Below are 131,391 nucleotides of genomic sequence, written 5' to 3'. Positions count from 1 at the left end.
TGAAGGAAGCGAACCAGGAATATTATGTGCGCTTCAGGGGAGGTAAGTGAAATGGAATGTACTGCGAACTTCAGTATTCCATCAGGGACGTGCTCAACTTGCGCGAAGCCCAAATTTCTGTGCAAGCATCTCGGTGCAGTTTTTAAGAACAATGAAAACTGGTCTTCCCTGTCACTGCCTCGAAGTTACATCAGTGGACCACAATTGCACTGTGTGTATGAGAAGCAGAAACATGCGAGGATCACTCCACTGTCAGCGATGTTCCGTGCACTAATGTGCACACAGTGCCTGTCGTTAATGAGGTAGCTGCAGTTTGGAGTAATCAGAGCGCCTTCCATTTGCGCAGTGACGCAGTTTCGGAACTAGAAAAGTGCAGTTCTCTTCTGCACTACTGCACTGCCACTGGTGTACTATTAAGGGCGAACGGCATACTTGAGTCCTGTACTAGCCGAAGGTGTGCCAAGAAGTTCTGGCCTTCATGTTTGGGGCTCGACGACCAAAAAGTGTTGTCAAAAAAGGGAGTCGTTGTTAAAAAAATTGACTGGAATGGGCCAGAACACAATCAGAACTAACTGAGATGCAAATGGTTTTGGTTGTTCAGACCCCTTTCAACTAATCTCCAACATTTTGCTTCCGTTATCGAATTGGCGGTTATGAATTTTTGTGACTCTCTTATCTTTGTCACATTTTGCTGAATTTAGTTTACTTCGTAAATTGTATTTTCATGCATTTTACTTCATGAAGCGGTTAGTGCTGAAATATCTGAGTGTCAGTACTTTTGTTACGATTTCTGCTTTCGTGCGGTCGCACTGAGTTTGTGGCTCTGTGTGCTTATGAAAAATATCACTCTGCCTGAGAGTTCTCAAACCTACCGGGAACCGAAACACCCATCTCTAAACCTTCATTCTCTTTCTGGGAGACTGCCCTGTCCGGCTCGGACCCGCCGAGCAACTGGCAATCGCTGAAAAGGCGTGCGCGCCGAATAGCGACAACCATCAGGGTCCGGGGCTAAGGACTCCGCATATCATGGACGGCTATAACTGACATTGAATAAAGGTTTTACCACCACCGCCATCACAAAAGTAATTACTTGTATGCTCTTCGTTTTTTTTTGTGCACAAACCCTCACCCTATACCTATGATTATGACTATTGATGACTAACATTGCCTAGTAGCCGTTCATGTGCACTATTTTGCGTTCAAATACTTTGTGTACCGCTAAGTTCACAAGTGCTCTGATTTTTCGCGCAGCCACAAGTGCTGAATAAAACGGTGAGTTCATGCCTCCGTTATTCTTTAATTACACATCGTTAAACAGCTGAATGTCTCAGAGAATTACACCATTATGAAAAGAAATATTAGGGAAATCGTTTCCGGCCACATATATTCAGTTTTGCTCAATTGATAGAAATAAGAGGCAATAAAGCCTTTCACTGTTCTCACCTGCGTTCATTGCCTTCTGTCTACTTTTCCCTATGTGGACACCGCTGAAGTGCTGAAATCTTGCTAACGGGATGTAAGCTGGCTGAAAACGAGAATCCAGTGACAAAAACTAAAACGCAAAGTTTTTCTCCGGATTCAAAAACCATCGGTGAGCTTTAACAGATATCATCTATAGTGGTAATTTTTTTTAGTGTACAGTTCTAACAGTTTAAAGATTAATCTATGGAATGTCAAACGCAGTGTAGTGGTTGCTTTGAATACAAGTTGTTTTAATTAAGGCACGGATGAGGAATGCTGCAGAACACAATTAATGCGCTTACGAAAAACTGTAGCCTCCGCAATACCGTATGATACACGCTTACATGAATTATATCCGCCTACGCAACTTATCAACGTAATTAACACAATAATGCGATGCTCCAAGATGGGGAGGGAGTATATTTTTTTTCATTCGAGAAGTGTGCCATGAGGCATAAGTTGAAAAAGGAAGGCGGGGGGGGGGGGGGGGGAGGAATGCACGGGATTGAAAGTTAAAAGAAGGAGTGAAGAACCGTTGCGCTGAGGTAGTCGCAGAGGTTGTTAATGAAACGGTTATATACACAGCCTTTTTTCAGTCACTGCGGTAAGCCCTTTTAATGAGGCCGAATAAATTCCAGGTGCACAAACTTTACGAACATCTGGTTTTTGAGCTCACGCTGCATGGACATCACGTTCAAAAACCACAGTTCAATGCTATTAACTAACCTTTGCGACTAAAATAGCCAGCTATAATGCTACATAGCAGTTTTATAGGAAGAAGCACTGTGGATGTTTCTGTTAGAGCAGCATTACGTGAAGAGACAACGTATTTTGAACGACTCACAGACTTTACTGGGGCATCTTTATATCACGCAAAATAATTAGTGCAAGCTGTTACGAAATCGCAGTTAAACCTAAAGCGTAGCGTTAAATCCTCCCGCCCGCGCATCGCGGACTTCCCAGCGCCATTCGAATCGAGCGCGCAGGCTACGAGATCACGTGGGCAGCCGAAGCTGGGGTCACGCGGACGAGGAAAGGCTGCGCAACAAACAAGACTAGGCGGAAGCGAGCGGCAGATGTCGCTGTGTGATAACTCGGCAGGCTTTTCCGTGGTGTCATCCGGTGCACACTGCACCACGTGAGCTTCTTGCGCCAGCACGGGAGAGGCAAAACGCGCATTTTTTCAAGGGCTTTCCTGCGGTATAGAATGAATAATTCCGTGCATTCCCCTCTGTCTGGCGCCCTTTCTCCGAGCAGAGCACTGGCCGAGGAATACTTGGCGCGTTGCCAGAGCTCTTGCCACAACCCAGACGGCGATAACTAAAGTAAGAAAAGGGAAACGCGTAACTGCGTGGAAGAGAGCTCAAGAAGGCGCGGCAGATGAAAGGGAGGCTGGCCACTTCAACGCGGCGTCGTCTGCTTTCGCCGAGCACTTGCTTTTACCCCCCACAGTGCAGCCGACGGCAAGAAACGGCGACCGCAACGCCGGTGCATAGGAGAACTTTTTTGTGCCAAGAAATGAGCTGTGAGTAATGCTACATCATATTTTGTGTCTCAAAATTTCTGAAAAACTTTGAAAATGACAACTGTAGCTCGAGGCTAAGGGTTGTTTTCTCGCGCTGTCGGAGCAAAAGATTCTATCGGAGAAATGCTTCTATAGGACTAATACACACATTATCCGGCGCGCTGTGCATTGCACATCGTCGTCTTAATCAACAAATACCACTATAAAACTAATACCTTCGCCAGACGTGCCCACGACCCAGAAAAGCAAAACAATGAGCCTGCAGAGCCTGCAGAACCTGAGACACCTAGAGACATGCTAAAATTTCGCATTAGGGACTGTCGCATGGCCCTTGTTTTTTTTTTTTATTTCGGCTCATGTTTGTCTTGCTGGGAATGCTGCGGGAATGTCATTGCGTGTGTGTGCTCGTTTTTTGGTGCTTTGCAGTTCGCGTTGTCTGTTTTTTAGTTTTTGTTCGCATGGAAAATGATGGCGATAACGTTTGCGAATGGCGATTCGTATAAACTGCGAGTTTTAAGCCTTCTTTCATTGTTCGTGTTAAGCCTTCTTTTTTCGTGTCCCAATCCAATCTTCTCTCACCAATAATGTTTTCACCTGCGCTCCTTCAGGCCAGTTTGACTGGTAGGATCGGAGTAGTGACTTGACATTATTCGTTACCCTTCAGCCACTTCATGCTTTCAGAGGGCAGAAAAGAAATTTGTGTCGGAGAAAGTTTGTGTTATCGGCGGAAGTAACGGACGTCTCAAAGAACCACTCACTGCGTCCGTGTTCCGCATCTGGCGGGAAAACGAGCTTGGCTGCATTTTTTTTTAATTGTTAGCCGCGAGATGTATCCATGAGAACAAAGGCCTGCATTTTAAGGTGTAAGCCTTTCTTGGCTCATGAGGGGTTTAATAATAATAATAATAATAATTGGTTTTGGGGGGAAAGGAAATGGCGCAGTATCTGTCTCATATATCGTTGGACACCTGAACCGCGCCGTAAGGGAAGGGATAAAGGAGGGAGTGACAGAAGAAAGGAAGAAAAGATACCGTAGTGGAGGGCTCCGGAATAATTTCGACCAGCTGGGGATCTTTAACGTGCACTGACATCGCACAGCACACGGGCGCCTTAGCGTTTTTCCTCCATAAAAACGCAGCCGCCGCGGTCGGGTTGAAACCCGGGAACTCCGGATCAGTAGTCGAGCGCCCTAACCACTGCGCCACCGCGGCGGGGTTCATGAGTGGTTTCGACGAAAGTTTTTGGACGGAATTTGTCCGCATGAACTGGGAATCAAAAGTTGTATCGTAAACAAAACAAAACCATGAAAGTTGATTACGCAACAGTTTATAAGGAAAGTAAAAGATTAAAAAAATAAATGAAATATAGATACAAAATTAGAATAATTAACAAAATAAAAATAATAAACGGAGAAAGAGAGGAAAGAAAAAGGCTTTCGCATTTCTGCTCTTAAGCGCACTTAAGTGCAATTCTGCAACTTCTCCGAACGTCAAGATGAAAGAAGCAATTTATGTTAATTCGGACAGACGATAACCATGCATCCGAGGAAGCAACCGTTTGTGCGTTCCGCTCGCGCTTGAGCCTGAACTGAGGATCCAAACACCCCTAAAATGTCCGTCGCATGGAGAGGAGCAAATCTCCTGGTTCTGTCTGTGTACATAGCATTGTTTCAGCGTACTTTCCCGTCATCTCCCTCGGCCAATCAGCACCCGCTTCTGGACCCGCCGCGGTGGCTCAGTGGTTAGGGCGCTCGACTACTGATCCGAAGTTCCCGGGTTCGAAACCGACCGCGGCGGCTGCGTTTTTATGGAGGCGAAACGCTAAGGCGCCCGTGTGCTGTGCGATGCCAGTGCACGTTAAAAATCCCCATGTGGTGCAAATTATTCCGGAGCCCTCCACTACGGCACCTCTTTCTTCCTTCTTTCACTCCCTCCTTTATCCCTTCCCTTACGGCACGGTTCAGGTGTCCGCCGATGTGTGAGACAGATACCGCGCCATTTCCTTTCCCCAAAATACCAATCATTATTATTAGACAGGAAGGAAAGCGTCTGTTCCCTTCATTCTCCGCGGCGGGCCCCGCTCGCGAGAGGCAAAAACGGCCTGCCGTAATACCTAAAGTTTTTTGTTGCTTGATATTAATTCAATATCACCGAAAAATCCCAATGCAATTTTATTGTTTATAATAATAATAATAATAATAATAATAATAATAATAATAATAATAATAATAATAATTGGTTTTGGGGGAAAGGAAATGGCGCAGTATCCGTCTCATATATCCTTGGACACCTGAACCGCGCCGTAAGAGAAGGGGTAAAGGAGGGAGTGAAAGAAGAAAGGGAGAAAGAGGTGCCGTAGTGGAGGGCTCCGGAATAATTTCGACCACCTGGGAATCTTTAACGTGCACTGACACCGCACAGTACACGGGCGCCTTTGCGTTTTCGCGTTTATGCTTTCCAAAACGACGACTTTTTCGAACGAGAATAATTGTACGTCGATATTCGAGCATCAGCATAATGGCACAGTTTGAGCAAATAGTTTATAAGCATGGTTTTGCGAGTAAACATCGTTAAATAGTCAAAACTGGAACAAGAATGCTTATTTGCGGATCAGAAATTTGTCGCTGTTCAAAGGTATCTGAAAGCAATTTTGCTTGGCTCCATATGTTATCGAGTTTATAAAACTCTTCGTTTAAACTTTCTCTGCCTTCACTCCAACTCAGCCCCTTTAATAAAACTTTGAAGAAAGGGCCGTGAAATCCTATAGTAGTATTTTGTGCTTCTGGTTCGACAAAATTTGCTAAGGAAAGCCCTTAATCTCGGATAATAGGGCGGCTTTTTTATTGTGACGAAAAACTAGTGCCACCTGCGTTCTCGGTAGGTGTAAATGTTGCCAAAATCGTGCAATATTTGTTACTAAAATTTTAGTTCAATAGTGAAGACGAAAAACTAATGGCAACTTTGGAGTCGCAAGCGATGGTAGATAAGCTCAGACTTCTCGATTGTTGTACAAATTATTGTGAAGAACGATCACAAAAACATAAATTAGGCGGGGCTGTGTTTGGAAACGTTTCATTTTGTTTCCATTCAATTTTGCCCCGATATCAGTCGAAATGTAAGAAAGGAGATGGTGAAGGAAATTATCAATTACCAGCTTGACAAGTCTGGTCGCAAGATCTCCGCTTACAAGCCTACTGTTGAAGCATTCAGTCGGTGTGCCGCCACATAGTTTCTGTCCGGTGACGGGATTAGCGCTGAAAAGTCTTGAAGAGTGTCAAAATAAGTCGACGTGAAAAGGCATATGTCGTTGTCGGCGCCAGTCAGCGTTTGCGGCATGGGCGTGACGGCCGTTTATGCAAGAGATATCACGGCCGCGACGAGCGTCACGTAATCCCCCGCGGTCAAAGTCACAGAAGCAGTGATCAATGTAAGAAAAACAAGTGACACTCAAACGAAAACAAGAGTTAGAAGATGCGGCCAGTAGTGGAGTGTTCTTACAAAATATTCTTATCTTGCTGGTACCTACGTGTGCAAGTGGCCTCAAGTATGGCCTTTCTAATTCCCGTTCTGATCTCAGTTTCAGCCCAGTGCTCGCAGTGCGGGCAGTACAAAACTTGCAAAACTTGTGATGGCCAGAGCCAATCACGGTTATTGTCTTCCGAGATAAGTACACTCTTCTACACGTAAGCACGCTGCATGCACGCACATTCTGGTAACGCATGCACATGCATCCATTCACGCATGAACGCGCACGCACGCACGCACACACGCACGCACGCACGCATGCACGCACACGCACGCACGCACGCACGCACACACACACACACACACACACACACACACACACACACACACACACACACACACACACACGCACGCACGCACGCCGGGGGTGTTCAAGGGAAAGGTTAAGGATAACATCAGAAATTATTTTTTCTGTTAAATTTATAAAAGTGCACTTCTTTTCTGCCTCTTTTCTAGTATCGAACCTTTTTATTTTTCTTTTTGTGGCATATTTTCTTTTAAAGCATAGCTTTGAAAGGGAATCGAGAAGATAGGCTCCCTTTTCGTGGGAGCAATGTTATACCTGCAACACTAGACCAATTAGTGTCCGGAAAATTAAAAGATGAAACAAAATCAGGAAGTTTATGAAATTTATCATCCATAGCGCATAGCGCGTCGTAATGTTCGCCACAGAAACTACCAACAGTAAACGGCGAGCGAAAGTACGCACGAAATTAAGTTTTTACTATTCAGTGGTGATCAACACACACAAAAACTCTAACGAAGCGCGAATATCAATGTGAGGGCCGTCGAGATCGTCCGAAACAGCGCTCAGAACACCGCCACTACGCGCGCTCACGCGATGACAGCAAACTATGGAGGACCATTCTTCTGTAAAAGAAAAAAATATATCGGCATCTTACAGCGTATGTCTCAGCCAGATTTCTGCCAACACTAAAACGTCAGCACGCCTAATATCGGCGGCAGAGGAAAGTTCATCGGGATTTCGAAAAAAAGCTTCACAGATTGGTGACGAGCCCTGAATTATGAGACCAGCAGCACACGCGGGTGCATGAGTTCGTCAGCTAGCTGTAACAGCAAGACCATTCACGACGAATTAATTAACTCGCGAGGAAGTATCCTGCAGAACAGTAGGGCAATATTTATTATTGAAGAATGATCTTTCTTGCCTCGATTTAAAGCATACGTCGTTTGCCTCTCAAATTTGACCAGTTGTTTCCTAGCACGCCTCGCAGAGGAACTGAAATTTTAAGATGTAAAAAACATTTGTACCTTAAGTTTACACCCAACGCTCAACAATTCTTCCTTGGTTTTACAGCTAGGGAACTAGCAAATATTGGCCACGTTGAGGCGAGGTTCGCATTGTTGATTGCGCGGGCCCCGGGCGAAAACAGTACTAGGGACGGTTATTGAGAGTTCTTGTGTTATATTTCTGATGTTTCCTTCCGACTACTATCACCAAGTTTCGGTGCATATGCCAGATATACAAAAAGACACGAGGTTACTTCTACGGGACCTATCTTGGAGGTCGTTCATTCGGGCCAAGTGAACTTATTTTCTTTGGCTAGTCGTTCAGCCCTTAACTTGAGGGCGGCCAGGTTCTCACGGAAAGTTCCAAAATCAGCAAGTTTAGCATTAGCATTTAAAAGGTGCTTTGAAATGTCAGTAACCTTCATGTCTATAGATAGTTCTTCTGACTACATGTACCCCGCCGCGGTGGCTCAGTGGTTAGGGCGCTCGACTACTGATCCGGAGTTCCCGGGTTCGAACCCGACCGCGGCGGCTGCGTTTTTATGGAGGAAAAACGCTAAGGCGCCCGTGTGCTGTGCGATGTCAGTGCACGTTAAAGATCCCCAGGTGGTCGAAACTATTCCGGAGCCCTCCACTACGCCACCTTTCTTCCTTTCTTCTTTCACTCCCTCCCTTATCCCTTCCCTTACGGCGTGGTTCAGGTGTCCAACGATATATGAGACAGATACTGCGCCATTTCCTTCCCCCCCCCCCAAAAAAAAAAACCAATTATTAAAACCAATTATGACTACATGTAATAGATTTAACTGAGATCAAAATTTGGATATGCAGCGGTTAAATGACTGTTGAACATTTTTTCAGACCGTGTTGTAGGTTCAACACGAAATTAAAAGTTTCTGTGGCACTTTTATTATATAACTACCATTCAGTGCTTAGTCTTCAATTGAAAGCGATTGTGGTGATATCTATGCAGTAACGTCGTTGTGCAGAAATTTCGCAAACAAGAAGACTCTCTACATTAATTGATTTGGTGTCAACGGCATGACCACTAAAATGGGAGTGTGATCTCTCTCGCTTTGCTTTTAGTTCTCTCTCGAGAAATTTTTGGGAGACGGCAGTCTTGCCGACGTAGAGATCGAGGTCGACTTTCACGGATTTCCTGCGAAGCGGACATCCTTCAAGGCCCATCGTATGATACTGGCACTTCAAAACGACGTGTTCAAGGCTATGTTCTACGGGAACTTCCCCACAGAAGACCGAGTGGTCATCACTGACCTCCATCCGGACGGCGTGTTTGGACTGCTTCGGTAAAATAACCTTCTTACTACTTAAACATACCTTAAAATGTTCATGCTACATTCGTGAGCCTGTTTTAAAATTATGGCTTGAGTTTGAAGATATCTTTCTGATGGGAGTGCATTCTGTTGGAGGACAAGAGCTGTTGAACTTGACTAAGAAAAGTGGCGATATTACTGTGTGCAGGAGATTTCCAGGTGCTCGTACTGCCACGTAGTGGTGACTGCAATCCGGGCAGCAGAATGGCAGCGAAAATGGAGTCTAAACAAAACTTTTTATTTGGGCTCATTTGCGCCCACAATGGACTGTCACTCGGCGGCGGCGGCGTAGCAACAAGCATGCTCGGTGGTCGTCGAACAGAATGCCCGCCGCTCTCGACCGTGCCCAATTTAAAGCTGGCAGCGAACTTTCAAGATACGGAGTGGAAAGTTACCGCAACAGTCTGGAGCAACGTAGAATCAGCTGCGCATGGATGCGAACAATCTAGATAACTCTAGACGCTTCTTGCAAACAAAGCGATAAAGCCGCGCGCCGGCAGCTTTGAAGAAAGATTCGCCGCAATATAATAGGAAAACTTTTCTAAGCCTGTAAGACCAGTCCTGTTACTTATGATACACAGTGCAAAAGTGATGAAGAGTTTAGTTAGTTAAATTAAATGCCAGGTAGGTGCGCTAGCACAACCGCTCCTTAAGTTTCACGCAACGCCAGCTACATCGCACGCATAACGTGGTTTTCCACTGTTGCTGCTATCCGGACACGTGACAGGAGCTGGCGTGACGCACATGTTCTCTTTTACTCTTAGCGTGACGCTGTTTTCCCCCATTTCACATTGATGCAGCTGGCACGACACTTGGTTGCAGCTGCCGCGAAACAGGCTACCTCCTTTCCACTTGGCTGCAGCTGTCGCGAAACTGGTTTTACTCTTTTCCACTTGCCACTTGCCCATCCTCAAGCTTCAACCGCAGACAGGACGGCCTTTTCCGCTAGCGATGCATCTAGTTGCGGCGCACCTAAATACGATCAAGTTTCTTCTCTGCTGGCAGAACTTGAGTAAACAGAGCATTAGAGAAAGGGCCTTTGGGAACATATATGTTTAAAGAAAATCAGTGTCAGCGGAACAGAAATAGATTAGGCCTGCCGACAAATAAGTTCATGCGAATTCTAACTGTAACGACAAAACACAGTAAAATCTCTGTGGCTGTAATGCGGCACTGGCATGCAGTGGAAAATTTTTGATTTTTACTTTTGATATACTGCTTGACCTACAGATTTGAGGGCCGGTTTTGAGATCCTGGCTTGCAGAAACCATCTAAATTAACCAAAAATAATTCCGAAATAGTGGTCTCTCTTCTAATAAATCTTAGTTTTTTCATTCTTGACTTGCAGGAATGATGGTGATGGTGTCCAGGAAGTTTCGAACTTTTGCCTTGTGTTTTCAATGCCCGTGGGCATTACGTATTCGGCCGGCAGTGAATGAACGCGAAGGTATCTGATCATCTGAGGTTGCAACACTCACAGCATTGTTTGTTGAAAGCTGCACCCTAATTTTGGTTCATGGATATCATGGTGGTCTACCTTAACGTATTAGCTGGGTTACTTTTTCCTGTAATCATGATTACAGCTTTATGACGACAGGAGCCCTGATCGAGAATTTAGTAAGAATAATAGCAAGAGAAGACTCTGATATTGTCGCATGCTTTCAGGCAGAGAATTCAAGGCTGTAGCTGCATCTCTTGGAAGTTCTTTAAATAGCCTTTGACACTACAACAGGGTGGGAAAGTTTGTAGACACATTAAGACATTCACAGTAGGTAACATTTTATTTAATGCAACGACGGTCTAAGGAATTTGTCCGAAAGTTGCTGTGCAGTTGCTGCTGATTCAAGCGGTATCGGTCTATAATCCTTCCCATGAAAGAGATGGCAGTAGAAATCGCAGGCAAGCATCTAACAAAACATGTGAAAATCTTATTCAAGGTAGGCCACAACATAAACCTATTTATGATGTGGTGCTGTTCTTTTAGCCAGCGTTTGAGTCAGCTCAGTGCAAAGAGCTAATCGTGTTCTCATCCTCGGAGAGCGCTAATTTATATTCAGTTCATGATTGTGACTGTCGGTGTCACAATGCCTTCGTCATTATTTTAAATTACAGATGTGTTTGTTGATGCCCAGTCTTCAGGTAACTGGGTAATTCTCTTTTTTTTTTTCCCCGCGAATGGCGACAACACGCAGAGAACGGTGTATCCGGTCGTGTGGGTAGTCTTGGGTAAACTTTGAAAGATTTAAATATGCTTTAACTTGAACTATAAATATCTCGCTGATTATTTGCGAAGAAAATCACTAGATACTTGGCGGTATTGTGCGAGTAAGTATTCACACGGGTGGCTAGTGTTTGGTTTTCTATTGTTCAGTAACTTTTGCAAAGTGGTGTAAGCTAGCACAATGAGACGCTGAGGCTTGGGCGTCTTCATACTTGCTAAAGATAACTAAGTTGGGAAGAATACAGACTGCGAATAAAATTCAAGGCACGAAGCTTCGTCAAACTTCACTGTAATAACGCCTGCCTTCAGTGCCTAAGCAGGGAATTCAAAATCTTTTTATATACCATTACTGTCCGGTAAATGGTACTCTTTTTCCACAGTTCACTATTTATGGCTCCAGGAAACGCCGGAAGCAATTATCTTGAGCGCCAACTTGACCTTAATGTTTCGTTCTTTACCAGGACAGCTCACTAGGGCAGGATATTTTTGGAGTTTTTTTTTTGTCTGTGTACTCCTGTTAGCGCATGGTGAATAAGCATGCGGGTCTGATGAGAAACAAGCCATGTCACGCGGGCCTGTTGCAACTTTTCTTGAAAATACGCATTCCTCAACAATTTATTTTAAAATTCTGCCATGAAAACGTTCATGAGAACAATGCAGCCAGCACACTGGACGTGTACGATAAACTCAAAGTAGATACTGGTGAAGATCGTTAGACTCCGATTTGCAGTCGCGTTTATGATGGGAAGGTGGCTTTCTTGGGACAGCGCTCTCGTGATTTGCTGAAAAACGCGAAAATATGTACAACACATGTAGTTATGGTTGCGCATCCTAACTGTAATAAAAGTGAATATGCTCTTCCAGTCTAATAAGCTTCTTGGAAACTGATTATTGCACATCTCTCCAATGTCAGGCTGCGCAGTTTCTAAAGAATTTTCATAAAGCACTCGAGGCACCCTGGTAAATCATTTCGAAAAAAAGCTAAATCTTCGCCAACATCAAGATACACTGTCACTTCTCCAATGCCGAAAGAACTCCAGACGCGCAACCCCTCAACCTAGTATTCCAATGCACAGCGGCCAACGGCACTCTTAATTCAGTTGCATCGAATGACCCTTGGTGTAGTTCGAAAAGGTTTGGAACTGAGGTTCTTATCGCGAAACTGCGTAAACGCAGCAATCTGTATTCACATAAGAAGCTGTGAAATACTTAGCCTTCCTTGTAGAAAACAGTCCAGGCGTCTACAACAGGTTGCATCTCATAATGATCATTCTTGTGTGCTTGCCTTCTTTGTTATGTTTCAGTGGAATATATGTTAATGGGACGAGCGATAACACGCTGGACTTCAAAACCAACTTATGAGGCGCCAGCAGTTTGCGACGAAGTTTTCTAACGAACACACTTTGTTCTGCTGTGCAGGTACTTCTACAGCGGCCAAGTGCAGGTGAAAACCGCGCAACATGCTGCCTACGTCCGCACCGCGGCTGACAAATACTTAGTTCCAGACCTCGCCCAAAAGTGCGTCGATTACGTGAGGCGGAACATGAAGCCGGAGTACGTGTGTCCTTTTCTGGACTACATTCTGACCATGGGTGAAGAGGACGTGGACGGAGCTGCTAAGAACGCAATTCACAATCACAGCTGGGAGGTCCTATCTTCGGAGGCGTTCAAATTCTCCCACGTGGACACGGTTAGTTACATTCTAGATTACGTCACAAACGTTCCCCAGGCATCGGTGCTGGCGACTGTCCATGCCTGGGCCCAGCAGCAGCGCCTCTGCTTAGATGCTTCCCAAGAACGAGCTGACCTCCGAGCAGTCATGCTGCCCTTGTTCCCTAAGCTGCACTTCCTTTCGCTGACAGCAACGGAGTTTGTTGAAGGGCCGAATGCGTGGGGCATTCTCACCTCCGACGAAGCACTGGCGATAATGACTAATATCGCAAAGGAAGGATCGATGCCTTTGCCGCATGGGTTCAGCAAGGTCCGAACCCGTGGAGTGCAAGCTAGCCAAACTGCCACAGCTACATTCAACAAACGGGCATATTCCGGCCCATCGCACGCATCATCAGGCTTCGATCATTCACGTGAGGTTTCTACTCCTGCTTCCCAAATGAATGGGAGTTTTTCTGGCTTTGGCTTCGGACCGAATAACAGCACATCGACGAACTGGTCTTCGCCCCATATCGCACCATCAGGCGTTGATCATCGGCGTGACGTTTCCCATCCTGTTTCCCAAATGAATAAGAATTTTGTTGGCTTTAGTTTTGGACTGAATAACGGCACATCGACGAACCGCTCTCCACCTCGTATCGCATCATCAGGCGTTGATCATCGGCGTGAAGTTTCCACTCCTATTTCCGGAACGAATTCGATTTTTGGTGGCTTCCGACAGAATACTAGCACAGCGATGGACCGCCTTCCACCCAATGTTCTAGGCCTGAAGACCACGGATGAAGCCATCCAATGGTACAACATGGTGAGGTACTTCGGAAGCGGTGAATCTTGGATGGATTTTTTGTGATTCATTGTGAATTGTCCCGCTTAACAATGAAGAGACACAAAAGGCTGGAACAGGAGGAAGGAGGGGCTGCTAAAAGATGGGTGCAGTAGCAATTGACGCTAAATTGAAAAAAACAATACCCCTTAATAAGTATGCGAGCATGCTTTTGTACCGATAGCTACATTACGGCAGCATTTCAAGCCTTCAGCGTGGCTGCGCCGCCACGCTGTCATGTGGTTGGTCACGTGGTGCGGAGCAGCTGCCGGCGGCGCGGCGCCGTTGCTGATCACGTGGTTCGTCACGTGGTTTGCCACGTGACCAAGTTCCACTCAGCCAGCTGTAGCTATCGCGTCGCTCCAGGTTAGCCAGAGCTAAACCACCGCCAATTCTTTTGCTGGTGTCTGTAAACTAAAACAAAATCTTACATGATGATGCTGGGATCTGGAGATCAAATAAACTAAAAGATATCACTAAAAGTAGTCACTGAATACTGTCGGAAGTCACGGATGCGTGGATGAGTGAAAACATCCTGAAGGCGCATTTGATGAAACCCACATAATTCCTAAAAACGTTTGGTTGAACTAAACTGCTTTCGAGGAGCGCCAGTTCCAAGGAATTACGTGGGCTACATCAGATGCGCCCTTCATGGTGTTTTCACCTACCAAAATATTGGTGCCGTTCGCGGCTTTCTTTCCCATTCTCTTTACTGTTTTTTTTAGTTTTTCGTTTAACTAGAAAATGCAGCCTTACTATGTTTAGTTTTAAATTTTGTTAGTGCACACGTTCATGTTCATCGAAGGGAAGTGTCTTTCAGATATCGTGTCAGTTGCTACTGGTGTCCTTTTTGTGTTTTGTCATATTTGTGCGCGCTGTGTGAAGAAAAGACATGAAGTATAACAGATATTTTCTGTGAAATGGAAAGACATTTCTTTAATTTGCTTTTCTGTTTTCAGTGTTCCTATCATTCCACAGGTTTTTTCTGTTTGAAACTAAGAAAACATGCCAATGGAATTGACAGAGTTTTTGCTATGCTGTGCTTCCCGCTGTTGGTTTATCTGTCATTTCACTGGTTCCCGTTTTCATGACTAAGAAAATTTCTCTCCTTTTTTTTATTTGTTTTGATATTTCGCAGGTTTTTATATGTCCATTGTTAATAGAAACGTTTTGTTCGTCTTCTGTCATTTTTTTGCTTTTTTGCCTTCATGACTCATAAAATTATTCTTTCAAGTTCCATTTTTTTCGGTCATAACCTTTATTTCATCCACACCATCCCTTACTGACTGGCCCAGAACATACACAGAATATTATGGAATGCTTCCATGTTTCAGCGCAACGAAATATCTCTGTGGTTTTATTCTATTACTACCAACGACAAACCAGTGTTCATGAATAGAAATTATACCGCATGTGTTATTGCGACCAATATTTCACTATTCATTATTGGGTTTTAGCTTCACGCGACTATTGCTTAGATTATCGGGTGAGTCAGGAAAAACGAATAAGAAACTGTGCTGCTGGCGCTGACTATCGCAAAGCCAGCTAAATAATGTTTGGAGTAAAAGCACGCGCAATATATTCGAATGTCAACCGTAGAAAAATACCCGTCCCTTTCTGTTATTCATGCAATCTATTCAGCGTTGTGTATCTTATTTTGTGACTAAAATAAATAAAGAAATGAAAACAGCAAAACATTATAACAACAATGTAGAAACTAGTAATACAGTGAACACAATCAGCCACTAAACTGTAATGGCAACTATAGGCAAAAGAAAAGCGTCCATGACAAATTCTGCCTTGCTTGACACCAGCAGTGTATGAAGCAGTGAGATAGAAACAATAGGACATAGAGCAGGTCACAGGATGTTTGTATTATCGTTGTGTAACCTGAAGACATTGATTTCAGGAACGCAATATTTTGGAAGTTTGAGAACGGTTAAAAGTGGATGTGTGCAACGGTGTCATGAGGACACGTGCTGCGAGTTTACGAAGAATACCAAGGTGTGCTACAGCTGCGCGGTGGCTCAGTGGTTATGGCGCGCGGCTGCTGACCCGAAAGATGCGGGTTCGATCCCGGCCGCGGCGGTTGAATTTCGATGGAGGCGAAATTCCAGAGGCCCGTGTACTTTGCGATGTCAGTGCACGTTAAAGAACCCCCAAGCGGTCGAAATGTCCGGAGCCCTCTACTACGGCGTCCCTCATAGCCTCAGTTGCTTCGGGACGTTAAACCCCCAGAAACCAAACCAAACCAAGGCATGTTATCTATTTTTCATTATTAGCAGGACTTGTCCCATACCCAGAAATTCTGGACAAAAGCATTTTCGAGCGGGAAACCGTTTATGAAAGCTTTTTTTTTCATATATTGTAAGATTTCACGATAGCAATCAGTATATCAGCAGATCACCCGACGGCAGTATTGTATTTCCTTTTCTATTCACCTTTTTGCTATCGTCAAAAGCATTCCCCATTGATTTTTTGTGGCAGTCTTAACTGTTCCATGCGATCGCTGGAAACACTTAAAGATTTTGCTACACATCAGAAAAATGGACCATTAGCTTTAGTATTTCCATACCAGTGTCTTAGAATTTTTCAATTTTCAAAATTTTTGCCCGAGAAAGCTGGACTTGACAGCCTCCAGCTTTTGCTGTTCCATTCATTGACCGCTCGGTAGGACACGAATACTTACGAGAAAAAGGTGTCAAAGCTAACACTACTCTCTATTGTTGTTACTGTTGCCTCTGAAGCGATGGCACGTACCCACGGTTGGGGATTGGCCAGGGTTTGGTGTAGATCCAAACAGAAGATAAGTCCATCCGGACTTATGTCAGCCAGCTCATAAATAAAAATTGATCACTCTCAATCAACCTTTGTTAGGCCATTGCAGCGAAGAAGAGGAAGACCACTGTGAGGGAGCGCCGGGGTACACGCGCTGGGACGTTCTGGTCTCCACCTTGGGTTAGGATACTAGCCCCCCTCTTATATGCCGTCCAAAAGTTCAGTGTTTTTTATGCCTGCTCGTGACACATCCTCAACAGCTAGCCCTTATTTACCTTGCGTCCATCCTTACGTGGAACTACAAAAATGTCAGCCGGTGGGTATGTGCCATCTTTTGATAGGCTAACAACAACATCTTCCTGGCAGAAGCGCCTCGAGGCAGTACCAGTGAAGCGGCAGAGCTTTGCGTCCTTCACAGCGTCGTTTTCAATACGCGTCCATGAAACGATGACGCAGGCGTTCTTTCTTTGTCTCCGACAAAGACGCCGACCAATGACGAAAGGCTACTTGTGGATACTCTATGTCGAAAGAAAAGTAGCATGCACACGAGATCAAAATGTTAGCTGGCCATTACACCCTGGTATTGCCGATGATCATCGCTAGCCAGTACGCCTTGTGCGGCTGAAATTATTTCACGAACTGGAGATTTACCGCTTTCCTCTTGAGTTCCTCCTCACACTACCGTTGTTAGTCTACGCAAATTTTCCTACAGAAGACAGTCTCCTCCAGTACAGCGCTATATTTTATTTTGCAATGTTCCTCTCCTTTCATTCGAGAGAATGGTTGTAATGGCGAGGTATGCTTTCTTATATCAAATATTAAAACCTTGTAGGAACATCTTGCTGCGCAGAGTGTTTGCAGTGAGCGTCCGGAGGGCAGTGAACCTTCATTTCGACCCGTTCCAGGTTTGTGGCTCAAGTTTCCTGCCTACTTGCGACGCTCGAAACACGCCGCGCAGCCTTGACTGCATCTGCGGCCAATCGATATTGTCTAAAGCGTTCCTTATTGACTGTAAATACATAGTTTATCCACTCGGTCAGCGTAGTGCAACCCTGTCATTACCTCTCGCAGGGACGCAGTTAACGAGAGAAGGAATTTTGTCCCTCTGAGGCCAATTGCATGGCATGTTTTTACTCTTTCTGGTGCAATATGCTCCTGGAACTTGCATGACTGACTACTTTTGAAGTAATGGTCCCCACGAGCACCGCTTCCTTCTTGCAAGCTTTCTGTAAAAATGGTCGTTAAAGGCTTGAGAAAAAAAATGTGAGTGCAAAGTAAACACTGGGCAATACGGCACGTCGTTGCTGACATTTCGGATGAATACTGACCTCCTTGAACCATAGCCGCTCTGTGAACGGATAAGAGTTGGAATGATCAATAACATGAGTTCATATCAGCTTGCACATGCGTTTCGGAACATGTTTCGCAACCCAGGTGCCTGACCTACAGGGGGTGATTTCACTTTACAGTAACGCTTTTAGCCTTGTCTTGCATGTTAATGTTTCGCAGTAGCATGATCGGAAAGAACTGCAAATTTCTCAATACGGCTCTTGATAAGCTTTCTAAAGAGCATTACGAACCCTTTATTCCAGCCTACACCAGAAAAGCATGAATTTAGAGTGAAAAAGTGCTTCCGAAGCCAAAAATGAAACTTATTCCTAGGTCAACTTTCTTTAAATTTTAGCAGAGAAAAAAAGGGAAGATTTCAAAGAGATATATACGAACCATCTGGAGGGAAACAGTTGTTCCTGCCGGCACGAGTAATAATAATAATAATAATTGGTTTTGCGGGGAAAGGAAATGGCGCCAGTATCTGTCTCATATATCGTTGGACACCTGAACCGCGCCGTAAGGGAATGGCAAAGGAGGGAGTGAAGGAAGAAAGGAAGAGGTGCCGTAGTGGAGGGCTCCGGAATAATTTCGACCACCGGGGGTCTTTAACGTGCACTGACATCGCACAGCACACGGGCGCCTTAGCGTTTTTCCTCCATAAGGGCGCAAGGGCGCAGCCGCCGCGGTCGGGTTCGAACCCGGGAACTCCGGATCAGTAGCCGAGCGCCCTAACCACTGAGCCACCGCGGCGGGGCCCGGCACGTGTGTCATAATTCTGTTTTTGCTCCGAAAGGCCGCCTTTGCCCCGACGCTTCATATGCACGGCACAATGATACTAACGTGGCAGTTCCACGCTTTTTTTAAGCCTCATACCGAACGTTTATTACGGGAGCGGAACGATCACGGAGGGATGCCATATCATGAATGATATCGCCGATTTCTTTGATACTGCTGGGTTCCCAGATTCGAATAACTCCGGATGTGAACCACCGATGCTAGTTGAACATAAGAAGGAAAATTTACGAACCACTGCTTCTGCACTAAGCACAGCCAAGTAGAACCTGAGCAGCCTTTTATCCAAGCCCGCATGTTCCGACAACCCTTAAAGGACGTAAGTGGGCTGTACTAGGTAATGTTCTCTGGAGGTTAGGAAGCAAATAAGCACATTTAGTACTAACCCTCAATTTATGAATGGCTGTTCTTACCGCTCTCATATAAAATTTATGAAGGATTTATACTTTAGCTATGAGCTCACAAAATTGAAGTTAAGATTAAAGCTTGGGAATAATTGAGACCAGCTCAGTGTGCCGTGCAAAGGAAATTTATTGTGGAAGCTTGATGTGTTCTTGCCATTTTCTGAAGTGAATTAGAAAGTAGCCCCTATAAACTTTATCATTACCTTAGGAAAGAGGACTTTATCAACCCACCCCACTTAATGCCGCGCATTTCTTTGCTTTTGCATTCCGTTCCGCAAGGCAAACTATCTGTTTTGCTTTTTCACTGCCTTCCTAAACTTCGTTCCCTGCTCTTCATTTGCGAAGCGATATCTCATACTGACGTTCACTGGTTAACACTTGCTATCGTCGTTTTTTCACTTAAGAATACAGAGTTCTAATATTGATAAGGCGTTCCACAGAACTGATAGACACCTACCAAACGAAACTGCCACCGTATTTCTATCCAATCGCGGCGCACTGTGCTCTTGGATTTAAGTAACATTGCTCTAAAACACTTTTTTTTTCTTTTCTGCCATTTTTTGTCGAGGGTGGCACATGTCCCTATCTCTATTTTTTAGCAAAGAAGCGCTCAGAGCACCTTCGAAAAATCGTAATCATAAGCTCCTGCTTTCCCGTAGTTCCAAGTGTCTGCCGCTTTTCTGTGCAGCTTTTGTGCCGCTTATCTCGAATGATCGGCGGTGTCTTAAATTTAGCGTGGCCGAAAGAGGCGGTGATTCTGTTCGACGATCGCCGAGAATGCTTCTTGCTGTCGCCGCCCCCAACTGTTAAGTTTTTCTGTATGGTAACCAGCCCTATGGGGAACCTGCGCTGCCAAGGTGCACTGCAATTGTTCCATTCGGTGACTCAAAACTGCTTTTGTCAGCCGCTTGGGCCGCTGCAAACGCGAGAACCCATTCTGCGCGATTAGATACCCGCATTTGGCTGGCAGCATTCATTGCCTAGCTTCTCTCGGCGTAGCCCAGATAGCTGACGCACGGCACGTGCGCCTTCGACAGAGCGCGGAGGCTCACGCCAATAAGCGCCTGAAGGTGGCGCGGAAAAGTACTAAGAGTACTACCCAAAACTGCTTGCTCTTCTCGCTAGGCAGTGTGTTATGGCGCTGCAATCGGCACCGGAAACTTCAGCGCAAGTTCCCCATAAAAATTTCACTTCAGTTCCACGCCATCTGCTTTTCCGTTGTTCGCAGCACTGCCGCCGCATGTGACAATATAGCACATGCAAAATGATTAGAAATTTCTTGAACGCAGTTTCATTGCGCGCAAGATGAAAGGTTCACGCCCGAAGTACAGTTCTGCATTGCTATGCCGCATTAACTTGTGTCCTTGATATTTCTTGTGCGTCAAGACTTTCTGCAACCACCAATTCTGGAACTTCGATGTAATTCCGCTCGTACGAACAGTGCAAAGATTGACCGATGGAATTCCCACGAAAGAACGCGTTACAAGCGGCTCAAACCTTACATCTGCTACTGGTAAGTAAAGCATTCTTTTAATTCAAATTAGTATTCACATTCCTTCTTCGCTAACCCCCGTCTATACCAAAGTGGCGATGGCGTTCAGGTTCTCAGCTCGACTTTGCGGGATCAGAGCCCGACAGTGAAGGGCCTTTACGGTGTAAGCGAAATGTCCAAGTGCCCTTGTGGTTTGTGGGGCTTTAACGTCCCAAAGCGACTCAGGCTATGAGGGACGCCGCAGGGAAGGTCTCCGGAAATTTCGACAACCTAGGGTTCTTTAACGGGCACTGACATCGCACAGCACACGGGCCTCTAGAATTTTGCCTCCATTAAAATTCCACCGCCGCGGCCGGGATCGAACCCGCGTCTTAAGGGCCAGCAGCCGAGCGCCATAACCACTCAGCCACCGCGGCGGCTCCAAGTGCCCTTGTGTTCTGCGGTGTCCAAGCACGGTAAAGAACCCCAGGTGGTCGAAACTACCCGGAGCACTAATTGAATCCTCTCTCACAGCCTGCGTGCGGCTATTTATAGCCACTTTTTTTCATTACACTTCTCACTGCTCAATCATTACTCACGATTTTTTTTGTTTTATGGCGTTTAATGTCCCAAAGCGACTCAGGCTATAAGGGACGTCGTACGCGAGGGCTCCGGATAGTTTCAACCACGTGGGGTTTTTTAGGGCGCACGGTCACCACACGGTACACGCGCCCCTACCATTTCGCCTTCATCGAATTGCGACCACCGCGGCCGGAATCGAACCCGCGTCTTTCGGGTCAGCACCTGAGCATTATAACCACTAAGCCACTACGGTGGCCAATAGTAATGAATAGGCGCTATGTGGCATGCAGGATTTAGCGTCTCAGAGCTACCCAAAGGGCTGTGAGGGATGCTGTAGTGGAGGGCTCAGGCAGAAATTAAACCACCGTGAGTTCTCTCGATCGCCAACATTGCATAGCATATGCGCGTTTTTGCATTTTGTTGATGCAGCTGCCGTGGCTGGCCTCGATTCCTGAACCTTCGGGTCAGCAGTCAAATCCCAACACCACTTTACCATTGCTTCGCCTGGATTGTAATGAATAATGAGTAATGAGTAATTAGATAGCTTTTAAACTTCCCTGTTGCTCCCTGTGGTGCGGAGAACGGTAGTGCAGTGCCCCGAAGCTGGCTCAGTGGAAGGGTTCAATCAGTGTGATGTGGCATGGAAAAAGCTTCGCATTCGGGACGGACGTCGCCGCTTGAAATAATCAATGCTTTCCCGAAGGATATTTAATCGAAAATATAAAATAAGGCTCGGTATCGTTGGTCGCTGCACTTTCGTCCATTTTATCGTGTTGTTTTCGGGACAAAGTTGTTTCTTTCGATATGCCTATCCAACAGCTTTGTAAGAAGCTCAGGCCTTATGCCTTTTTAAGATGTACGTCTTTATACCGTCTTCGTTCTGGGTGGAATTTTTTCGATATGTTGCGAAATACGTATTCGCCGTGTTTTTTTTTTGTTATCTCATGTTGCAACGTTCAAAACCAAAAGGCAAACAATCTAACCTTTTTGCTTCTTCTGGAGAGACCGCATCCAACTAGGAACCACAGCGATGTTCTATAGTGGTTTGAGCCTGCGCGTCGCATGCGGGAAGTGTGGAGTTCGGTCCCCAGTGCCACCGGAGTTCCCACCGGCCTCCAGTTGGTACAAGCTTTGCCCTGACCTAGTTCTGTGTAATTCTTGGGTGAAATGCTAGGAAAATGGGTCTTCGACCTCGCTTTTGTATCATGAAAAAATACCTTGCGCCATGCCGCTCTTTGTCCAAAGGTGCCACTGCAACTCAACTTCATCATTACCGCGATAAACCACGTGGGCTGCTTTTATTCTCATCTTACATGCTGTTAAGCGCACAATACTCGCTGATATAGTAAGAAACTCTCTTGCTAAACCACATGGTTTCGAGGTTTGGTACTCCGGCTAAAGCGGCTGTATTTCGCGAGCTGCGAAGCGCATCAACGCTTGCGGAGTTAGCTGTCGGAGCACTCGCAGATTACCCCAGCGACCACAGCGGCCGTTTAGACATCTGAGAATCCACTCCGTATGTAGCAGGTGCGCGGTTCGATCCCAAAGTGGCACCGGGTACACACCGATTGTGAATGCTTAAACCTTTCCACGTGCCTGGAGCTTCGCTTGTCTTGGGATAAACACTTGTAGAAACAGACTTTGACGGCACCTGGTGTAGACCAAATAACTTGTGTCATGGCATCTCTTTATCCAAAGTGCTTCTTGCACAGTTAAAACCAATTAATCATCAATAGAATTTCCCAGCGCTCGGAATGGGCTCCTCATAGCATGAGTGTAGGAATTAATCACGTGAAACTTGTAGATTGTATATTATTTTGCAAACAGAAAAGGTTGCGGCATGAATCGCAAGAAAAGACTGATTATCTTTGATAAGCCAGCATGAGGCGACGTTTATCGCATATCGGCCTCGGTGCTTAGGACTGCGCCTATCATTTCGGAAATCACAAACTTGAGAAAGCACATCTACGAGCTTGGTAAAATCGTTTTCGTTCGCTGCTGTGCAACAGATCGCCACAGGGCTCTTCTTGCAGCATGTGCAAGTAAATGCGGTGAGTGGACTACTACTCTGTCTTCGATCATGAACGACTAAAAGTCATTCAAGGCGTTTGACACGGATGGTTGATACTAACAGCCACCCCTTTACTTTGCGAAAACTACCAATGCTGTGCTCGTCTTTCCTCTTCCTTCGTCAGAGCTTTCTTTTCACGGCTGTTTTTTCAACACTAAGTTGTTATCTTGAAGCGCATTTTTTGAAATATCTCGTTCGTATCTTTTTATGATACGTCCACCAACTCCTGCCCAATACATTGCATGAGGTTGCTAGAAGTATAAAATAAATAAATGCACTGCAAAGAAGATGGGAGCAGCCGCACCCCTAGCGCATGGCAGGGCACACCAAGAAATAGAAAAAGGCGCTTTAAAAGACGACAAGGCTGCGAAACCTGCTGCATGGTTTTTGTACCATAGGCTGGACAACATCCGAAAGGTAAAACACCACGCTGTTTAGCTCTTCGCACATGTTGTGGCCGCTTACCCGATCGTAGCTGCCAAGCCAATCCTCCAGGTCGTGGTCGTCGAAACCGCTGAAAATGGCTAGGTCCCGCTGTCGGAGAGCACCAGGGCAAACGGCGGGCGTAGGCCAAGAGGTGTCTTGCATCAGTGGACATAGTTGACGCGATGGTTTTGCTGCGAAGCTCAAGGACGTAGGCCAAAAGCGGGACCCAGCAGCTCCGATCACCAAGTTGTAACGGGATTTACAGCGTTTAATCGCGGGGAAAACAGCCTGAGGAGAGCTAGAAAAAATGGCAACCCGAGCTCCGACAGTCAGCACAACGATCTCACCCCGTGCCTTGGCGGTGCAACTTCCGCTGTGGCCCGTCTTCCTGTTTACTGAGATTTTTACTGATAATTTGGCAATCTGACAAGTTTAGGTTTGGTTTGGTAGACTTATGGGTGTTTAACATCCCAAAGCGACTCAGGCTATGAGGGACGCCGTAGTGAAGGGCTCCAGGAATTTCGACCACCTGGGGTTCTTTAACGTGCACTGACATCGCACAATAAACGGGCCTCTAGAATTGCGCCTCCATCGAAATTCGACCGCCGCGGCCGGGATCGAACCCGCGTCTTTCGGGTCAGCAGCCGAGCGCCATAACAACTGAGCCACAGCGGCGGCGCGCTGACAATTTTAGCTCACGTCGTCTCTTAAGGTCGGTGTACTCACTGACCCAGCCAAAATTCGTGCAGGCTGTTTACTTTGGCATCAGTCCTGTAAGTCCCGTTACAAAATAAATAAATAAATAAGAACATTGTTTGCTTACTTGGCTGCTGAGAGATGGCAAAAAGCTGCAGAGTATATAGACTGCCTTCTCGTTCCGTATATACTTGTCGCGCAAGGCAAGAGATGTACTTAGAACTCACCCGAATGAGGCCCCGCATATCCAGGAAACCAAAGTGGTGTAACGAAGTGCATTCCATCAAGCGTAATCAAAACTTCATAAGTTGCCCCCCCCCCCCACACACACACACATACGCACACACTTTGTGCTCGTTAGCGAATGACGCTGCTGCTCTTGCGCCAAGCTCCCAGTTTTTTTTTTCAGGAATAAAGGGAACGAATTTTGTGTGCATAGGTTTTTGTGTTTGGTGAGCTGAATTTCTTATCAAAAAAACACACTTTTTCTGGCTCCTCTAATATGCTGCGCTATACACTCACTACATTTTGCAACTACCAGCTCGATGTGAACACGATAACGACAAGACAACTCGTTTAGCGCAAGCGACAACGGACCGGATTTAAAGTTGATTACTACCACAAAAACGTGCTAAATTCAACTTAATTTCAACAATAAAGAACATATAGTCGTCTACTTACGTCCCCTGCGTGCTTTGGCCTTTGCTATGGGTGCAACAAAAATAGAGGGTGACACTCAATGGCCATTGAGGACAAACGGAAGTTGTTTCGTATTGACAGCGTGCGTTATAAAGGCAAAGAGGCATGTCTTACTAGAACGAAAAACTTTTTTGTTTCAAGCTAGAAAAGTGCAAAAACAAAATACATATGTCGCCAGCAAGCACCTGTCCGTTTCAAAAGTGGAACGCATGCGTCAAAACCGATATTCGGGTCCATATCCAAGAGGCTACAACGCACAGCCATTCACTTTAAAGCAGTGGCAGCCCGTCCTTTTCGGTAGGCCGTTGCGAGTTCCAATCGTCAGGTGGGAAGATTGTTTAATGAAATTTTTCCCTGAAAAATGCTGCTTTGATGCCGAAAAAATATCACCAAAGACATAAGGAGCCAGAGAATTCATTTTTACGCGGAAGAATAATTGAATGAAGTCATCCACAGAGCCCCTTCAACAGAGGCTACCAGGAACATCTTTGATGAGGCGCACCATAAGACTACAAGGCACAGCAGGCAAGAAACCTGGGAAATGGGGTAAACATAATCCTTTTACCCATTTTCAGTGTTTTTCGTCTCCTCTCTCAAAGGCTTACTCGCACCACACAACAGCACTAAGGTTTAAAAATTGGCAGCATTTTTTACGTGCCGCCTGTCGCGTCTGCTACGAATTCGTGAAAGGTCTGATGCATTACCATTAAAACGGATGCTGAAAAGAGTAAACACAATCAAGTCAGAAGCCATAGTCTCACTACATATCCTCTTAATATATATATTGACATTCCCACACCCTTCGTCTTCCAGAGGCACCATTCCGACGTAGCATGTTTGTTTGCATCAATATTGACTGATGCTCTTTCCTATCCTGCTCTCGGATGTGAATGTCTGTGATGAAAGAACGTCTATACGGGAACAGAGCTCTTCAAGAGTAAGCACATTAGTACAGGCAAGTGGTTATAAACGTGCTACATCAACAAGGACGAAGATGTTCCGCCTTCATATTGCCTGTCTAGCGGATGTTTAATATGCGGAAGTTTTTTTAAGTTGAAGCATGGTCGAACCAGCCTGGCAGAAAATTCTTATTAGGCAGCACTGGCGGTCAATGAGGACGGCGGACTGGGCTAGTTGGCTAAGACTCCTATTTACATTAAACCAATGCGAAGAATGAAGATTAAAACTGCGCTGACTCGCCATTTAAAAAGTAAGAAGAAAAAGAGAACATAATGTAAACCTTCGTTCATAAGATGTTAAGTTGTTATTCTGGAATCGGGGTAGGTTAACACGAGAAGTTTCGGAAGGCTTCCATACCTGGAAGGCTGGTAGTGATTGCGTCAGTCGTCCCTGCCTTCACTTGTATGACAGCGAATCTACATTTTTGGCTTGGGAATGTCATCGAGCATCTGTACGGTTGCGGCGTTTGTGATTTACGCCCCCTCCCCTCATGCGCATATCTTGATGTTGTAAATTTGTTTCTGTCGTGTATTGAAGTTTTCAGTGGCGAGACAAGCTTGTGTTTGTCTTTTCCTGTTCCTGTCGCTTTTTTTTTTCTGCTGGATTAATTTGAGTATGAGCACCAGTGGCCTCTTGCTTTACCTGGAGAATACTATACTAATAGGTGGGCACAGGTAAAGACGTACAGAAAATTGTCTTAATCCGAACAACTTATAGATCGCACAACCTAGCACCAACAAAGTTTTGAAACCTCTCATCATATATTAAAAAAAGATTAATAATAATAATAATTGGTTTTTGAGCAAAGGAAATGGCGCAGTGTCTGTATCACATATCGTTGGACACCTGAACCGCGCCGTAAGGGAAGGGAGTGAGGTGGGAGTGAAAGAATAGAGAGGTGCCGTAGTGGAGGGCTCCGGAATAATTTCGACCACCTGGGGATCTTTAACGTGCACTGACATCGCACAGCACACGGGCGCCTTAGCGTTTTGCCTCCATAAAAACGCAGCCGCCGCTGTCGGGTTCGAACCCGGGAACTTTGAATCATTAAAAGGGTTGTATTGCGCTGTTTTCAGTTATTCTTTTCTAGACGTTGCTCATGCTGAAGCTGCATTTCTTCACTTTCATGAACTGCGATATTCAGTTTCTCTGCGTGTGATGGCGGCTAAAAAAATATAAACGGGGCAAATACTTACCTAAAGCGGGAATTTTAACTACAACAAAATTGCAGAACAAAATTCGTTGATTCTGTTGTATCGAGTGGCAAAAACAACCAACCACAAGATATTCTGTACAGGGCATCGCACTGCTGTCGACTTTCGCAGAATAGTAATCCTGGCAAGTCGGCATTGATTGCAAATTTAATTATAGACGTCAGCGCTTTTATCTCACAAATCACTGCGGCAACAATAACGACGTGCAGCATTCATTTCAAATTGCCTTCCGGAAAACTAAGCAGGTGGCCCAAAATAATCGTTCTGAAAACCTGAAAAAAGTAAAACGTGACAGAAATTCTGTTTCTTCCCGCGATTTTTAACATTGCTTTCAGAAAACAAGAAAATCACATAAATTGGAAGAGAATAGCAATGCCACCTATGTCACAATATGTGCTAGGCTGGATGCTAACGAGTTGCACTAGAATAAAACTTCGATAAATCCTTACAGTTTACTATGTCTTCATAAATTACGGGCCAATGTTTTTTTCGTTTCGTTGTTACAAACCCAGTGGCCGCGTAATCTGAATGCCATACCGGCATGCGTTTAGGGGAGCTCATGAGTGTCCTCCTCTCGCCTTCGTCCCTTTGATATGAAAGGCAATTAATGTAACTTGAGCCAAGACATTAAAAAAAGCTGTAAACACGAGAAGGGTGCGGACAAACACTTCTCGTTAGCTTCGTGTAACACTCCTGGGAGTTTCTCAAATGCCGCTTATTTATTTCATTAACTATCACAAATTATGCTCGGAAACAGCCCATTAAACCTTTGTCGCAACCTGTCTCCTCAGTGTCCTTCTTCCTGGCATTTTAAGGAAGCCCGCGAAGTACGAAAACATAAACAGGTGACAGTGATCTTGCGTTGCCGTATTGTAGCTCAGCCACCGGCGTCTTTGGCTAATTAAGCACGCAGGCGTTATCTTTCTTGAAGTGAGTGGCTGACGGCGCTGTTGGCATGTTTAAGAGCGCGTGACATATTCGTAGGGAAGATTAAAAGAGCGCGCCGTGATTAGCGGTAAGCGATAGTCTGGCCACCGCAATCCAATACAGACAAAGCGTCTATTCAATGATCACACGTAAAAAAAAACAAAAATGTAACGAAAGCAGTGAATTCACGCAGTTTAAGGCAGCCTCCTTTTTCTTTCTTTTTTTTTGTATCATTCTGGCGACTGTCAAGTTGAGTGGTGGCGTTACACTTGGGCTTGGTCATCGCTACGATACTGTAGCGTAACAACGCATTCACGTGTTTATTTTTAATAATATTTCGCGGGTTTCTTTTAAATCCACGAAAAAAACCCATACAGGAGGTACATTTCTAAAATAAAAAAGCAATGGTCTGTTTCTGCACGCCCGCTGCAACGTAACGAAACGCACATTTCCCTGCAGTGAATACTACACATTTTCCATAATTAATCATAGATAATTAGCGATTTAGGTGGAATTGAAAAGCTGCTGTGCCGAGCGCCTCCTGGCGGCAAACAATGTGTCGTTAGTTTCAAGCAGTTAAGGAATGCCACTTTTTTGAAGCCTTTGCTCAAGATACGTAAAACACCTCGTATGTGAGTGTAAGTGATGCCATGTGAGTGTAATTGCACCTGAACCTCTGTGAACGTGACTTAGTGAGCGGAGCACCAAAATATCCTAGAGTGAGCACGAATTATGCATCATAGTGCCGAGTCATATTGACACTATCGTATTCTTTAAAGAGGAATCAAGTAGGCGGCCGAAAGTTACCTGCACTAGTAATAATGCAAACGTAAAAAGGGATCTAGGAATATATATGGCACGCAGAATAGCATATTAGGAAAAACTGTCACTATCGTGTTCTAAGCAAAAATAAAGTAGTTTATTTTACTGAAAGGCTAATCACAGAGATATCCATTGCGGTCGTATTTCTTAAATGTCGATGCTTTTCTGGAAGAGACAAGGAGATTTTGATTCAATTCGACGTTTCGTAATTCATGGGAATAGAAAGTAGAAGAGCATGGTCTATTCAAGGTACATTTCAGGATAAACCGACAACAGGCGCATCAACATTTGAGAGTCCTACCGTGGATCAAGGACAATCGTAACTCTTCAGATACTTTGTAAACCGGACTGTTACACCGAAAAACCTTGACACAAACTGCAAAGAAAAATTCAAACTGTGAGCACCCGCGTGCTCGGGGATACTGACCTGAGTCCGAGAATATCATGAGCAGGATGGTGAAGAGCGAGACGCTGATGGCGAGGAGGAAGAGGCTGACAGTGCCCACCATGCAGTGGTCGCGGCAGCGGCTCTCCTGCCTGTGAGCCAGGGACGGAGCGGGCGATGATGTGGTGTTACTTGCTTCGGGATTGCGTTATCGAAATCGTTCAAAAGCGAATAGCAAGACGGCATGCTAAATCTGTTTGGTACGTTGATGTATTAGTTGTATCTCTTACAGCCAAGGCAGTGATTGTCGCAGAAAATTCACCATAAACCCTTTTCTCGGACCAAGAACTTTAAGGTTTATAATTTGAAGATTCGGAAGATTTTAGGGAGGGCTAGAGAAGTGCCTGTGATAGTTAGCGGCACAAAGAGCACATGAATTTCCGTAGTCAATACCCACACTGATGCAGTTGTACTCAAAATATGTTCTGTATTAACTGAAAACAACAGCTGGCGCCACCCAAACAAATGCCTAGTATTCGAGACTGGCCGCAGCTGAGACCGAAGGGTATGACGATTGCTAAAGTAGAGGCTGCGATTCGGTCCTATGTAGTTTCTGTCTGCGATCCGCTTTTAACTGGCTCACTCGCGATTCGCTTTGCTGGCCAGAGCTCTAAAGTCCTCACCAATGCCAAGTAATTCTGATGCCAAGTACCAGTCTAGTCCTAGGCGTTTGACTCAGCCGCGTCTGTCAGGATGTAGCAGCGTACGAAGACAACGCAATAAACAAACTTAGGTCCGCGCAGACTAAGCACCTGCGTAACTGCCAGCACTAAATTCGATAAAAATTGACCTTTATAGGGCTGCAGACAGGAAAAGTCATTGCTAAGACAGACATGTATGGGGGCCTTGTTTTGCAGGAAGTCTCTGTTAGGAAACATTAAGTACGGAGTCACTTGTAGAGCAACAAACTATAAAACATTCGGCTTTGCTCCACGGCAAACGATATACCGTGAACGTTAAGCCTTTCCTAATACAAGAACTCCTGTTCAACAGCCAGCAAAAAAGCACAATCATGGCACTATTACCTTCTCACTTCGACCTCCAGGCCCGTTGGCCTCAAAGCAGTCATAGCATCTTCGATGCCGGACCCAGATGCCTGCGGAAAACCGGCAGCCTAGGTGAACTGCTTGCATAGACTGGGTCCTGTAGAAACCGTACCTTCAGCTTCTGCTCTTCCTCGAGGACCTTAAGTCTCTCTCGCTCTGCGATGATCTCCACCACTTCCGGTGGCACCAGCTTGGTCGGACCGTTAGCTGAGAGCTGCTGCGAAAGGGAAGTTTTTGAACACACAACGCACACGAGAATGTTCAAATGTCTGTACAGTCGCAGGCCTTTTGAGATTCTCGATGACGACCGAAGTCGAGAGAGCCATACGCAACAATTGTGTACGAAAGCATTTTTGAATGAGAAAGAGTTAATGAACGCAGTTTTTTCATGTATTGTAAGAGTTCACCATGACAATCAATATTTGTGACGAAGTATTTGTGACTGGTTTGACTGGCTTGTTTTTGACCAATGTCACATGTCATTTTGCCTTAATCCCTCCTATAATGTTTTTTTTATTCGTATTTCTCCTAAGGCGGTGATCTGCTAATGCATTGCATCTAGATTTTAATTATTTCACCAACTCCTGTCTTGGCAGCTGCTGACAATATAAATACATAAATAAATAAATAAATAAATAAATAAATAAATAAATAAATAAATAAATAAATAAATAAATAAATAAATAAATAAATAAATAAAATATATCCGCAGATCTCCCATTGGCGGGCTTGCATTTTTTTGCTGTTAACGTTTTTATTATCCCCAAAAGCGTTCCCCACTGGTTTTCTATTGCAGCCTTAATTGTTCGATGTGAGCGATAAAAAAATAAAGAAAAAATATTTTCACAGACATCGGAAGAATAGACCATTACCTTCAATATTTCCAAACAGTACGTCAAAATTTTTCAATATTGAAAATTTCTGCCCAGTAATGTTGGACATCTTTTCCCCTGCAACACGGCACATGCTATTTCTTTCGACAGATTCTATTACCTAATACCTAACTGTTATGGGACGTTGCAGGCGTTCCCGCAATCACCCCTCAAGTCTAACAGAAATATTATTCCTTTCTTGAATGACTTTGGTTGTTTTTTATAAGTGGTGGGATCACTCAAGGACTTTTGACCACGCAGGGCTCGCGCGTATCTATGCGACTGACAATAATGATAAGCGTGCTGCGTTGTTCGATGTGTGAAATTTCTGTCATTATGCAAAATGCTCTATATATTTGAAGGCTGAGTAATTTTTTCAATGATTGCGCACGTCATATTTTTATCTTGAGCACGTAGCTGAGCGCGCACGACGTACAAGAGCACGCTGAAGCCGCTTGAAGGCCTTTGATACTTCGATAAAGTTATCTGCTTATACGCTGACTCGATAGACTATCTATATATTGCACATCGCTATTAGACTGCTCGTGCAGCACCGTTCAGTTGGTCGTTGAGTTTGCAGCCTATCAGCTCGAGCCAACAGTATATGCCTGTCTTCACAACACTCGAATCACAGAGGTGCAAAGCAACGTGTAGGAAGCAGCGGCGGACAGTAAAGAGGCCAGTGTTAATGTTAGGCGTTAATATTAGGCGCGAAATGCTTTTAGCTTAGATTTTCGGACCTCGTCCCACACAGCGGTGAAGTTAGCGCCAGGCCAACGCCGAGATTAACTTCGAAACCAGCGCCGATCAAGATCGCGTGGAGGGTGGGCACATGGTATAGGAGCATCCAAAGTTTTCGTTTGAACCAGCTTCAATTACTTCAAGGCGCAACGAGTGGAGGTGTGGCTTAAGCCTACTCTGCCCTTGTGTACCTGGCGAGGAGTAGCGCCAAGTCTCTCGAGCGAGTTCTTTCGGGAAGGTGCTGCGATTCCGCCGGGGCTTGTGGGCTTGGGAGAGAAGCCTCTCGCCGCGGTGTTCCCAGGAGTGCGCGGAGAATGTGGCACTTGACACCACTCCCGTGTCGGGAACATTGCGAATCCTTTTCCTGGTAACGAAAAAAAAAGAAAGAATAGAAGAGGAATATTATAACACGCGTATTCCTATGAACTGGATTCAAGGGAATGCACGTCTTCCTATGAACTACAGACAAGGATGGCGAAATGAAGGACATTTTACAACCTACATATAAAGGAAGCCAAGAGTCACTGCATTTAAGGAAAGCCTTATTGATGTCTCAGCCGCCGCGGTGGCTGAGTCGTTACGGCACTCGGCTGCTGGCCCGAAAGACGCGGGTTCGATACCGGCCGCGGCGGTCGAATTTCGATGGAGGCGAAATTCTAGAGGCCCATGTGCTGTACGATGTCAGTGCACGTTAAAGAACCCCAGGTGGTCGAAATTTCCGGAGCCCTTCACTACGGCGTCCCTCATAGCCTGAGTTGCTTTGAGATGTTTAACACCCATAAACCATAAAATGATATCTTTTAAATCAGATGGACAGAATGGAATGGAAAAATGTCGTTCTATGTTAACTTTGTGTTGATATATGGGAAATTATTATAATCATTCTCACCTTAGTCATTCCCAACCCCTCAGTTTGCACACTTGTTCCACCCCACCCTCTTCCCTTCGCAGTATACAACCTGTGGAGGTGTCCCCCCTCACGAATTATCTCTACATCTGGGAAGGCCCACATACTATTTGTGTCCCGCCCATTCACACACACACACACACACACACACACACACACACACACACACACACACACACACACACACACACACACACACACACACGCGCGCGCGCACGCACACGCACACGCGCACGCGCACGCACACGCGCACGCGCACGCACACGCGCACGCGCACGCGCACGCACACGCGCACGCGCACGCGCACGCACACGCACACGCACACGCGCACGCACACGCACACGCACACGCACACGCACACGCACACGCACACGCACACGCACACGCACACGCACACGCACACACACACGCACACGCACACGCACACGCACACACACACACACACACACACACACACTACCATATAGCGCAGTTGTGGCCACACGAGCTGGTGAACAGCGCGAGCTGGTTGGCCGGACTAGGCTTAAGGGAATGGCCAGGGCGGTCTTCGACTGACGAGCCCTCCCGGGAAGGTTTTATCTTTGTTAGTACATAAAACTTTATCCTCGCCCTCTCCGCGGTCAAATATGAGCCGTATGCTTTAGTTGTTTTGATATGGGATCGGTGCACATATAATCGCGTGCTGTCGGGGACGAAAGTTATCGGCATGCGAAAAAAGAATATTCTCCAAGGCCACTCCGTATTATCTACTGAAAGGAGCTGAACTTAAAGCACTTCGAGGATAGGCGTACCGCTCGCCTCATTATTTCGGTTCTCACGGCATGCTTGCAATTGAGTTTTGTGAGAATATCGGCTTTACAGACGTAATAGTTGCGCGAACGCGGTGTTCAGTGTGATTGGCGCCGAACCACAGATGCGCGCTATTCCATCTATGTTCGACGCGTTCATGTACATAGCCGGGGCATAAGCACACATCCGAAACATTGTACAGGGTGTTTCATATTAGAAAACGTCTAAGGAAATTCTTTCGTCTTAAGTTTCGCTTCGTACACGCTCCCGAAATATTGCGGCAGAGGTGCAAATTTAAATTTACCTGCAAAATATTCACCATGACAAGTAAATGTTGTGAACATTTGTACAGGCAAGTGCGGAAAATAGCTGCCTTTCAAAGAGGGCAGCAAATGTCTACGATGTCTCAGTCTTGTTCCTTTCTCTAAAAGCTGGCGTCGTCAAGCCTGCAGAAGCGGGAGCTCTTCGTTCGAAAAGGAAGATGCAACTGCAAAGCCGGTATTAGAGCTGTGCTTTCGTGTAAATGACCACGAAGCAAATTCATGCACCAGCCAGCCCCAGAAATGTGGCAAGCCAAGTCAGGAGAGAAGAGGCGCCCTTAACAGGATGTTCTCACATCCTGACACAGTAACATGTGTATCGTGTCCCTTGGCGTTGTCGGCAATGTTTCTACAGCCCACAACGCAGCCCGCTTCTGCCAATACGAAAATTCCGCTTCGCTCAACACGCCTGTCGAGTGAGCAAGCCAAACTAGCGGACTGACGTCCACTCCTGTGCCCCGGCTGGACAGATGGATGGATTGATTGATGGATGGATGGATGGATGGATACGGCTGAACCCTTTAAATCGGGCGGTGGCTCAAGCCACCTAGCCATGTCTTGTGAAATTTTACTCCTGTCTTGCTTTTAGCCCCCAATCGTATAACCTTCGCTTGGTTACTTCTAACCTCTTAAAATCCACTTTCCCTTCACTATCCCTAAACCCCAATGCCTTGGGTAAGTCAGCCCCGCTGCTTTCCACTGTAGGGTGAAGCCCTTTACAGGAGAGTATCAAGTGTTCAGCCGTTTCCTCCTCCTCTCCGCACGCAATGCACAAAGTGTCTATCTCGTGGTACCTGACTCTATACGTCTTAGTCCGCAAAACTCCAGTCCTGGCCTCAAACAACAAAGAACTTCCCCTACAATTATCATAGATATTTCCTTTGACAATTTCCTGTTTAAAGGTCCGGTATGTTCCCAGTGCCGATTTCGTCAACGTCCCTGTTTTCCTCAGAGCTCTCTCTGTTTCTTTAACCTTTTTTTTAACCGATAATTGCTGATTTGCCCCCTTACTGCTGTCCAGATATTTGCTTGTCAATGTTTTGGGCGGTAGCATTCTTAAACCGCTTCATTTGGTAGAATCACCCTGGCATGTTCGTGTTGCGAGATATTCCCTCCCAGACATTTCGAACTCCCCACAACATGACGCACCATTTCGTTCAGCGTTTCTTCCGTCACTGGCGTACCGCAACAAGTGAAGCTGTCTACTGTTCATCTTCACTCCTGGCTAGTTTAACAGAGGAAAAACCATGCGCAGCTAATGTGTCACACTGCGGAAGAGTTTTAAATTCATTGTCACCTCCTTGCATGCGTAATTACGCGGCCTCAGTGGAAATGAGCAGCCGAATATCACGGAACACTTATGTCGTAGCACAATGTTGCCAAATAGAGTTGCCTTTAGAAGTAAGGTAGGTATAGTTACATTACGAATATGAGTGCTAACGGCAGCAACTATAAGGTTTATTAATTAATTTTCGGTAACTGCGAGGTTGACGGCGACAATCACCCTAATACTTTGCATCGGCCTAGTCGCGTAACCAACGCGCTAGAGAGTTTTTGCGTACTGATCATAATATGACTTGAAAACTCCAGAAAGTCTTATCCTCAACAATCTGAATACTTTTTCTTTTGCCAGCACTTGCAGCCCAGTAGTTGCAGCTCGGGCTACAGCTTATAGAACATTTGTGGATGAAGTATAATGTAATTTACCGACAACACTTTTGCTGTTGATTTTCTGGGGTTTGACGCCTGATATGACGGCGTCCAAACTGTCTTGTATAGCTCAGGCTTCAATGACCTGAACCACGTCTCAGTACGTTTTGCTTCGCATCGTTTCAAGCAACACATGGGGTGGCATTTCTCCCGCTACCCTCGACAACGTAGGCAAATTCGCCGTTGTAAATAATACTTCCGAGTAATACACAGTCTATATTAAACATTCAAGGGCGTAGCGCCCAATACCTTAACCAAAAAATCCTTAAAGTGGCCTAATGTACTATCGCGTTGTCCTGCTGCACATCTTTCTGATAAACACCTGAGCCTTACTAGTAATGTCTGTTTGCAGCAAGTCATTTTAAAGCGCATTTTTGCATCATTACAGTACATTGCAGCGGCTGACGCCGGCATTCTGATCCATGCGTTCCTTGAAATGCGTAGTTAACGAATTCAAATGAGCACAATCAAACGAATATGGCGTGCCCTTTAGCACGAAATCAGCGTTTAAAGCAGCAGGTTGATCATGTTAGTATAGGAAACTTAAATACAGCAAGCAAAAACTGATCAGGACCGAAGTCCACATATCATACCCGCACTGTTTTCTTCTTCTTCTGCGTCACAAGAAAGACTGCCTTATATCTGCTGCCAGCAACATGCCTTATCCTGTTTCTCGCATCGTTTGCTGTTTATAAATAATCCTTCATTTAAATGCAGGTACAGGTCATGCAGGCTTAGCCATAAGTGTAGTGACAGTAAATCAGGAGATGACGTACTGCTAGGAAAGAATTGTTGGCAGGAAGCACAAAAATGTTGAAGCTGCCAGATGGACAGACAGAATCACTTGCAGATCATTCTGAAAAGAAGAAAGAGAAGACAGAGTCTGTTCTATAGCATTGCACTCTGTTTACTGAAATTTTTGGTACCACCGCGCGTGTGATCAATGCAGTCGCCCTAGGTGCCTGGGCACAGAGAAATTCATTTCAGTCAGGTTGCAGATACCTTGCCAAAGGCCTCTATCTCTTCAAGGCCCAGTGACTACCCTCTCCCCTTGCCCCCCCCCCCCCCCCCCCTACGCATATCTAACAGCGACCAGAGCTCGCAGGTATTTGCGACTGAAAGAATTTACAGCCTCAGCACTTTGCTTCCTCTTCTTACTACCATTATCTTTTGTTTCCTTGGTGCCCTAAAAAATTGCGATCGAGCAAGCTCGTGACTTCTCTCACTTGTTTACGTTGTTGCATACCTAAATTAAACTTCTACGTCCATAGATCTGGTCTGGGGGTCTCCCCTTTTTGCCTGTTCCATGCGGAAGCCGAAACGTTGGACCGTTTCTTGGGGTCCCGCCGCCGGTTCACCTCTATGCCGAGGCGCCTGATAGAACAGCCGTTACGACAGCTGGGTCTGAGTTTCTCTGCTGCGGGCTTTTCTTTTTCTTGGTGTTTTTACTCTTGGGAGCAGCAACTGGAATGTGTTCTTCGCCAATCGATGATTCCTTTCAGTCACAGAACGGCGCCTATTCTCAAATCTTTCTGAATTTCATTTTATGGCTGCTCATGTTCAAAATCGATCTGTGATCAAATCATCCAAAACTCTGCACCAAAAGCCCTAATCCCATTTTCAGTCACCCATCTCTGAGCGACCGATTTACTCTTAATTTTAATCACCCGATCTGCAATCTTTTATTAATGTTATTGTTTCTATTTATTATGATATTTATTTATTTATTTGAAAACCCTTTTTGAGCATCTGTGAGTCACCGCCTTTGTCTAGGCCAATGCCCCGCAGCGGGTACCCGCCATTGACTCCTTGAAGACAACAACAACAGCATTGCTCTTGAGAGCTTTGACTGGAAGGTGACTGTCTCCCATTTTCTGATTGTTTCCTTGTTGTTTCATTTCCAAGGTCGATGGTCTTGGGGTAGACGTCTTCCCCTAGCCAGGAGAACTCCTACTGGTCGGCCAACCTACAACTTCCCCTGGACGCTTCCTTTCGAGGTGGCATCAGCAGCCTTCCCGTTGCGCTAGCCTCTTCGGGTGGAGGCGTCATTAACCTTAACAGCCCAGATTCACTCCAGACTTCGTTCACTCAGGGGTAGTAATGCTTTCGCGTTCCCGCACGTAAGCAGTCTGAAATGTATCTGCCGTTTTTTTTTTCCTCACTCTGGGTCCCAGCCGCGTTTAATAGCGAAACCGGCCACCGGCACTACATGCCGCGAATCAACTATGAAGTCGTAGGCAGCCGCTCCGAACCAGACCACAAGAAACTTACCAAATGCGCGCGTGGACGGGAGAGAATCTACTCATCAAAGATGAAAACGTAGTAAGGAAAGGCGGGAAAGTTCGTATGGAGGAGAGTTTATTACACTTGACAGCCATGCGAGCAACATAAACAAATGACACGCCGGTCCAGATTCCTCATTGTGCGTTTGCAAATGAAAGAAGTAGAGGCTACTTTCACATATTTAGTATTCCGTTTATCATAGTCATTAATAACAGCTATTCTACGCTATCATGTTGGGTGTGCAGGGTGGCTTGCAACATATGCTTCTGCGCAATAACAACGAGACAGCAGTTTTAATTTCACACATTCAAATTATTTCAGAGAAGCAGTTTGCGATAAGAGCAGGCCAATTATCATGCATCTTTATGTGGACTTATCACCCTTCTGCTATACCTACAATTAAAAAGACTGTATTCGAGAGCTTGTCGAGTTGTGGAGGCCAAATATTTCTTACCAACAGTAATCACTGTTAAAGCATGTTTATTGAACTTTAACTTTCCAAATCACGGCAGTGTATAAACTTGGCGAACTGCAGAGCCCCAGATTCTTTATTTGTAAAGTTTTTGCTTGTGATGAAGCACTTTTGGATGCATTCAGCAGCAACTGCCTTCGCTAAAACGGCCGCCCAAGAAAGCTAAATCCGTCTTCAAAGACCGATTGAAGGTCTTCATCTTTCAGCTGGTCCGAGTCAAAGCAAGACAACCTTGGTAAACGGGTCTGGCTGGCGAATCGTGTCCAGGGGCTGTCAGCGACGTTCGCGAGGCGCAGCGTTTCCCTGAACTCCTTTTCTCCCAGGATCTCTGCCACTCGTGCCGGTTTGTTTGTGACGATGCCATCCACGCCCCTCCTGCAATGCATGATACGCAAGACGATTTGAATTAAATTTGTCGGTGTTGGAACGGTTCGATCTTTAATACTAGTTTACGGCATACCCTGCCAGCTAATGTATTGCTGGCTGTAATAAGTAACTGATGAGTAACTGATGAAAAACTGATGAGTGATGTCTGTGAACGAGATATTTAAAAAATTCACACGGAAAAAATAAAGAGGAGGAGACCGGAAGACATAATAATGAAGGGACTCACTTCCATAGGCGTTTAATTTATTAGCAAGGACTTGATGCTTTTTAGATATCGTTCTTTGCGGAATGTTCCTCGGTGATGTACAGGTTTAAATTAAGTGCTTTATTCCTCGTTCAGAAAACAAATACTCATACGCCTCAACATAATTCTGGGCACCATTTCGTCAACCAGTCTGAGACAAGATGCTTTAAATCAACAACTTGTTTTCATTCAAAACTGAACTAATCAACGGTACACCAGCATCCTCGACGTTTTTTATCCGCGAGCAGCGCGTGAGCATTCTGCGAAGCCGTTTAAGGTGAACGATGGGTCTCTGAAAAATAGTTAAAGGAAAGATAACGTGTAGTGCCTGGTAGTCTGCAGGGCAGGCCGCCAACCTAACTGATCCCACACAATAAAAGAAAAATGAATGGTTAGAAACACACAAACAAAAATCGCACACTACAAACAGGAGCGAAGAACAGTGTGCTCCATTAAACGTCATATTAGAAGGTTTGAAAGAGTGACTCAGCAGCACTGCGCGAGCATGTGATCAGTTCTATTCACACATCATCAATAAAAAAAAGGAAAGGAATCAGTTAGACATTCATTATTGTTTTGCATTTTTTCGCCGCTCTAACACCGCTATGCTGGCGCGTTCGCCTCGTTTCGGTGTTTCGGCATAATAAGCGAATTTCTGTGAAGGAACAAGGAACCGGAGACCAAAGAGAGGTTAATCGGGAGGATAAAAAAGTGAAATTATTTTTGCATCTGCTTGCATGACGGAACGGGAATGTACAGAATTAGTGCGAGATTCAAAAGGGGATCCGAACCCACGACCTCCGAATATCGCATCCGGTGCTCAAGCACCGGACATGATATTCGGAGGTCGTGGGTTCGGATCCCACCGGCGACATGATTGTTTTTTCTGCTGCTTTATAAGTAATTTTCTTTAAGCGATAGATTAATCTAAGTATTATCCCACTCATAAGCACAACACATAAAAAATACAAATTCCCCTATGCACCTTGAACCCGACCGCGGCGGCTGTGTTTTTATGGAGGAAAAACGCCAAGGCGCCCGTGTACTGTGCGATGTCAGTGCACGTTAAAGATCCCCAGGTGGTCGAAATTATTCCGGAGCCCTCCACTACGGCACCTCATTCTTCCTTTCTTCTTTCACTCTCTCCTTATCCCTTCCCTTACGGCGCGGTTCGGGTGTCCAACGTTATATGAGACAGATACTGCGCCATTTCCTTTCCCCAAAAACCAATTATTATTATTATGCACCTTGGTTTCGGTGACTGTTAGCTCCCTTCATAAGTTTATAGAAACAAGCCTCTCATTTCCTTATATATATATATATATATATATATATATATATATATATATATATATATATATATATATATATATATATATATATATATATATATATATATATATATATATATATATATATATATATATGTATATATATATATGTATATATATATCCCCTCGATGTCGCTATCTGGCGCTGGCGCACAGAGTGCCAGAACCTCTGATCCCCACTGGGTGGCCGGGGGAGATCAGTGGCCCGAACTGCTAATTGCGGCTTCTCGGAAGAGTCTGACTTTATGGAAGAGTTATTTGCATTTTTAACTAGGGATGTCCTCTGACAAACTAGCTGATGCATTTTACTTAACTGCAAAATACCACATTAGGACAGGTCACCAAACGTAGGCAGTTTGTTGCCTGCATGTGCGTGCGCGTGTGTAAGACTCTCTCTCTGTCTTCCATCCATGCCTAGGTTTTTGACAAGACTATATTTTAAAAATTGTTTCGCTTATACTAGTGTATTTAAATGCATTGTAAAGGCCGCTAGGCGCCCTAAAGAAGTATAAAGTAAACAAAAATAACACATATATGTAAAGCAAATGACATAGGCATACATCCTTTTCTAGTCCTCTTACCGTTCCCTCTCGTTGAGCCTTCTTTGCTTTTAAGGATGGCATGATTTGGCGAGCAAAAGTACGCCTTTTTTACGTGGAGTCGCATACTTTCCAAATCTTACCTGAGCGACCTTCGGATCTCTTGTGGCATGTCCAGAGTCCAGTCGTAAGCCTTTTCGACGTAATGGTCGTTTTGTTGGGAATCACGGTTGTCGATTACATTCTGCAGTCTACCAGCTGGGCGGAGCCACGATAGGCAGTTCGTGATGCCGTCACCCTGCCAGCGGTGGCGCTGTATGCCGATCCTCTCGTACATGTCTCGGATGCTGCTCAGACTTTTGTAGTCACTGACGTGAAATCCTGAACCAAAAAAGTACACAGGCATGCACACCCAACAGCGAAGAAATTAGAGCCCGCATTCGAAGTCACCTGCACACCCATCTTCAGGTTTCTTTCCAATCAAACCGCTGGCTTTTAGTGAACCATCTATTCCACGAGACTTTAGCGGTTAGTCCACCATTTTCTTCTAGATGAAAAAATACGCGCCAGCGTCTGGAAGACGTTGAAGTAACGATTGTTAGATGTTTGGTAGAGCCGTCTGTCGTCCACGTGATGTATTACCACGTGATTGAGCTGCTGAGTGCTAACGTAACGGCCGCCATGTTAAGCCGAACCATAACTAAATATTACCTTAATTAGGTGATACTGGTGTATAACATGTTCTACTTGTCGAGCCCGTTACGAATATGCCATTAGTTAGATCATGACACTATCGGTTAATTAATTATTAGAAATTAAATATAAGCTTAACTATACCTTAATGTTAACTCCATTAGTTAATTTCGGTGTGTAACGTGTTTTACTCATGTTGAGGATTCCAAATATCTAACTCTTTTTATTATGACATCATTAATTACTGAGTTATAAGCGATTAATAAACTCGCGTGACTAGTTATTTATGACGTCACGATTGGTGACGTCATTAGTATATTGAATTTGTGATTTATTGTGACGTCACTAATTTTGTGGCGTCACCAATCAATCACCAAATCGATATACTAATGGTGTCACCAATCAATCAGCAATTGGGTTGCTTTATCGATTTACTATGGGGGCCGCCATCTTAAATTCCTCGGACTTGGAAAATTTCGCACCGAAGGGAGGTGGTAACAGAGACCAAGAAATCTAGAAACGTGATAAATAAGAGCTGACGCTGTTAAAAAAAAATTGCCTTATCGATGTCGTCACCAGAGTCATAACACCCCCCAAAATTGACAATGTGGTAGAAGTGACTAAGGTAACATGGCCCTCTGCAGTGTTATCGACGTTCACAAAACCTCCTGATTGAGCAAGCAAAATGCCACATGTCACACAATCACAATGTGATGAAGTTTCAGACATATTTTTTGTTACTTTTCACTATTTTCTACGTTCGCAGGTGCCTAAGGATAATCCACACAAACGCCATGGCTTTACATAAATAGCATAAACTTACCTATCTTGTCCAGCTTGTCGATGTCGTGGCTGTAAATGGTATTAATCGCACCTCGCAGCACCTGCCAGTCGGAAACTCTTTGAACGGAAAGCAAGACATTCACAGCCTGCGAAGAAGGGACTGCACATACGAAGAAACATCGTTTAGCATTCAGGTATAACGGCCATCTTCATTTTACGTCCTTATTTTTCTTACCGGAAAAAAAGGATTATCATAATGTGTCGTTACCTCCCGTGTCCGCCTGTTTTACTGGAGACACGGTAATTAAGCAGAAAGAGTTAGTTGCACTGGGTCCACAAGTGAAAGCAGTGTGAACTGTACTGTTAAATGTACTGTTGGTTTAAGTGCACTGTTAAATTAAATGGGATGTTATAGGGATTAGTAAGGTTAGGAGGACAGATGAAGCGTATACAGTGCTAAGAAGTGGGCGCGTACTGTGCTATCGTGAATAGCGGGCAGACGAGATCTAGGTGTGGGATTCCTTATCAATAGAGATATAGCTGGAAACATCGAGGAGTAAATGAAAGGGTGGCAGTTATCGTAATTAGGCTAAACAAGACGTATAGCTGAAGGCAGTGCAGGTTTACTACCTCTAGTCATGATGACAAAATCTTCGAAATCTCACATGAAGACGTGGAATCGGCAATGAGCTGAGTAAAAACAGAGCACACTGTTCTGATCGATCAGATCATGCAATCCGAAGGTAAGAAAGAAGCAGGTTGGAGATCAAGCAGTAGAGACGACTGTGGCATAGGCTAAAGGAATACTAAGAGGGAGCTATTAGCAGAATTCGCAGAGAGAAATAAATGACAGATCAAGAATACCTTCTTCCGCATACGAGAGAACGAGAAGTGGACGTGGAAGAGCCTCCGTGGTGAGACTAAAATCACCCTGGCATCGTGCAGGATGTAGAGGTCCTCGGAAAGATTCGTTGTAGCGACCACAGGATGGTAAGGTCTTGTATTAGCCTTGATTTGAAAAGGAAAAGGAGGAAACTAGTGAAGCGGGAGCCCATTAACGAGTTAGGGGTAAGATGCAAAGCGGAATAATTCAGGATATCGCTGCAGAACAGACATTCAGGTTTAACTGAGGAAGGCGATCTGAATGGTCAGGCTATGAACGATAATATCAAAGCTATCATTACTGACTGCGCTGCAGAGGTAGGCGGTAGGAAGGTTCCACAAGTTACCGGCAAGCTCTGTCAGAAAACGAAGGATCTCATAAGAAATACCACAGCATGAAAACATCAAAACAGATCATAACAGAGCTATCAAAGTTAATTAATAAGCGCTAGGTAACAGACAAAACGAAATTTGATATGAATAGGACCTAGCGTGCTCTAAAGAGCGGGGGTAGCCTAAAAGCGCTGAAGAGGAAACTACGCATAGGCAAAAATCAGACGTATGCGTTAAGAGACAAAGAAGGCAATGTCGTTAGCACTATGGATAAGATAGTTGAACTAGCCGAAGAATTATACACAAATCCATGCAGTAGGTGCAGTGTAATAAGAGCGTAAATTACAGAGCCAGAAGCGTACAGCAATTGCACATACCGCCAGTAAATAAAGAAGCACTGAAGAAATCCTGACGAGTAATACAAAGGGAGAAAGCAGCTGGCGAGGATAGGCAGCAGATCTCCAACACACATGTCACAAGAAACGTGATTGGTTATGCACGAGGCAGAACTTATTATGGATGTAAATAAGATACCGAATCAAGCGTGAAAAAAACCCACGTTGTCGTCAATGGAATAAAGTCGTGCATATTTTGCATATGTTTTTTGGGGGGGAGTATGTGGTGTATTTGGGGCCATCAAGCAATCCTTGAAGTATCACAAGCCTTCCGACCACACAGTCGTCACTGTCTTTCAAGAGAGGCGCATTCCTTGCGCCCGTGACAAAACTTTCCTTTGAGCTGGTCTTTCCAAAGCCGTCAATCCTTTTGTGTTGCAAAAGCATGAATAACTATCCTTTTGGCGTGAACGATGGACTGTTTCCAGCATTTGGCTGTGATGGCATTTTGTCCCCATTCCAGTATGCATTATAAGAAGATATGGTAGCACTACTCGATTCCTGGCTTCTTCGACGCAGAAGGGAGCCTGAAGTGTGAGAAATTTAATGAAAAAAAAATCGTGCCCTCACAGCTAAATCTAAATGTTCAGCAATAATTCGTGTGTTCTGCCTTCCCCTAAATATTTGATCTACGTTACGCCATATATTTCTTACCTCCATGCCAGAGGTGCTGGAGAAGCTTCTGCGCAATATCAACGCCAGCCGCATATTTCCGGTTCTCATGGACGTCTCCCAGTTTGAGGTCCAGGAAAAGAAGGGTGAGTTTATGCGTGTACTTGCCAGTGTCTGGAACAGCGAAATATTTGCATAAGGCGGAATTTGCAGCCGTCTTTCGTCAGCGCTTTGACGGTATAGTCATATGAGTGGCGCCATGACAATTTATGGCTATGGAAACATGCCTCTTCCAAGCCTGCCGTGTGTGCGCAACTGCAGGAAGGCCCATTTGGTTACTTGCAGCCGGCTCTTGTGGCCTCAACGTCATTCTCAAGAATGATACCCATACAGAATCATGAAAAGGCAGGGCAAGAAATCTGGTAATTTTTGTCCCCAGATTCGGATATGTTTGCGGCATTTCCAACTGCACTTGCGAATTTGCTTTTTTTTAATTCTGCGGTAAGACAACGTCGTTACCACTGCAAGCGATGTTAGTAAAAAATTCTCGCCAGAAGAGCAAATCAGAGCAAACGAGATCCTATTAGCCTATCTACAGTCTCGCTCTGGAAACGTAAAGGTGAGATAGGATAAGGCAAGATGTAGGCGTTTATTGCTGTGTGCAGAAATTTCGGGAAACTTAAGCACAAAAAATAGGGTTATTCCCAACGAAAATTCTGCTTCATGTGACTGAGGATTAGCGTTAATCCGTATACTCTCGCCGCACATTGAGCATGCCTTACCGCCGCATTTTGAGGACTTCTGGCCTGCACGATAGACTGTGACTTCACTGAACGCTGTGACTTTTCATAGTGACTAATTTCCCGCAACTGTCTTTTCTCCTTCATCTTTTTCTCCCCTCCCCCTCCCCCCCCCCCCCCCCCCCCCGTGCAGGGTAGCAAACCAGCTACTCGTCTGGTTAACCTGCATGCCTTTCCTCCTCCTCTTCCTCGCCGCACATTTAACATGTATTTCCTTGTAAACATTCCCAAACGCAGCGCTTAAAAATTTTTAATATACCAATAGGAACATTTTCTTCCTTGACTACTTCACCATCAGTTAGGCACCATAAAAACGATTTTGCTTTCATTTTGGAGTTCACGCAGACAGGGACGATAACTCTGCACAGTAATTGGTGGATTCTTCTGCGATGAGCACTCTGCCTTCTTTTACGACAGGGATTTCATATTAGCTTAAGCGCCTTGTTCTTTGATTCTTAGGTTGCAGGTTCCTGGCCTGGTGTACAGACGCGTGTACGTATGGGCTCCGGGCATTTTTTCTATTTTCACCGACTTTTTACCTTCCGCTGAATTTTATTGTTTCTCCCGAAGTTCACGAAGGTGCCCGGCACCTGCCCATCCCATTTTCGGGACCAGCACTCCGTTTTTGTGACCTACATGGACGCTTGTTTCCACCGAGCCCAGCGTCAGCCTCGCTAAGCCTACCGCCGCTGGCGATAGGCTCCGCTTCGCAGCCGAGCCCAGTGCTTCGCCAAGCATGGACTTCGTCACCGTGGAGTGGGAGCCCCTGAAAAGTATGTACCCACGGACTGGACCTACTTAGCCCACTGCTACGTTGATTCTTATGCCTGAGAAGTTTTCTAGAGGCAAGGCCGCTAGATGCAAAGCGCGAAGCGAGGTGCGGCTAGCCATGTCGCGCCGCCGACAATGGGCGAGCGCGTCTCGACGGAGTTTACAGTCGCGACCGCTGTTTTAGGTGAGGGCGCCACTGTTCGGGGACAAGTCGCCCGGCATCCTGAGAGTAGACTGCTGAAGCGCGCCTTGCTTCGTGGTGTCCGAGCGCGTTTGCCTCATGGTGCTTGTGTTTGCAGTGCTTTCTTGGGAATTTTTCGTGTGAGCGTGTGTGACCACATTTGCCTCACTTCTGCAACGCTGGATTTGCATTTTTTTTTGTGCGCGTGAGTAAGAGCGTTTTACTCGTGTCTGCCGCATACGCTTTGGTCTGTTTATGCACGTGTGTGTGGCAGTCACTGCCGCGTACGAGGCGCGATGCGCGCAACTGCTGTGTGCCACTCTGCATCACAAACGCAAGAAAGGGCCCCACCGTGAAGCATCACGAGTTTCCCTGTGAACTACAGCGTCGAGAAGCGTGGCTAAAAAATATCTCTTGCCAAGGACTGTCAGGGAAAAGAAGCAAGTGGGAGCCAAGCGACAGGTCTCTGGTATCTTCCTTGCATTTTACAGAGAAGGACTACAGAAACAGCACTAAGGTCAGGGTTATGCTTCCGACTGGAGTCTGGATTGTGTTTTACAAATATCCTCAGTATATGCAAAGAGAGAATGTAGACCCAAGAAAACGCCAGCTAAGGAACTTTACTGATAGCACTGTGGTTGAAGTAGGCCATGAATGTGGCAACTCAGGAGAAAGCGCCAACGTGAGTGAAAGTCTCGTGCACTCCCCCAGCGACGAGGTAGAAGCGCTCGATCCAGTGGCTGGCATAGAACCATGTGGTTCTCCAGTTGATCAGGCCTGGCAAACTACATTGGACGTTGTGCATGTCTTGCAAGAGGCGAAGAAAGCGGAGAACAGACTGAAAAGAAAGACTGTTCGTCAAGGCAACCAGCGACAAAAATTACCAACTGACCTTGACGACACAAAAGAGCTCTCCAAGTCTGCACAGACAACAAATAAATTCAGGCCCCTCTACAGGTGTTGAAAGAGGCGGAAAAAGGAGTCAAAGCTGCAGTTTTTATCCGCAACCAAGTGGCTAGGTTCAATAAGAAAACGTCTCCCTACAACGAAGGTATACTGCGGGAATGTGTTTTGTGGAAAACCTGCTCGAACAAAGGGTATGAACACGTTCGAAGCAGAGGCCTTTGAAGCTCCCATGTCTAGCTATGCTCCTAAATTACGTAGGGCATTCAACCGGCGAAATTGGGATGACTTCATGGACAAGATAGCGGCTTCGTGTGGAGCATGAAGGACTAGGTGTGGAGCAGGAAGCTTACTGTTCCCTCCTTATCGATGAGATGTCTATAGCTCAGAAGGTTGTATACGACCGACAGGTAGTCAAGATATTTGGTCTTGTTGACACGGGCCCCGAAGGTCTACCGATTACAGCCCCTCAAGTGGCAGACCGCTTGTTGTGCTTCGTTTTACGAGGACTATCGACAGCCTATGTCATACCGGTTGGCTATTTCTTCATGCGGTGTTTCAAGAACAACAAGCCGTCTACAATGACAATGGAAGACATGAAGGCAGTCGAAGATCTTGGTTTTCGTGTGCTAAGAATCCTCACCGACAACCACCAAACAAACGTGGCTCTTTTCAAAGGCCTCTCAGAAGACGGAACGCTTGCGCATGCCGTGCCTCACCCTGTGCGGACAGGCCACCCACTGCTCTTGTCCTTTGACCCTAATCACCTTTTAAATAATCTTCGCACTAACTTTCTTGAGCGAGAAATGACATATGGCGAATCACTCATTCAAGGTGGTTTCTACTTAAAGAAGCTCTCTGAAATTCAGTCAGAGCTGCTGGTCAAGCCAGTCAGGTTTCTTAACCGTGCACACCGTGCACACGTTCAACCCAACGACTTGGAAAAAATTAAAGTGTGCAGGGCCGCTCAAATATTTTCTGCGCCAACAATAGCAACACTCCAGTTTCTTCAGGAGAACCGAAACTGTCATCCTGATGCAGGCCAGTTCAAGGACAGCTCGGCCACAATCAGTTTTACGAGGATGGTTGCGAAATGGTATGCCCTCATGATATTGGTGCAGTGATGGCCCGGGGGGAAAGCATGAGGAACCGTTCTTCGTCACAGGTGATGAACGGCTCTCCTGGCTGGAACTAGATTTCATCAGTTACCTTGAAGATCTCCAGATGAATGGCGGCCGATCGAAGCGAATGACCAAAGACCTACGAAGCGACGCTTCTCACAACAAGGGCAACAGTGGCATTGATTGAAGATCTACTTGACCACATAAAGTAGGTTATTTTTCTTCGGCTCTGCTTTTCGTTATTTACATCAATGTGTTATAGAAGTACTTTTATTAATTTCAGCTTCCGCTACGTCTTGACACGCGGCCTAAACAGCGACCCTGTGGAATCACTGTTTTGCTGCCTTCGGCAGTTCAAAGGCGGCCATGACGGGTGGATGCCAGGGCTGCAGTTTTTACAGCGGAGAAACTGCCAAAGGTACTGCTAAAAATAAACAAAAATAGTGTTTAAAAAGTTTCTGAAATATATTTCACCCATTTCTCTTCCCACTTCATTTCGTTTATCAGATTGGCATGCTTCAAGCTGCAAGAAGTGGCAATGCACCCACTTCTTTTGAAATGAAGGCGCTTCTGAGGCTTACAATTCTGGATGCCGAAACATCTGCCCTGCCAGCAGCCGTTGAATTTGCTACCAGGGAATTGTCGAGTGAGCTCTGGTTCTTAACGCTATGTTCTGAGGCATACCTTGAGGTAGCAGCAGCTGCTTTTCTGGCTGGCTACGCTGCGAGGACATGCAAGGAAAATGTATGAACAGTTTTCTCTATGTGGACACAAACCGTGTAATTTGTTGTGTAATCTTGAGTTGTCTCGGTAGAAAACCTATGCATTATGCTTCGTGCAGCATAACTGTTTATATGTACTGCTATGATAATTTGAGCCGGAGCATTTTTATCTCTGGCAAGCTGTTCCTTTATGGGATTTTGGCACTGGTTATAAGGTGACAGGCGAGTCATGGAAGACCCTACTGCAGGCAACAGAGCCGGCTGGACCAGCTTACGGGCTAATCAAAAACATGGACAGTGGAGGGTTGATGCACCCTATAATGGAAGCGGTCAAGATTTTCCAACTCACGTTCATTTTTGTTAACCGCGTAATGAAGCTTCCAGAGGTCAGGCGAAGCAGCAAGCTGTGCAAGCTGTTGATGTCAGTACTGCTTCCACACTTTCCATGGTGCCCGCAACTCATCTGCGAAAGCAACGACCGTGTCCACACTTAGGAGCTTTGCAAGATATTCTTAAGGACGTTGCTGCTACCTCTGATAACTAACTTGGCTCGGAATGTTAATTCTAGAGTAGAGCGACTTTTGACGCTTTCTCTCAACGCTCTCTCAAGGAAGGTTCTCTTCTCCGTCTGTGAATGGTTCCTTCCTTTTTTGTATGACCTTGCAATAAAGGTGGCAAGCTGCTGGTTGAAGTACCTTCTTCTGGTTTACTCGGCTGCAGTTGCGCTTAGAAATGCTCCACAACTTCACCAATATTGATTTTTTTTTTCTAAATTGCAATAACTTACATAGACGGGCTGTCTTTAGCGCTGTATGTGTCCATCTCGTTCAGCATCCTTTTATCCGCTACAACTGGAAGCATACATGGGTTCGCGCAAAGTGAATAAAAACAGGTTAATAGCTTCAGGCGCATTAACGCAGCACCCTAAGGCAGAGCCGCTCGCCCGGTCTTCCATCATGCAAGCAGCCGTCATGGATAAAGGTCAGGCATACGCTAGAAGGGGGATCCCCACCTGTTGCGGTGATTTGTGACACAATCGGCGCTTTTAATGACGATTTAAAAATGCCGTTTGTAACGAGGAACTAGAAAACGCGGTGTTTACGCCCTCTAACTGTCAGCACAGGGCGTACCGACGCAGCTGTCTCGGCGGTTCCCTGCGAGCTGTTGTCCCCGAGCAGTGGCGCCGCGGCGGGCGCGCGGAGAACTAGGCCCAAGACGCCGTTTCTGTGCGACATGGCGGGCCGCACCTCGCTTCGTGCTTTGCATCGAGCGGCCGTGCTAGAGGCTACTCGTCCACAATTCTACGCGGAGTGGAATAGCATTGAACATGACTTTTCAATCTTAGGCCTAAACCGAAAACAGTGTAGCAGTTTTATATTCACTGGAGTGAACACGAAATGCACTACTTCACCAGTATAACATCTAGTGTTAACGCATTAGAGCGTACATTAGTTTAGAGTTTTCCACTACAAAAATTCGATACTGAATTCAGGTTAGAACGCTTGAAATGAACGACCCGACCGCGTGACACGTACCCACGTTTTTTGCCTGCTAGAGAACAGTTTTTACTGCCTGAGTATTAATATTTTTTTTTCATGAGCATGTAATCGTTATCAGAACTAAATTGAAGGGAATGTGCTTCTCTGTTCAAAGCAAAGTTCTTTCCGCGTAGCTGTAAGTTAAGGATAAACGTTTGTTCTGCTTCTCCTTGAAGGATGTTCATAGATGAATCTTATGAGACGAAAAAATTGAGAGACGCCTAATTTGAATATGTGGTGGAAATACAAGAGCATTGGCAGCTGTTGATGCCTTTGCCGGAAGCGACGTCGGTTCCAGTCTGATGATGTCACTTCCCTCAACCCAATGGGCGAACTATATGACCGACGACTGCGCATTTTGGCCCCATGGGGCTTTCTTATGTGAGTGGATTCAAAAACGCACTACATACGACGCCCTACCACATTTAAAAATGAAGGCACTTCTTGTAATGCCTCATTTTTAAGCTTATGCTCTTAAATTCTTGCAGACGTTTTTGTAGTGGAAGTTGTTGTCTTCTTACGTGAATTCGTGCTCCTCCGGACGTAATTCAGGAAAGCGTGCACTCGTTCCTCCGCCTCGCACTCCCTTAGGCAGTCGCATGGCCAACCGTGGAAGAGTTTGACTGCGGTGCCTTCATGGGAGAAGGTGACGTCAGCCTCGATAGCGTTTGCTCCTCTTCTCATCGCTTCGTCGAAGTCAGTAATTGAGTTCACCATGTGGGCAATGATGTACACGGGCCTCCTGTGTGCGCCCGCCGCCTGAATGGAGAACAGAAAGGTCATCGTAATTCGGTGCAAGTACAGGGGACAACAACGCAGTGAGGAATGTGTTACGACAGCGCATCGTGTACTGGTGTACGTTAACCAACGACCTATCACAGTTCTGCTCATTGTGAACAAAAAACTGTTTTGCGCAGCCAAAACTTCATTGCACTGCTTTCCCCAGTTTTTTTCTTTCATTTGTGTTTCGAAACGCTGCTTTTTTTTTGCATTTACTATGAATCTCCTGTGCCTAATGGCTTCCGTGAAGCTCTGACTTGCTTATTTAAATTCTTTTTTTTTACCTTTGCTCAGGAGGCTTTATGTTCTGTACATTTAAAGACTGGAGACTGGCTACATCTACGTGTTTACGCTGAGCAGATAGGTGTTAGCCGCCATGCTGATTTTTTTTAAAGGTAACGCTTATTGCCAAACAATAACATTGGTACATTTCCATAAATACAGAAGGAGGTTCGAAAGCCAGAGGCTGCGGGGAGACCTCCTATAAATATTGACACAATGTAATACAAATCAAAATCAAGCAGCAGGTGTCCCACAATATGATGTACTCAGTTGATCTAGAAAGGAGAACAAACAACTGCTCATGATCATTAGCACATAATTTGTTAGCATATTTTTTATCAGGTTCTTTCTGTCTGTACAAGCACAAGCGAAAACACACTACACACGAAAATACATGAAGAGCACCGGTAAAATTTCAGAGGCAGTAAGAAATATACTTCCTACTAGACGAGCAACGGTGACAAATTGCTTGAGCAAATAAAGAGATTACGTACTTAACAGCTACACTCGCTTGAATAGAGTTTGGCGCGTATCGGATGTTAATAAATGATTTCGGCTCCATGGGTAATGGAAACTGCACGAACACGCGGGCCTAATTTGATAAACGTATCCAGCGGCTAGAACATATTTCCATTTCCCCAATGTCACATCAGTGCATGCTTAAGCCGCGAAGTCATGGTCATTCACACTTCCAGCGCGACTTTCACTCAGTGTTTCAATGTAATCAGGTGACGTCAACGCGCCCAAGCTTCCGCGTTTCGTTCTGACAGCCGAAACCACTGCGTGATAGTGGGGTATAAGCGCAAGAGAGATGCTCACATTATTCTTATTCGCAAGGAATCTACGTTCAGTTTGTGGAACCGTAATTCTTCTATTTTTCCGGCAAAGGGGGGGGGTGAGTGGAGGGTATCAGCTACGGTTTCTGTGTTTTTTCCAACTTACGAGGAAACAATTATAAAAAATGTTCAGCTTGTAAGAAATGCAGCCGGTGGGAAAATGCTACTCTTTATGAGAGTAGCTATACAAAGGACTGGATTAACTTCCGTGTCGTAATGCCATCTGTCAGAAACTATACGAAGCAAGTTATGCAACAAAATTTTGGTCTTGCTCGTACATCTCCGTTGACTTTCAGAGCTAAGCTTGTATTAGGGATGCATGCGTCCTTTCTGTTGCTGCATAGGTATAAGCCACCTCCACTTTGTAAAAGGGTTGTTAACAAACGTATACCTGGCTTCTCAATATATAAAAACTTCGAAGCTGCGTTGAAAATGATCTCATTGAGTTCATTTTGGCGGATTTCAAGAACTCGATTTGAATGCAAGGAAGGCAGGTATCTAATACATTACAGCAGAAGACGAACTAGAAAAAAAGATTAAGAAATCTCATTAGAAGTTTTGCTGTTCGGTGTTGCATGTTCCAAAGCTAAATTGTAAATTATAGTTATAGCGAAAGAAATGTCGGCCCAGAAGTTGACAGAAAAAAAATATAATTCCTCGAGCCATAAACTGTCTCTAACGAAAATGACGGATGACGTGCAACCAAACACAGTCTCCTGAGACGTATTCGCTAGTTGGCAAGAAACAGCATGCTATTTGTAATATGAAGCTCGCTAAATTCATGACTTATGCGGGTTTAACGTCCCAAAGTGATTCAGGCTCTGAGGGACGCCGTAGTGAAGGGCTCCGGAAATTTCGACCACCTGGGGCTCATTAACGTGCACTGACATCGCACAGTATACGGGACTCTAGAATTTTGCATCCATCGAAATTTGACCGCCGCAGCCTGGATAGGATGCTAAATTCGTCTGAAACAATGAAATAAGTAATAGCTCGGGCGCACCCTCTGAAAAATCTGCGAGGTCGCATTCTGCAGAGTTGTCTGTATGGCGCCTTTAAGATTGCATTCACAAAATGCTAAATCTGCTATACTCCACGCACCAAGTACGATAAAACAAGGAAAATATGAATTTTCATTTATGCTTGTACAATTGCATCCACACGTGACATCACCGGAAAAAAAAGAGGTCATTTTCCGCATATTTATCAAAGCAAGGTCGAAACCCCAATCGCCACAGATACTGGTGGTCTGCGGGAAGATAACGAAGATAACGTACTGGAAAACTAATCGCTAACTCAAAAATAGCCCAAGAACAGCCATACTCCTACAGTGTACTGTTTTAAGCAGTCTTGAATTTCACGAGCAATCATTTTTTGTATCTGTCTGAGCGTTTGTGCTCAGTATTAGTATTCTTTGACATCTAGTGATTCTCACCCAATGCGCTAATCCTAATTGTTTAGCAATTATATTTTGCTCATATTCTAACAACCTTTAACCATTTGCGATGAAGACACAATTAGCGACGATATGCTAGCGCGTCATGTCTTCAATCCACGTTTTCGTTGACTGAACAAAGGTCACGATTCCCGATGCCGTGGCTAATAGCACAGTCGAAGTACTATCTGACGAATGAAAATATCAAACGAGAAAATAATTATGACATCAAAAAAGAATAATAAGCGAATAAAAGTAACAAAGTTTTGCGGGTTCCTTACAAGTCCAAGGAACGTGATGAGCACGAGGGTTGCTCCGTCACGTGGCCCTTTCATCCAAAGAAGCTCCATTCCTCAGCCTTCTGTCAACCCTGTTTGCTGCCTGTATCTTCTAGGCAGTAAAAAAAAAGGGGAGGGGTGTTAAGGACAGTGACTGGGCTTGATATACGTATCACGGCCTAGATTCAAGATTAGTGCTCTCTCTAAAGAGCGAACTGACCTCACAAGCCAACCAATTAACGACCTTCGATCTCCGTCGGTAACAGCAAAAATTTTCGTTAAGAAATGAGGCAAATAATGGCGACCTCGTCTGAGATTGCCGAAAGCTTGGTCAAGAATGTAGAAGCACTCACCGTGAGAAGTAGTACGCGAAAAGAACAAGGTCCCGACTGCCAAGCATGGACCACTATCGTTCAGTTTTTAAAGCGCGGAGGAAGAAGAGTTCCCACTTATCTCCAGCGCAAGACAACTTGCGCTGCTCAGTTCTTCCGCTTTGAGAAGGCGGTTGCTACCGGCACGTCACAGATAAAACGTGGGACACGTGTGCGTTCGTTTTGAGGCGGACACACGCGAGAGTTCCCTAAGTTTGCCGGCTTTGGCTTCGAGTCACTGGCAGAGCCACGTCAGGACCGGGGCATTTCAAAGCTTTGTGCAAACGCCTGTAAGCTGAGTTTCAAAGGGCCACCGCAGTGTCATCCACCGCAGAGTTGCCTAGGTTTCAGCGGCCAGTGAATTACCACCAGCTTGCCAGAGGCCTCCGCATACGGGTGGCGTGGTTTTCTTTCCTTCTACTTTCTGTTAACTTACAACGTAGCTGAACGAGTACGCAACTTATTCTATTCTCCAACCAACACTACATAAATAAGAAGTTCCATTCCCCTAATCTTTCTTTGGTTCCAGCCTCTGTTGGTTTCTATTGTGTGTCCATTGTTGTGGTGAAGCTCGTTCGGCTGGTACCACAAGACGAGTCTCCCAGTTGTGTTGTAGATGTACCACGTGTCCCTATATTTCACGGCTTAGCGACAGCCGATTCTCTTCTCATATCCATTGATATGGGAAAACTACGACGTCTCTTTTCTCACAAGGGGAAAACACGAATCTGGAATAAAAACGTAAGACTGGTGATTGCACAATTGGTAATGCGGATAATCGTCGCCAGTTGGCATGTGATAATGATTGCGCGCCGAAAGGAGGCCGTGCGCTGTGCGCGCATTGAGAATGTCGGAGAGAGTGAGAATGTCAGAAAACACTGGTTGATTGATTGATCGATTGATTGATTTTTTTCTAGCAGTTTACTGCAGAGATCAGCTCCGATTTCACACTGATGTCTCTGCAACTAATGACTTGAAACTGCGCATTTTTTATCCTAGCTATATATGTATGCAAATACAGGCTATTTTTCACTCCAGTAAATTGTGAGCATCCCGACGCACTGCCCCACACTATAAGGGTGCTTGTTATGCGTATGAGACAGACAGAGGTAAAGTTTACTTTCTTACACAGAGACCAATCCTGCTATCATAGTCCATGTTTGAAGCTCTTCAGAGCTCGCATTCCAGCCTCGCGGGAAGCTATTGGACACGCTTGAACAAACATTACGCTAGGGGTACGAATACATGGGATGTAAACTTAAATAATGAACGTGTAGCTGCCAACGCGGCCGGCACTAGCGCGAGATGCCAGAGAGGCCAAAGTTTCCCCAGCACGCGCTAGAGAACGCTCGCGGCTTTGGCCAGGGCTGGACGCTGCCGCCGCGGCTCCGCTGCTGTCTCCTCTTCGGCAGCCCTCAATAAATGTGGCCGCGGCCGCCTTCCTGTTCGACCTCCACATTGTGGTGACCTCGGAAAGCTCGAACGCCCTCACAACCGGCACACCGCCGCTGTACCTTCGAGTTCCTGTCTCGCCATGGACCTACCGCAAGATGAGTGGCGCCCGATCCCGCCCCAGTGCTGATGAATTTTTTTTTCTTTGGCCTTTAGGCAGACATCTCGGTACTTCAGATTTGCAAGCATGGGCGGCGCCTACCTGATACCTCCTCATCTCTGCACAGACAAGAACGACGCACCTCATAATCTGCCAAAAAGGTCACATCACCGGCTTACTGCGAGTCATCAGCACATTTTATGATAGAAAATACTGGTTTCTATGCAATTGAATTATTTTACTGCAGGACATGCACAATGAAGATCACATCCAAAGAACAGCTGGAACTGCCGGCATGAACTAACTGCCTCCCGTTAGCAATTTTTATTTTCAGGATAATGGAATCAATGAAAAGATCTGAATTATAAACTAAATATTTTTACATTAGCACAGTTAGAAAGGCAAACCTCATATCAAGCATTTGCATATTTCAAGTGTGTGCTATGAGCTGGTTGTGAATATCCCAGCACATTTATCCTCCTCAATATTTACTCTAAAAGAATTTAGCGAACATGAAACAGATTGGTTTTTTAATTATTTGTTCTGTTTCTCCTCTTAACCGGACATGGCTTTTCTTCTCATTTTAATTTTTGTTCACTTAATTACTAAAGCACATCATACCTTTCTTGAGAAATGAATTCGGCAGCCTGCTTCTGATGATCTCTTAGATTGTTAGAAGCAACCCGCCTATTGTGAATTCAGGCAACACTTAAAAACAACCCAGGAAAGCATGTGTACAGGTGCAAAATTATTTGCATGTTGGCAGCAGCAGTTGAGTGAAGAAAGGAGGCTGTAACAGATGACATTCACAGCTTATGCTGTCACCTAACAAGGATTGTCGAACTCTAAAGCATCCTATTCTGACCGCTCTGTATTCCCTATGGGTGGACCAAGCTGTACTTGCAAAACAGTGCAGGAAAAGACAAGTGACATGTATGTAATAAAAAAAACCAGTCCTTTTGTTGGGCAGAGTCACGGATTTAGTGTAGAGCTTTTGTGGTTAATAGCAGGCAGTGCAAACCGGCCAGGACTGAAATGCCAACCAATGGGCACCTTTTCGTAAACAGTATTATGCGTGATGGTTAACTGGCTCATTACTGCTCAGTATCAGATATAAAGTACTCCTTGAAATTTGCATTCTCATGAGATGATTTTTAGTCGTGTTGAATATAAATGAATATTGTACTCTTCATTTTGCTCATTCTTGTATTTTGTGTCTTGCTCTTATTCCTGCTGCTTAATGAAGTACAGACACCTAAGGTATGTGGGAATGTTTTCTGCTTTGCAGTGATCCATAAGGCATTATTATACATGGATAGAATAATTCCATGTATAATACCATGTGGTATTCTCGTACGACCGCTAAATATTTATAATCGAATTTCCTTCTCACACTGTTTCGATTTCAATAGCCGAACGATGACAGTGACATCAAAGTATGTTTATAGGTCACGGGAGGCATGAAGAAACTGCGACATAATCGCTTCTTTGTCATTTCAATACGCTGCGATGCTAAAGGCAGCCAGTCTCAACAGCCAGAATGAACACTAATGTCAGCGATTTGTTGTTTTTTGATTCCTCGCGTCACATATAAGCAGTTTAACGTCACATTCATTGTTCAGCTGTTGAAACAGAAACAGCATGACAGAAAAAATTATTTGCAAATTATGCCACCTGGTGGTTCATGCAAAGTAGAGTCTTCTGCGTCATTGTAGAGGAGAAAATATGGCACCAAAATCAAGTGTGTATAATCTTTCAATAACAGGTCAGTTTAATACCGCACACATCTCGCATTTGTCCTTCAGAACAATTTTGTTCCCTTGATCATGTTCACTTTTATATTATGCTCACAGTCCTTGGATAGCTGTAAATGATATCCTTTCAGAATGCTACATAAAGTCACGTAGTGCTTTCTAACTTAATTATCGTAGAATGAACATGCAGCTAGCCTTTTGCTGTGGCTCCAACTAGCATTTTGCACCTTATATAGAGCATAAATGCTTCAAATTTAAGGCAGGCTCATACTAAGATGTATTCAAGGGGGAAGGCTAGGCAGTATTTGAGTTGGTACTCCGCTGTTTCTTTTTTCGTGTAAACATGCTCTCTTTCAGATGTGATCTTTGCTGCACATGTGGCATGGAAAGTAATTTTAATCTAAAACTAATTGTCCCAAAATAAAATGTGCTGATAATGCTCACGTGCCACACCTCCTAACAAATTTTATCATTTCTGCATATTACTAAGGCTCGCTATGCGCTACAAACATTTAATTACATAAGCTACTGTAAATGTGGCTCAATAAAGTTACTTGGTTGATTATGGTGTGCTGTTGCTCTGTATTTCTTACATGCTTACAGCATTAACGTTTGTTAAACCATGCACTTGCGGTCTGTTTCCCTTCCCACCAGGAAACAGAGATCAATGTGTAACCCTATTTCATCGCAATGCTGTGGCCAAATGACTTACAGAATTTTCTGCAGATTCAAAAGCAACAAGCTGCAAAAAAGACAGTGAAAAAGCGTTCCTAACTAACTCCCGAAGAGCTTTCTGAAGAGTCATTACAGTGCGTCTCTTGAAAGCCACTAGCTGAGCTCTGTAGGAAAGTGGCGGCCATTTCGTTACTCGAACCCATAACTCAAATCTTATACAGAAACAAAAAGATCACATTGCAGTGAAACGAATGCATTCAAATGGATTTAACTAGTTTCAAAATAGAGTTGTTAATTATTTCTTTTTAAGGACATTAGCCATGTCCATAAAACAATGCGACGTCCAATTACTTATTGAAACGCTGTACCCAAATTCTATACACATTCAAAAACAGCACATTACAATGAAACGAGTGCACTCCAAGCAAACTCCCTAGAGAGTTTTAAAGCAAGTCATAACAGTGTTTCTTTTAAAGGACGTTAGCCGTGTTCCAATAACCATGCGGTGGCCAAATAGTTATTGAAACACTGTACCCAAATTCTATATAGATTCAAAAGCAGCACATTACAATCAAATGAGGACATTAAAAAGGATTTCTGAACAATTTCTCAACGAGTTTCTAAAGCAAGTCATTAAAGTATTTCTTTTAAAGGGTGTTATCCGTATTCGTATATTCATACAGTGGCCAATTAGTTATTGAAACACTGCACCCAAATTCTATAAAGATTCAAAACAAGCACATTACAGTAAAACGAGTTTATTCATAAGGGTTTCTAAACAGACTTCAAGGTGTTTCTAAAGCAAGTCATTACAGTGCTTATTATGCGAAGCATAATAGGGACACTCATTAGCTCAACCATAGCCCAGCCTGGCGCACCACCACTCCTGCTCCTCCCGCTAGGGGCGCTGCAGCCGAGCACGTGGTCTGACGTCATGACAGCTGAGGAGAGACGGGGCTCAACTCGCGCGGTCGCCGCGCGGCCGCGACCACCAAGGCAAACTCCCGCTCCTCCCGCTAGGGGCGCTGCAGCCGAGCACGTGGTATGACGTCACGCGCAGCTGAGGAGAGACGGGGCTCAACTCGCGCGGTCGCCGCGCGGCCGCAACCACCAAGGCTAACTCCCGCTCCTCCCACTAGGGGCGCTGCAGCCGAGCACGTGGTCTGACGTCACGCCAGCTGTGGAGAAACGGGGCTCAACTCGCGCGGTCGCCGCGCGGCCGCGATCACCAAGGCTAACTCCCGCTCCTCTCGCTAGGGGGCGATTGTCGTCGCGGCATTATATAAAAGAGCCCCGCTCCTCACGTCGGGGCAGTCATACAGCGAGATGCCGCCTACAGACAGGGAAGCTCGGCGGATTGAAAAGCGGAGTAACACATGTGTTGTCATTCTTTAATCTATGCAATACTTAGAGATTACCAAGTATATTCAAGCATTACCAAGCATAAACCAAGTGTATCCAAGCATTACCAAGTATAACCAAGTGTCACCAGGCTATACCCTTTCACAAATCTATTATGCTTCGCATCCTAGGGTTAACCTTAGCTAAGCCAGGCCATTTTTTAAAGGACTTTAGCCGTGGTTCTATAACAACACGGTGGCCTATTTGTTATTGAAACTATGGAAAAACACTTTTTACAAAAGCATTGATAAACAACGATAACACCGATAGGTCTGGGTTCATTTTGGACACGCGTATCCGGCCTAAGAAACGAATCCAGGGGTTGTCCGAAACGTTAGCGGGACGCAGAGTGTCCTTGAATTCGTCTTCTTGCATGATCACGGCATGCGTTCAGGTTTGTTGGTGATGATGCCATCCACGCCCCTCCTGCAATAAAAAAAAACAGTGAAGAATAACGCTTGCAGTTTCATTCACTTTCGCGGAATGTCTCATGCAGGATGGAGCGGTCGCGGCGCGAGAAAATCCGGCGAGGAGGCACGGAGAGGACAAAAGAAGTGAGCAGCAGTAGAAGGTCCCGCTATGGCCGCGACGCAGCTGAAAGCACTTACAATCAGTAGAGTACCGACAACTCCTCTCTCTTTCACTGATCCTACCTCAGCTTCTCTCAACCGCAAGCCCGGCGTGACGCGACGCCATCTGCAAGATGCACCGTAGCAGTTGACAGCTGTCACTGAGGCTGACGGCTCATTTGTTGCAGGGCAGCACAGTTAATAATAATAATAATAATAATAATAATAATAATAATAATAATAATAATAATAATAATAATAATAATAATAATAATAATAATAATAATAATAATAATAATAATAATAATAACAACAATAATAATAATAATACCAATAATAATAATAATAATAATATTTGGTTTTGGGGGAAAGGAAATTGCGCAGTATCTGTCTCATATATCGTTGGACACCTGAACCGCGCCGTAAGGGAAATGATAAAGGAGAGAGTGAAAGAACAAAGAAAGAGATGCCCGTAGTGGAGGGCCCCGGAATAATTTCGACCACATGGGGATCTTTAACGTGCACTGACATCGCACAGCGCACGGGCGCCATAGCGTTTTGCCTCCATATAAACGCAGCCGCCGCGGTCGAGTTAGAACCCGGGAACTCCGGATCAGTAGCCGAGCGCCCTAACCCCTGAGCCACCGCGGCGGGTGCCCAGCACACTTCTGCACTGTAGAGTTTTGCTTCTACATTATAGTATGGACGCCCGCTTGTCGGCAGTATTTTGTCCTAGAAGGTTATTTTGCCTTAGTAAAATTAGAAATGATTCCTTTTGCTTCACTTCATTAACAAAACAACTTTTCACTTCTGCCCCATATCTGGCAGCCTAATTGAATCGATGAAAAATTTGTAAAGTCACACTGCGCAAAAGCTTTGGAAATACAATTTTTTTTTATGATACGGGCCTTGCTTGTAAGGAGAACTCGAATAATTACGCTCACCGGAAACAAAACGTTGTTGTTTACAGCTAATTTAAGTATCATTTCATAGCAAGTTTGAAGATTTTACGCAAACTAGTTCATTCTCAGCGCCATTACCCACTAAACAATTATTTCAGCTTTAGCAAACCAACCATTACTAGAAGTTTACATAGCCTGAACCTTACCCCTTTCTTTTGCCGCACTGAGGCGTTCAAACACGGCTTCTTTCCTCTGGCCATTGAACTCTGGAATTCGGTGCCTCGAAACGTCCGCTCGCTACCCATTGACGAGTTTTTGGTGGCCATCACTTGATAGTGATATATCTATTTATTTTCCTTTGTTTTTTACACATTTATAATTTTCTACACGAAGTTTTTTTTTCTCTCCCTGGCCACTCCGGCTTTAGCCTTATTAAGACTGCAGTATGTATAAATAAATAAAAAAAATAAGTAAATGTCATTCACTTCACATGTCATTGACATAGCATGTCATTCACAGCTTATTTACACAGCAGAGACTTCTGCCCTTGTTATTGTAGCTCATGATCCGCTGCGTGGTTGCTTAGTAGTGGTGAATGTTCTTGCTAAAAAACCACTCGTTGTTGCAACAATGTTAGTTTTGTGTTTCTTTATGGCTCATCGAGAGATCGATTCGTTCCTATTTGTACTTGTGGCTTTTCTACCAACTCCGCGGTGGTCACAGATACGCGTCTGCTCGCCGCGAGTGGAAGAAAAGCAAAGCACAGGAATATCTTAAAGATCTCTCCGCTCTTCTAATTGATTGAGAGGGCCTGTAACTTCTACAGTGCTGCCAGTTATCGTTAAGATGAAGTACAGCCTTTCTTGTTAGTCGATATTTAGTTTACTGTCTAGTTTTTCAGAACTCGCCGCTAGTGCGGTACAGTACTTGATTAGCGTCAAGCCGAGTCCTCAGGACAACGTACCTGAGCGATCTTCGGATCTCTGTTGGCAAGTCTACTGTCCTGTCGTACGCTTTTTCGACGTAGTGTTCTGGTCCGTTGGAATCGCGGTTGTCGATGGCCCTGTCCAGCCTGTCAGAGCTCCGTCTCCGTAGATACGAGCGGCAGTTCGTGATACCGTCTCCCTGCCACCGGTGGCGCTGTATCCCAAGCCTTTCGTACATGTTCCGGATGTTGTCCAGGTCGTCGTTGTTACTGACGTCAAATCCTGGACCACGAATATTTCTCAGGCATCCGTATTTTACGACTGTTATTAACCCAATTTCGCATCTCAGGAAAATTTGTTACACACACCATCATCGTCGCATTCTGTCTTGCTCGACAGTCGAAAAATACAAAAGAAAAATTTCTGCCGTAACACCAAATTTTCTGTAATGTTTTCATCCAAAAACTTGTACTAACATCATAAAATTGGTAGTAACAACTAAATTTTGAGTAGTTACTACAGAAAAGCACTGCTGAACCACAGACTACAGAAAGGTTCTATAGGAGAACTGAATACGGAAAAGTATCAAATCAAATCAAAACTTTATTTTTAATTCAAGCGCAGGTACATGAAAGGACTGCGGGAAAAAAAGCTGCCTTTGGGCAGCTTCATTGGCACGTTAACGAAGTTTTTTAACAGCAGCGCGTATATAAGTATTATTAAACGACAGAAAAACCTGTCGTTACGACAAATCTACAAAACATTTGTCGAATTTTTTACTCGGTTCTGTTCTATGCTTTTTTTTTTTTACTGGGTCCTACCATGCTCTTTAGTTTTAGACAAATGTGCCATCAGTCGTGTCTTTCTACTGGCACAATTAATTTTGAAAGCGAACAGTACTGTTCTTTACGACTAATTAACATGATCACAACACCTGGCAGAGCGTGCAATATATGCTTAACGTTCGAAACGTAGAGAAATTGCTTTGAAGTCGTATCAACGTTTGCGGATTTCTTAGTATCAGAAGAGAACACTGAGTGTTTCTTCACACCTTCTTCGTGGTCATTCCTTAGCTTTTAGTCGACACCAGTTGCGTAAATTCACCTGGGACTAATAAATTGTAATCTAAAACGTGAAAGAGATCCTTTCTTAACGACCATTTAACCTTACCTATCTTGTCGAGCATGGCGCGGTTGGCCCACGAAATGGCATCGATCGCTCCCTGCAGCACATTCTGGTCAGCAACACTTGGAACCGAAAGGAGTACGTTCAGCGCCCGCGAAGAAGGTACTGCACAGAATACGCGCGAACAAGCAGTTATTTCCTGAAGAGGAAGACAGAACGATTCGTGCAATCAACAGTGCATTTCGGTTTATTTCGCCGTAAATGTCTATTTTTTATATGCATCGTTGCTTGATGGACACACTTCTCGTGCACATAAAATAAGAATTAATTTTTAGTCAAACTTTTCTAGTGCAGGAGTACATATGTTCTTGCTTCAAGTGCCATAAAACGGGAAACAGTGCCCCTACATAGCATATCTTTGAGTTCTGAATACTACCGAACAGTCAAACAAACCATTCAGTGTGTTTGTGTTTCTTTGAGAGGCCTCCTTGGTGTTCTGCGTTTTTGCAAGCGCGGGTGCATAGTTCGACGAGGACTGGTTTGGCAGGGAAAATAATCTTTTAAAAACGTTTGATCTTTTAAGCCTTTTGCAGGAGTCAAACGCCAAAATAATACTTCTTTTCAATTATTTTTTCAATTCTTTTCAATTTTTTCAAAGGTAACATCTACTCGTAAATGCTGTTCTCTGGGTATTTATTACAGAGAACGTCACAGCTGCGTCCCTCATACTACAGGTGCGCCATCTGATGGTTAGATCCACGGTGACTTATCATGTACTACTGTAAAATTGAAATAAGAAAACTCGTGTTGCATTTTTGTGGGCGCAGTACAGTTAATGCGAAGTTGTGCCTCACTTTGAGCTTAGCTACCACTCTCCGGAATGTCCACGCATTCCTACGCGCGGCAATCCCTCCCTGCCTCCCTCCCTCGACACTACCGGTCGGGAGAGTGCGGCCAGCCCTGGTTGCTATCCCCGCAGCAAGCCCATTCGGGATGTTATTTTGAGGTTCAGACATTCGTTCAAAGCATACATTCTCTTCGGCGTTCTGATTTGCCCACTTTTCATATATTAAGCACCACCTAGTGAAGTTGTTTTCTTCTAATTTACAAAACATTTGATTTGAAAAAAAAAGGTTATGCTCGTATTCTAGCCAAACAGCCGCCGCGGTGGCTGTGTGGTTATGGCGCTCGGCTGCTGGCCCGAAAGACGCGGGTTCGATCCGGGCCGCAGCAGTCGAATTTCGATGGAGGCGAAATTCTAGAGGCCCGTGTACTGTGAGACGTCAGTGCACGTTAAAGGACCCCAGGTGGTCGAAATTCCGGAGCCCTTCACTACGGCGTCTCTCATAGCCTGAGTCGCTTTGGGACGTTAAACCCCCATAAACCATATTCGCGCCAAACGATACGGTAAACTTTTTTGCCACTTGTTTCCGCCATTATGTATATTCAGGTGTGTCACCTTCAGTTCTGAATCTGATAGCCTGTTTGCTCTGATTCGTTACAGACCTAAAAGTTGATTTTCTAGATATAGATATCGTGTACATGCCAGTGATAGTCTCTCAATGCTATGTATACTGCATAGTACTGCATTCATGCTGACGGGAATTTATTAGACTGTTTGAAATCTTTTTTTCTCTTCAGTGCCAACGGTGTCACAGGTGTGGAGTGTTACGTTTCGCCTACGACGCGCGGTATAGCCGGCGCGGATGCAACGGACGCCGGGGCTTCGTTCAAAGTGGCGGTCATTTTGACCCGTTCATCGCTGCCGCAACGCCTCCCGCCAAGCGCGTCCAGGCAGGTTTCAATGCCACGTGTCGTCGTGTGTGCGTGTGTGTGTGTGCATGTTGGTGCCCACGCTTGTCAAAGCGCGGCAGCCGGGGAGAGGAGCTCCCCAAACTGGGAAGCGAGGAGGTCTGACCGGCGCCGGCCGGCGGACGCGTCACTTCACGTCTCAACATGTCCGTGCGTCGCCGTCTCGTGCGACTCATCCCGAGCCGTTCCTTCTTGCACTCGACTCCGAGGGTATAAAAGCAGCTGCCCCGGACGCCAAAGAGAGACTTCGATTACTTCCGTCGAGTAACGTGGTCGCCCTGACCGGCTGCTCTTTTGCGATGCTAAATAAACAAGTTGTTCTGTTGGCAGTCGACTCATCCTTTGCCAGGACCTTCGGATGTTTCCAGCTGTGCCCCAGGCCGCCAGGCCAACGCTACACTTGGGGCTTGCAGCCCATCTGCAACAACTGGTTGCCAGCGGTGGGATCGCGACAACGGAGGCCAGCAGCGAAGATATGCGGTCAACTGTATGCTGAGCAGCACAACGACCATCCGGGAGCAGTGCAACGAGCCCTGTGTGATGACTGGTTGCCTGCAGCGGAACGACTGCGCTGAATTCTTGGCTGCGAGATTTGGTGAGTGCGGGGACTTTCTTCTTCTGAGTTTTGCCAGGCTTTTGTTAGTGTCAGAAACAGAGCTGGTAATTGTGTTGTCGTTGCTGCCGGGTTAGTTTGCGGCAAGACAATAGTAGGCAGTAGAGAAAGCAGCATTCGGAGCAGCCATGGATTTGAAGTCGTTGCGCAAGCCGAAATTGCTGGAGCTTGCAAGAGAGTTGGGTCTGGAAGTCTCAGACAAACTCAGAAAACCAGAACTGCTAAGGGCTATTCTTGAGTTGGAGGCTGAGGATGACGAGCTGTCGGAATGCCTTGAGACCATTGAGGAGAGGGAGCAAAAAGAGAGACGAGCGCGAACGTAAAGAGCAAAAAGAGGAGCGCGAACGTAAAGAGCAAAAAGAGAAAGACGAGCGCGAACTTAAAGAGCAAAAAGAGGAGCGCGAACGTAAAGAGCAAAAAGAGAAAGACGAGCGCGAACGTAAAGAACAAAAAGATAAAGAAGAGCGCGACCGTCAACACGCTTTGAAATGAAGCGTCTCGAGGTAGAGATGGAACGCGCTCGTAATGGAAGTCAGGCACACGGTGCAGGAGAACGAGTATCGTTCAAAATGACTGACCTGATGCGGCCGTTTAAGCTTGGAGAGGACATTGGTTTGTTTCTGGTTAACTTTGAGCGAACGTGCGAGAAGCAGGGGTTCTCTCGGGAAACATGGCCACAGCGCTTGCTCACTTTGTTACCCGGCGAGGTGGCCGACGTAGTCGCTCGCTTGAAGAGAGAGGAAGGCAGAGGATTTCGACCAAGTGAAATCGAGTCTGCTAAAAAAGTACAGGCTGTCAGCGGAGGTGTTCCGTCGGAAGTTTCGGGAAAATGAAAAAGGCAGAAGTGAGTCATATACAGAGTTTGCCTACAGGCTTATGTCAAACATGCAGGAGTGGCTAAAAGAAGAGAAAGCGTTTGGTAACCACGAGAAAATTCAGCAGTGTTTCGGGCTGGAACAGTTTTATAGTCGGTTACCTGAGAACGTGCGGTACTGGGTCACGGATAGGCCAGACGTTAGTACAGTGGCTAAAGCCGCCGAGCTAGCCGAGGAGTTTGTGACGCGTCGGGCTCGCGGAGCTAAGGACGGTCAAAAGGGTGAATTTGGCTCCAAGTCTGAGAGGCCGAAGTTCACACCCGTGAGAGCAAGGGGGGGACACATGTAGACGGATGCGAGTGAAAGCAGTCCGACCAAACGTAGGGAGACGGCGGCAGCCGAAGCCGAACGCAGAAAGCGGTTCGAGAGGAGGCAAGCGCGCGTCTGTTATACGTGCCAGAAGCCGGGTCACTCTTCGGCGCAGTGTCCAGAAACAAAAAGAGAAGTCGTGTGTTTGTTATTATGTAGCACTGACGAGAACATGAAGCTTCTCGAGCCTTACATGCGAGACTTCCTCGTGAACGGGAAAGAGTGCCGAGTGCTTCGTGATTCCACAGCTACAATGGATGTAGTTCACCCCTCTTACGTAGAACCCGATATGTTCACGGGCGAGTGCGCATGGATCAAGCAAGCCGTGGAAGCTCATAGCGTGTGTCTGCCCGTAGCAAAAGTGCTTATTGAAGGACCTTTCGGAGCACTTGAGACGGAGGCCGTAGTGTCATCTATGCTGCCCCCCCCCCCCCCCCCTCAGTACCCGTACGTACCTATTTTCGAACAGGTCCGATCACCTCCTGCGCGAGAAGGGGCTTTTGTTGGTGAGGCTAGCGTTCAGGCCTTAACCAGATCGAGAGTTCGGGAGCTCGCTGCAAAGGCGGTTAGTTGTGGGGCCGACGTTGTCGAACAATGAGAAAGGGTCGGAGGCGCAGCAAGCCGATATTCAGAGCACGTCCGAACTGAATAAAATTGAGCCTGTAGCGTTGAAGGCACCAGGTACTGGGAGAGGAAATGCCCGACACGGGAAAGTTAGAAGAGCTTCCGGTCGAGCTTCCGGGACTAGGCTCAGTGACGAACAGGGAAGACACTGATCAGGTCATTAGTGACTTAATCATTAAAGCACCGCTGTCGGCTGAGCAGAAAACCGAACTACACCAACTCTTACAAGAGTTTCAAGGTCAGTTCTCTGAGAGGCCTGGTAGGACTTCTGTCCTTACTCATGATGATATAGAACTTACCTCCCCAGAGCCAGTACGATCCAAGGCGTACCGGGTGTCACCCCGCCAGCGCGATATTATGGAGGCTGAGGTAAAGAAAATGCTACAGCTTGGTGTTATTGAGGCGGGTGAGAGTGATTATACCTCCCTTTGATTTTAGTTGAGGTACCGGGCAAGGAACTTCGTCCTTGCGTCGACTACCGCAGGCTTAATTCCATCACTAAGGATCAAATTTATCCGATCCCTAACATCGAGGAGCGCCTTGAGAAAGTTAGTAGCGCTAAGTTTATTTCCACCCTAGATCTTGTCAGGGGTTATTGGCAGGTTCCACTTACAGAAGAGGCTAGTAGGTATGCGGCGTTCATTTCACCAATGGGAACATTCCGTCCTAAAGTTTTGAGTTTTGGTTTGAAGAACGCGCCATACTGCTTTCAAGCCTCATGGACAAATTGTTGCGGGGACAGGAAGAATTCGCTTTACCGTATTTAGACGACGTAGAGATATTCTCCGCATCCTGGTCTGAGCATATGGCACACTTGCGGGCAGTGCTAACCCGCCTGCGCGAAGCGGGCTTTACAGTCAAGGCTCCCAAGTGCCAATTAGCACAGGCCGAGGTTGTCTACCTCGGTCACATGATTGGACAGGGTCGTCGCCGCCCCTCTGAAATAAAGGTGGCCGCTGTGCGAGACTTCCCGCAACCGCGCACGAAGACCGATATTCGGTCGTTCTTAGGTGTCGCCGGCTACTATCAGAGGTACATCCCCAGGTACTCCGATATCGCGGCTCCCCTGACGGATGCTCTAAGAAAAACAGAGCCCCAAACAGTCGTCTGGGGCGAGACAAAGGAAAGAGCTTTCAGCGCCCTAAAGAGCGCCCTAACAAGCCAGCCTGTGCTACGATCGCCAGACTACACAAAAGGGTTCGTTGTTCAGTGCGATGCTAGTGAGCGAGGCATGGGCGTTGTACTGTGCCAACGGGAAAATGGTGAAGCGGAAAACCCCGTCCTGTATGCTAGTCGTAAGCTGACCTGTCGTGAGCAGGCGTACGGCGCCACCGAGAAAGAGTGTGCGTGTCTCGTGTGGGCCGTTCAGAAATTGTCATGCTACCTAGCCGGCTCGAGGTTTATCATTGAGACGGATCACTGCCCTCTCCAATGGCTGCAGACCATATCTCCCAAAAATGGCCGCCTCCTGCGCTGGAGCCTCGCTTTGCAACAATATTCCTTTGAGGTGCGTTACAAAAAGGGGAGTCTCAACGGTAACGCCGATGGCTTAAGTCGAAGCCCCTAACGTAGGAATCCGCCTCAAAGTTGTTGGTTACTGATGTTTTCTTCCTGAGGCAGGATTTTTAACATATTGCTTTTGTTTAGTGTTTCAAAGTGATTATGTGCTTTCTAGTGCAATTTTCCAATTTGTGGACGCGTTCTGAGTGCTGCTTGACTACTGTAAGGAACTAGGCAGTAGTATAAAAGGGGAAAGAGCCTGGCAGAGCATAGTGAGGGTTGTCTCGTGCTTGCTGACTGAGCGGTTGCGTTTCGGCGTAGTTCTAACGCTTGCTGGGAACGAGAACAAAAATAGCAACTCTCCCGAAGTCACTTTGCAGTGACCTGTGTGAACCTGAACCTGGGAACAAGGCCTTCTCTGTGCGCTGCGCTCAAGCAACGCCGAGGGACGACCGATTTCGATTACGAGCATCATCGAGCGACATCCCTCCGGACAGCGGATGCAGTCCCCTGATCATCGGGATCTCCTTCTCCCGGCGGGGCGGTCTGTTACGTTTCGCCTACGACGCGCGGTATAGCCGGCGCGTATGCAACGGACGCCGGGGCTTCGTTCAAATTGGCGGTCATTTTGACCCGTTCATCGCTGCCGCAACGCCTCCCGCCAAGCGCGTCCAGGCAGGTTTCAATGCCACGTGTCGTCGTATGTGCGTGTGTGTGTGTGCATGTTGGTGCCCACGCTTGTCAAAGCGCGGCAGCTGGGGAGAGGAGCTACCCAACTGGGAAGCGAGGAGGTCTGACCGGCGCCGGCCCGGCGGACGCGTCACTTCACGCCTCAACATGTCTGTGCGTCGCCGTCTCGTGCGACTCATCCCGAGCCGTTCCTTCTTGCCCTCGACTCCGAGGGTATAAAAGCAGCTGTCCCGGACGCCAAAGAGAGACTTCGATTTCTTCCGTCGAGTAACGTGGTCGCCCTGACCGGCTGCTCTTTTGCGATGCTAAAATAAACAAGTTGTTCTGTTGGCAGTCGACTCATCCTTTGCCAGGACCTTCGGATGTTTCCAGCTGTGCCCCAGGCCGCCAGGCCAACGCTACCCTTGGGGCTTGCAACCCATTTGCAACAGGAGATATTAGAGGCTTGTCACACCAAAGCTCATCACAAGTTACAAGACGCCGTAATAAAAGACGTCTAAGGGCTCGCACCACCTGGGTTTTTTCAAGTCCGGTCACATCGCACAGCACAGCGGCGTTTTTGCATTTCACTTCGGTCGACGTGCGGCTACCGCGTCCTGGATTCGATCCTGCGACCTTGTATTCAGCAGCTGGTGCCATAGCAATTAAATCGGGACGTAAATGAACACCTCAAGGAGTACGCGCTGTGAACCTGTGCGCCCGGCGCCACCAATCGCCAGGCGTCGAACAGGGGCATGCATCTGTATGTGCTTAGTGCTGTCTCACTGCCGTCTTTGGGCCAACGCAGTTGAATATAGAATTTCGAACCCTGACGGAAAAGTAAGCAAAAAGACTCCGCCCAAAAGTAGCGGAAACCACGCGTCTTCCGACTTAAGCCGGCCTGCCACTGGGTCCATGGAGTCTGGGCTTACGCCACCGCGGCTTATACACCAGACCTGTCGTCGAAACTTCCAGTATTTTGTACGTGTAAATACGATACGGGATTCCTGTTCCGTGCCAAGCAGTCATGAAAAATTTGCCTGTTTAAGAACCTTGAAAATGTTTTGGGCATGTTAAGCTTACACCCTCAATATAACAGCTACAGCCTTATTTGAGGCTTTCCGAAATGCATTCGCAAAAACGCAGTGAAAAGTCATGCACTGGACGCTGTAAGCTACACTGAGTGTTCATTTCAGTCAGGTCAGAGGGGCCCAAGTAGTAATTATATTCGCCGTTGTCGCGTGGTAAGGAGACGCTACTACTAGAAATTCCACTTCGACTCGATGAAGGGCAAAATGTTCGGGACACATTTTCAAATGTCAACTCAGCACCGTACGCTTTGTACTTCCGGCGCTAGTGGTGACCGCACATGATTATTCTGCATGTTGCTCACCTCCTTGCCACAGATGCTGAAGGAGATTCTCCGCAATATCGACGCCGGCCCAATACTTTCGTTGCTCATCGATGTCCCCAACTTTGAGGTCCAGTAAAAGGAGTGCAAGTCTATCTGCGTATTGGCCTCCATCTGAAAAGAGCAAATGCTTTTACATCAAGAAAGGTGGCGTAGTGGGGCTTGCTCTTTGTTGTTGCCTTACTGCTGTCCCCATAACAGCAGCTGTCGCGGAAAAATCACAGAACTGAAAGCACGGCAATGCTCGTTTTACTGACGCAAGAATAACTCGACCAAACAGCGCCGCGATTAGCGTGCTCGGTGGGCTAGAGAAGTTTAATGGCTCCTTTTACCAACTGCTACTCCCAGAAAAGACAAGTACGAGGCTGGAAGGAAGCTTGCACCCAGTGGAAAACCGAGTGCACTGGGGTGAACTCCCGCATCCCTGGCATACGGTGGGGATGTTGAAACCATCACACCAGCGCTACATTCAAGCATGGCTCCTTTCAGAGTCAGGCTTCGCGCGGCTGCGGGACGGTGAAGTTCCATGCACGCGCCAGGCTTTTCCAGCCGTTAAGTGTATATTAATGCGTTAGTATTAGACGGGTCTGTGCAAAGAAAATGGCGACCGTCATCACCGGATATGACGCCGTCATCGAATATGACGGTTTCAGGCCAAGGTTGCTCTTCCCGATCAACCTCTGGGTATAAATAATTAATTTCACTTCCACGTGCAATATGGGCACTCACATGCGACGTGCGACGCGATGCTAACCTTGCGACGTCATTACAGCCTACCCACCGTCACAGGAGACAGTTTAGTGCATGATTGGTCAATAGAGGTTATCGGAGACAGCAACCTGGGTCTCGTAGGCCCCAGCGGTGGCAGCACCTGCCATCCCAGGACAGGGGCGCATCCCTTAACCGCATTAGAACTGCACCAGGAGCGGACTCCCATAGATCTACTACTGTAACTTAGCGATAGATTAATTCTGGATATATGTCCATTAACCGAATACAGCTTTCGCTCTATACCCTTGGGGTGGAATTGAAACAGAATCAGCACCAGCAGAAAATTGCACATTCAAATGATCCACTAAAGATCTCCCAAGAGTTCTTTTTTGAACGGGATAGCCGCCAAGAGGCAGCCAAAGCTGGATGGCATATCTAGTGGCCGCTGGCCTTGCTTCTATGCAACAACTCTGCGACGATCACAGCAGAACCATGCGTCCGCTTGTCCTCTACGCAGGCAGTGCGTGCTTAATAAAACTAAATTATATTTTTAAGCTACCTTTGTATCGCGGTAATGAATAATAAATTTTCACACTCTGCATTGAACACATATATATTACTTTAAGCACACTTCGAAGCAAAATTTTCTACATCTTAAAGAGAGCACCAGACGCCACTGGACGGACCCCAGTCAAGAAAAGGCCCGCAATAGAAGGGACATGATATGAAACATACTACGCTTTAAATAGACAACTTCAGAAATGGGTTGCGAAATTTTATGGCATTCAATTTACGAAAGCTGCCGCCGTCTTACCTATACTAGTCGTCTTCGACACGTACTCCAGAAAAAACCACATTTCCTCCTCGGCAGTGCACTCCCTTAGGCAGTCGCATGGTATGCCGTGGAAGAACTTGACTGCGGTGCCATCATGGGAGAAGGTGACGTCAGCCTCGATAGCGTTTGCTCCTCTTCTCATCGCTTCGTCGAAGTCAGTAATTGAGTTCACCATGTGGGCAATGATGTACACGGGCCTCCTGTGTGCGCCTGCCGCCTGAATGGCGAACAGAAAGGTCATCGTAATTCGGTGCAAGTACAGGGGACAACAACGCAGTGAGAAATGTGTTACGACAGCGCATCGTGTACTGGTGTATGTTAACCAACCACCTATCACAGTTATGCTCATTGTGAACAAAAAACTGTTTGGCGCAGCCAAAACTTCATTCTACTGCTTTCCCCACTTTTCTTTGCATTTGTTTTTCAAAACGCTGTTTTTTTTTGCATTTACTATGAAGCTCCTGTGCCTCATGGCTTCCGTGAAGCTCTGACTTCCTTATTTCTATTGTTTTTTTCACCTAAGCTCGGCAGCTTTTATTTTCTGTATTTTTAGACACTGGAGACTGGCTACATCTACGTGTTTCCGCTGAGCATACAGGTGTTAGCCGACATGCTGATTTTTTTTTAAAAGTAAGGCTTATTGCCAAACATTAATATAGGTACATATCAATAAATACAGAAGGAGGTCCCAAAGCCAAAAGCTGCGGGGAGACCTCCTATATATGGCTGTGTGGTTATGGCGCTCGGCTGCTAGCCCGAATGACGTGGGTTCGATCCCGACCGTGGCGGTCGAATTTCTATGGAGGCGAAATTCTAGAGGCCGTGTACTGTGCAATGTCAGTGCACGTTAAAGAACCCCAGGTGGTCGAAATTCCCGGAGCGAAATTCTACGGCGGCTCTCATAGCCTGAGTCGCTTTGGAATGCTAAACCCTCATAAACCAAATAGTGACACAATGTTATACAAATCAAAATCAAACCGCACGTGTCCCACAATATGATCCACTCAGTTGGTCTAGAAAGGAAAACAAACAACTGCTCACGATCATGAGCGTAAATTTCTTAGCATATTTTCTATCAGGTTCTTTCTGTCTGTACGAGCACAAGCGGAAACGCACGACACACGATAATACAAGACAAGCACCTGTAAAATTTCAGGGGCAGTAAGAAATATTCTTCCTACTCGACAAATAACGGTGCCAAATTGCCGAAGCGAATAAAGAGATTACGTACTTTACGGATACGCTCTCTTGAACAGAGTTTGGCGCGTATCGGAGGTTATTAAAAGAGATTTCAGCTCTATGAGTAATGGAAACTGCAAGAACACGCAGGTCTAATTTGGTAAACGTATCCAGCGGCTAGAACATATTTTCCTTTCCACAATGTCGCATCTCTGTGCGCTTAATCCGCGAATTAATCATGGTCATTCATGGTCATTCACACTTCAAGCCGATCGTAAAAGCGCAAAAAACAAGGACGTAGAATAAGACACACAACACGAGCGCTCGTGTTGTGTCTTATTCTACGTCCTTGTTTTTTGCGCTTTTACGATCAGCATGGTAAACCAACTCGCCCAAACTCGGCCTTTATTCACACTTCCAGCGCGACTTCAACTTAGTGCTGCAAAGATATCACGTGACTTCAAGCGCCCGAGCTTCCGCTTTTGGCTCTGGCAGCCGAAACCACTGAGCGATAGTGGGGTATAAGCGCAGGAGAGATGCTTACATTATTCTTATTCGCAAGGAAGCTACAGTCAGTTAGTGGAACTGTTCTTCTCTTTTTTCGGGGCGGGGGACTGGAGGGTTTCAGCTACCATTTTAGTGTTTTTTCCAACTTACGAGCGAACAATTATAAAAGAATGTTCACCTTCTAAGAAATGCAGCCGGTGGAAAAATGCTAGTCTTTATGAGAGTAGCTATACAAAGGACTGGATTAACTTCTGTGTCGTAATGCCATCTGTCAGAAACTATACGAAGCAAGTTATGCAACAAAATTTTATTTTGCTCGTACCTCTCCGTTGACTTTCAGAGCTAAGCTTGTATTAGGGATTTATGCGTCCTTTCTGTTGCTGCACAACTATAAGCCACCTCGACTTGGTAAAAGGGTTATTAAGAAATGTATATCTGGCTTCTCAATATATAAACATTTCGAAACTGCGTTCAAAATAATCTCAATGAGTTCATTTTGGAGGATTTCAAGAACACGATTTGAATGCATGGAAGGCAGGTATCTAATACATTACAGCAGAAGACGAACTAGAAAATAGAATAAGAAATCTCGTTAGAAGTTTTGTTGTTCGGTGTTGCATGTTTCAAAGCTAAATTGTAAATTATAGCGAAAGAAATGTCGGGCCAGAAGTTGACACAAAAAAAAAAAGATATTATTCCTGGAGGCAAAAACTGTCTGTAACGAAAATGACGGAAGACATGCAACCAATCACAGTGTACTAAGACATAATAATGACTGCATTCGCTAGTTGGCAAGAAACAGCGTCCTATTTGTAATATAAAGCAAACTAAATTCATGACTTATGCGGGTTTAACGTCCCAAAGTGATTCAGGCTCTGAGGGACGCCGTAGTGAAGGGCTCCGGAAATTTCGACCACCTGAGGCTCATTAACGTGCACTGACATCGCACAGTACACGGGACTCTAGAATTGTGCATCCATCGAAATTTGACCGCCGCAGCCGGAATAGGGTGCTAAATTCGTCGGAAACAATGAAGCAAGTAATAGCTCGGGCGCACCCTCTGAAAAATCTGCGAGGTCGCATTCTACACAGTTGTCTGTATGGCGCCTTTAAGTTTGCATTAAAGAAATGCCAAATCTGCTCTACTCTACGCACCACGTACGATAAAAACAAGGAAAATATGAATTTTCATTGATGCTTGTACAATAGCATCAATACGTGACATTACCGGAAAAAAAAAGAGGTAATTTTCCGCATATTTATCAAAGCAAGGTCGAAACCCCAATCGCCACAGATACTGGTGGTCTGCGGGAAGATAACTTACTGGAAAACTAATCGCTAACTCAAAAATAGCCCAAGAACAGCCATACTCCTACAGTGTACAGTGGTAAGCAGTCTTCAATTTCGCGAGAAATCTTTCTTTTTTTGTATCTGTATGAGCGTTTGTGCTCAGTATTATTATTCTTTGACATCCAGTAATTCTCCCCCCCTGCGCTCATCCTAATTGTGCAGCAATTATATTTTCCTCATATTCTAACAACCTTTAACCTTTCGCGATGAAGACACAATTAGCGACGATATGCTAGCGCGTCATGTCTCTTATCAATGTTTTCGTTGCCTGAATTTCGTTGACTGAACAAAGGTCACGATTCCCGAAGCCGTGGCTAACACCACAGTCGAAGCAGTATCTGACGAATGAGGACCTCGAAGGGGAAAATAATTATGACATCAAAAAAGAATCATAAGCGAATAAAAGTAACAAAGTTTTGCGGGTTGCTTACAAGTCCAAGGAACGTGATGAGCACAAGGGCTGCTCCGTCACGTGGCCCTTTCATCCAAAGAAGCTCCATTCCTCAGCCTTCTGTCAACACCGTTTGCAGCCTGTATCTTCTAGGCAGTAAAAAAAGGGGGTGTTAAGGACAGTGAGTGAGCTAGATATACGTGTCACGGCCTAGTTTCAAGATTAGTGCTCTCTCTAAAGAACAAACCTCAGAAGGCAACCAATTGACGACCTTCGATCTCCATCGGTAATAGCAAAAAATTTCGTTAAGAATTGAGACAAATAATCGCGACCTCGTATCAGATTGCCGAAAGCTTGGTCAAGAATGTAGAAGCACTCACCGCGAGAAGTGGTACGCGAAAGGAACAAGGTCTCGACTGCCAAGCATGGATCACTTTCGTGCGGTTTTTAAAGCGTGGAGGCAGATGAGTTCCCACTTATCTCCAGCGCAAGACAACTTGCGCTGCTCAATTCTTCCGCTTTGAGAAGGCGGTTGCTACCGGCACGTCACAGATAAAACGTGGGACACGTGTGCGTTCGTTTTGAGGCGGACACACGCGATAGTGTTCCCTAAGTTTGCCGGCTTTGGTTTCGAGTCACTGGCAAAGCAACGTCAGGACCGGCACATTTCAAAGCTTTGTGCAAACGCCTGTAAGATGAGTTTCAATGGGTCACCGCAGTGTCATCCACCGCAGCATTGCCGAGGTTTCAGCGGCCAGTGAATTACCACCATCTTGCCAGAGACCTCCGCATACGGGTGGCGTGGTTTTCTTTCCTTCTACTTTCTATTATCTTACAACGTAGCTGAACGATTACGCAACTTATTCTAGTCTCCAACCAACACTACATAAATAAGAAGTTCCATTCCCCTAATCTTTCTTTGATTTCAGCGTCTGTTGGTTTCTATTGTGTGTCCATTCTTATGGTGAAGCTCATTCGGCTGGTACCACAAAACGAGTCTCCCAGTTGTGTTGTAGATGTACCACGTGTCCCTATATTTCGCGGCTTAGCGACAGCCGATTCCCTTCTCATATCCATTGATATGGGAAAACTACGACGTCTCTTTTCTCACAAGGGGAAAACACGAATCTGGAATAAAAACGTAAGACTGGTGATTGCACAATTGGTAATGCGGATAATCGTTGCCAGTTGGCATGTGATAATGATTGCGCGAAGAAAGGAGGCCATGCGCTGTGCGCGCATTGAGAATGTCGGAGAGAGTGAGAATGTCAGAAAACACTGGTTGATTGATTGATCGATTGATTGGTTTTTTTCTAGCAGTTTACTGCAGAGATCAGCTCTGATTTCACACTGATGTCTCTGCAAATAACGACTTGAAACTCCGCATTTTTTATCCTAGCTATATATGTATTCAAATACAGGTTATTATTCACTCCAGTAAATTGTGAGCATCCCGACGCACTGTCCCACATTTTGAGGGCGCTTATTATGCGTATGAAACAGACAGAGGTAAAGTTTACTTTCTTACACAGAGACCATTCCTGCTATCATAGTCCATGTTTGAAGCTCTTCAGAGCTCACATTCCAGCCTCGCGGGAAGCTATTGGACACGCTTGAACAAACAATACGCTAGGGGTACGAATACATGCGATGTAATCTTAAATAATGAACGTGTAGCTGCCAACGCGGCCGGTACTAGCGCGAGATGCCAAAGAGGCCAAAGTTTCCCCAGCACGCGCAAGAGAACGCTCGGGGCCTTGGCCAGGGCTGGACGCTGCCGCCGCCGCTCCGCTGCGGTCGCCTCTTCGTCAGCCCTGAATAAATGTGGCCGCGGTCGCTTTCCTGGGCGACCTCCAGAAACGGTTCAGGAAACTCCTTTTTCCATTCACTGTGCTCAATAAACAAGGCGCTTTCTATATATTATGACACCTGTCTGCTACATTTCAAAAGTCAGTGACACGCGCAAACACAAGTTCAGCCTATAGACTACGCCGTCAATCGAGAAAATGCGCTCAGAACATTTTCACCATCAACTCTGTTCACTGTAAAAATACGTTTATTATCCTTAGTGACTCGAAGCCGCGTTGGTTCTCAAACTTGGCCAACCACGCAGTAGTGCGTATTATTTCCTCATTTTGATCACGGAATAGTTTCGTCAAGCAAGGCCTCGCTCACTAAAATAACCGCGCAAGAAAGCTGAAGGCGTCATCAAACGCAGAGCCTAGGTCCTCGTCTTTCAGGTGGTCGAAGTCATCGGTGGATAGTCTTGGCAGGGGTGTCGAGCTTACGAAGGGAATCCAGGGGTTGTCCGAAACGTTAGCGGGACGCAGAGTGTCCTTGAACTCGTCTTCTTGCATGATCACGGCCATGCGTTCAGGTTTGTTGGTTATGATGCCATCCACTCCCCTCCTGCAAATAAACAGTGAAGAATAACGCTTGCAGTTTCATTCACTTTCGCGGAATGTCTCATGCAGGATGGAGCGGTCGCGGCGCGAGAAAATCCGGCGAGGAGGCACGGAGAGGATAAAAGAAGTGAGCAGCAGTAGAAGGTCCCGCTATGGCCGCGACGCAGCTGAAAGCACTTACAATCAGTAGAGTACCGACAACTCCTCTCTTTCACTGATCCTACCTCAGCTTCCCTCACCCGCAAGCCCGGCTTGACGCGGCGCCATCTGCAAGATGCACCGTAGCAGTTGACAGCCCTGACGGAGGCTGACGGCCCGTTAGTTGCAGGCCAGCACAGTCAATAATAATAATAATTGGTTTTTGCGGAAAGCAAATGACACAGAATCTGTCTGATATATCGTTGGACACCTGAACCGCGCCGTAAGAGAAAGGGTAAAGGAGAGAGTGAAAGAACAGAGGAAGAAAAAGGTGCCCGTAGTGGAGGGCTCCGGAATAATTTCGACCACCTGGGGATATTTAACGTGCACTGGCATCGCACAGCACACGGGCGTCTTTGCGTTTTTCCTCCATAAAAACGCAGCCGCCGCGGTCGGGTTCGAAACCGGGAACTCCGGATCAGTAGCCGAGCGCACTAACCACTGAGCCACCGCGGCGGGTGCCCAGCACAGTTTTTCACTGTAGAGTTATGCTTCTACATTAAATTATGGACGCCCGCATGTCGGCTGTATTTTGTCCTAGAAGGATTTTTTGCCTTAGCAAAATTAGAAATGATTCCTTTTGCTTCAATTCATCAACAAAACAACTTTTCACTACTGCCCCGTATCTGGCAGCCTAATTGCACCGATGAAAAAAGTCGTAAGTCACACTGCGCAAACGCTTTGGAAATACAATTTTTTTATGATAGCTGCCTTGCTTGTAAGCGTAACTCGAACAATTACGCTCACCGGAGACAAAAAGTTGTCATTCACAGCTTATTTACATATCTTTTCATAGCGACTTAGAAGTTTTTTTACGCACACTGCTTCTTTCTCAGCGCCCTCCTTCACTAAACAATTATTTGAGCTTTAGCACACTATCCATTACTAGAAGTTCACATAGCCTGAACCTCACCCCTTTCTTTTGCCGCACTGAGGCGTTCAAACAGAGCTTCTTCCTCAAAAATCTTGACCTCACTTCAACATCAAAAAGAATTTGCGGACCTCACTCAACCTCAACCTTTTCAGTTGAGGTTGGGGCCTCCTTAGACGCCCTCACCTCACTTTTCCTCAGGACACTAATGACCTCACTCAACATCACCTCAACGTCGAAAATTGTGAGTTTGAGGTCTGCTGCTCGACCTCAGAAAACAAATGAAAAACAAAACAAAAAGCGATTAAGAAGTTTTTCAGTTAGAAACGATTCTGAGAATCCTGAGAAACAGAAAAGCCAAAATTATGATGGTATTATTTAATAACGTGTGTACAGACGCTATTGATATGCACGCAATAGGAGAAGCTTACAATCTGGGATGAACCCTGAGAGAGTATATGGCCTGCGGGCAGGGGTGTCCCATACGCGGTTACCACCAGTACGTCGGTGAGTACTTTATATGTGTCAATATTTGGCAGTCTGCTTCGTGTATACTTGTTCGTATTGAAAGTCTCTCGTTCATACACGCACGAACCGGCGATTCACAAACACAGACCGTCTACGCCATCTACAAGAAATTGGGAGGAGGGGGGGTATTCGCGATACTCTTATCAGGCTTGAGAATAGTTACCGAATATAAAGAAACTGGTCGTCGATGTACTTTCAATGCGACGGTTATGCAGACGCATATGAGTATATTTCGATCTTCTAGCTCTATCCGGCATAGCGAGAATGCTCTTTTCAGTCCTCCGTATGTTGCCTTCGAAAACACTTAGCAAGCTGCGACTGTAGTGCACCAAAAGAGGCACGTTGTATTTATGTCTGTGTAGAAGCGAGCGGCTTTTATTATTGCGAAAGCATTAGATGGCTCACATTTAAGGTTTTTCTCTTAAAAAGTGCCCGCTTGAAACGGCACTATAGGACGTCACCAGCCGACGAGTCACGCGACGAAGATGGTGACGTCACACAATTAATTAGTGCTTATTAATATAATTAGGTAAAGCTAAGAAAACTTTGTATAATTAGCGATGCCTTTATATGAGTGTGATGTCATACCAGGCCACGTGACAGCTATGTATTGTGCCATCAAAGCTAGTGACGTGACGATGCTGTAATAAGACATCACTCCTACTCTCGTGACAACGATGTAATTTCTCGTCATACCAGGCCCCCATCCACCACTCTTCCACCCCCAATTCAACATCCATATGGATCCCACATTATTTCACATGCGCGCATGACGCAATACAGAGTGCCGACAACCCGGTCCACATTAATGACATTCGGATTGTCCAGCAGGTAAACGCGCCAATTCTCATGTATAACATCCTGCAAAGATCATGCAAAGACACATGCCTTTGACTCTCGAGATGATGGCGATGATGATGATGCTAACAGTGTATCCTTATGAGCCCGGGGAAGTCTGATATACCGCTACCAAATTAAAAGTTTCCAGAATATTGGTTAAATATTGTACATTACCCAGCAACCAAAGACAATAATTGTGCCGGAAAATAGGAATACCTGCAGCTAATCTTTAAGGATGATGATGCTGATGTTCCTGGGAGGTCAAGACCCTCCCCCGTTTCCGCCACTTCCCTCCATGTGGCGATGGTAATGGTTTCGAAATCATAGGAATTCTTCGATGACCCGGTGATCCCGCGGCATTTTGAAAGAAAGGGCTAGATTACGTCTTCGAACACTGAGCCAAGTATTAAAATCACACAGGTTAAAACAACTGGCCTAGAGTGGGAAGCGTGAACCGCTCTCTCTGTCACGAGCACAATGGCTCTCCGCTAAAATTTCCGCGCAGCGAAATAATTTTCCGAGCACCCCCCCCCCCCCCCTACACACACACACACCCACACCGGGGAAACAAAACTGCCTAAATACTCATACTCCTCAACATAATTCAGGGTACCATTTCGTCAACCAGTCCGAGACGAGCTGCTTTAAGTCAATCACTTGTTTTCCTTCAGAACTGAACTGATCACGGTACGCCAGCATGCTCTACGTTTTTTTACCCGCGAGCACCGCGCGAGCATTCTGTGAAGCCGTTTAAAGTGAACGATTGGTATCTGCAAAATAGTTAAAGGAAAGATAACGTGTAGTGCCTGGTCGTCTATAAGGCAGGCCGCCAAAATAACTGATCCCATACGAGAAAAGAAAAAAAAAAATGATTAGAAACGTAGGAACAAAAATTGCACACTAAAAACAGAAGCGAACAGTGTGCCCCATTAAACGTCATATTAGAAGGTTTGACCGAGCGACTCAGCAGCACTGTGCGAGCATGTAATCAGTTATATTCACACATCATCAATAAAAAAAAAGGAAAGGAATCAGCTACCACATCACCATACATTCAGTAATGTTTTGCATTTTTTCGCCGCTCTAACGCCGCTATGCTGGCGCGTTCGCCTTGTTTCGGTGTTTCGGCATAATAAGCGAATTTCCGAGAAGGAACAAGGAACCGGAGACCATATGAGGGGTTAGTCGGAAGGATAAAAAATTGAAATTATATTTGCATCTTCTTGCATTACGGAACAGGAATATAAAGAATAAGTGTGAGATTCGAAAGGGGAACTCACCGATCAAAAGCTTCGACTGTGTTATACAGTATTTTCTGGCATTCCTGCTTCTTTAATGCAAATCAGCAGGTGTCCTTGTTAGGAACAGCCTGAATCGCATCCTCTCGCCTGGGCTGACTACTCCAGTTTCTGTTAAGTCAGCTTATAATGTACAGCAGGATCCCCTTTATTCGACTGCAAGGGAAGAGCCGCCACGTCAGCGCCTACAACGAGCATGAACAAGAAGCAGTCTTGCTAGGGGCCATCCGCGCTGCGACGAATTTATTGCTGCTTGTTGGACTGAATTTGTTTGTTCGCGGCATCAAACAAAGCTACTACGGGTCAACGTGAGTTACGTGCTTTGCGCGCTCCTGGGAGTTTGATCCTACCGGCGCGCAGGCAACTACGGGTGTTACGCCAGCGGGGCAAGGGGAGGGAGAGTGGCGTGCTGTGATAGCCGCACTCCTTCCAGGAAGACCAGAGGGGTGGGTGCCCCTATCGGCTCGGGTTGCAGACATTACGGCGCAGCACCGAAAGAGCGGACTGCGGCATCCGGTTGTCTAGAAGGGAAACCGAACACTAAGCCTCATTGCATGAACACTGCGGTGATGCGCTGCAACTCCGCTTCAAGAGCAGACTGCGGCAGCCGGTTGTCTAGACAGGGGAAACGGAACACCAAGCGTCATTGCGGTGATGCGCTGCAACTCCGCTTCGGCAGTGGCACTCGCCGGAGTAAGACGTGGCAACTGCAAAAAGTCTCGACCTCAAAATTTCGACCTCACTGAATGGCGACCTCACTCAACCTCAAACTCACGCGTGAGGTTAAGTCTGATTTTCTGACCTCACTCACAAAATTCTGAGACGTCGCCGACCTCACGTCCACCTCACTTCCCGACGTGAGGTTGGGGTGATTTTGAGGTTGAAGTCGACCTCATGAAGTTGCCAACCTCGGCTTGTTAGCGATATATATTTATCTTTTCTTTGTTTTTTACACGTTTCTAATTTTCTACTCGAAGTTTTTTTCCTCTCTGTGGCCACTCCGGCTATAGCCTTATTAAGACTGCAGTATGTATGTATGAATAAATAAATAAATAAATAAATAAATAAATAAATAAATAAAGCAAGTAAGTAAATGTCATTCACTTCACATAGCATGTCATTCACTTCACATTGACATAGCATGTAATTCACAGCTTATTTACGCAGCACAGACTTCTGCTCTTGTTATCGTAGTTCATGATAAGCTGCGTAGTTGCTAAGTACTGGTGAATGTTCTTGATAAAAAAACACTCGCTGCTGCAATAATGTTGGTTTTGTGTTTCTTTATGGCTCATCGAGAGATCGATTCGTTCCTAGTTGTACTTTTGGCTTTTGTACCAACTCCGCGGTGGTCACAGATACGCGTCTGCTCGCCGCCAGTGGAAGAAAAGCAAAGCACAGGAATATCTTAAAGATCTCTCCGCTCTTCTAATTGGTTGAGAAGGCCTGTAACTTCCACAGTGCTGCCAGTTAGCGTTAAGATGAAGTACAGCCTTTCTCATTAGTCGATATTTAGTTTACTCTCTAGTTTTTCAGAAGCCACCATTAGTGCGCTACAGTAGGGTAGGGCGCGGTAAAACAAGACAAAAATTTGCGAACTTATGCCATTTTTACTCTTTTATTTCAAAACTCGAAAACGTTGTACAGTAGCCTTCCTTCGCAACTTAGTTAAGTGGTCAGCAAAATTAAGAAACTTTGAAATATCACAACTATGAATATTCATAAATTATATAAAAGTCCCATTTGTCTTTTTGTCCCGACCCACAAGGCAAAACGAGACATATTGTCAGATCCAAACAAAATCAGTTCTTGCACTCGGAGCACTTAAAGTTCAATCCATGGGGCCCTGCGCACTCTTTGTGAGCCCACTCATGACACATCGTGCATTGTATCCACACAGAACGAGGTTCTGTGTTGCTCCATAATTCTTTGCACACTAGGCACTGCCAGTGACATTTGTTGATCATTAATCGCTTCGCAGAACGTTTCCCTTTCAGTGAGATATCCTGCGACCGAACACTGCTACCAACAGTCCTTTCGTTCGATTTCCCGCTTCGTATTCTTGAGGCCATACCTGGCTCCTTGGGAGGTTTTGATGCAACTAGCTTCGCCTTGTAAGGCGATGAGGTCAAAACGGTGCTTGTTTCCGACTTCCCTCTTTTTTATTTTTCTATAGCAGGCACCGAAGAAAGAACTTGAAAAGTCGTGTCACTATGAGCGGACTCTTCATTGTCTTCGGTAGGAGTAGGCGGAGAGCAGTTAGCGCGGGATTCTTGGCGTTCACCGCAAGTCTGATGTCCCACTGTGCTTACCAATGGCGCGTCATCGAACACGGGATCATAAAGCGGCGCACGACAAAATGGGCAAACACCACACTTCCGCAATCCATTGGTTATGTTACTGGTGTTTTCTGATTGTTCAAACGCTTTGCTTACCAGCTCACCTAAATTCTCCATCGTGATGCGACTCCCAGTGTTGCTCAGCAGCCACTCCCGGCATGCGTTGTTGCAGGCAGCTTTGAAGGCTTTGATAAAGCTTACGCCAAATGGCTGTAGCTTGTGTGTTTGATCCAAGCTGCTTCTTGCAAAGAACGTATGGACCATGCGTCTCCAGTCGTTCTGCTCACCGTTGAAGGGCATCCTTAGTCACAGCGAAGGCTTTCGGAGCAGCGCTAATAGAATGTTTTCGCTGGCGCAGGCTTTCTAGAGCCTTCTTCATATAGGCCTCGCTCCATGCAGCCCTCGTCGTCTTTAGTTTGTACGTGCGGGCCATTCTAGAAGACTATACAAAAAAAAATCCTAGCTAAAGAATGCACTTTGCGCGAGCAGAGACTGCAAATGCTTTCTCCGAGCGACGAACTCTCCCGTTTTGCCCCTTCCATAGGCTCCTACTCAATCAATATTATAGTTATGAAGATTACTGCATAGGGAACTGTAACTGTTTCCACAGCTAGCAAAAGAGATGCAGTAACATCACAAATACGTACCTTGTCGCAGTAGTTTATGAATACCCTGTCGCAGAGGTCCAAAGAAACGGGACGTCCGAATTTCGCACCTTTTTTGGCGGGACAGCCACTCCACGAAAGTCGCTTCCTGAAGTGGGCACCGCAAGATTCCCGCCGTTTCTAACATACATTTAGTGGACACTTAGCGGCACCTAATAAGAAACCTGCTTAATCTGAAAGATTTTACACTAGATGTCGCTAGACGAGACATGTCTCATTTTGCCCCATGTCTCATTTTACCCCGCCCTACCCTACTTGATTAGCGTAAAGCCGTCTCCTCACCACAACGTACCTGAGCGATCTTCGGATCTCTTCTGGCATGTCTAATGTCCAGTCGTAAGCTTTTTCGACGTAGTGTTCTGGTCCGTCGGAATCCCGGTTGTCGATGACGCTCTGCAGCCTGTCAGCACTCCGTAGATACGAGAGGCAGTTCGTGATACCGTCTCCCTGCCAACGGTGGCGCTCTATCCCAAGCCTCTCGTACATGTTCCGGATGTTGTCCAGGTCGTCGTTGTTACTGACGTCAAATCCTGGACCACGAATATTTATCAGGCATCCGTATTTCACAATGGTTATTACCGTATTTCGTACCCCCAGAAAATTTCTCGCTCACAACGTCTTCGCATTCTTTCTTGTTCTTATCATGCTTTTTAGCCTGAGAGAAATATGCCGACAATCGTGTCTGTCTACTGGTGCATTTACTTCAGAATGCGAGAAGTAGTGTTATTCCATACTAATTAACACTTTCACAAGACCTGGCGCAGCATGCAATATTCTTAACGCTCGAAACGTATGGAGCCGTATCAACGCCAGGGGACTTCTTAGTATCAGAAGCGGACTCTGAGCATTTCTTCACATTCTCTTCGTGGTCATTCCCTCGGTCTTCGTTATTTTAGTTGCGTAAATGCACCTTTGCCGAATAAATATTAATCTACGAATGATTATGATGTTTCTATAACAACCAATGAACCTTACCTATCTTGTCGAGCATGGCGCTGTTGTAACGAGAAATGGTATCGATCGCTCCCTGCAGCACCTCCTGGTCAGCAACACTTGGAACCGAAAGGAGTACGTTCAGAGCCTGCGAGAAAGGTACTGCACGGAATATGCACGAACAAGCAGTTATTTCCTGGAGAGGAAGACAGAACGCTTTGTGCAATCAACAGCGCATTTACAGACTTTCGTTGTTGTTTTTTTTTTGCTGTACAAGTGTACAGCTTTTGTATGGATACTTGCTGGACACACTTCTCTTGCGCATAAAGGAAGAATTACTTTTTCTTAGTTAAACCTTTTTAGGGCAGGAGTACATGTGTTCTTGCTTCAATTGCCAGAGAACAGAAAATAGCGTCCCTACACAGTATATTTTTGAGTGCTGAATACTACCGAACAGTCAAAGAAACCATTCAGTGTGCGTTGCAAAAACACACAGAACGAGCAGTGTTCTGCGTGTTTTTGCAAGCGCGGGTGCGCAGTTCGACGAGGACCTGTTTGGCGGAGAAAAAATGTTTTAAAAATGTTTTGAGCTTTTAAGCTTTTTGCAACAGTAAAATTCCACGTAATAATTCTTTTCAACTCTTATAAATTTTCAAAAGAAAACACCTACTCGTAAGTGCTGTCTTTTGGGTGTTTTAGGCGTCACTGCAAGTGTCCCAGGTGGTTAATTTTATTCCGGAGGACGCCACGACAGTGTCACTCATAGATACATGTGCGCCATCTGATGGTTAGACACCCGATGTCTTACGCCCTACTGTAACTTCGAAATTAAAATGCGTGTTGTATTTTTGTGGGCGCTGCACAGCTGATGCAAAGGTTTGCCTCGCTTTGCCCTTAAAAAAACTTTTTTAAACAGTCTATAGAATGTCATAGACTTCTGTCTACAAAGTCTATAGACTCTAGTAGAGTCAGTTCTTGGGCTACTTGGTAATCTTGATTCACGTTCATAGTATTCCAGCGCAACGGCACATAGCCAAAGAAAAGAAGAAGGACGAACGCAGCGCTGACTTACAACTGTTTAATCAGGGACGCGCACACACAGCTTAAATACTCTTAGACCAGCGAAGCGCACACCGTAAAAGAAGAAAGATGTTGACGACCTTTTTTATTCCGTTCCGCACCAAGAACTGTTTGCTGCTGTCAAGGAATGTATTGACGATAACGGACCCGTTCAGTTTAAAATTATGTCGGGGATGACGGTAGAAAACTTTTTAGCGCTTTTAGAATTTTATTTGTGTAGTACGTTTATCGTCTTTGACAAGGAGTTTTATCTGCAAAAGAAGGGGATATGCATTGGGTCTTGTGTCGCCCCGGTTTTTTGTGATATCTTTTTAGCATGCATTGATCGCGATTTGAGCGATCATTGTAAGCAATTTAAGATTGACTGTGTTCGAAAAGTGTTTCGTTACGTAGTTGACTTTTTAATTGTTCTAGACAAACATTGTGCCATTCCCAATGAGGATACACTTATGAGTGTACTTCATCTTTTCAAAAAGCATGGAAGGGGGCTCACTTTCACGTATGAGCTCCCGGTTGAGGACCGCCTGCAGTTCTTGGATGTAAGAATTAGGTTCATGAATAAGCATGTGTGTTGGTCTTACTTGCCCAGAGCACAAAAAGAGCTATTGCCTTATAATTCAGCCCACTCAAAAATTGTGAAGAGACGGATCGCAAAACTCTGCTTAGAGTCTGCACTCCGAAAGACTTGTGTGCATGATATGCAAGATAATTTTGATAATCAATTGGCTAGGCTTCAGGCAGCCGGTTTCCCTGACTCGGTTGTTGTCGCTGTTGCAGAAGCGCTAGTGAAGAAGTTGAAGCCCGGAACTCGGAAGGAGGCAGTAACCCCTCCGCAGGCTAAAGTAAAGCCTGAAGTGATGCCCTACTTGCACAAATTATTCCATGGCCTCAGAAAGGTGGCAAACCGGCACAATGTGCCGTTGGTGTTTTCAGCCCCTCTGAAGCTTGGCCAGTTGGCCCGACGCATCACAGGTGAAAACCAAAAAGCTGGGTGTAATAAGAGGCACGGCAACCGCTTTGCGGAATGCGCCACAGGCGTTGTGTACGAAATCTCCTTGACGTGTGGCAGGTCGTACATAGGGCAAACGGGGTGTTGCGTCAGCGACCGCCTTAGGGAACACGCAAGAGACCTAAGGAATAGGGAAGGTGCTAACCTTGTCGAGCACTGCGCAACTTGCAAGGATTGCACACCGATGTTTTCGGGAGTAAGGATTCTGAGCAGAAGCAAATTAAAAACAACCCGTGAAACGATAGAGGCCTACTATATTAAAAAAGCTGGGTCAGGATGTGTCAGCGATACCTCCATCTTTTTGTATAATGCAGAAAAGGCGTTCCTTTCAAAGTTTTTGCAATAAAGACGTGATGAGATTATGTTTCCTATTTTTTTCCTTTTTGGTTGTTTTACGGTGTGCGCTTGCGCTGGTCTAAGAGTATTTAAGCTGTGTGTGCGTCTCTGATTAAACAGTTGTCAGTCAGCGCTGTGTTCGTCCTTCTTCTTTTCCGTCTTCTTTTCTTTGGCTATGTGCCGTTGCGCTGGAACACTATGAACGTGAATCTATAGACTCTCCATAGACGAATTCTAGAGAACAGTCTATAGGCAATACAAATACTATAGATAGTCTATAGGCAATCTGTAGATATATGGCCATACACGTTTAGTAGACTTTTGTCTATAGACAGTCTATAGACTATGAGCAGACAAAAATAAATATCTATAGGCAGGAAATACAGTCTATAAGAAGTGTATAGACTGTCTACAGACCATTCTTATAAGGGAGAGCTTAGCTAGCGGTCTGCAGTTTGTCCACGCGTTCCTATGCGCTGACAATGCCCCGCCTCCTCCCTTCCCCGCCTGACAGCTACAATACCGGCCGGGAAAGTGCACCCAGCCCTAGTCGCTGTCCCGGCAGCGGGCCCATTTGTGATGTTACTTTGGAGTTCAGACATTCGTTCATACCAGAAATTTTCTTCAGCGTTCCGATTTTCCCACTTTTCATATATCAAACTATATCCAAAAAATTTGTTTTGTTCTAGTTTATAAAATATTTGATTTGAAAAATAGATAGACTATGCTCATATTCGCGCCAAACCACAGAGTGGAATTTTTTTGTCACTTGCTTTCGCTTTTGCGTATATTCAGGTGTGTCACCTTCAGTCCTGATTCTGATGGCCTGTTTGCTCCGATGGGTAACAGAGCTAAATAGTTGATTTTCTAGAAATCGCGTCCAAGCAAGTGACATTCTCCCTCAGTGCTACTACTTAGTACTATCTTCATGCTTACGCGAATTTATTACGCTGCTTAAAATCTCTTTTTCTCTTCCGTGCCAAAGGTATCATAGGTATGGTGGTATTAGATGTTTGCCACACCAAAGCTCATCCCAAGCTACGAGACGCCATAGTAAAATCCTTCGAAGAGTTCCCACCACCTGGGTTTCTTCAAGGATATTCACATCGCTCAGCACACCGCCGTTTTTGCATTTCACTTAACGCGTCCGGGATTCGATCCTGCGACCTTGTATTCAGCAGCCGGATGCCATTAAACCGGGAGGTAAATGAACACTTTGAGGAGTACGCGCTAAGTGCCTGCGCGCCACTATTCGCCAGGCCTCAAGCAGGGGCACGCATCTTCATCTGTTTTGTGCTGGCTGACTGCCGTCTTCGCGCCAACGCAATATAATGCCTAATTTCACGTCCTGAAGAAAAAGTATCTGCGGCAGTTAGAGTCGGAAAAAAGACTCCGCCCGGAAGGCGCGGTTTGTTGGCGTTGGCCGGCCTGCCACTTCCGGTGCGTGTGCAGCGTGGTTAGAGCAGGCGCTGGTAACTGGCACGCAGAGTACTTGGCACCGATCGTTCGCCTTCTCGCGCCTCGGGCTTCGCGCATGCTCGTACGCCTCGGGAGGGTCCATGCAGTCGAGGCTTAAGCCACCTCCGCTTACAGAGCAGAGCTGTCATCGAAACTGCCAGTGTTTGTGTGCCTGTAATAAGATACGGGATGCCTGTTCCATGACAAGCAGTCATGACCAATTTGACTGTTTAAGAGCCTCGAAAATGTTTTCGGCGAAAGTGGTGCCGTAGTGCAGGGCTCCGGAATAATTTCGACCACCTGGAGATCTTTAACGTGCACTGACATCGCACAGCACACGGGCGCCTTAGCTTTTTTATAGAGGAAAAACGCTAAGGCGCCCGTGTGCTGTGCGATGTCAGTGCACGTTAAAGATCCCCAGGTGGTCGAAATTATTCCGGAGCCCTCCACTACGGCACCTCTTCCTTCTTTCATTCGCTCCTTTATCCCTTCCCTTACAGCGCGGTTCAGGTGTCCAACGATATATGAGACAGATAGTGCGCCATTTCCCTCCCCCCAAAAACCGATTATTATTATTATTATTATTATTATTATTAAGCATAGATCCTGAACATAACAGCTACAGCCTTATTTAAGGCTTTCTGAAATGGATCCATAAAAACGGAGTCGACAAAAGCGTCATGCAGTGGCCGCTGTAAGCTACACTTGGTGTTAATTTGAGTCAGGTTTGGCGGGGACATTTAGTTAATATGTTTGCCGCTCTCGTGAGGGAAGGAGACGCTACTACTAGAAATTCCACTTCGACTCGATGAAGGGCAAAATGTTCGGGACACATTTTCAAATGTCAACTCAGCACCGTACGCTTTGTACTTCCGGCGCTGGTTGTGACCGCACATGATTATTCTCCATGTTGCTCACCTCCTTGCCACAGATGCTGAAGGAGATTCTCCGCAATATTGATGCCGGCCCCATACTTTCGTTGCTCATCGATGTCCCCAACTTTGAGGTCCAGGAAAAGGAGTGCAAGTCTATCTGCGTATTGGCCTCCATCTGAAAAGAGCAAAAGCTTTTACATCAAGAAAGGTGGCATAGTGGGGGAACCCCTTCGTCGTTGCTTTACCGCTGTCCCCATAACAACATCTGTAGCGGAAAAGTAGTAGAACTGAAAGCACGGGAATGCTCGTTTTACTGACACAAGATTAACTCGACCAAGCAGCGCCGCGATTAGCGTGCTCGGTGGGCTAGAGAAGTTTAATGGCTCCTTTTACCAACTGCTACTCCCAGAAAAGACAAGTACGAGGCTGGAAGGAAGCTTGCACCCAGTGGAAAACCGAGTGCACTGGGGTGAACTCCCGCATCCCTGGCATACGGTGGGGATGTTGAAACCACCACACCACCGCTACATTCAAGCATGGCTCCTTTCAGAGCCAGGCTTCGCGCGGCTGCAGGTCGGTGAAGTTCCATGCACGCACCAGGCTTTTCGAGCCGTTAAGTGTATATTAATGCGTTAGTATGAGAAGGTTCTGTGCAACGAAAATGGCGACCGTCATCACGGGATATGACGCCGTCATCGAATATGACGGACTTCAGGCCAAGGTTGCTCTTCCCGATCAACCACTGGGGACAAATCATTAATTTCACTGCCACGTGCACTATGGGCACTCACGTGCGACGTGTGACGTGGTGCTAACCTTGTGACCTCATCACAGCCTGCCCACCGCAGAAGGCGGCAGTAAAATTAATGAACGGCAGGGAGGGCAGTGGCACATTGCTTAACCGCTTTGAGACTGTGCCAGGAGTGGTGCGATGACTCCCAGCGATCTATGAATGTAGAGAGCGACCAATTCCGCATATATGGGCATTAACGATATCGCGCCATACCCTTGAGACGGAACTACAACAGAATCAGCAACAACAGAAAATGTAAACGCATTCAAACGATCCACTGAGGACCGCCTAGCTAAATTGTTTTCAAGCAGAATGGCCGCCAAGAGGCAGGCGAAGGCTTGGTGGCATACTTAGTGGCCGCTGGCCTTGGTTGGATGCAACAACTCTGCGATGATCACAGCAGAAACATGCGTCCGCTTGTCCTCTGCGCAGGCAGTGCCTGCCTATTGAAACTAAATTATATCTTTAACCTAGCTTTGTGCTACGGTAATGAGTAATGAATTTTCACTCACTGCCTTGAGCACATGTATCTTTTACTTAAAGCACACTTCGAAACAAAGTTTTCTACTTCTTAAAGACAGCACCAGATTTGACTGTACGTAGCCTAGTTAAGAAAAAAAGCCCGCCATAGAAGGGACTTGATATGAAACATTCTACACTTTAAGAAGACTACTTCAGAAACGGGTTACAAAATTGTATCTCATTTAATTTACAAAAGCTGCCGCCGCCTTACCTATACTCGTGGTCATCCGGACGTACTCCAGAAAAGGCTTCACTTCCTCCTCGGCAGTGCACTCCCTTAGGCAGTCGCATGGCCAGCCGTGGAAGAGTTTGACTGCGGTGCCGTCATGGGAGAAGGTGACGTCAGCCTCGATAGCGTTTGCTCCTCCTCTCATCGCTTCGTTGAAGTCAGCAATTGAGTTCACCATGTGGGCAATGATGTACACGGGCCTCTTGCTGTAGCCCGCTGCCTGAATGGGGACGCATCAAAACGAAAGATCAAGACTGAGGCGCGCAGAACAACACCACGATGATAATTGTAACTGAGCAGAGGGACCTCAAATAGATGTCGTATCAAATACATGTCATTCTCTCAAATAAAACAGGTATGAATGAAACGGGTGGAGATGTCGGACAATTGTAACGATTTCTCTACAAGCTGTTAAGTCTACGCTGCACCTGCTAAACGCACATTGGCTGTTGAACAGTTGTGTCTGACAGACTCACCAACGCAATTACTAAAACGTGCAGAACTCCTAAACCCTGGAGAACAGAGCAAAATTTGCAAGACTTAAAATCATGTATCAGCTAATACACAACCAACTAAAAGTGTCCGCTATAAAATACATAACGACCACAAAAACTAGATCGACCCGGCACAACCTCACTCGCAAATTAAACGAGTTTTCATTCCGTGCTGACATATTCAAACACTCATATTTTCCTCGAGCAACACGAGAATGGAACAATCTAAACAGAGGTATTACTAACAGCTCATCATTAGATGCGTTTAGTGCCCTGATTAGAGATCAACTGTTTGTTTCCCAGTAGGTATTGTCATTTTCCACACTTTCCTATTCTGCCCTCTTTATTTTTACCGTTTTTTTGTGTCTAGACTGAAATTACAGAGCTAACTACAGCCAATTTTCCTTTTTTTACTTGTCACAATGTTTGCAGCTTATTATTTGTACCTCAGCTTTAATTCTAACCAATTTTTTTAACATTTTGTACCATATGTTATTGTACAAGTTGTTTTACTTACCAATACGTGCACTACACCTGCTTGTATTATTCACCGCCCTTCCTGCTACAGTCCCTGATGGGACTTACGGTATCAATTAAAAAAAGTGGCACAGACTATATGATTTTTCCTTAGGTTAGCTTCAACAGGTTTTAACAAACTGAGCGAAGAAAATTATTGGCCGCAGAGTGAGCGTAGGGTTAGGCCCCGTATCCACAGCACGACTACGCATCGAAGGAGAAAGTAATAATAAAGTTGAATAACAAAAAAAACGAAACAACAAAGTCATTGCGGGTAACTTACAAGCCCCAAGAAAGCGGCGACCATGAAGACAGCTGCTCCACGTGATCCTCTGGTCCACACAAGCTCCATTGTGTATTGTCCACGCTGTTTAAGCTTTATCTCGTGGACACTTTAAAAAAAGTTAAGAAGTGGGATTCAGCGTCAGATAGAAATCTCAGCTTGTTCGAATATAAGATGTGCAGGCTGCCCGCAGAAAACTTTGGCCTTGGAAGCAAAAAAAACTTACAAGCAAAAAAGAATTGCGTTTGTCTGACCTTCGACTAGAGTACAAAAATGTGCACTAGGCCCTAATATTTCAAACCATTATAGGATTTACATGTCAAAAATTCTCGGACAAAAAATTGGGAATTTGAATATTTTAAGATGCTGTTATTGAAATATCGAAGGTAATAGTCCAATCTTCGTACATACAGTACAATCTTTCTTTTAAACTTTGGTGTATGGAGGTTTAACGTCCTAATGCGACTCAGGCTATGAGGGACGCCGTAGTGAAGGGCTCCGGAGATTTCGACCACCTGGGGTTCTCCAACGTGCACTGACATCGCACAGTACACGGGCCTCTTGAAATTGAAATTCGACCGTCGCGGCCGGGATCGAACCCGCATCTTTCGGGCCGGCAGCCGAGTGCCATAACCACTCAGCCACCGCGGCGGCTTTCTTTTAAAGTGTTTCTATCGATCACATCGAACAACTAAGACTGCCATAGGAAATCAACGGAGAGCGTTTTTCGTGACAGCAAAAACGTTAAAATAAAAAAAGCAAGAGTGCCGTCCGATGATCTGCAGTTGTATTAATCTTTAGTGAATTCATACGTTATATAAAAAAATTGCGTTCATAAGCGGTTTCCCACTCAAGAATGCTTTTGTCTGCAATTGTTCGATATGCGATATCCCTTCGTCATACTGGTTAAAGCTTCGCCACAAGCACATCCAATGCACCATCAAAAATTTCAAGGTACTGACCCTGACACCAGGCACGTACGACAAGCGAGGACACAGCCAAGAAGAAATCTTCCCTTGTCGCTAGTACACTTCGCCGAGGCGGAGGGATCAGCCTGCCGTTATCTCGAGCGGAAATTCAATTACGAGGTCGACTGTGCTTCCTCTACCCCAATTCGAGCGTTTTGCAATACGCGGCGATTGTGCGGTCGCATGTGCTTCGCCCATAGCTAAGGCAGCAGGAAAAAAAAAAGGGGGGGGGGAGCTAGAGAGAAGACCACAGATTACGATAGCACTGTGAGGTGCCATAATGGCACCGCCAACGGTTTTTTTTTTTCAGAACAATGAAATAACACTGAAGATTAACGAATCAACTTGAAAACAAAATTAAGCACAGAAGGCATGAACAGAACCTGTGAAAACAAAAAAAAACTAAGAAAGAAATGACATAGCCACACTCGCGCTGCTACCTCCGAAAGCAGCAAGTCACGAACTATCTAAAAAGGCTATCTTGTATCTTGTAAAGGCGCTTGTAGTGTCTACTCTTCCTGTGTCCTTCGCCCCTGTGCGCTCAATTTTGTTTTCAAGATGAGCTACATATGACTAGCCCAACTCGCTCAATTTAAAAAAGCCACTCCCGAATGTGCTGCAGTCCTTATACAAAGAATACCTTCGTACATCGAAGATCCTTGACCTTGAAATCATGACATGATAGAACTCAGTATGCTTCAGCCTAGCAGCAATGGCGGCCGTTATGGTACCGAATAAAATCACGTGATCTAAAATCGCCCTTTTTCAAGACTGGTACTCCCTGCATTCGGCTACCATAGGAATCAAGAACGGGGAGATGCAGTGCATGGGACTGCGTGCCCACGTTGGCCCTTTGACTAAAGGAAGTGGCTAACCTGTCGGGTTAGGATACCGGCAGTGCTTGTTGATTGGCTCGCTGTAGTCACGTGACGTGCGCAGCTCGCTCCCTCTTTCTATACAATTATTTTTTAATGCAAAAAAACATCGCAACTCGTTATTTGTTTCCCCTGGGAGTGCGTCGCCTTTAGGTAGCATTCTGAGATTCGTTGACTAAGGTTTGATTGTTGTCTGCCGGAGGCTTTTTGTGCAGGGTATTCTGCCAGAAAAACAGCTAGAAAAAGAGAATTCCGGCAGTGTCGTTTCATTGGGTGTGTGCCTTGATACGACCAGAATCAGCCAGGGAGGGGGGGGGGGGGGGAGTCACACTGCCGGCAAAGTTTCCCGCGGGCTGTTTTGCCGCCTGCCGTCACGGCTGTCTCGTCCTTGAGTAACTGTATTTAATATACGAGAAAGCACGTTTCCACGGCTTAGCGGGAATATTCTGGTTCCTTAAACCACGCTGCATATGTGTAATCTTGTCTGCTGTCGACGTTGCACTTGAAGGATCCGCGCCTAATCCACTCCCGCGTTCGAAGCAAGTGGAAGGCTTGCCGACTCCTTTTGCGAACGGGACGGCAGATACGTACGAAGAGCCTGCGGCACCGACAAGATCCCCGAGCGGATAGCGGCTGGTGGCGTCCAGCACGGCGTCCACTGTCCGACACAGCAGGGGAAGGAGGGAGACGGCTAAGCCCCGGTTCTGGTAAACCGAGCGGAGACGTCTTCCAAGTTTGGTGACCAGGATAAAGGAAGTGGCCTCAGTACATAGATTTGTCTCCTCGGCCAGGGTGTCCGATATGTGAACACGAGGACATTGAAGCCGACGTTCATCACTTACTGTGGGACTGCCCAGCTCTCAAGACTACAACGATCCGGTACCTGATGGTAGCGGGTCTTTCACCAAGCAACCCTGCTTCATACATTGCCTGGACGCAGAGACCGTACCATCGTTCTCTACTGGACTTCATCAAAACAGCTAGCCTTTTTCCATTCATTTAATCTCTACTACATCATTCATCACACCTTCGCTCATCATTGATGCCCTGGGGCAATAAATTTCGCTTTTTAAAAAAAAGAGGAGACGATGATCCGCTACCCTGCCCGTTCTTCTCCTCTCGTGCCTTTTTGTTGTTGTTTTTTGTTATCCTCATTCAATGACACGTGCTCACAAAGGGGGATCAGCTAGGAATTGGGGCTCACAGAGTTTTTAAGATGAATTTGTAGTTGTTGCCGTCGTGACATGGCACATACCCACGATGGGGGATTGGCCAGGGTTCAGTGGGAAGACCCATAAAATTTCTCGCGTTGTTGTTGTTGTTGTTGTTGTTGTTGTTGTTGTTGTTGTTGTTGTTGTTGTTGTTGTTGTTGTTGTTGTTGTTGTTGTTGTTGTTGTTGTTGTTGTTGCCGCCGTCGTCGTCGTCGTCGTCGTCGTCGTCGTCGTCGTTGTTGTTGTGGTCGTCGTCGTCGTCGTCGTCGTCGTCGTCGTCGTCGTTGTTGTTGTTGTTGTTGTTGTTGTTGTTGTTGTTGTTGCCGTCGTCGTCGTCGTCGTCGTTGTTGTTGTGGTCGTCGTCGTTGTTGTTGTTGTTGTTTCAAATACGATGGTACATACCCACGCTGTGGGATTGGCCACGGTTTGGTGCAGATCCAAACAGGGAAAATCTCATCCAGGTTTATCTCGCGGCGTTCGACCCCGCATGCCGCGTGCTTCCTTCTCCTCTTCCTCGTATGCTGAGCATTTTGGACGCAGGGAGCTCGAGTTCTTCAGAGTCTTCGACGACGAGCTTGATCAAGCTGTGAGTGCCGTTCCTTGTGCTGCTTGACCAACAAAACATAATATTTACTACCACAGTAGTACAGACTAATGTAGCAAATAGTCTCTCTCCTAGTCATTAATTTAGGCGATGTTATTGGCGGCAAACTTAGTAATGTGCGTGTTTTCTAGCTAAAAGCCGCCTTCTCACGCCTTTATTAGTTTGTTTCTGAAGGAAGATGTGATCAGGTTGATCGGAATGTCTGTAGACTTGCCCAGCTACTCTCCCGTTGTTCGAGACCGTTGAAGGTTCTTTCAGAGCTTGATTTCGAAAGTTCTTCGTCAGCGTGGCAGAGAGTAGCGGGGATTGTGTTCTTCGACGAACGGCGGGCTGCTTTGTTGCTATCGATGCCCCCGAGGGGTTTAGTTCTTCATGTGCGCAAGTCAGCCCATTGAAGAGTTCGTTTCAGTGACACCTCAGTCTTTTCGTCTCTTCTCTCTCGCGTCGTCACCATCTCGTGACGATGTCAAACGCAGTTCCCGAATTTAGAATGCACAGATATATGATACATGTATGTACGAGACTATTGAATGCTGATCCCGCAGTCCTGGAGGCAAGGAAATCAAAGAAACGCGCTAATTGGCCTTAAGGAAGGGCAGATAAGGTGTGGGTTGCCTGCTTGTACTTTTTGGAAGACGAAGATCTTGAATAGGCTCGGAAGTATCCTGAAACCGAATACCAAGTGTAGGGAACAATTAAGGAGATTGCGGATTCATTCGTAGACATTCTGTATAGTCAGGGTGGTGGTTATGGCCCTGAAAAAGGCGGACTAGCTACTACTTCAGCTAGGCAAAGCAGGCCCTGCCGTCAACTATTCCCTAATGTCTGAATAGCTTTATTTTATTGAGAGTTCTTCAATGTAGAGTAGGTATAATAAGAAGTAAAGACTGGACCATAACGCTTCAAAGTCCGGTCCCATTCAATGAACTGCAAAGCATTGCAGCGCGAATGGGGTAGTAAAGCTTCGTTTTCTTGGGTTCACCCTCGCCACCATTGTTTTCCCACTATGGCTGTATTCGTGGCTTTCTCCGCCTGACGTTGTAGGCGACAATGGCCGTTGAGCGCATGTTTGCAACATGCGACGGCCTATTGCTCCAGGAAGGGTGATGACGTCCTTAACGTGCCGCGTTTCTGCAACGCGTGCCTGCCGCGAGTGTGTGATGACGGCGGGGTTTTCGCACAATAAGCCAAGTAATTCAAGAGTGGCTCTGACATTAGAACTTTTACTGTGCTAAAAAAAAAACATTTGCGTCCCTGGTCTGGAAAACAAGGCGGTAATCTTAGTCGGCCATCCTCCCTTCCATGGTTGCAAAATAACTCCCGAAAACAGCCGCACACTGTTCGATAGAATCAGAGATTTGTAACTAACGTCGTCGGCGTTTGAGTTGTATTTTTTGCCAGGGCAGCCCCATATCCCATGTTTTGTTCTTTTAACAAACCAAAGATTGTCCAGCCTGAACAGTCTTTGCGGGGAAGAACCCATCCAGTGCCTTGATTTGCCAGTCTTAATACTCGATCATAGTTGACAATCCGCCCCCTAAGTTATTTAACAAGGCAATGTCAGCAGCAAATCGCAGATTACTAAGAAATTTTCAATCAACTTTTATCCCCAAGTGTTCCCAATCTCGTTCCCACGTTTCCAGATCACCTCTTGTAAACACGGAGAAAATAGTCCAATTTAATGGCGCCGATTTCAAGTGACTGGCAAGCACAACTGAGAAGGAAATTACGGTACAGGCGCCACGTAACTTTTGTTCAATTTCCTTCCGTACAACCGTGACAGCTGTCACACTCGCCACTAAAGATAAGCTTAAAAACCGCAGTCATAATCAATGTGAAGGTGGTCGTTTTTGCGCAAATCCAGCAAGAAGGGTCAAAGTCTCTCGCGGGTTAATAAAAGTGGTAGTGCATGACAAATGAACGAAGGATGAAATGTATTTTAATCAGTTTCGTTGAAAAAATAAAGTGCACCAGACGATTTAATTACATACCGGTCAAGCCTACCTTTCACTTTATATTAATTTTACTGGTCAGTGTTCACGCAAACAACCGCACCACATTTCTCCATTCCTTCAACGGAGTGAATCGTCTCTTGTGTCATTCAGAAACCTTAATTTTTTCTTATTGATGTTTTTCATTTTCCTGCAACCTTAAGAGACTGCTTTCGTCGTTTCTGGTGACCACCTGGAGTAATTTGGCGTTTAGGGCTTTGTTTACGAGGGTTTTATTCCAGCTCTCTACGCATAACAGCTATTGTATCATCGTAACATAACATTGGTGTGAACAGTCGATATTTAGAACACGTTCACGTCGATGCAAATGCGTTGCCTGTCGCCGTTAAATTTTAAGAACTGCTGCTTTCAATGCATAAACTTATTACACTAAAAAATCACGCTGTGTCAGTCAGTTGATATGACACTCCGGTCGGTTGCTGTAAATATAGTGCGGCCAGTATGACCAGCAGCCTCAATATGCCTCAGATAGCCGGGCACAAGACATCATGCTGCTCCCATCTAATTATTTGTTGTTTAACACTGTATATGCATCAGGTAGCCTTTTTCTGCTGCAGTAATTTTACTGTTTTGATTTTATTCGCAACCTAACCATCTCCCATTCAAACAGGTTTTGTTACTGCTGGTTTTGCTCTAGTCAGGTATCACGTGCTGTGTTTGTCGTCATCCGAGGAAAGATTCCCTATACCATAGACGTGTTTATCTAACTTCTACAGCCATTATCACCGCAATACTACAGTGAGCGTTTAGAAAAGATATGCGAGCTGTACCGTAATTCTAAGGTAATATTTTTACAATTAGGGTAAAAAAGCTTTTTTAAGAAGGGGGCAGGAACAGTAACTGGGTCACTTTATAGTGGGCATACCCTTCGCGACATCAAGGACGGGATGAGGGAGGGATGAAGAAAATAAGAGAGAAATAAGCGCCATACTTTTGGGCATCGAAGTAATTTCGACCGCCTGGGGTCCTTTCCCGCCCACTGACATCCCAGATCACACGTGTGCTCTAGCAACTGAGCCACCGTGGTGCAAACCAAAACCACTTTTTACGTGCACATGCTGCGTTCTGTAAGAAAGAGGAAAGGCATGGCGTTCCTGACGAAGACGAACTGCTTTTTTAACTTGGCTGTGTATTGCTGATTAGGGGTCATGATCATAGGTCAATAGTGTGTCTCTGTAAAGAAAGCAAAGATATTTTGATGTGCAGATGAGAACAAAAGTTACCACATATACACAGATGAACTCTCTGTAGGGAAAAGTCAGAGTGGCATACAGGAGTCACAATAAATAAGCGCTGTTTTTGTTGTTTCGTACTGGTTTATTACATAGGAGGACTCTTAGTCGTTGTCGGTCCTGGCAACCATTGTAACAAAGCAGGCCAGGTTAGCCTTTGCAGGCACAAACTGTGGCTAATTGGTTATACGACCGAAGTGGTCCGAGTTCCTAGCATTTTTGCTTAAAAGGGCGATCGTATAGAGCGTCTCAAATTAACCTCCGGTGAGGGTATTACTTAGATTCAATCTATAGGATTTATAAGAAACACGGCATAGGCCCGTCCTGTGTTTCTGTTGTGTTTTGTGCCGTTTTCTTTGCATTGTCCTCTAATGTTTCAAATATGAACCAACTAGCCCAAACTCAAATTTTAGTCAAAATTTATAGTAATGCAAAGGTGTGTTAAGACTCAGAAATCGCGCACTTAACGCAAATGGTGACCAGTTTTCTTTTGTTTACTGAGCAATGCTCACAAATATTCGTCACTTAAAAATGGCAGTGTGTACATTTCGTCACCTTTAGGCAACAAATTTCCTTCGCTTTTCGTAGACATCGAAGTCAACATCCATTTCTTCATAAATTCACTTGCAAATGCAACGAGTCTAAAAGTTGAGTCCACGGAGCGCGTCAAAATCGTCATCTCCCAGGAAATCCATGTCCGTAGAGGGCAGTCTTGAGAAAGGCGACGGAGCTCCGAAGCGAATCCAGGGGCTGTCGCTGACGTTGGCAGGACGCACGGTGTTCTTGAATTCATCTTCTTCCATGATTCTGGCCATACGTGCAGGCCTGTTAGTGATAATACCATCGACGCCTCTCCTGCAATGCATAAATTACGAATGAACAGGTGCCCTAGAGAATAGAGGCCGCTGATACGGATCATGAGAGGAAAATAACTAGAAGAATGACAACGGGCGGGAGCGCATAAGGCAGATTCTCTCAGATCATGTATGGCGGTTTACCAATATCCCTCGAGAGTAAAGTATACAACACCTGTATCCTACCAATACTCACCTAGGGGGCAGAAGCGTGGAGGCTAACGAAAAAGGGTTCAGCTCAAGTTAAGGACAACGCAGCGAACCATGGAAAGGAAAAATTATAGGTGCAACGTTAAGAGACCGGAAGCGGGCTGAGTTGGTGAGGGAACAAACGCGGGTTAATTACATTCTAGTCTCAACTGAGAGAAAGAAATGGGTTTGGGCAGGGCATGGCGCAGGCAAGATAACCGCTAGGTCCTTAAGGGTAACGGAATGGATTCCAAGAGAAGGCGAGCGTAGCAGGGGGCGGCAGAAGGTTAGGTGGGCGGATGAGATTAGGAAGTTTGCAGGCATAGGGTGGGCGCAGGAGGCAAAGGACAGGGTTACTTAGAGAGACATGGGAGAGCCATTTGCCCTGCAGTGTGTGTAGTCAGGCTGATGATGATGAGACACCCTAAGAAGCTCTTCGTCTTCACGTAATTTCGAATCCCTGATTTCCTCCAATATATTGACTCAAATTTGTCCATTTAACCTTGTAAAGAAAACTATTACATTGACTCCTCTACTGCACAATAAAAGACATAACCTTTTGCTGATATCCGTTCTGGTACTGGCTTGCACGTAATTGAAAATGTCTTGTATAAAAATAAACGGATCCATCAAAAGGTAAATCTGAACACATCGGTTTTACAAGTGTCCCTCTGATAAGCATCAAAACTTTTTCTTCTATAACTGTGACTGATCTGCTAAGATAGACAAGTGATAGGGACCACATCCAAGACTTGTCTCGCCTGCCTCCCTCTGAGCTAAGCAAATCATTTCGTTTTATTCCTCGCTACGTCTCATCTTTGTCAAAGGTAACCATACAGCAGGGTTTGTTTCTTAGGCGATTAGTAGAGCAATTATGGCACCTATTAGATCTAAATTTACATAAAGCAAGAATAGCCTTTGCGCTCACGTTTCAAGTCATTTTAGTATGTGGGATTACGGTGTCTGTTCTGCTGGCAAGACATTCTTCTGGGTGTATTTTGTGCGTGGCGCCTGGTATCTCGAACACAGCTCCTTATAGTTTCCCCGCGTGTGCAAAATAGTCCAGTGAAAATTTCCCAGGATTGAGATGTGCTTAAGCCTGACTGTGAAAAGTTTGGCTTATCGCTTCAAGTTCACTCGGGAGAACAACGGGAGATTTCTTTGCGCTGTTTTCTCAGTTAGGAAAGCCTATCCAAGGTGCTAAGCCTAGATGTGCATGCATAATAAACCGCTACTACCTACCAAGACCGTGCATTTTTGCACCCCGCTGTGTGGCGAGTCAAAAAGCTTTAATCAACGTGCTGCTGTGCTAACCACGATAAGCAAAAGACAACTGGCTAAAATGCCTGGAGCTCAAAAAACAGGTCCATGCTGAGAAGAAGTGCCCATTAGAAACTATGGTTATCATTTTCAGCATTTCATTGTTTCATATGTCTATGCGTAATGATGAAGTCCTATATCTTCGCTTGCCTGAGAGATCGTCGGAGCTGTTTTGGCAGGTCTACTGTCCACTGGTATGCCTTTTCTACGTAGCCGTCAGGTTCTTCGGAATCGCGGTTGTCGATAACGCTCTGTAGCCTCGCCGCAGGCCGCAGTAAGGACAAGCAGTTCGAGATGCCGTCGCCTTGCCAGCGGTGTCCATCAATGCCGAGGTCCCGGTACATCTCCCGGATAGTGTCCAACTTGTCATTGTTGCTGATGTCGAACCCTGTATCGAGAGTTTATTTTAATTGCGTGTATCAGAAAAGCTTCCGCGTGTCATGGCGGTATGGCATGCTAACCTTTCCTCTTCTCCTGTTTAACATAGGCTTCCTTTAGTCATTGTGAGGCAAGCGTTCAGCACATCTTCGCTTTCACAGGCATTTTTAATGCCGACATATGGTTGAATCGCACATCATGAGTAGCGGACCTTTTGGGTTTCAAATATGCTACTATTATAGCTTTTACGTGCCTTTTTTATTTCCCGTTTCGGTCCGCTAAAATAGACGGAAACCCGCTCTATGTGCACAGTTCATTACGCGTGTGTGTTTACTAAAGCCAGTTATTAAGCGCAAAAGTTTAATTCTTGACTCCACTGCTTAATTAGTGTCTATATTTGGGCCCATTTTGTGCAGAATTTGAAAAATAAAAGTGCACAACTGTATTGTTTTTTCTCGAGTTTGTTCGACACATTTGTAATGCCTTTCTGAGATCAATATATATTTTTGATATGGTTGGATCAAAAAAGCAGGATGAATAAAGTCTTACCAATTTTGTCGAGAGCAACAGGATTCAAACGGGATATGATTTGGATGGCACCCTCGAGGACTTTCTTGTCCGAAACGCTTGGAACCGATAGTAAGACCTTCATCATCTGCCAAGGAACCACTGTAAGAATTGTATACATGCAAGTCAGCTTCTTATACCAAAGGAATAAATTAGCAAGTTTTCTATAAAACATAAATTTGAAAGAAGTAACTGTAGCTAGTGGAGACGCGCTAATTGGCAGGATGAGATCAAGAAGTTTGCGGGGTACGGTGGCAGCAGCTGGCAAAGGACATGGTTAATTGGATTCACATGGGAGAGGCCTTTGCACTGTAGTGGGCGTAGTCAGGCTTATGGTGATGGTGATAACGGACAGTACATGAAGAAAGATTTCCGTCTGGAGTTCGCGCAGACGTAAGAGGGACGACAGTAGAGGTTCGACAGAAATTAAGGAGAGCCTTCTTACACTATCTAACCTATAGCTGTAAAACGCCAGTTAATTTTGGCGACTAAGGATGCAGTAGAGGAGCGAAGTCGGAGAGCAAGCACGCTCTGTGTCCGCGTCTGAGCTCAAATGTTGAAACGAGTTTATTCCGGTTTTGACCACACCCTCTTTCTTCTTTTTCCTCTTCTATACATCAAAGAATATAGCCCCACCACGGTTCCCTTATCAGCGAATTTCATCTGTTGATGCAGCGTATGATAATAATAGAACCCAATGAAATGTGGCAAAATATTACAAAGGACCTGCCAAGTAAGAAGAGTCCAGGAGGTCAAGTAAAGTTTTGGTTTTGGTTTTATGGGGGTTTAACGTCCCAAAGCGACTCAGGCTATGAGAGACGCCGTATTGAAGGGCTCCGGAAATTTCGACCACCTGGGGTTCTTTCACGTGCACTGACATCGCACAGTACACGGGCCTCTAGAATTTAGCCTGCATCGAAATTCGACCGCCGCGGCCGGAATCGAACCTGCTACTTTCGGGCCGGCAGCCGAGCGCCATTACCACTCAGCCACCTCGGCGGCTTCCAAGTAAAGTGATTTGCGCGCCAAAGCCGCCTTGGGCTCATGTCACTGCGTGCTTTACTACCTCCTATTTCTGCACTTTTCGCAGTAATACTGCTTGTTTTGATGCGATAAGATTAGACACCTCATCGGGGAAATAACGCCGCGTCACACCATTTCGAGGTGGCAAGTGGCGTTACCTGCCAACCGTGTCAGGTGGCGTACGGGAATAGTTCGGCAAGAGCTTTGCGCGAAGCCCTACCATTCGCGTTTGGCAAAGGCATGAAAACCTTCCAGTTCTATCACATTGCCAACACATAATGTAGTTACATGTCCCCGTTAGTTTTTCTCACCTCCATCCCAGAGATGACGCAGCAGCTTTTCTGCGATGTCGACTCCTGCTCGGTACTTGCTTTCTTCGCCGACATTGCCTACTTTGAGGTCCAGGAAAAGGAGGGCAAGTTTTTGGCTGTATTTGCGCCGGTCTGGAAAAGAGAAATTTTCTCTTCGAACACTTTGACAGCATGGTACTAAACTTTTTACTAGACCATGTCAATGCGGTCATCCGTGTCGTTCTCGTAGGAACCGCGAGAAAAGAAGATTTCCAATATGTTATGTTCACTACCAGCGCAAGTTTTTTGTGATGAAGAAACGAGGCAAAGGACAAGTTGTGTATGCCTTGATGTCTTACAACTGGTTCTCTATTCCCTTATTCAAACTGTTTGCTGTTCGATCATTCCAAGCAGCAATGACGCCTATTGCTTTACTCTTCTTTGACACCCCGAACAATGCATCTCGAAATGCACATCACTCGGCAATCTCAGCTTTTAATAGAGCATTGGCATGGCTGTTTTAACCAATTTGCTACAATAACGCCGCGCCACAGGCAACGCAAATTACATCAAGGTTGAGCACCTTAAACTAACAGTTTATTCCTGAAAAGCGAGCTCTGTCCGGTGGTTTACTTTAAAAGCAGGAACGTGAATACTCTTGCTTATTTCTTAGCCTGAACATGCAAGTATTTGGGTAGAACAGGAAACAAAAGTTTTTTGTTGAGAATGACACATTTAAAAGTTCATCTTGCGCAGCTTCTAGGAACATGTTTAAATTTTTGCTCACACAGCTGGCTACAGGACCACGTACAGCAGACTTACACAGCATATCCGGCTCAAAAAGCTGGTCATATAATACGAATCGATGCACTACTTAAACAGACGCTTGTAAGAGGGTCACTAGGGACCACTACATCGCATTACACTTCTCAATAAAAACTAAACCCCTGGCTCTTTCTGGCTACGTTAAAGTTTGTGTGGCGTCGAAAGATGCCACTGTCACTGAGGACATTGTGTTTAAAAAGTTCGCCATCACGTGATTGGAACTCGGGGCGTCTACACCGAGAAGACCTGGTTGCCATCGTTTGAAGTGAAGGACGTTGTAGCATAGCCTCAAGGATCCGTGCTTCAAATTTGCTGTCTACGTCCGCAGTTTACTAGCGAAACTAGCCACGGGATGGCGACACTTGTATTTCCTTTCTGGCTTTTAAAACAGGCACTTTAGGTGAAAATGGTCTCACTGCCGTCAAAATACTGAAGTCTGTCGATATAGGTCAACTTCAATTTCTCTGCCGTGTCCCTTTAAGGTAGTGGGTGAAAGCTTCGTTAAGTCTTAGTTTCTTACACAGAGTAAGGCTATATAGGAGGTGAAACTCCCGTCAGCGCGAGCGAGCGCAGGCGACCAGATAAAGTCACAATTCTATGCTCCGACGGGGTCGCATGCAGTGGCGGCGCCGTGCGGCGCCTCGTAGAAGCCGCAGCAAAAAAAAAGAAAGTGCAGCGCCCGGGCAGGCGGCTCCGGCGTGCTCTCCGGCGGCGCGCGCTCAAAGCAGACGACAAGCAGACGACACGAGTGTTTGCTTCAGTGGGCATGCCGTGACGTTGTATTTCAGTAGTTTCTTTCCAGGCCGCCAGGCGCCGCCAGCATGATAGTGGCGCCGCGGGCTTGTGACCTTTTCTGGTCGCCGCAGACAGCGGAGTTTCCAATCCTACATAGTCCTCCTCCGTGGTTTCTTACAACTCTGAAAAGTTGTGCCTTCTTACTCCCACTGGTAGTCCTTCGGACATACTGCAGGAAAGGGGGTACTTCCTCCTGGATGTCACACGCTCTGAAACAGTCACACGGCACGCCGTGGAAGAGTCTGGTGGCGGTGCCGTTGTCGGCGAAGGTGACGTCAGCCTCCACAGAGTTGGCTGCTCCCTCCATGGCTTCGTCAAACTTGGCAATGGAGTTCACCATGTGGGCAATGTTGTACACGGGCCTTCTCTCCATGGCAGCGGCCTGAGCGAGGAAATGTTATTTACTTGTATGTAAGTGGCGTGGTAAGAACATTACCTAAACTCTATAAAGTTGTGCGCGGGAAACTTATTGGACACCATCTAAATAAAACTCCATACAGTGCAAGTGTGCAGCAGTTTGTGATGAAAAATTTTTTCGAAAATACAACTTTTAAACCAAGAGGTATTAGAAGTTAATAAATATTATTCCACATTCTTAACAATATATATTTATTAAAAAAAACTCACGATCGTTGCCGAACAAAGTATGCAGCCCAATAAAAGATGATAAAGCCACATCCACCTGAAATTGGGTATTGGAAAAGCTGTCCCCTCTAAGCACACATCGAGCAGGCGGGCTTGATGCCCCACTTTCTCCTCGTCAGGTAGCGAAGCAGGGACGAGGACTCTCCGGCTTTGCTACTTTTGGACGAACTGGAGCCGAACACCCCACACCTGCTGCTTGTTTCACTGTACCGCTGACGCGATCCACAAGTCATGGGGCACGACACGCAAGCGCCTTGTAAATAGAGCGGATATATGTTTGCACGCATTGGCATTCAGCCGCTCGAGCTGAGTACGGAACTTACCTATTCCTGAACACTCGCGCGGGGGCGGCGTTGCCTTCTGGCACTTACTGGTGTGGTTATTAGTGTATCAATAGCGTATATAAGGAATAAACCTTAAAAAATGTCTTTAGGTAGTCTATAGACTGTCCATAGACTTGTGTCTATAAAGTCTATAGACTCTCTAAAGACAAATCCTAGAGAACCGTCTATAGGTAATACAAACCCTACAGACAGTCTATAGACAATCTATAGATTTATGGCCATACACTTTTAGTAGACTTAAGTCTATGGACAGCTTACAGAATAGGAATACACAAAAAGAATTATCTATATGAAGGCAATAGAGTCTGTAAGAAGTTTATAGACTGTCTATAGGCCATTTTTATAAGGGAATGGGGCAAAATGAAACATAGGGCAAAACGCGACTTTTGATCACATAGCTCCCCCCCCCCAAACTTTTATATCTCAATTATGTTGAATTAATATTTTCCTCATGTGAGCCTCCACAAGTTATCTACAAACGAACCTTAAAAATTGCGAAGTTAGCCATGTTGAGTGAGAAAACGGTCCAAAAGACGCGAAATTTTGCACGCCATGTTTCTAAAACCTGGCATCGTAGATAAACGCAGCTATTTACGTATTACAATTGATTATTGGGCTTGTTTTAAGCAAATTTCTGAGATTTATACGTCTGCGTAATTAAGAGCGAAATATTTTACCAGCAGGAAGCTTAAGGGTCAAAACGAGACAGCACTGAGCTGTTCTGGAGGAGCAAAGTAAAGTTAATGGTTTTACTGCTCGCTCTAATGCTCTACCCTAGTTTTCCCGCCAACTAAGACAGTCCGAACATAATAAAGCAAAACACTCAATACACTGGGCGCCGACTGGCGTGCAGAATGCATGAAGAAAGCTGTGAAGCGGCATAAACAGTGTCAGTGCCATCAAGATTATTGGTGTTCCAAAAAGCGCCCATCAAAGAAAGTAAACAAAATTAGAAAAAATAAAGGCAATCACTGCATTAAAGGCATCGCCAATCTAAGCTTCGCCGTCTGTGCTGCAGGAAAGAAGAGGTAGTACTTGCACAAAATTCTGACAACGGAGCAAGCTCTGTACGGTCTGGCCAACAAGGTGATTCCTTAATCTGCTGTTTACGAGCTAAGAATCTAAGTCATTAGTACATTCAACAAGGCTGAACGAAAGAGGAACAGCTGTGACACTAAAAAAGAAATAAGTTGTGGCGAAGGCAGGCTATTCGTAGATATCGCGTAGACAGCCTACAAGCAGATCCCGGCTGTAGAACTGCATACACTGCAGTAGGCCATGGAACAAAACAGTGCCAGGGACTGTCGATAGGTACAGTGTCTGTCATTCTATTGGGCTCGAAAAGATTGTCTGTATGCTCATGGACACAACATCGTGTACATTCAGTGCAAGTATTAGTGATATCATTATATAAAAAGGCCGCCTAATGTTTCCTCGTGCCCAACCTCAGAGGGCCTTTTTACATTTAAGAGCATGAGGCCAAGACGGCAGGGGACATTTCAGCATTATAGTTTTGTTTTAATTTTGTGTATAGTAAAAATAAAACCATGATTTGCAATATTGTGTCGCGTTGTGCTCATTCTCCCCTAAGTATACCCTGTCCTTTCTCGCTGTCGCTCATATCTGCATCATATCTCTCTGTCCCTTTTATTTCCGCCGGCCACAGCCCGGGTACTGACACAAAGCAATTGCCACGCCCAACACCATCTTTCCCTGGCACTTTTAAATTATTTTTTTTATAATTAGCCATTACCAAATTTCTTCAATGTATCGCTGTATATAATCACAGCAGCCATAGAAGCAGATCTAGTGGCCTAAAAAACTGTTTCCGAGCATCTTTTCTAACCCCTGCTCGTATGCAGTCAGTATGCTCAAGGTTCAGTAGTTTCTCTCCTCTCAGCTGCACCTGCCTGAATGGTAGCAGTCAGTGCCAGCATGTTTTACCGTAGAGGTAAAGATAAGGCAGTAGATTCACATGCGTTTCAACATGAGGTAACGACCCTTAAAGCGTTATATAGCACTCGTAGCAGCGCCACCTACATTACCAATTAAACGAGTAAAAATGCGCAGATGGGGCGGGACGAAAGGAACACATAAGCACAGACAAGAACTACGTGTGCTTTTCGCCCTTTCTCTTTGCGCGGTTTTACTCGTTCCCGTCAAATGAACCAACAAGCCCGCAAGCCGTGAGTCCTACTTCGATATGTAAGCGCAAGCTGGACCGAAGAGAGGAATAGAGATAGCCTTTTGCGCTTCGAAGATTTCATGGTTTTCTCCATATAGAACATTTCCCAGGACACGGCCAAAATTTCTATACACGCCACAAAAGGATATTTTATATGTTTCACTTCCTCAATTGGCATATCTTAGGCGTTTAAACAAAATCAAAGATCGAATTTACAACGCGGCTACCAGGGTATGGAGGGGGGGGGGGGGGGGGGGTATATCATTAAAGAAGTCCTCTGCTTGATCAATGCGATAACATAAGTACATTGTCTGGAACATTTTCTGGGGCCAAGCAGCCTGCATAAAAGCTCTTATGTCAATGCCCAGAACCAGAAAACAAATCTCATGGTTTTAATTCTAACTGCTATAATACAGCAAACAGTGCAAACGATGTAGCTTTCCGCTTAACGTAATTGACCTAGCCTTAGCAGGAAAGAAAGTTATTTTTTCTTGAATCCATCACAGAAAACAATAAATCTCAAATGAAGGTGCAATTCAGAGGAGACACGGAGCATATTCTGTTAAAACATCTGCAGCAGCATAAGACTGCGTATCCGCGCTAGCCAAACTACTGGAAGAATGGCATCTATGTCGGAGCCCATATTTCTGAAATCACGACGTTGCATTTATCGCGCTCCAAGGTACCCTATCTGAACCGGAGAGCTAATTCACGCTGCAGGTTTCCCCCCACTGCAGTGGAGGTGCAGAGTTGGCCTAAAAAGTTGATGGGATAGGCGTTTACGGCTACAAATTTATTGCAGCGCTACCTGGTGACGTGGATTGTAGCGATCAGAGCGTGCAGTGTCCATTAGACCTGCACAGATTTGAGGCATTTTGCTTATGTGACGACGCCGAAAACACCTTTTTTCTCTGAATGACGCCAAAAAAACTTTGGGACCGATAATTTCACTGAATTTTAAAGAGAATATTTACACCATGGGCGATATTGCTAGCCGCGAGAATAATTCACCTATACTACGTACTGTATATTTTCAACAAGGGCTTTGAGGAAATTTGGCTGAAGTCGCTTCTTTATAGCTGCAGTGAGGCACTCCAGCATTTAAACAATTGTTGAACAAATTAAGTCGTGTTCTCTATGTGACACAAATTAGTGCCTTATAACATCCATTCAGAGGTTGGACCTACTGCACCTAATAACCATTTGCCACCAATGCGGACTTGTCGGCCATGTCCTGTCTCCTCTTATCATCTTTTACTGCGGGTTGGCGGCACGTTGCATCAGTTTACTGAAGTTTTTGATAAGTATTTTTGGACAGGTTATTACTTAGCAGTTGACAAAAAAATGTGCATGCTTTTTTCTTTCATGTCAGCGGAACCGTATGGACGCACCCATAATGCATACAAGAAAGCAGCATTTTCTGTTTTCCTTTTGAAAAATCAGAGGAAGCTTGTGCATTTAAAGATCGCTAGACCGTTTTAAACTCGATAAATTACAGGAATCGCTTAGGTGGTTGCGGGACGTAGCCTTAAACACACGAAGCAGAGACTGCGCGAAAAACTCTACATTAAGTGAAAGTAAAGAGACAGCAGAAACGACTATTTCAGCAGGTAGCACTTACCAGTCCGGACAGCAAGGCAAGCGCGAGAATGGTTGCGCCGAATAAGCCTATACTCCTCACAGGCATCTCCATTCTTCAGTGTTCCTTCTTGCTGCTTTGTTCCGTGGCCTCTTCTCGTGATTCTGGACAAGCCCTAATGGTCACAAGCCATTTCTAGCAAGTTAGTGAAATTCAGAACCCACCTCTATGGTCACATTAACCGTGTAGACCAAAGCATGCAAATCGCAAGCAATAGAACGTCTTATACCGCTGTTACTCTCTATTACAGAAGACAATTCGTTAAGAAGCAAAGCTAGCGGCCGTCAATATTATTGATCTCTTGTTGTGCATGCCAAGACTTCACTCTCGCACCACTAGACAACACCAAGCGCACCTCTGCAAATATCCATACACTGACCTTGCAAGGCGGCACGCACCTCCTGACTGCCAGGAACCGGTTTCCGTCCGGAGCTTTCGCGTACGGCTTATCTTCAAGGTGATCGTGTACGGAAATCCGCCTACGGGGCTCTGTCGGTTTCCTTTGAGTGAGCGCGCTTTTTCACGCAATGTTAGAGATGAGAAAAAGAGTGAGAACAACTGCCAGTGAGTTCCACAGAGGGAGTTTCTACGCGCAATGAAGTTTTCGCCAGTAAAAGTGTGATTGTAAAGGCAAGAAGTTAACCATTCCGGCAAGTTCTAACGCGGCAAACGCGCGCAGAGCGCGGTGATGCCGCTGAAGGAGGCGACTTTACACAGCCTTTACACAAGGTTTCACTATAACAATCAATACAGTACATCCATAGATCACCCGACGGCACTCTTGCTCTTTTTTTATTATAGTTTTTGTTACCATCAAAAGCGTTCCCCATTGGTTTTCAATGGCAGTCTTAACTGTTCGATGCGATCGATGTAAACACTTTAAAAGAAATATTTTGCTACATATAAAATAATTTACCACTGACTTCACTGTTTCCGCAACATTATTTTACAATTATTCAAATTTTTGTCAGAGAATGTTGGACATGATATGCAAGAGTGGGCTATGCGCGTGACAATACCGTACTTTACTTCTAAGGCGCAAACTTTGTGAATTCCTGACTCATGTTTATGCTTGTGTTACCTCATTACCCTCCTTTGTGAGTATTGTGTAGGCCGATATCGTTCACGCGTCCTATTACGCTCTCTAAAAAAAAACATGCAGCAACTCCATTTTATTGTTGAGTGGGGGCGCCTAAACCTTGTCGCATGATGGCCGCTTATTTTATAGCTTAAATGCCCATGTGGTGCTCTCTTTTAAATGTATTGTGGAATTTTTTGTCGAATAATTCGTTCTTTAGCGGTTGCAGGTTAATAATATATTCCAAGATGTTACCTATGCTGAAACTAGTCCATTCTTTTTGGCAGTTAGGGCCGACTGTAGACGCTTTTGCAACACTCCTTGCTTTGTTTTTCCTGTGGCTGCACGAAGAGCATTTGTTGAATGGCGACAATAACAATCTAAACAATTACAAAAAAATACTTTCGAGGAGAATGTAACACTTGCTCTCTCAATACAAGAGCCTGAAATAAATTTCGCTAGTCACTTTGAATAGGTTTCCAGACTAAGGATGCACAATCTACGTTTTCATAACTGTCTGGATTTCAAGCTTAATTATATATAAACATTTTCTCGCAAATGATAAAGGGGCTATGTCGTTTTTTTCATTTTTTTTTCTTGCATCGGACTTGCTCGCTTGAAAACCTGTCAGTTTTAAAATTTCACGAATTTCTCTAGGTAGAGCACTTTTAGGTCCATTGCCACCATACTTTTCGAATGAGTTTATACGCGTCCCTATCGGTTTTTGGGACCACGGTTTATTAAAACAGCTCAAGAATCACCAGATGGTCTTTTAAGCATTAAATGCACGTTGGAGCTAATATTTTCAACACAACAAAAGCTATCTGTTTCGGCATCAATCGAAGTTTTCATGGTACCCACTGGTAAAGCGATGGTGGAACAAAGAACAAAACGTTTCTTTCTGTTGAATAAAATTTAATACACACATTTCTCCCAATCATTACTCTGAGTTATGTCAATACTCCAAGTTCATAGCCATGCGCAATTAATACTCCGCCTTTCTTAAACAAGAATAATAACTGATGGTATAGAACTAATGTCATCAGCTCGTCGTACATACTGGCTTGCAAGCCGGAGCAGTGGCTGAGTGGTTATGGCGCTCGGCTGCTGGCCCGAAAGACGCGGGCTCGATCCCGGCCGCGGTGGTCCAATTTCGATGGAGGCGAAATTCTAGAGGCCCGTGTGCTGTTCGATGTCAGTGCACGTTAAGAAACCCCAGGTGGTCGAAATTTCCGGAGCCCTTCACTACAGCATCTCTCATAGCCTGAGTCGCTTTGGGACGTTAAACCCCCATAAACCATAAACCATACTGGCTTGTAGCTTTCCCAGGTGTTCAATGTTGGTTTTTTTTATGATGACGTGTGTCGTCCACGTTTAGCTTAATGGCCTAATCACAGATATTCGTATTTCGTTAACACTGCTGACATTTGAGCACAGATATCATTTAGACTCCCATTCGACCCTGCCTACCTTTAGACCACGGCTAGCTTTCAGAGAACCATTGTAATAGACTATTCCTAACCTGCATCGGCTTACCCTTCTCTTGCGATCCGCCCTGCCAGGCAATGTGATCGGTCTCTTGCATCGGCACAAAGAACTCGGCAGCCGCTTTCCACCAAGCAAATCTCGCGGAATTCGTTTCAGAACGCCCGAGCAATATGGTTTATGGTAGTCGGCTCCGATCAAATCAGCTGTATCCACCTTGAACACCGTGGCAACCGTTGGGACACACGCCTAAACTAATGCCTCTAGCACAATGCAAATGAACGACATATAAGGAAAACGAGAACGTGTTTCCTTCAAAGGGCGCTTCCTATCTTCATTGTTTGTTTATTTTTTGCCCAGCAGCACGACAGCGGAAAGACCCTTTCACTCGATTAGGCTCTCCTGTTCCGGAAGGAAGCGATTCTCTACCTGGAATGCAGCCTCACTTCTGTGCCTAACTCTGATGAATCTGCAGATGTATTCTGGATTTTTTCACAGCTTTTCCCTCACTTGTTACAATGCTTTTGTAAACTCCATCTGCTCCAGCAGATCGGCATTTAGGCCTAATACATTCCACTTATTCTTTCTTTTCGACTGCCTATATTTAAGCACAACCACCGAAATGTCTCCACTCACATGCGGAACTTTCTTCGAGAATCAAGTAGATTGTTTCCTTGAAAGAGCAGAGTATGTTTCTTTTCTCCTAATTATGTTTCATCTGCATTATTCTTTGCAATCAGTTTTCTTTAGTTTATCCTCCTCGACCCCTCTGACCTTTTCAATCATGCGTCAATATCTCTAAATTAAATCCAGACTGAAATACTTTAAAGCATTCTTTCTCTGCGTCGCTTTCCTTCCACCAGATGCTTCGCATATCTACCATGGTGCCGACGATCATTACATATCAAAGAGCACAAAAGGAAACCTGAATGCGGAATGTAGCAGCCGTCCTTCGGCAGATGCTGTGAAGGTAACCTTGGACGCCATTTCTTCCACGTGCTGCTAACGGCCGTGATGCACCAGGTGAGCGCTAATCACCGCTTGCTGCTTGTCTGCCGTGTGTCACTGGCAGCGTTCAGCATCGTTGGACATAATGAGCTGTGGAATTTCACTAGTCGTCTACGAGTTTGGACGTCCCTCGAGTCGAGGCCTGAGCCTTATGGCAGATACACCTCTATCGCTTTGGAAAGCACCCGTTCAGCGTTTTTTCCCACTACCAACCAACTTAGGACATTTCAGCACAATGTTACACTCATTATCTCTTACACGTGCGTGGCGCTGCCCCAGCTTACAGAAGTGCGATGCTTTCAAGGAGTCTGGCTAGTGCTGTCCTAATCGCCGTAACCTTCATCCGGAAGACTGACTGCGGTGCGTGCCACCATATATCATCAGAACGAACCTTCTCTAAGCTACGATCCCTGGTGCGTCGAAGCACCGGCCAAATACTTCCGCATGACACCTATTCCCGCTCACCGAAGGCTCACAAAGTAGGACAACCAACCACTTCCATGGTGTGTGAACTTCCCTCAACGGGGACGACAATCGCCGCGTACTTGCATAGCTAATGCTCACCGCTTTAGGCGCATTTTTCCCCTGCTGTGCAGCAGGAATATGACTGTCAAGATGCAGTGCCGCCTCCGTGGAACATGCTGAATAGCGTCAGCTTGCAGTGACGTCCGCTGACTTGGATGCAGCGCCGTGAGGGCTTTTAAAAGAAAATTATTATCATTACGTATCATGACTGCCTTCCTACTCCTTATAAGGGCTTTTTAAATGTGATTCATAACTTCCAAGAGCTCAAAGCGAACTCATTGCAGCCGTTAATGCACTTTTACCCATATTAAGCGAGTTTAGCGTGTAGGTTCTCCCCTGCTCCCCTTTCATTGGTGCAAATTTTCGCATACAAGTGGGGCTTTTGTTTATGCGTAAGACAGTTTTAAAATTGGGCTCTTTTAGTTAGTTAATAAGCTTGGGTACGCAGTGCTCACTGTGTTGTTTACGTTGTGAATGGAGCAACCAAGCTTTAAGTTAAGGATGTCATAACATCTCTTAGGTGCAACACTGTGGCGCCATCTAGATATGTTAAGTCAGAACCATTCGGCGCTCGGGTGCAGAAACCTTTTCTGCTATTTTTAATATGACAATACACAGCACATTATGTCTTTCTCTTTGGAAGAAAGAACACCGTGGTAACGGAAAACTGCAGTACCAGACACAAAGCGAGAGAGCTGCTTTGAGAGTCAGCCAAAACTCTGGTGTTTACGTATTGCAGAGATGCTCATGTTCAATAATGTAAACTGTGTTCGAGTTGCAAACTTCAAGATTGTTTATAAATGCGCTGCCAACTTATAACAGAATCAGTGAAACACATGAATGAAACAAATTCATAGATACAAACATACCAGTGGTAAAACGAGAAAAAAAAACGTTCTTCAGAAAACTGTGGCGACAGAAGCAGCAGCTCTTATTGGCCGCTTCCAGATAAAGCCTCCATTTGTGAGCACCCACAAAGTGGCTGCTGGGACCAGCCACTTTTTGAAGCGTAGTTTCTGAACTGGTCCTATCTAATATTTTTGAAGCTTTCGGCACGGCGCCATTTTGTTTACTTGTTCCCAGCTGAAGATAGTATTTCTGTATCGCAACTTGTTTCACGCTGAGGTTGCTAACGTGAGGACTGTAACTTTTGTTACATATATGTATACTTGGGTTAGGAATTCGGCAGCAAAAGGGAGGGTTTGAAATGTTTTAACTTAGGTCTAAGAATGACATGTTTGTTATCTCGAAAAAGTCCTTTTTGCATACACTAATAAACCCGGCACGGTGGCTCAGTGGTTAGAGCGCTCGGCTACTGATGCGGAGTTCCCGGGTTCGAACCCGACCGCGGCGGCTGCGTTTTTATGAAGGAAAAACGCTAAGGCGCCCGTGTGCTGTGCGATGTCAGTGCACGTTAAAGATCCCCAGGTGGTCGAAATTATACCGGAGCCCTCCACTACGGCGCCTTTTTCTTTCTTTCTTCTTTCACCTCCTCCTTTATCCCTTCCCTTACGGCGCGGTTCAGGTGTCCAGCGATATGAGACTGATACTGCACCATTTCCTTTCCCCCAAAACCATTTATTATTTTTATTATTATTATTATTATTATTATTATTATTATTATTATTATTATTATTATTATTATTATTATGATTATTATTATTATTATTATTATTATTATTATTATTATTATTATTATTATTATTATTATTATTATTATTATTATTATTATTATTATTATTATTATTATTATTATTATTATTAACTATCACTCAGGCATCCAGCTGACTACTTTGAGAAAGCTGTTCAGAGAGCAAGCATGAGAAGCGCGCACCGTGTTCAGCGAAAGACCAACTTTCCCTTCAGCCAACAACATTCAAAGTCCATTTCGAACAGAGAATAGAACACATACGAGTGAAAAACTGGCGAGGCTTAAGTTGCATATTCGGTCAAAGTTCAACCATAGTTGCGTACGCGAAGTCATCGTTGCGGTAGCGGAGGCGTATTGACATCAAGGGTGCTGTGTGTGGACTGATTATCAAATCCCGGTGGCGGTGAGGCAGGACCTTGGGGCAACCTCCGCGCAATGATAACGGCACGTTCTTGTATCTTATCTGGCGCCCAAGGACACCGTGATTAGTTCAATATGGTCTCAAGCGTGAACGCAAGCGTAATAAAAAAGAAACCGAGAGATGTGCGCGCCCTTTCTCTCGATTGATTAATAATAATAATAATAATAATAATAATAATAATAATAATAATAATAATAATAATAATAATAATAATAATAATAATAATAATAATAGTTATTATTATTATTATTATTATTATTATTATTATTATTATTATTATTATTATTATTATTATTATTATTATTATTATTATTATTATTATTATTATTATTATTATTATTAACATGGCGCCCAGTAAGGACGCATGTGTGCTGTGCTCCCGTCCGTTTTTTGGTAAGCAGCAGTTTTTTCGTTGTGCCGACTGCAACAAACGTGTACACGCGAAGTGTGTCACTTGGAGTGACGACGAGCTGCAGCTTTTGAAGTCCGGCTCGCGACCATTCATGTGCAATCTGTGTTTGTCGTCTTGCGGCGGTGCTAAGCCTAGCGACGGTGGCGTGTCAGCGGCTGCATTCCTTTCTTCCACGGCCCACCAGCCCCATCACCCGACCGACCCGACCGGTTCCCTCGCTTCCTCCCCGACGGGCGAACCTGACGGTGCGCTTGCCTCCCTTCGGGCTCTCCTCCTCGACGCACTTGAGGGAATCTCGTTTCTGAGCGACGAGGTCGCCCAGCTGCGGGAGGAGAATGAGCGCCTTCGTGGTGACAACTCGCGGGCGCTCGCTCTCCAGGCCGAGGTCGTTGCCTCTCTGCGGGCTGATGTTCGCAGCCTACGCGAGGAGCTTGCGAGGCGCCCTGCTTCATCGCAGCGTGATCCGCCTTTCGTCGAGCCCCTGTCCGCGAGCAGTCCTTCCCGTATGCTCCAGCCATCCAAGAGCTACTCTGCTGCCCTTCACAGTGGGATGGCACCCGTTGATTTGGCCACCTTCCCGACATCTGTATCTGTTCCCCCACTTATAGTTAATTCGCCTGAGGCGCAGAAGAAGCACCGAAGCCCAGCCATCACTGGCTCGTCGAGCTCATCCAGTCTGAACGTCGCCAGACCTCAGAAGCGCCCGAAGGCTATTTTCGTCTCCAAGCTGTGCCCCGAGACAACGTCGGCTGATTTAACGAACCATCTGAAGTCCGTGAACGTCACCCCCCTTTCCTGCCGGCGGTTGATAACGAAATATGACTCCTACTCGTCCTTCTACCTCACAGTCAGCGCGGAATTCTACGATCAACTTGTTGACCCTTCGATGTGGCCTACGGGCTGCATCTTCAAGGCTTTTCGTGGAAAACTCCTGGATGGTATGTTACATCCTTCCGAGCTGACGGTTGATTGCAGTCAACCCTAACTTGGATATATATTACCAAAATGCCCGAGGTCTTCGGACTAAGGGACCTGTATTTTTTCCCAATGTTTTAGCCTCTTGTTATTCGGCTGTTGTAATTACTGAGACCTGGCTGTCTAGCGAAGTTAACTCAGGTGACTTTTTTCCTAATAACTATTCTGTTTTTCGAAGTGACCGCCCTGAATCAGCTTCTAAACAAAAGGGAGGAGGAGTGTTTATTGCTATTGACAGTTCCGTGCAGTGCGTTCGGCGTTCCGACCTGGAAACCATCGAAGAATCTGTCTGGTTAGAGCTAACTTTAACTCGACATCAAAAACTCTTATTGGCAGCTTTCTATATTTCCCCTAATCTGCCTCCTCCTGCCTACGATGATGTACTACATTCTATTGAATATGTTATCACTTCTCATAGCAAGCACAAAATGCTCATTTTAGGGGATTTTAATACTCCAGGTATTAACTGGAATACCTTTACATATTCACACAACAATCATTATGTAGTTAGTAAGTGCAACCGGCTTTTAGATTTCATAGCTTTTAACACCTTGCAGCAACACAATTTAATTGAAAACTGTTGTGGTAATGTTCTTGACATTTGTTTATCTAATTTTGAAAATGTTCGTGTCTCGACATCTGACATCTCACTTACTCGCTGTGACAAATTTCATCCTCCAATTCTAATAACGGCTTCGGTTTCTGTCCCACCTTCTGCTAATTCAAATCGTGCGGGGAATTCCCCCCGTTTCGCTTATGCACTTGGCGACTATGTTGGTCTCTTCGGTTTTTTCTCTTCTGTCGACTGGTCCGTCTTAAACGAAATCAGCGATGTTGACGAACAAGTCAGTCGCTTCACTGAAATAGTTCTCAATGGTATGCGCCAGTACATACCTGTGCGCACTCCTACTCGTAGCAAGTTTCCGTTCTGGTTTTCCAAGGAACTTAGAACAGCGCTGAAACTTAAGGAGCGGGCCCACCATAAAGCGAAACGCCCTGGGCTGGATACATGGGCAGATGAATTTCGCCGCTTGCGTTCCCTTTGCAAACGCCTGTACAAGCGTGATCATGAGTCTTATCTTGAATATTTAGAGAATAGTGCCTCTAATCGTCCTACTGAATTCTGGAGATACGTTCGCGAACGCTCGAATAAATCTGATAGTCATATTCACTTAGTTGACTCTCATGGGAATGAAATTCGGAACGTCGCTGACGGCTTTGCTCAACACTTTTCCTCCGTGTACAAATCTCCACGTTGCGATTCCGTATGCCTTCCAGCTGGCGCACCTAATTCCGTTCTTCTTGACGAGAAGTTAGTAAGTGAGAGTCTTAAGTGTTTGAAACCATCTTTGTCCCCTGGACCTGATGGCATTCCAGCCGCCATAATAAAAGCCTTCAATAGTACCTTCGTCCCTGTTTTAACCACGATATTTAATAACTGTTTGAAAAATTCTGCCTTTCCCCGCGTGTGGAAAACGGCGCGTGTTTTCCCTGTCTTCAAATCAGGAAACAAATCTGATGTTTTGAACTACCGCCCCATTTCTCTTCTTTGTGCAACCTCTAAGCTTTTTGAATTAGCTTTGCACAAAGTACTTTCCTTCCACCTCAAACATGTAATCATACATAATCAGCATGGTTTCATAAAAGGTCGTTCTACTACAACTAACCTTGTGACTTTTATGACGTATACATCAGCTGAAGTCCTTCAGAGGAGTCAGGTAGACGCTGTGTACTGTGATTTGAGCAAAGCTTTCGACGTTGTTACTCACTCATTACTTCTTCAAAAGCTTCTGCTGCTTGAGATCGACGTTTCAATTGTAGCCCTCTTACGCAACTATCTTCTTGATCGGTCCTGCTTTGTCAGTGTAAATGGACAGACCTCATTTGTTTACACTCCAACCAGCGGAGTTCCTCAGGGCTCGGTATTAGGCCCGCTTCTGTTCTCTGTTTTTATCAATGACGTTTCCTCCGTGGTCAAAAACTCCTCGTTTCTCCTTTATGTGGACGATATAAAAATGTTCAAGGCAATACATACTCTTCATGATTGCTTGTCATTGCAATCGGACATATCCGCCTTCTCTGATTGGTGCTTGAAGAATGGGCTCACTCTCAATTCATCTAAAACCAAGGTTGTCTCATTTACGCGTAAAACGCACAGTCTTCTCTACTCTTATTCTGTGAATAGTAGGCCGCTGCCCAGGGTTGATGAAATTAATGACCTCGGCGTACTTTTCGACCGTAGCCTCAGCTTCTCCTCTCATACAAAACGCATTGCTCTACGGGCTATGCGTACACTCGGCTTCATCTGCAGGCTTTCGAGAGAGTTTCGATCCCAACTCCCTTTCTTAAAGCTCTACCTCTCCATATGCTTGCCGCTTTCGAAATATGCGTCTGTTGTTTGGAGCGGCACTTGCCAGTCGAACTGTGAAAAAATCGACAGAGTTCAGCTAAAGTTTTTACGCATATTTCAACATCGGTTTTCTTGCAAAACTTCTAGCTCTCGTCCCAGACGGAGTAACTCACTGCAGCTTCCTTCTCTTAGCTGCCGTCGCGTGAGGGCAGATATAATTTTCTTGTATAAACTTCTTCATGGTCACATTCTATGCCCTCAGCTCCTAGCGCGTATCCTTTTGCGTGTACCGCGAAAGAGCATAAGGGAATTCAGACCATTTCAAGTTTCTGCGCTCCTGCACTCCCTCTCCCCTCTGGACAGAATGCAAAAGTTGTTTAATTTTCTTTGTCCTCACCTTGATATATTCGAAAATTCTCTCCCTTCCTTTATATTGAATGTCCGTGACGTTCCAATTTGAGCACTCTTTTTCTCATACATAACTTCCCCTTTCATGCATTTTGTCTTTACTACACTTGTGCGTTTGCACCGGTATTATATTGTTTTTTTCTCTCCTTAATTGTACATCACGTGTACTTGTTTTCATTAATATTATTTCTTTAATACTGTGTACTCACGCCTGATTGTCTGTAACGCGTTCACTAATTACATTTCTTATTGTGTATGATTGTATTTCTAGCTTGTATTTCAGAGGTTTCTTATTCGTTCATATTAGTATTGGCTTTATTCTTGTTTGTATTTTGATATATGCTGTACTTGGCTGTTATCGGTCGTTCTTGTGTTCATTCTCTTTGTTTATTGTTTCATTAGTTATTTATATGTCTGTCGCCTGTTCTAGCTGTTTTCATTTACCGCTGTTCTCGCTGTTTTCTTGTTTTCGCTATTTTGCTTCGTGCTTGCTGTCACGCCTAGTTTATGTGTCTTTTTTTTCTAACGCCTTGACTGCTGCATTACCTCCCCTGAGTGTCTTCCTTTGTGGTGAAATAAATTTACATTTTGTGCGTGTGAATGGTGAACCAGCACCAAGACCTTTGGGTTGTTCCTGGGCACCGAAAAATAACGATTGATTGATTGAATTGATTGATTATTATTATTATTATTATTATTATTATTATTATTATTAATATTATTATTATTATTATTATTATTATTATTATTATTATTATTATTATTATTATTATTATTATTATTATTATTATTATTATTATTATTATTATTATTATTATTAACTATCACTCAGCCATCCAGCTGACTACTTTTAGAAAGCTGTGCAGAGAGCAAACATCTGAAGCGCACGCGGTGTTCAGCGAAAGGCCAAATTTCCCTTCAGCCAACAACATTCAAAGCCCATTTCGAACAGAGAATAGAACACATACGAGTGAAAAAGTGGCGAGGCTCAAGTTGCATATTCGGCCAAAGTTTAACCACAGTTGCGTACGCGAAGCCATCGTTGCGGTAGCGGAGACATATGGACATCAAGGGTGCTGTTTGTGGACAGATTATCAATAATAATAATAGACAGTTTTAGCTGTGCGTACGCAAGTGCTTGCGTACGCAAAGAGCTACGGCGCTGCGTGCGTTACGCTGTCCGCTCCGAAGTATAGTTTTAGCTGACCGTGCCGTAGCGTCCCTCAGGCGCACGTGGCGCCATCTAGTGACAAGAAGTCAAACCACATCAACGCTCGGTTGAAGAAAATTTCATCCGTGATTACTGATAACTACTGTGAGTGCATTGAGAGCCTTTTTTGTTCCAAGAAGAAAAACTATGCAAACCGAAGAAAATGCAAGATCTGGCTAAAAGTTAGAAAACTGCTTCGCCAGGTGTCGTTGCTACGAGGAAAACACACTGAATATAGTTAGGTCTAGGAGCTTGAAGATCGCCAAATTATCTGAAAAACAGGGGCTAGTTATCGCTTATACCGCTACGTGTGGGCAAGATTAGGCGAAATAAAAGCGAACCGCTACCATTTGAGCGAGCTATTGCGTCGGATAATCCAGCGGCGACATGTATTTATTCCGAAGCGGGCGAGCAGGGCGCCGCCATCTTGTCAAAGTTAGCGTACGCAAGCCACGCAAGCGCCGCAACGCAAACTCCGCTGGCTAGCGTACGCAAGGCTACCGTACGCAAGACGCAAGGCTTGCGCTTGCGTTCTGCGCATGCGCACTACCGTCCCCGCAAACTCCTCGCGTACGCTAACTCTTTGCGTACGCACAGCTAAAACTGTCTAATAATTGATTTTTTGGTAAAGGAAATAGCGCAGTATCGGTCCCATATATTGTTGGACACCTGAACCGCGCTGTAAGGGAAGGAATAAAGGAGGGACTGAGAGAAGAAATGAAGAAAGAGGTGCCCTAGTGGAGTGCTCCGGAATAATTTCGACCACCTGGGGATGTTTAACGTGCACTGACATCGCACAGCACACGGGCGCCTTAGCGTTTTGCCTCCATAAAAACTGTATTTTATTTCACGCCTAAGAAATACTGAGCGCTCTGAAGCGGTATAGTGGAAGCCTTTAGAATAATATCAGCCGCAGGGAACCTCTAAAGCACATCCATATCTTTGAACAAGGACACTTCTGCTTTCGCCTTCCTGCATTTCGGCTCCGGCAAAATGCGGCGGCCATGGCAGGTATCGAAGTCGTATCTTCGTGCTGAGTAGCCGAAAGCCATAGTCCCTAACGTATGGTACGAAAAGAATTGGCATTTGATTTTTACGCAGAAGGAAAACGGTTCGGCAGAGTTAGGACGCATAAGGACGGGGAAAGGTGCAATGTTTTTGCTCGTGAGCCATACTAACAGGCCACAAATTATTCATCATTTGGACGGGATTCGGATTGTCCCCGTCGGACATCTTTGTATGTTAGAAATTTTGTTTTTGTTTCTGAAAATTCGGCGGACATTTTTGGTTGTTTATTTGAGAACGCAATTTTTGAATTTTATTTATCGGCGAATATAACTTCCAACAGATGAATTACCATACTTCTTTTTTCTTGGGGGGTGGGGGGGTGGGGGGGGGGGAGGTGATATAACCTGGAATTCATGTGTGGTTAAAAGTCACTTAAAGTTTACCTTGTCGTTCTGGAAACCTGAGCGTTCTATTTACTTGTAATTAAAACAAAAAGGGTCTATAATTACTGCTACAGCCCTTATACCTGTGCTTGCAGCAAGACGTACTATCACCAGTAAAATAAAGTACCGCAAGGCAAACGACGAGACTGTTGAACAAAGACACAAATGGAAGATGATTTTTTCGAAGGTGAGTTTACAAAAACAGGAGAAACTGCACGTCCGCAAGCTACAGACAGCACTTAAAATAGCCAGCAACAAGTACACGGAATAAATCCGGAGTCATTTGACTCGCAATGCAAATTCTGCAGAAAAAAGTGTGAACCTGTACCCACCGCAGCGGTGGCTTAGTGGCTTGAGCATCCACCTCGCATGCGGGAGGTGCGGGGTTCGATCCCCAGTGCCGCCGGGTACCCACCGGTGATACAATGGGTACAAGCTTTCCCCGGGTCTGGTGCTCGGCTTATCTGAGGTAAAATGCTTGGAAAATGGGTTCTTGACTCCACCTTGAGTAGTCGAAAATATCTTGTGTCATGGCGCTTTTTGGCCACGGATGCCCTTGCGCCATAAAAATCTATAATCATCATCATCGAACCTATACCGTATGGTATGGGCATGCCAGCGCGATCAGGCTATCGATGTCAATAACCACGTAACGCAGGAAGGGTAGCAGGCAGCTCTGACCAGCTCGGACTAAACGAGCCAAAAAGAACTCATTGAAAGAGCCCGGGCAGCCACCTAAGCCAGTTTGGGTTCCGGACAGCCGTCTTAGAAGCCGCACTTTCTACTTTATTTCTCTCACGTCGGGAAAATTTTCGATTCAAAGGATTTTGAGACAGTTTCTTAGTATTACCTCACGGGAAAGCTGGCTACCCCGTCTCTGCGAGTTTTTTAAAGAGCAATTTAATCAGCCCAGCTATGCAGGAAAGACTAGGTTTCTTATTCGACTTGGCTTGTGTTGGACGAAAAACGTGGATTCTGCCTCTCGAATTATTTCAGTGCTGCGTTTTTCACAATTTAACTCTGAAGGTTCTGTGTCAGGCGGGTACGAAAACTTTCACAGCATTTCTTCGAGGTCTGCCTCGAGAAAAGTCTTATCGTTACGGCTGAATCCACGCTTTATGTCTAAGAATAGCCAAGCCAATTAGGAAACCTCTACTTTCATTCCACAATGAACGCATACCAAGTCACTCAGTTTTCTACCTTGGTGAAGCCTCGTCTTCCCGGCATTCATGCGCCTTCTCGTGGTGGATAGCGGGCAGCGCCACCAGCTTTCCCTCTATTTACATCGACAAACTCTATGGCCGCAACAAAACGCCCAGCGGCACTATTGTTCTTTGCCGAAAAACTGAACAGAACTAAAGAAAAATTCCGCCACACATTTCGTTGCGCATGAGATGCCACAGTAAATAGGCAATCAGAAGCTCCTGCATTCACCAACTGGTTTTGAATAAATAAAAAATATACTTCAAATATTCTTTCCGGGACCGTAAAGACCGGAGGTGTACTTAAAGAAAGCGAGTAATGCAGGCAACTACGCGTGGCTTTGCAGTGACAGATGGTGGCCATTGCAGCCTTCTATCGCTGAATGTAAATAACAGACAGCTGACTTGTTCTCACAACACGGCGTTTTACGTTTAGCTCGAGAAGCAAAAGGAGCAGAATTTGGGACGTGCTTTCACTACCTACGCAACGCACGCTCGCTGTTGTGCAGAGCCAGCAAGTCGTGACGACCTGCCCACACATACGGAGGTTATCACTGTCTGTTTTACATTCATATATCGCGGGGAATTCTCATACTACTCCTGGCGCAGTGGTGCAGCTGTTAAGCGATGCTCCACTGCCCTGCGATGGCAGGAGCTGCCACCGATAGGGCTTGTGAGATCCAGGTTGCTCTTCGTGAGAAGCCTCTGGCGACCAATCATTTAGTTTAACTGCCACCTGCTACAGTATACAGCTTGTTCACAATCCGGTGGGCACGTTGCAATGACGTCACAAGGTCACGTGACCAAGGTAGCTCACCTAAATTGCATATCAGGGGATTTTACGCGCACGCCACCGACGACAAGGACAACGACTAAGACGCCAGGTTCTCCGCTGAAGGGGACCTTCAACGCTATCGAGTTAAAACACAGTTCTAAAATCTTTCATGCGGCATTTGTAATTACATACCACAACATACTTGTACTGAAACGATTATCGCTACTGCCCGGCTGCAGCAGACCAGTGCAGCTCTCATTTTTCGCACGAATGAGGGCACATGCATACGAGGAAGTTTCCCATAAACTGTGTTCTGAAAATAATGCTTGGGACATAGGTGCTACGTCGGCACACGGCCTTCACGAAGCCAGGGAGCGAGCCTAGTGCCGCATTTTTGTGACGTCACTCAGCGTGGCAATGGGATGACGCCACCGAAGCTTCCGGTGATAGGAGACAGCTGCGCCAGCAGAACACTCCGACAAGCTCCCAGCGCGCATAGCTTTACTTCGTAGTTATACACCCACAAAGCTTGCGTTAGAGCTGCCGCAATATTTCTTTTTTTTCGTGCTCAGTGCCAGTCGCGCGAGCTTTTGTGTTTGCCAATGTCTTTCAGTCAAGAGGAAGTAAGTCGCAGACAGTTCTAGAAGAAAGGAAAATTTCAAATGTGAGTGAATAGTAATTCTTGTGCATGCACCAACCTGCTGAATCACCCTCTTGTCATACTGCCCTCTTTCATAGGCCCTGCAGTGGAACCTGTATTCGCAACTTCAGATTTCGTTCCTCGCCACCTAGCGGCGTGCGACATAAACCACCTATTCAGCTCCGGCATAGCAAGGAGCGCTAAATTTCACTTGCTGGTTCGTTGCGAAGCAGCATCTCGGCACACGACTTGTCCTGTTGCCGCCGAGTGAAGGACGAAAAACGGAAAGACGAACGCTGAAAGAATTTTTTTTTGCGTTTCATTCTGTGCGTATTCTTACTTGAAAGTCAGCACAGTATAATGATATCGCTTCGCGAAGGAATCAGACCAGGCGTCTGATAGAGCGTTATCGGTGAAGACCTAAGGATTGTTAAAATGCGGCCGCGGGCATGGTTGTATGTACTTAAGAAGCATTTCACTCCGAACGACTTCTTCTCGGGAAGCCTCGTGACAATAAATTCAATGTCGTTTGATCGTGCAGTGATCATGGTTTCGTTTTGTAGGCACGGTGTCTTTGACAACTGAACTTTCCTTCGAGCCTTCGGTGTTATCTCGGGCTCTCTTTACGCTACTATTATCTGTGCTCGCGCAAGCCATCAGGTTAAAATTTCAGTGCACTCTAGCGGCTGACAGTGCCTCACCCATGTTAGCCCTTAAATAAAAGCGAAGGTGCACGCAGAATAGGGTCTAAGTAATTGAGGGCAACTAGTCGATGAACAGATTAGAGCGGTGAAAGTAACTAGTGCACCACCAGGCGATGTTTTCACACTTTATCTTTGTCCTGTTTTCTCAACCTCTTCCCACCAGCCCCACTCACTTCCTTTGTAATCCGCTATCATTTGGCACCTGAAAAAGGCAAACACAACCTTCCCGTGTATCATGTTCCAATGCTGCCTGCCATTCTTGAGCTCGCCGGGCTCACAAAACACGCAACCTTCGGTCAGCACACTCGGACGGTGAATCGGTCTTGAACTGGCCCGTGTAAATCAATATGAGCGCATAACGACTCCTGCTTACGTTCCGCTCGATAGACACTTGCTTAACTTATTTTACTTTATCGTGCAGTGCATCCACATTTCTAAGAAAAGCTAGATCAGAACTGCTTTCTAGACGGAATACGATGATATTCGGTGCCGATGTGGCTGGGCACCGACAGACGGCGTCAAATCATGGTCTCGGAATCTCTGGCCTACGAGCTTGGTTAACGGAACTTCAGCGATGCATCAAGCACAACCAGTTCAACCTTTAGGATGTTATCATTTCACACTGCTTTAATGAGGCACCTGCAGCCGTCTGTGGAGAAATGCAGCATTTCCCCGGTCACGTGGTTGAGCCAAGTCGACAGGGCACAAGTGAAGTGAATCCATGCGGAGTCAATTGGGTGAAAAACGCAAAGGGACTTGTTTGTAGCAGCGAATAAGCGCTGCAGTCCGTTGTTTGCGCCTTTCAGAAACGCCGGTAGCCTATGGGCAAAGGCCTCCCACTGCTTCGGTCTATCTGTGGAGGCATTTTGTATTGAGAGAGGTCTGGCAGGAAACATACTTCAAACCGGACTTCACTGCTCTCAGGGCCAAGATTTCGATGTGGTCATTGATGCGGACCTTAGTTCGTTTAAGATGACGTGGTTGGTCCCTATAATCCGCGCGCTTTCGACGAAGCGCCGTGATTCCACACAACCATCTAAAACTCGAAGCATGGCACCAAGCGAAATTGCTGCCTTGGAGCCAGATATTACTGCCATTTTGTTTGCGTTGAACAGTGCTGCCAGACGTAACTTTTTATAGAGTTGCCGTTAGTATGACTTGCGCTCCAATATTTCGGAGAGCAAGGTAAACTTTCCATTTCAACCCTTCCAAACCCACCGCGGTGCATCAATGTTATGGCGTTCAGCGCTTGAGTCCAAGGACGCGAGATCGCATCCTGGCAGTGGCAGCCGAACTTTGATGGCTTAAATGGAAAAGACGCCTGATGTCAGAGCGTGTTAAAAAACACAGGTGGTTGAAACCGACCTGCATGCCATATACTACGGTGTCTCGTATAGCCTACAGGCAGCTTTGAGGCGTTACATTCAATAAAACATTCCGCAACCTGAACACTTCAGGCGTTTGCAGTACCACTGGCATTTCTGGAGTACTGTACCACATAACCCTGTGGCATGTGAACATTCGTAAAGCTCGGTTTTTATTCCATTTATCGTCATAAAAAAACGCGAGGAAAAAAGAAATTGGCGGTGGTTTAGCTCTGGTTAAACCTGGAGTGACGCGATAGCTACAGATGGCCGAGTGGAACTCACTCAGTCGAATTGCAAAGTCACTCTTTCGTCGCTCCGTTTCGCTGGGCATTCCTCCTTAGTCTTCGTCCCACTTGAGACGGCGCATGCGCACAGCTGTTGCAGCTCGGTTTCGCCGGCGTGCCGCGCCGCCGGCAGCTGAAGCTGCTCAGCACCACGTGACCAACCACGTGCCACCGCCACGCTGAAGGCTCGAAATGCTACCGTAATGTAGCTATCGCTGCAAAACAAGATGAATGACATGGTCTTTGGCCGTGCCCATGCTTTGTGGTCTTCGTTTCGTTGCAGTACTTCTCATGCCTAGAAGATAAATCCTGGCGAATGTGCCTAGTCTGAGGCTTACTGAGGATCGTCAAGATAATAATAATAATAATAATAGTTGGTTTTTGGGGAAAGGAAATGGCGCAGTATCTGTCTCATATATCGTTGGACACCTGAACCGCGCCGTAAGGGAGGGGATAAAGGAGGGAATGAAAGAAGAAAGGAAGAAGAGGTGCCGTAGTGGAGGGCTCCGGAATAATTTCGACCACCTGGGGATCTTTAACGTGCACTGACATCGCACAGCACACGGGCGCCTTAGCGTTTTTCCTCCATAAAAACGCAGCCGTCAAGATAATTGTTGTTTTTTGGGGGGGTGGGAAAGGAAATGGCGCAGTATCTGTCTCATATATCGTTGGACACCTGAACCGCGCCGTGAGGGAAGGGATAAAGGAGGGAGTGAAGGAAGAGGTGCCGTAGTGGAGGGCTCCGGAATAATTTCGACCACCTGGGGATCTTTAACGTGCACTGACATCGCACAGCACACGGGCGCCTTAGCGTTTTTCCTCCATAAAAACGCAGCCGCCGCGGTCGGGTTGGAACCCGGGAACTCCGGATCAGTAGTCGAGCGCCCTAACCACTGAGCCACCGCGGCGGGGCAAATCTCTGAAATCACTTTTGTGGAGACTTGCCACGCTCCCGTCCCCTGCAGTCGAGATTCCCAGAACCATATCACCCTCCCATCACCCGACAACACCCCCCACCTTCCTTGTTTAGCTACGCTAGCTACCGATGGAGGGCGCCTACGTCTGCGAAGCGGGCGCTGCGTTCGGTGCAATCACCCAGCAGGCACGGGACGAAACCTGACCTTAAGTCAGGCTCGGGTAACTGGAAACTCGCGGATGCCTACGCGTAGCACAGCTCTTGCTCGGCGGAATGCAGCATTGCGGAAACGAATCTCGTGAGCTCCCTCCATCCTGCATCGGTGCATCGATGTCGCCCAGCCCTGGCCCATGCGAATGTTCACCCGTAATTAAGCTGGTGAGCCGAACATCCTTGACTCTCTAGTGTAGCTTCCCGAGGAATAT

At 45.5% G+C, this 131,391-nt stretch overlaps 5 protein-coding genes and 1 pseudogene across 6 annotated transcripts; 1 reads left to right on the top strand and 5 right to left on the bottom strand.

Annotated features, from left to right (window-relative positions):
- Nucleotides 1-2,662: 2,662 nt before the first annotated feature.
- Nucleotides 2,663-14,992, top strand: LOC144101229 (BTB/POZ domain-containing protein 6-A-like). The gene is made up of 3 exons (XM_077634303.1): nt 2,663-2,986; nt 8,848-9,068; nt 12,736-14,992. Exons 2-3 carry the CDS (start codon nt 8,953-8,955, stop codon nt 13,835-13,837), a joined length of 1,218 nt encoding a protein of 405 aa, XP_077490429.1. The 5' UTR covers nt 2,663-2,986; nt 8,848-8,952; the 3' UTR covers nt 13,838-14,992.
- Nucleotides 14,993-25,035: 10,043 nt separating this feature from the next.
- Nucleotides 25,036-32,986, bottom strand: LOC144102251 (uncharacterized). The gene is made up of 6 exons (XM_077635557.1): nt 32,978-32,986; nt 30,588-30,692; nt 30,455-30,525; nt 29,412-29,521; nt 27,218-27,235; nt 25,036-25,067 (listed from the first exon to the last, which is right to left on the bottom strand). Exons 1-6 carry the CDS (start codon nt 32,984-32,986, stop codon nt 25,036-25,038), a joined length of 345 nt encoding a protein of 114 aa, XP_077491683.1.
- A 5,180-nt stretch (nt 32,987-38,166) lies between these two features.
- On the bottom strand, nt 38,167-54,528 carry LOC144102250 (dermonecrotic toxin SPH-like). Its single transcript, XM_077635556.1, has 7 exons — nt 54,419-54,528; nt 51,285-51,563; nt 49,229-49,265; nt 44,811-44,942; nt 42,587-42,706; nt 41,214-41,451; nt 38,167-38,944 (listed from the first exon to the last, which is right to left on the bottom strand). Exons 1-7 carry the CDS (start codon nt 54,485-54,487, stop codon nt 38,710-38,712), a joined length of 1,110 nt encoding a protein of 369 aa, XP_077491682.1. The 5' UTR covers nt 54,488-54,528; the 3' UTR covers nt 38,167-38,709.
- A 4,981-nt stretch (nt 54,529-59,509) lies between these two features.
- LOC144101227 (dermonecrotic toxin SPH-like) lies at nt 59,510-76,909 on the bottom strand (annotated as a pseudogene). Its single transcript, XR_013307962.1, has 7 exons — nt 76,857-76,909; nt 76,517-76,622; nt 73,029-73,266; nt 71,486-71,617; nt 63,736-63,855; nt 62,604-62,847; nt 59,510-60,594 (listed from the first exon to the last, which is right to left on the bottom strand). The product of XR_013307962.1 is annotated as a dermonecrotic toxin SPH-like (transcript).
- A 1,601-nt stretch (nt 76,910-78,510) lies between these two features.
- Nucleotides 78,511-93,069, bottom strand: LOC144101226 (dermonecrotic toxin SPH-like). The gene is made up of 5 exons (XM_077634302.1): nt 92,838-93,069; nt 91,355-91,486; nt 86,596-86,715; nt 85,913-86,150; nt 78,511-78,885 (listed from the first exon to the last, which is right to left on the bottom strand). The coding sequence occupies exons 1-5, from the start codon at nt 93,031-93,033 to the stop codon at nt 78,651-78,653; spliced, it is 921 nt and encodes a 306-aa protein (XP_077490428.1). The 5' UTR covers nt 93,034-93,069; the 3' UTR covers nt 78,511-78,650.
- An 8,045-nt stretch (nt 93,070-101,114) lies between these two features.
- Nucleotides 101,115-112,462, bottom strand: LOC144101225 (dermonecrotic toxin SPH-like). Its single transcript, XM_077634301.1, has 6 exons — nt 112,087-112,462; nt 107,436-107,673; nt 105,693-105,824; nt 104,341-104,460; nt 103,564-103,801; nt 101,115-101,905 (listed from the first exon to the last, which is right to left on the bottom strand). Exons 1-6 carry the CDS (start codon nt 112,156-112,158, stop codon nt 101,692-101,694), a joined length of 1,014 nt encoding a protein of 337 aa, XP_077490427.1. The 5' UTR covers nt 112,159-112,462; the 3' UTR covers nt 101,115-101,691.
- Between the last annotated feature and the right edge of the window lie 18,929 nt (nt 112,463-131,391).

Source organism: Amblyomma americanum, chromosome 8 (genome assembly GCF_052857255.1).
Source record: "Amblyomma americanum isolate KBUSLIRL-KWMA chromosome 8, ASM5285725v1, whole genome shotgun sequence".
In the NCBI taxonomy this organism is placed as follows: domain Eukaryota; kingdom Metazoa; phylum Arthropoda; class Arachnida; order Ixodida; family Ixodidae; genus Amblyomma; species Amblyomma americanum.
Note: the sequence above shows the minus strand (reverse complement) of the source record. Positions and strands in the feature narration are given on the sequence as shown.

What these genes read in the sequence shown, in the direction of transcription:
- LOC144101229 (XM_077634303.1), top strand. Translation starts at nt 8,953, where the DNA reads ATGATACTGGCACTTCAAAACGACGTGTTCAAGGCTATGTTCTACGGG. An exon ending in GGCGTGTTTGGACTGCTTCG is followed by an intron (nt 9,069 to 12,735) that starts GTAAAATAACCT and finishes TCTGCTGTGCAG; the next exon opens with GTACTTCTACAGCGGCCAAG.
- LOC144101226 (XM_077634302.1), bottom strand. Translation starts at nt 93,033, where the DNA reads ATGGTGAACTCAATTGCTGACTTCAACGAAGCGATGAGAGGAGGAGCA. An exon ending in TCAGCATCTGTGGCAAGGAG is followed by an intron (nt 86,716 to 91,354) that starts GTGAGCAACATG and finishes TATTCCGTGCAG; the next exon opens with TACCTTTCTCGCAGGCTCTG. An exon ending in GAGATCCGAAGATCGCTCAG is followed by an intron (nt 78,886 to 85,912) that starts GTACGTTGTGGT and finishes GTTTATTTGCAG; the next exon opens with GAGGGGAGTGGATGGCATCA.
- LOC144102250 (XM_077635556.1), bottom strand. Translation starts at nt 54,487, where the DNA reads ATGGAGCTTCTTTGGATGAAAGGGCCACGTGACGGAGCAACCCTCGTG. An exon ending in TCATCACGTTCCTTGGACTT is followed by an intron (nt 51,564 to 54,418) that starts GTAAGGAACCCG and finishes TTCTCCATTCAG; the next exon opens with GCGGCGGGCGCACACAGGAG. An exon ending in CCAGCACCTCTGGCATGGAG is followed by an intron (nt 42,707 to 44,810) that starts GTAAGAAATATA and finishes TCGTATGTGCAG; the next exon opens with TCCCTTCTTCGCAGGCTGTG.
- LOC144101225 (XM_077634301.1), bottom strand. Translation starts at nt 112,158, where the DNA reads ATGGAGATGCCTGTGAGGAGTATAGGCTTATTCGGCGCAACCATTCTC. An exon ending in GCGTCATCTCTGGGATGGAG is followed by an intron (nt 104,461 to 105,692) that starts GTGAGAAAAACT and finishes CAATTCTTACAG; the next exon opens with TGGTTCCTTGGCAGATGATG. An exon ending in CAGCTCCGACGATCTCTCAG is followed by an intron (nt 101,906 to 103,563) that starts GCAAGCGAAGAT and finishes TATGCATTGCAG; the next exon opens with GAGAGGCGTCGATGGTATTA.
- LOC144102251 (XM_077635557.1), bottom strand. An exon ending in AGGAAGAGCAGAAGCTGAAG is followed by an intron (nt 30,526 to 30,587) that starts GTACGGTTTCTA and finishes GGTTTTCCGCAG; the next exon opens with GCATCTGGGTCCGGCATCGA. An exon ending in CTGGAGGTCGAAGTGAGAAG is followed by an intron (nt 29,522 to 30,454) that starts GTAATAGTGCCA and finishes CCTGGCTCACAG; the next exon opens with GCAGGAGAGCCGCTGCCGCG.